The sequence below is a fragment of the Pseudonaja textilis genome, chromosome 1, assembly GCF_049901715.1.
Source record: "Pseudonaja textilis isolate UNSWEBS1 chromosome 1, rPseTex1.2, whole genome shotgun sequence".
In the NCBI taxonomy this organism is placed as follows: domain Eukaryota; kingdom Metazoa; phylum Chordata; class Lepidosauria; order Squamata; family Elapidae; genus Pseudonaja; species Pseudonaja textilis.
The window spans coordinates 196922776-197066954 of NC_141990.1; the positions used below are offsets into that span (position 1 = coordinate 196922776).

General features: G+C 37.1%; 1 protein-coding gene across 1 annotated transcript; it reads right to left on the reverse strand.

Moving 5' to 3' along the window:
- Positions 1-6462: 6462 nt before the first annotated feature.
- On the reverse strand, positions 6463-110498 carry KCNJ3 (potassium inwardly rectifying channel subfamily J member 3). The gene is made up of 3 exons (XM_026697212.2): positions 107915-110498; positions 99658-99874; positions 6463-10762 (listed from the first exon to the last, which is right to left on the reverse strand). The coding sequence occupies exons 1-3, from the start codon at positions 108593-108595 to the stop codon at positions 10167-10169; spliced, it is 1494 nt and encodes a 497-aa protein (XP_026552997.1). The 5' UTR covers positions 108596-110498; the 3' UTR covers positions 6463-10166.
- Between the last annotated feature and the right edge of the window lie 33681 nt (positions 110499-144179).

The window sequence follows — 144179 nt, forward strand, 5'->3', positions numbered from 1 at the left end:
AGTTAATACAATTCAGAGCAGGATTTCCTTTGTCTTGTTCTTGCAAAACGCAATCCTTATACTTCCCATGTACATCAATAGGAAAAATTCACACTGAAAGAAAGTGACTGCGCACACATACCAGAGAACATAATGCCACACTTACCATCTTGCAGGTTTTCTCTCTCTCTCTCTCTCTCTCTCTCACACACACACACACACACACCCACACACCCTTGGTTATTGTTATTGCTGAACATGATTTGGGGTGAGTAGAAAAGTGGCTACTCTTTTGCTAAATAATTTAGAGTGCAAGTCTGTTTAAACAAGTTCCCTGAAAACTAGAAACGTCAATTACTTTGGACAAATTCTTGTCCAGGATTTAATTTAATTTTGTTTCTATATGTTGCAGTGCATATTTTTCATCATTAGATGTCACGATATTGCTGTTTACTCAACCCAAAGGGCTGCACTAGTTATCTAGTGAGAAAAAAGAAGCATAAGCTTGTATAACTGTGCATGCATTTGTTATTTGTTGGAAGAGGAGAAAAAGCATTATAGGACCACAGGCACGATTTACAAGATTTTTCACAGATGGGAGTGAGGAAGGTACAAATTTAGTGATATGTGAATATGAGGGGGTTAGTAGATAGTCCTTGACTTACAGCTGTTCATTTAGTCACCGTTCAAACTTACAACGGCACTGAAAAAAGTGATGTATGACCATTTTTCATAGTTACAACCTTTGTAGCATCCCCATGACCATTCGGTCAAAATACAGATGGCTCATACTGATGTCCCAAGATCAGGTGATTTGCAATCTTTTGACAAGCAAAGTCAATGGGGAAGCCAGATTCACTTAACAACCACGTCACTAACTTATCAGTTCCAGTGATTCACTTAACAACTGTGATAAGAGAAGTCGTAAGATGGGACAAAACTCACTTAACAATAGAATTTTGGGCTCAATAATGGTCATAAGTTGAGGACTACCTGTAGAAAAGCACCATTGTCATATTTTTATTCTTCAAATATAAATCTCCACAGATATACAGATATAGTAAATAAAGAGCTACTGATGTATTTAGATTTGTAAACAGATATCAAATGTATTTCCTTCAAAGTTAAACCCTAGGAAAAGTCTAGATATTTTTGTGTATTTATCTATCAAATTCTAGGAGGCTATTTGTGCACTCCCTACATAATTTCATAAACAAGAAAAATATTATTTTTCATTTATATTCTCCTTCCCGAAATAAGTAAAGTGAAAAAACTAGACAAAGATTCACACTTAAACTGTACATTCTTTTTTGAAAGTTTAATATAGCTTTAGATAAAACTGAACTTGCAGTATTAATGAGTACAAGAGTTTGTTAATTTTTATATTATCCAAATATACTTGTACATTTATACAGTTATAGATTGCATGCCAGAAAATGCAATTAGTTGGTTCTAATCTTAATATGTACAATTTACAATATAATTCAAGCATAAATTCCGCAGTCAAACACACAGACCTGCTGTGCAGTCAAACATAATTTTCTTAGAAACTTCAGCACTGGGACTTGTCAAAATATGAACTATGAAACTGAAGTGGCTGCCAGATTAATAAAAAAAGACTACAAAGTAAAAACAGTTGGCAAAAGGAAAAAAAAAAGTATTATTAGCCACATTTTATATTAAATCGAATCATTAGAAGAAAATATATTATAATCTAAAGTCATATCACAATGAAAACTTGTCACAGCATAAGTTAAACAATGACAATTCTTTAGAGAAAAGGAAAATCTGTTTTAATATGTTTTAGATCCTATAAAATAGACTTAATTTTGTTTCCACCATGATATTACATATCCTTTACCAATTACAAAAGAACCATTCACTTTCTCTTTGCTATCTCACACTGCACAAAAGTTAGGTTACCATATACTTTACAAATAACTATTCCTACATATAAGTGGATTCTAGCACATGATTATAGAGCTGACTGTGCAAAGGTTCAAATATAGAAGTACAAATAAAATTAGCCTTTGACATAAATGGTACAGTAAAATATTACAAATGTCCTATGTGTAGAAGAAAGAACAGTAGACTCTAAATTGCCTTTCCTTGAGAGTATGATACAAAAATCAAACCCGTGTTTTGAAGAGACTTACTAATTCAATGTGGAAAAAAAAATCACATGTAAATTCTCATATTTGTTATTTTACATGGCAGAATTGTGGATACCAGCTACATTCTGCATTTTTGGCTTTTAGACAAGGTTTTTTTGGCTTGCAATTAAACACATTAAACACATTCGTACTGCCAATAAGTCAAAACTTAAGCACAAAAACGTATGTTTCAGTTCACAAATTTTAACGAAGTTTTCAAAGATGGGGGAGGGATTATACAAAGCCTATTGTGACATCTCAGGTTCTCATAAAATCTCTCTTACTATGGGTGAGCTGTCTGCCTTTCTTTGCTTAGGACAGGTTGCAAAATCTTTAAATACTTTCAGCCAGGGGTGGGATACGGCAAGGTTAACCACCGATTTGGGATTTACGAGCTTCCCTGCATGCTGTGAGCTGCGTGCCTGTAAATCGTCATCAGCATGCTGTGTGCAGAGAAGCAGCCTTTTAAACAGCCCTCTTTTCCTGCGTTTTTAAATGCAGCTGTGCCTCGTTGGGCAGCTGAAGTTGAAAAAAATCAGGAAATAAAGATCAGGTAAGAGCCCGGGTGGGCCGCTGGGCAAAAACATCAGCAGACATAGAACCGGTTCTATGTCTGCTGCTCTTCAGAGTTACCGGTTCTACAGTGGTGGACAGAACCGGTAGAAACCCACCCTTGCTTTCAGCTACAAGGATATATGCTGCTACTGTTGTCACTGATTGATAAAAATGACTCACGCACATTTTTAATGATTCACAGCCCTTTGAGAACTTGGTGGATGAGTAAAATAATATTCAGGGTTGTTTTTAAAAAAAGGAATAAAACCACACGATTCCATGTACATTTAGTTAAGAATAGGCTCACGTGACAACAGTGGGTCTTACTGCCAAACAGATATATTTAAAACTGTACTGTAATTTCCCCTTGTCTCATCATCCTATCCTAGCTAAACTTTCAAGTAATTGAATATATTTATAGGAATATCCATTGGAATATTTGACAGGTTTTGTAATTATTGTTTTTAATTACTCTGTTGTGTAGACTCCACTGAATAAGGTACTATACAAATATTTTTCCAAAAGAGTAATAAGGGTAATTTAGAAACAAAGGATTGAAGTGGCATTGCTTTCAATAATTATTTTGTGATCCCTCAGAGCAGGGGTGTCAAACTCACAGCGGCGTAATGTGACATATTTAGGGGTAAAACCGGGCATGGGGATGGCCAGCGCTTAACGCATCCAGCCCATGGGCCGGGAGTTTGACAGCCCTGCCTCAGAGTAAGTCAAGCATGCAAGAGTGACATCAGCCAGTTCAGAGTAGTTATGCATGTTATATCTCATAGCAGCATTCCAATGTCAATGAATTGTGGCCTATTGAACAACTGTAGAGGTGACCTTTTCTCTATCCCTATGAAAGGCTCCCATGTTTCATGGGAAGCTGTTCCAGGAGGTGTTTCTTGTGGGAAGCACAGAAAATGGGAAAGTCCCTTTTTGCATGAATTGTTTGGTAAACCCAATCTAAATTAAAGGTTCAAAGATATAGTCATCATAACACTGCATATCAAACAATACAAATATCTATGTAAAACACATACAAAAAAAACATTCAATGCAGAGAAAAGATAATTATAGCAAAATATTTTGTCTAAGTTATGAAATATTTTTGAACCCCAAATTTATCCAAACATATTTTTGGGGTTATTGCTCAAACAAAAATTCCTAACATAAATATCCTTACAAAAATAAAACAATTCAAATTGTTCCCCACCCCCAATTCAATTATTTTCCAAATGTTATAATTTACAAATGTTGATAGAATAGTATAACAAAAGTAAATACGTTAGAATTGTATTACGAAAGGAAAATATAATAATTTGAATGTGGTATGTTAAAATTTGCTACTACAGCCACCCATTTTTATTCCCTAAAGTCAAATTTTCAGTGCAAAGATTGACACTTTGCAATAGGGATGAACTTTGGGGCTCATAGGGCCTGGTCCAATTATCTGGTATTCTGACAATTTAAGTGCAACTGTGCCTGGATCTTCAGAGGTAAAGAGGTCTGCCTGGTAATTTTCGGCTGCTACAGAAAGCTGTATCAATATACTGTTCGCCTATATGGCAAAGATATTTTCCATCAAGTTTGTATCCTGGAAGCTCTTCAAAACACAGATCTTCTCTCACTTTCTCTTTCTCAATTTGTATAGCTGTCCATCTCAAAGGTAGTCCTCAACTTACAACCACATTAAGTGAGAAATTTGTTGAGTTTTGACCTATTTTACAACTTTTCTTGCCACCGTTAAGTGAATCAAGGCCATCGTTAAGTTAGTAACACGGTTGTTAAGTGAATCTGGCTTCCCCATTGACTTTGCTTGTAAGAAGATCGCAAAAGGTGATTACTTGACCCTGGGACAATGCATCCGTCATAAATACGAACCAATGGTCCAGCATCCGAATGCAAATCACATGATCATGGCGATGCTGCAACAACAGAAGTCATAAGAGTGAAAAAGGGTCATGAGTGTGAAAAATGGCCATAAGCCACTTTTTCCAGTGCCGCTGTAACTTCGAATGGTCACTAAATGAACTGTTGTAAATCGAAGATTGCCTCTATTATATTCTGAAACAAATTTGATGATTATCAACACAGCTGTTAAAACCAACTATCGTACATACAGGTAGTCCTTGAGTTATGACCACAATTAAGCCCAAAATCTATGTTGCTAAGTAAAACATTTGTTCAGTGAATTTGCCTCATTTTGTGACTTTTCTTGCCATAGTTGTTAAGTGAATCACTGCAGTTGTTAAGTCGTATGGTTGTTAAGTGAATCTGGATTCCCCATTGACTTTGCTTGTTAGCAGTTCACAAAAGGTGATCATGTGACCCCGGGACATAGCAACCATCATAAATAGGAGTCAGTTGCCAAGCATCTGAATTTTAATCACGTGACCATGGGGATGTTTCAATGGTTGTAAGTGTGAAAAACAGTCACAAGTCACTCTTTTCATTGCTGTTGTAACTTTGAATGGCCACTAAATGAACTGTTGTAAGTCAAGGACTGCCTGTACAATCATTAACTCTCCAATCACCCACTCAGTAGTCATGAGAGGTTGGTTTCTGTGGAATAGTCTTTCTCACCCTATGTAACATTAAGATGCATGGACTTCAGTTCCCAGAATTCCCCCAGCCACCATGCTTTTAGGTTCATGCTGGCCAGGGGAATTCTGGGAGCTGAAGTCTCCAGATCTTAATGTTGAGAAACACGGCTATAGAAGAAATGAGACATAAGACTGGTCAAATTTTAAAGAGATATCACCACCACCACCACCCCGCCAGTATATTGATAATGGGAGAAACATGTTCCTTTAAACAATCATAATGCACAAGAGAGGATAATTATTCTGCCAGCAGATAAAGGAAATGCTACAGTGATTATGAATGTGAAAGACTGTCAGAACAATCTTCAGGATCTCTTAGACTAGGCAACTCATAAAAACTTAAATGTGATCCAACAGCTCATGTCTTATGGCAAAACACTTAACTGCACTTTTACAGTCTTGTAGTGGATGCATGTCAACATATATTAAGGATTCAACCCTATTTCATTGAGGAATTAATTAAGTTTGGCCTTAGACAAGATAATGTACTGATCAGTTCTGATGTGTTTTTTACTTTTTAGAAAGTTGCTGATTAAGAAAACATCAGTACTGTGTATATTAAGAAAATCTTCTCCAAAGACTTTACCAATTTATTCCATTGTTAGCTAACTGGCAGTTATTTCCAGAGGAACATCAAATTCTCTGAGCAAATTAAATGGGCTGACATAGGTTGCCCACTGAGTTTAGTTTCTATAATTTCTACATTCAGAAATTTGAACCCTGCACTTTTAAAACTGTATGTGGACAACTTTTTTGCGATCTGGAGTTATAGTGAGGAAGAACTCAAGAAATTTCTAGAGCATCTGAATTGTGTCCACTAAAATATTTGATTTATGATAAAAGAGAAGAATGGCCAACTTATATTTTTGGATGTTCTAATCATTAAAAAAAAAAAACCAACGATTTGGACATACATGCATTTAATGTTAATTTTATGTAATTCACTATTAATTCTAACCACCATCTCCTCAAACTTTAATCAAAATAGGATTAAAACTCTCACTGATCATTCTTGACTTATTTGTGAGCTTGAAAAGATTATTGGATGAGTTGAGATATCCTGATTTTATCAGCTAATGGTTCCTCTGATGGTGAGATTACACAAGTGATACAATCCAACAATAAAAACAGCTTCACATATACATCAAAGGACAAACTATACCCAGAGTAGGAAAGGTGGTTTTCCTTTTATTGAGAAAATTACAAACCAAACTGAACATTACTGGAGAAATACAACTTAGAAACTATCTACAAACCAATGTGAAAAATTCAATAAATTATTCATTTGTTTAAGGATGGCAGGTCATCTTTCATCATCGGGGTTTTGTTACAAACTTTGCAGTTGTACACAGGTATGTATTGGAACTAAACAAAAAAATTCAACTAAAAGAACATGAGAAATATTACAACTTGAAAATTAATGGTAGCTGAACACTCATTGCTACATAATGGGCATAGATTCAATTTAAAGACACACAAGTATTAGCAATCATGTCAAATTGTCATGCACAACTACAGAGAGAGAAGCTATTGAGATTTATAAACACTCCAAGGTTAACAAGAAAGTCTGAATGTTAACAAAACCTGGTTTCTAGTTTTACGTCACCCTAAAAAAAAGCCCTTGATTAACCACACTTTATAGAATCTTCATCGGTCTTACCTGAAATAATAATTATAAGCAGTAGCTGGTTTCAGACAGACCAATAAAAAAATTAGCCCCTTTGGAACTTGTTAAAATCAGACCAATTACAAATTCGCTTGTATAAAGAACCAATCAGAAACTGGCTTTCCAGTGACATTATCCAATTAGAGATTACTTCTGTTCCAAATACAAGAGTTCTGTTGGTTTCTGCTCAGTTGCCTGTGATCACTTTGCCTCTGAAGATACCAGCCATTATTGCTGGTGAAATGTCAGTATACCAGATAATTAGTCATGGCTTATTAGCTCAGAAGCTTGGCCCCATTGGATTGATGCCGGTCGTGAAAGCTTGAATTATTAACATTTGTGGTTCAAACACTGGAATGGTGCAGGCTTCATCAATTTCTGCATTTTTTTCTTTCTTTCTGGCTTCACTTCATGGCAAAAGAAAAAAGGTCTAAGGCCAGATTTCCATCTTCCAGGCATTAACTGATTAAGCTGGTTTTGGAACTGTAATTCAACCCAAGGATCCAAGTTAGGAAGTCTGATTAAGGTCTAAAGAATAGCACAACTAGCACTAAACTCTCAAGGGAATGTTGGACTTTTTCATTGAACAGTTCCCTATGTCAAATTATTATGGCATATTGCAGGGAACTGCAGAAGTGGTTTCTGATATGGCCTAGGAAGCAGTTTCTAACAGAAAAGGGGGAAAAAAGGTCAAATACTCTTCTGGGAGCACACAAGCTCTTGGAATCACCCAAAGTATCTTGGTTTCTTGCTGAAGGTTTTGTGTTACACAATGAGAGTGGTTCTGCTCTGAGGTTTATCGATCGTCATTGCTTTGGATGCCTGGTTTTCACTTATTTAGAAGAAATCTTCCCTATATTTATCCTTTCCTGTAGCATGTAACACAATTTCTATAATTGAGCCAACTTAATTAAAGCCAATTTTTCCTACCCTATAGGCACCTCTGGCAATGATACTCCTTGATCCCTGATGTCTTGTGTGTGTGTAGCACACTGTAAACAAAATTATTATAGGCTGTGTATATATATATATGGGTTACTCTGATTACTATAAGTAATCCTATTATTAGGACTGTGACTCTTGTTTTTGTGCAGTGAGATTGTACTTAGATCATATATTTCTAGATTTTTGGGTACTCTTTTGGACTATGCTTATAGGAATTTCACAAAAGAATCATAAGGATTCTAAATCTGTGATGGCTAAAATAGCCAAAAAGGAGAAGGGTTGCATTTTTACTGCTAAATTGTATCTCCTCCTCCCCCCACACCCGCCACAAAATCTCACTGATCCTTATAGTTAAATTCTGATGAAGGTAGTCATAAGGCTTCCCTTCTTTGTTAATCCACTGTAGCGGCTTCTGAATGCCTTTGAATGTAAGTTACATTTTTTTTTTGATGGCTCTACATACATGTAATAGCTGGAAATAACCTTGGAAAACAAGATACAGATATAGATCTACGTCAGCTATTTGGCTATTTATAATGTAGAGTTATCATTCTCTCTTCCTGATTGTTTAATATCATTTTGGTTGATTCAGTGGCATGTAGAAGCAAAAACGACTAGCATAATAATGCAACAACAGTAGAACTGCCTGCTCTGAGTTACAATATGGCCCTTTTAATTGATTTGTGCCTTTTACCCGTGATGTGTTTTCCTATTTTGCAAGGGAAGTGCAACCTTGGCATGCAAATGCACCTTTTAATCCTTTTTGTACATCAGTTTCTGATAGTGCATAGTAGGTACTGTTATAAATTATCTTTATTCACCTTCTTACGGCTAAGGAGGACTTAGGCAAGAGTGCATTGATGATTAGGCTGCTTGTACTGTGGAGAAAAAAAAAATCTTTTCATTAATGAAGCTGCAGACCCGAACAAATGCTATTGTCATAAAATAATCTGCAAGTTAATTTCCAATAATCAGGAACCTTATAATAACTGCTGAGATGACTACTCCAGAGGTTTTTGATTTCTAAGAAGTTAAGAATAGCTCTGAACCTATCTGTGCTTACAGATTTACAAAAAGCACTTCACGAGGGATTACACAACTTTCACAGTAAGCTTTTGAGGCCCTGGGTTATCTGAATCTAACTTTACTGTAGGATGAATATGGATATAAAGAGTCAATATGAAGAAAGGAATTTACTTGATGCATGAAAAATCAGAGTAAGCCATTAGTGTAAGAAGTCAAGAAAATATTTCCATGTCGAAGTTTATTTCATACTTATTTTAATGAAAATGAAACAACTATGTATCACAATAACTTTCTTGATTTTATGACGTCTGCCTAAAATAGAACTCTGCCTGCCATGTATTTTGCCTGCTTCTAACCAGAATTGACTTTTTTTGTAAAGAAAAAATAGAGTATCCATATAGCAAAATAAACTGGGGAAAGTGTTAAAGCAAAAAAAAAAAAAGCTTAAAGGGTTAAAAGTTTTGGTGTTCAGAATTCTTAATAGCTGTAGCCTTATTTGAACAAAGAAAACATGCACTGTAACTGTCTGAAGAAAAACAACACAATTTACATCAGGAAAAAAAATGGGCATGATTCAGCCAACATACACACTTAACTGTATTGACTGGAAAGTAATTAAATATGTATTTAAAGATTAACCAAAGATCTGATTCAGTTTCTTATTTATGTATAGTCTTCTCCTGCACGTTTCCTTACCCTCATGAGAGCTGCCGCGGCTGCTACTGAGTGAGCGGGAGATGTTTCAGCGGAAAACTCCCCATCTTTCTGAAGGAAATGGAGGATGCAATGGGCACATGCTCATGCCTGAAATGTTCATCTTTTGCTGGATTCTGTGTCCTTACAAATTATAATCTGCCCTGTTAGTAGCTCACTTTTGTTTGTACTTATTAATCAAAGCTTAAGAAATATAGGAGAATTAACCCTCCATTTACATTTTTCCCAGAATATACAGTATAAATATAATAAGAACCATGCCATAAAACTATATGCAAAATTTGCACACTATTATTGCATGCTTGTGATGATACTACATGCCAAATAGTATTAGCTTATTAGCTTTCGAAGTGACCCTAAGCTGAACTTCAGATCTCTTATTGTAGTCCTTAAAAAGGGAGCGTATTATCCCAGAGTACATGTAGCTGTAAAGAAACCCAGTCACCAAATATTATTTCAACGTGTTTACTTTTCTGCCCCAGTTAGAGATAATGGCCATTCAAGTAATGCCTAAAAAGTTTGTTCCTGTTATGTAAACCGATCGGAATTCATTTTTCTCAGCTTGGGGGGAAGGTTTCCATCCATTCTGCCTCCTCCTCCTCCTCCTCCGGATAACCTTTGAAGTTTTGGTGGCAAGTCTGCCATAGATTGGCTCATAGGGTCTGATAACATTTTTGTGGTCTTAGATATCAGTTTCTCCTCTGAGTTTCCAGGGACAGAGCTTATTCGCTGAAGTTTCATGGGGAGGTCCCCCATGCTGTAGGCTTTTTCTGAAGTAGTAGAACTCATTCTCAACAGTTTTTTAGGAAAGTCTTCCCTTCCAGTCATTTTCTGTAGTTTGGAGGGTATCTTTGTACCAATGTCATCAAGGCCATCGAGACATTCTATAGAATTATTCCTTTCTTTACTGTTACCTACAGCTGGTGCTATTAGAGGGGAGGACATAAGCAGCATTTCTTCCTGTTCTTTCACACTGTAAGGTGGAGTAGGAACTTCAAAGGTGGCATGGAACTGGGAGTAGTCTACTTTGAAAAAGCCTTCCTCTAAGGAAATAACAGGGAAAAAGCGATGACCCCAGAGAACTTCATCTTCTGTGTATGATGTTCTGGCTTGACAAGTCATTCCTGCAGTCAAAGAGGAAACAAAAACTTAGTGAATGAGTTGAAAATAACATTATCTACACATAAAACACATTGGGTTTGATTTCCAGCTCTCTGGGCTCCATTTCCAATAATCTCAATGGAATGTGAGGGTGCCCATGTACATGAAACATATGACAATTGTTTCTTTGGAGAAATTTTGCCAAATTGTTCTGTAACAATTATAAGCTGGGGACATTCAACTCCATTCCTGGAAGGCTGCCCTCTTGTTCTGCTGCATATGTGCAATATTTGGAATTGTTATAAAAATTGCTTTAGTTAACAGACAAAACAAAAACCATGCTGAAAATACATTAAAACAAATTACACGGACACTTAAATAAAAACTATAAATCAGGCAGAAGCAAAGGACAGCCTTTTCTAAAGGAACTGGGTATTGCAATTGGAGTTACATGACTGATATTCTACAAATTCACAGATGGATTAGGCACCTGACTGGATGAATAAATTATCCATCAAAAGTACACTTTATTATTCCATTTTAAATGTAGCTAGTGAATCTATAACTGGTACCATAACCAAGTCAGATCTCGTTTGACCACATCATCTTTGGTTGACACACATATTTTTCAGGAAGAATACTGTTCTACCCTGAACATACTGAAATTGTATTCTAGGTCCAATTCCTGACTAAATAATCTCTATTTTATCTGAATTAAATTACAATGCATTATCTCTCTTCTGGTCCATTAGAATCATCAGATACTCAGAAAATCTCAAATATTTCACTAACCTCAATAGGGCTTTACAGCCCCTCTATAAGTGGTTTACAGAGCCAGTCTATTCCCCCAACAATCTGGGTCCTCATTTTACACACCTTGGAATGAATCTAAGGAATAACCACAGTCCCCTAGCCTAGCCCATCTGAAAGTGACTGAGCCATTCTTGAAGCTAAATTAAAATGAATTATTAATAAAATGACTATATTGAAATAAAAAAAAGCATTTAATACAATCAAGGAGATACTAGTAACACTATCTCTCAGAGTTAGTGACTACCGATACTATTCATGGAGAAGATGCTTACCAAGCATGTTTCTAATGACATTATTCTTTCAATGAATCTCAATATTATTAGATTTCATGACTGTCTGATTTCTATATTAGGAAGTGTTTGATGAAAAACATGTTATACTTTCATACATTACTGGAGCTTAAATTATACTCTTTAAAACGCAAGAGTTGCTGTATTCTGCCATCAGGGGGAAAATGTAAAATGCGTATCACCAGCTGAGAATTGTTGCAAACTTTCAAGATTTCAAAGTTCTTGAGGATGCAAGATGCTTAGAAAGGGATGGGGAAAACAGAAGGAAAACAGCTGAACTTACAGCCATGTCTGAATTAGAAAACATTATGGTAGAGAATTCCTTGAATTTGCAAACTGAGTAGCTAATAAGTTCTCACATCAAGGAATAAAGTATTTTTAGAGCAATTGAAAGCATTTCAAGGGTGTCAATTTTTCATTGCAACACAAATAGCTGGCAGAACAAGAACCAAACCATATACTTCCTACTATCTATCTTGATCAATCAATAAGAAATCTGAACTAATTAATTCTGGGTTGTTTGAAAACCAGAGTGTCTCTTTGGCTTGTATTTGTCTTTCAATATAAACACCACAAAAATCAACTATATTAAAAAGAACTGCACTGCATGTTTGTCATCAGAAGTTTCTAGTGGATACAACAGGATATAACAAACTTATCATGATGCTTGTATTTTAAGAATAAAGTCAAAGTCATCTCTGAAATTAGTGTTCCCAAAACTGTGACACTTCACTGTTATTGATGACAAAATATAGTACATTAAGTTTGATGCTATAATTTGTGATGCAGTAGTGAAAAAAAATTAGGTTTTTTTTTTACCTCTTACCTTCCAGGCTGCAATCATAGCAATTATATTTGTTCCAGCAAAATATGCATTGCTTAAAAATGTAATGTAAAAAAGAGCGGATTATACAATACAAAAAAACCAGTCTTCTTACATCTTTATGCAAATTTAAAATAAGCATCCCATTTCTTTCAGGTGTATTTATTAACAAACTCCCATCTTTCCTTTTTAACTAGCTGTTTGTGTTGTTATTCATAGAAATAAGTGCTTCAGAGACAGGGAAGATACATCCTTCTGCCTCAAGCAGGATCATCTTGGCAAAAGGAGAGATGCTTACTTAAGCATGTTGCAGAAAAAGAGATTTGCCTCTGTTCCTTCCTCTCCACGTGAAAGCACTTTTGTTCTTTTGAAAACTGCAAGCAGGTCTTTGGTAAAAGATAAGGAAAGAAGCTAAGAACTGAGTCTATGGAACAGCATTCCTGGATTTCTGGGGAAAATGAGGCTTTCTGTTTATTAGATGTTGGAAAAAAGTTCCATAGTCTTATGGGTTTGTTTTTTCCTTTTGGAGATCATTGTAAGATGCCATGTGTCATTAGCAGAGGTGGTATTCAGCAGTCTTTCAATTGGCAAGCAGATCATTTAATATTTCCTATCACTTCCGGCCCCCTGCTGTGGCTCACTTCACTTCAGGCTTCCTACTCAGAACTGAGATTATTACTGCCTTTTTTGGTGATATTCTGGAGTAAATAAAATCATCTTACGTAAGTATCTGCTCTTGTATTTTCCCATTTTGGTGAAAACAATATTACTTGAGAATGGGCATTTGAGGGTTGTGAGGTATGTTAGTATGCGGGCAAGTGTTATAATGACTATCTTTAATTATTTATGAAAGAAATAAAGGTTGGCTATACATAAACAAAACATTGCATTATGTTGTCACTGTCGCTTTTAATTCTTACTTTTCCCCCCCTGATCCTTGGAAGTCTAACTAAACTTGAAGATATAAATGTAATGTGTAATAAATAATAAAATAAAACAAAATAGCCAATCTCCTGCTTCCATTCCTCATAATACTGAAATCATCATTCAGATCTTCTATGTTTTAAAATACCTTCAAAGTTTCACCCTGCATCAATTTCACCTCTTCTTGTGAACATTGTTTTCTGGCAGTGTTAGAATGGAAATGTGAGCTTTAAAGTTTCTTACTTTTTCCCTGTTTTCCTACTCTTTTGCTGGCTTACAGTATGTGCTTTGCACGGCAGTGAGCCTTCTGAATGTTGATTGCTGGATTGCCAGATATATTGTTCAAACTATCTCACTTGTTTTCTATCAGTCATGCATTGTCACTGACTACTGCCAAACAAGAAAGAATTGAGCCAGTTCAATATTTTGCTTGTTGCATCATTATTTGGTAAGATTTAAATAGAATACCATAACTATTCTCCCCATTTCAATGAAAAATGAAACCCGAAACAAAAAAATGTCAACTTTAATCTCGATTCATATATTTAACTTGAAAACATTTTCCATTTTATCTCTCTCTGCTTTATTTTGATTTGAGTGAAGAAGAGTCACACAAAGCAAAGAAGTACTTAACTGCCAATGCCCCTCACAATTGGGCAGGATTTCCTGACAGTACGAACTAGTTGAACAGCCTTTTGGGAAAGCAGCAAACTGTTTTTGAAAGAACCTAAATTGGCCTTAGTGGTAATGTAGCCAAGGGCTATACAACATTATTATATATTATATAACAATCTGCACAGATTCCAGTATCTACTATGAAATTGCATGCATCAGTGAAACATTTTTTTTCCATTTCCATCTCTATATGCCTGCTAATTTGTTATAGATTAGGCGACCCTGAAAATCACATATCAAGGGCTGTGTATATCTGGGAAAGTTGTGGCGGGGAATACAAAGCAAAGTTGCTAGAATATAAGGAGAACCGTCACTTGTGTTAGAGTGTCATAACTGAATGTGATATAATTATACAATGTCATGCAGATTTCCTCAATGTTCCCGTGTTTATACTTTTGCATTCACATTATGAATGATGTCAGTGTAAAAAAGTAATAGCAATCTACAAATTAATAGATGTAAGGTTAATTTTATTTAGAGCTATTTATTCAGCATAAAATATTAATCACATGCCAAGTTAAACCATAAAAATAAAGGGAAACATGCGTTTCAACTCTTTCTTAGTGCAGATTGAAGAATGAAAAGGATATCATGCTGCTATAGATAATCAAACTTCCAGGTTTCCTTGAAAGGATAATTGGTTCTTAACAAACTTTGCTTAGGGGACCATAAATTTCCCTTTGACATCAATTTGTGAGAAAATCAGCTATGATAAATGCAAGATACTTTTAAAGTTGTAGGTGATGAATATGCTAAAATCTTAATTTAACATTATCACACAAAGAGGCTTATTCACTGTTTCTTTTCATCTCAAAAGATCTACATTACCTACCTAAAATATGGTAGCTCTATGCCTTTTCTTAATCAAGAAACAAACTTTTGATATGTATACACACACACACACACACACAACTTTGTAAGGTGATTTTATTTACTCCAGAATATCACCAAAAAAAGGCAGCAATAATCTCAGTTTTGAGTAGGAAGCCTGAGCCACAGGAGGGAGCTGGAAATGATAGGAAATATTAAATGATCTGCTTGCCAATTGAAAGGCTTGAGAAGAAAAATCGGCATGGCTAAAATAAGATAATCATTTAAGCAAAATCCTCGTAAACAAATAATTTAATAGGGTTCTACTTTGTTGCATCTAATTAAAAAATGACATTTATTTCACAATGCTTTAGGCAACAATTAAATTCTATCCTCAGACCTGGAGCATATTGTCATAGCTAGGAAATATACGGCTTTTTATGCTAATATATTTTCTCACTATGTTTGGAACATGAAAGAAGTGTAGCATTGCAATCACAAGCAAACAATTTATAATGGCATTTCTTAGTATTTTTTTCCCTTGCAGAATTGTTGGAGCAATATTTGCATTTTGTTTTTTGCACTGACATGTCATTACATATGACATGTTTTCTTCCTAATCTATCCTTTAAGAATACAAGTTCTACCTAACATGATATTAATGTCTTATTCTCTGTTTTTTGCTGCCCTTAATTAGGAAGTCAACTTTTCTACACTTCTTTAACACAATTGTCAATTCTTGTACTGAAATCATACAAATAGAAGAGCTTCAGGATTATTATTTTTTTGAATTAAATTCTATGCAAACGAACACATATATACTCAACTCCTCTAACATCCTGGCCCTAAGACTTGAAGAAAGGGACAGTTTTCAGGGGTCATCAGCACTGATGATGTTACTTAATTTGGGTAATGAAACAAGCAAGTTCAGAGAGCACCAAGGAACCCTCATTTCAATCCTGATACAGATTGATACAGATACTCTCCTTTATTGGTAAGGGCAATTTTGTCTTTCGGAAGGCTAAGAGTAATATCATTGTAGTTCTAATAACATTATTATTTGTTTAAAAAAAATGACAAAACTAACGGCACATTTCTATTACTTGTTTTTGCTGCCTTGAAATGCTGCCTTGAAAAATTATGCACATTTTAACAAAAATCTTATAATGTTGGCTGTTATTATTACTGTTGATTATTAAATAGATTTGTTAACACTTAGAGGAGCCAGCTTAGTGTACAGTGCCTTTTTCACTGACAGTTCAAAGATACGACTGAAAAAAAATTCTTTATGACCAATGCCTGCATTTATTATCTTTCAACATGTCTCAGTCATATCATTGACACTACAATCAGGATATGTTGTCCTATGCCTGACCTGTTTCCTCCTCCCCCTCCTTACAGAGTGGATAGATTAGACAGAAAGAGATTACAAGAGAGGTATCTTAAACACAAGGAGGAACCACATTTTTTTATGGATATACCCCATTACATGCCTGGTTACTCTCTTGTAATCCCGCATTTCAGAAGATGGGAAAGTGGGTAAAAAGAAAGCATAGTCATGACCCCATGATTTCCCACTTAGTGATGCTTTGCTTAACATCAGAGTTGCCGGTCCCAGTTTTGGACATTAAATATCAATCTGTACAGTAGTTGTTAAGGTAACAGACTACAAACGAGGAGACTGAATTCTAGTTCCACCCAAAGTACCAAGCCAGCTAAGTAACCTGGAACCAGTCACTCTCCCAATATAAATTATCTCTTCTATGTCACCCTTTCTTCTCTAGTCAGGGTACAAGTGTTTACAGGTACAGTGGTGGGATTCAAAAATTTTTACTACCGGTTCTGTGGGTGTGGCTTGGTGGGCGTGGCAAGGGAAGGATACTGTAAAATTCTCATTCCCTCCCCACCCCACTAACCTGCTTTCCAGCTCCGTTCTCCTGTGCAGGGCAATAAAAGAAGACCCAGCCAATCATCTGGGACTCAATGGGAGACGGAAAATAGATGGGGCCAGTCAGAGGTGGTATTCCAAATGAAATTTCCATTACTGGTTCTCTGAGCTACTCAAAATTTCCGCTACTGGTTCTCCAGAACTGGTCAGAACCCACTGAATGCCACCTCTGGTACAGGGTATAACATACTGTTTTCACCAGAAATCTTCTGTGAAAATATCCACTCTAGACAATCAAGTTGTACCTATGGAAATAGGCTCCTCAGTTATATCACCTGAATGACTTAATGAGAGAAGAAACAGCTCACCATTTTTCATGTGCTGAGATTCATATGACAGTACTGCTTAAACAGAGCTTCAGTTACACTACTTTTTGTTTTGAGCTGTTATTTTCTTTTATAAAAAGCCACAGTTGAAAAGCTAATAACATGGTAATTATGAAAGCAATATACTAAATTGTTCAACATTTGTAAGGACTCTTGTACAGTATAATGAGATAGTTCCTCTAATCCAAAGTGCCATAAGTGTCTTAAGTATCAGCTTTCTTTATTAAGGAACTAAACCAGATGATTAATGTTATTTTATCTTCTTTTTGTATTTTTAAGAAAATATTTGTGGATTGTTTTTAACAGGGAGAAAGAATTGAGTCATTAAAAAGTTATGGGTCAGCCGATCTTTTCTTGCTGTTGTTAACTTAATGGAGATATTTAGATTTAACAGAGTTTATATAATAATATTCATCTTACATTTTAATTGCATCCAGGAAGTCCACTTCTTGCTGAAAGCCTCAGGCATAATCAAACGTCTATTTGTACTATTTCATAAAGTTTTTGCTTAATTTTCATTGGTACTCTCCACAGTACTATCTACCATAGCAATTCTGCATGAGCATTATCAGCCTATGAAATGTCAACACGTGCAGAAAAACATCTTTTCTTCTAAAAATACCCGTATGCACTAATAACAATGATAATAATGCCAAAAGCATACATTGGAAGCTTTGCCAGAAGTTTGGGTTCGAATGCAGCAAAAATTACTGGGAACACCAAATTGACAAAGTTCTTAAAAACGAGCAAGTCAAGATCCTGTGGGACTTTCGGATCTAAACAGACAGACATCTGGCCCACAACATACCTGACATCACTATTGTGGAAAAGAAAAAAAAATCTGGTTCATTGATATTACAATACCAGGTGACGCACAAATTGAAGAGAAACAGCTAGAAAAAATAACAAAATATCGCGATTGCAAATTGAAGTTGAGCAACTAGGGAGGAAGAAATCAATAGTTGTACCAATAGTAATAGGAGCCCTTGGAGCAACACCCAAAGGGTTGAGTAGATACATGGAAATTTTGAACTTATTAGATCTGAACATCCTGACTTTGCAAAAAAAAACCCACCCTACTTGGAACTGTCTGTATACTCAAATGCTACCTTAAAAACTCTTGGGCCCTTGGTTAGGATTTGAACTGTTAAATTTTTACCATTCCCAGACAGTGAATTTAATTGAAGATTAACCATAATAATAATATAATTTAATTTACTCAGAACAGTTGCATCCTATGACAATATCTGCAACACAATCAAAAATCCACATCTGCCAGGGAAGGATCAATAGGTGGACAAAAATACCAAATTCAGTCTGAACGGCTGACTATCTGAGAATTATAGAACCATAATTCTATAATTCAAAAGTGTATGGGGACATATCAAAGGAACAAAAGAAAAACAAAAAACAAGGCAGGCATTTTGGAAATAGAAGAGACCATATAAGATCCTCTGAACTATCTGGAACATTAAGAAAGTATTATAGCACATAGGGAACATCTTACATTTATAGCCTTGTCATTTGCCAGAATGATGATAATCAGCCTAAGTGGATATTTTATTCTTTTATCATGATTTATTATTACAAACGTGCACCTAGCTTTTTCACCTTTTTCCAATAGATGTACATGAATAACATACATTTAATAGCATTTGGTTTAAGAGGTCTTTAGTCTTTTTTTCTGTTTTATTGCTTAGATTTTACCATTTTTCATTTTAAATACCTGTATAATCCAAACATTAGGGTTATAATTGCTGGATTAAAAACAAAATAAATAAACAAAAGAATAAATGAATATTATGCCAACTAAAAAAAAAATACAGCTAATAAACCAAGGTATTGGTTTTCATTCTGTAAACCAGGAAAGCTATCTAGTAGATTAACCAAAAATCAAACCTGTAAACTTGTAGTTTTCTTGAACTGACAGATAATGTGATGGTAGATGTTTTGAAATTTAAAAAAAACTGGGTTGCGTGAACTGGAGTTCAATGTGCATCATAGGAAAAGGATTAATTTTTACACTCTCCAATAATTTCCTGATCAGTCTCTCTTCTCTCTCTCTCTCCCTCCCTCTCCCCCTCCCTCCTTTAAAGCATCTTGAAATTCCCCTATGGCCTATGACAGTGGTCAGGGAACAGGGGTAAATTACCCCAAATGGGGTAAAAGTGAAAATCTGGGGGTAATGAGGAGGTTGCGCTGGCCAATGGCGGAACTATCGGCATAGCAGCAGTTATTAAAACACCCTTGAGGCAAATTTATCCTCCACCCCACCCTTGTTTCCTGGGTCGGAAATGACTCCAGGCTAGATTCTGCAAGAGCCGCGCCGCCCGTTTTTTAGGGGAAGGCGAGCTTCTGGCATAGGGCAGAGCATTTTGGGAAAAGGGACGCTTTCCCCGCGCTGCGATGACCGCACACTTTTCGCGCGCAGTTTGTGTCACCGTGGCTCCCAAATATCATCCTCCCTTCCCGCTTCCTCGCCCCAGGCCCTGCCTGCCTGCCAACTAGCCAGCCAGCCCGGCTCCCTCCCCGAAGCCTCTCATCACTGCCAGGCACACAGGAAGCGAAGAGGCACCTGCAACTGCCGCCTTGGCCCCGAGAAAATTCCCAGAAGCCCTCGGGAAGCCTGGTGACATTTCATTCCCTGGGCGAGCTATCCGCCTTCTTCCCAGCCGCGGGGGGAGGGCACCTCCTCCCGCCTCGACCTCCAAATTATGTGTCAGCAGCCTGAGGTGGCCGGGGAGGGGGAGAGGCCGGGAGGGGTAACGTCTGCGTTTATAAATTTTTTGGGGGGGTAAGAGGTAAAAAAGTTCCCTGACCCCTGCTTTAAACAAATGGTGGGGTTATTAAATTTGGAAACTTAACTTTAAATCTGAATTTAATGTGCTTGAGAGTTCTTGCCTGATGCTTGGCTCTCCCCTCGGCCATGTTGGATAGTACAGTAAATACAAAAAAGTTCCATTATCTGAAACTGCCTGTGATTCAGGAGACATAGAAATCACGGAACATGTTCTTCTTCATTGCTCCTTTTGCTGAGACACATCCATTTTCTCTCTGATTAGCAGGTATCCTGGTCACCCAGATTCAACCTATGCCCAGGTATTGCTCAAAGATAATACGCCTCTTGTTTATAGCACGTATAACTAGATTTTGAGCATCAGCATAGAAAATGCATTGAACCCTCACGGCCAATATCTCACAATACATTTTTTGTAGATATAATTCATTTAAAATTTAGATATTATTGCTTTGTTGATATTAATTGCTTTAGATACTTTACTTCGCTGTAATTTTAGACTTAATATAAGTCTACATGATAATATAGGCTATATCCTGGATCTCATTTAGAGATGTTAGGTTGTTTTATAATGGTACTTTAATTCTGTGTTAAATTTTATTTTCTTATCTGTACTGCTGTTTGGTCACAATAAATGGAAACTGAATTGATTTGAATTGGCATAGTTGAAAGAGAAATTTTTTTTAAAAAAACCAAGTCAACAAGAAGACGCTGCTATAATCTGATGTGATAAATCGTCCTGAGTACATGGGAATCCACAGGACATCCTAAATACCCTTGTCCCTCCCACCCACCCCCCGAGGCATTGCAGTGATGCAGCTATATATAGCATGTGCCAGCCACGACTGCCTTCATACACAGGTAGCACTTGTTTAATAATGAATAAAGGCTAATTTGAAATGCTAATAGGCAATTTTAGACTTTTTAATTTCTAGATCATCATTTTGCATAAGTCCTTAGTGATAATTCTTTTTGTTTGTTGCATTGTTAGAAAGTAATTTATACATTAAGATGCATTCCCCATTGCCAAGATATAAATGATTCAATACCAATTATTGCACTAAGTGAGATACAACATTTGGCTTCAGAAATGACTGTACTCCAAGCTGAAATGCTAATTATTAATTGCTTGCACTTTCAGGTAGAAGATCAGCTAAAGCATTCAACTTAGATAATATAGGTAGTCCTTGACTTATGACCACAGTTGAGCCTGTTGTTAAGTGAGTCTTGCCCTATTTTACAACTTTTCTTGCCACAGTTCTTCAGTGAATCATGCAGTCATTAAATGAATCTGGTTTCCCCACTGATTTTGCTTGTCAGAAAGTCGCAAAAGGTGATCATATGATCCTGGGATACAGCAAAGGTCATAAATTCGAACCAGTTGCCTAGCATCTGAATTTTGATCACATGACCAAGGGGATGCTGCAAAGGTTGTAAATATGAAAAATGGCCCTAAGTCACTTTTTTCAGTTCTGTTGTAACCTTGAACCATCGCTAAATGAACTGTTGTAAGTTGAGGACGACCTATAAATAAATGCTGCATTTTTATCTCATAAGCTTCAGAAAGCCTCACGAAGACTGAGTTAAGAACTACTTCAAAGTACCCTTTTCTGCACTGAAGATTATCTGGGTTTTTTTTCTTGACAACTGTTGTGGAATTATAATGAATCAGTTAGTATATAAGAATTTGATGGGTCCATACCACCATTTTAAAGTGCTTCCTTTTTTTGAACATGCTATATTTCCCTGAAGGTATATGCTTTTAGTTTGGATTTTATTATTGTTCTTTTAACCCTTTTAGAATGGATCAGAGTAGCTGTGATAATGCTTAATATTCAGAAGTCCACTGATTCCCTTTTCACAAATATTTATTTTGAAATACAAACTTATTTTTAATGAAAAACCTATTTGACATATATATGAATCACTGAATGCCACTTTGCACAATCAGCTGCATCTCCAGGGTGCAGGTGCGTGGCTTGCATATGCTGTTCATGATTACATGATTACATATACTTGTATGTATGTAATGTAATGTATGTATGTTTCATACACACATATATACATGACATACATACATACATACATACATACATACATACATACATACATACGTTAAACAAGCCCATGTCTTCAGAAGTTGCAGGTGCTTCATTAAGTTAAGAAGAGACTGGACAACCACTTGTCTGAAATGGTATAGGGTCTCCCACTTGAGCAGGGGGTTGGACTAGAAGACCTCAAAGGTCCCTTCCAGCTCTATTCTGACTACCTATTATTTTGGATACGTGGAATTCACTTACAGTAGAAATGAGAGGACAGTATAAGCAGGCTCATATTGGTGTTTGTGAAATATATACTCCCCCAGTCTTCTCAAACCCAGATCCCCTCCATGTGATGACCCGGCGTGTGGCACAAAGGCAACAGTGTCAGATAATCAGTAGAAGTTTCTTTATTAGCTCCAACTTTGCCCCCAATGTACTGGTTACCTTCTGGCTGGAGAAAAACTCTCCCAGGAACAGCCTTTGGCTGCAGAGAATCAAGTCAAAAAGGTCAACAAAAACTGTAACTATAAGTCCAGTCAAGGCAAAATGAGGTAATTAGTTCAGCAGGGTAAGAGCAAGAATTCCAGATGGCACGGCGATAACTCAACATGGTTGGGAAGATGCCAGGAACACAGATAACCAAAGTCAACACAAGATAAACTCATGTTTGTCCCAGCTACTGCTGCACTCAGCATGCATTTCTTTTAAATTCTTTTCCCAGCTGCCGCTAATGAAGGGAATCAGGGCCCTTTCCTCCCCGTAAGCCACACAACCCACATTGCTCTCTGTATGTCTTCCTCCTCAGATTCAGATTCCGACAGGGGCATGACACTCCAGATATTTGTATCTCAAAGAATAATATTCCCCAATCAGTACAATGATACTAAGAATATTGGGAGAATAAGACTTAGATGTTGTCCTAAATGGAAAGGATTTTACTACTTGATGCTACAAAGCAATGTAAAAAAAATGCTTGGGTAGAAGACTACATAGGAGGCACATTTGATTTGTTCAAATGTACCTTGATACACTAAAACCCTATATCACAAATCTAATTAAAATAACATAAATGAGTGAATAAAAATATTTTTGCACAAATCTCACATGGTATGCTGATGTAGATCAGTACTTATCATTCTCACTATTATCACAATGATAATTTTAAGACTTAAGTGAATATTAATAAAACAGTGAATTCAATTTTCTAAACACCACACTTACATAGTCCAAATAGCACCAACCACTTGAAGGAACCATGAAGTGAGATAACATTTAATTAAGAATAAGAATTGTATAACTTCTGAACTTGGAATTAGTAACTTGAAATTTAATAGGTTTGACTTAAAGACCTCAAGAAAATGCTGGGCTGCAAAACAGGAGAAAATATTTCTGTCTTTCAAATTATCGTTTCTCATGTATGCACATCTTATATCAAATGCATATTGACATCTTTCATTCTAGTTTGCTGATTAGTCAAGAGCACAGGATGAATTTTCAGTTAACAGGTGTGTGTTTTATGTATAGTGCTACTAAATATTTGTTAGATTTTGAAAAGAGGCATCCTGATAGTTTTTTTTTAAAAAAATTCATAACTTTCTATAAATTGGCCTTCAAATGCTGTGAAAATATAGATTAAAAGATTTGGAATCCCCTTGTGTTTAGTGGAGGACTATTTGGATTTATGGATTGTTATACAAGCCTGATTACTCTGGGTACACAAAATTTTAAAGCTGAAGAATGAGGATGGTCAATATAGAAAATTAGTTTGTTGTTCATATGAATTGATTTTTCTCTCATCCATCCTTTACATTTTATCTCAACTGAAAACCTAGAAAGTTTAACTTCCATTTTCTTCCAAAAGTTAGCAGCAGCAAGGAAGCTAAAGGCTATAGGCAAAATTTTAGTGTGTTATTAGTATCTAGGATATAGGATAATCCATTGGTCTAAAAACTCAAGGATCATTTCCTTTCCTTTCCTTTTAAATAATCTTTCTTTACCTTATATGGAAAAATCTTAAAATTAAATTGTCACATTTACTTCATATGTTTTTTTTACCTGGTTATGGGTCACCTGCTTGTTGAAGAAATGGCAGCCAAATTTCCCTGTGCCCTTTGTTTTATGGGAATAAGAATACAGGAAATTTGCTTACTTAAAAGATATGCCAGAATTACTTCCTGCATGAAGTAACATAACTAATCATCACCCATGTCAATCAAAGCCCAGGGGGCAGAAGCAATTCTCCGTTCCTTATGGATACTGTTGTTTTAATTGAATCTCTCACAATAAATATGCTGTGAATACTTTAGAATTTGAAGCAAGTTATCACAGAACAATCCAATAATTTATCTTTAAATCATACACTTTTCCTAAATGAAAGAACTTATATTTGACTGATAACTTGTATGTGTATTATTACTTAGTAAGAAAAGTTTCAAATATAATTCTGATAAAATCACTATGAAAGAACCAATAAGCTATCAGGTCCAGGCTCTGATCCAGGTAGAATTCCAAACTAAAACAGTCCAGTGTCATAGCTGTCCAACTTTTATTTCAACAAATTCAATCAAGGGAGTCCCACTACTTGGGTAGCTAATTCACTGCATTCTTCCATTTTTAAATACTGTTAGGGCACTTATTCTTATATAACAAGGCTATTATTCTACGTCGGGACAAAACCATAAGTCACTGCCCTTTTGTCAACTCCTTGACTCAAATACATGTTTTTATAAGCCTATGGGGCTACCATATAAGGTCAGTAAAAGATGTGGCTCCTTTAAAGAGCTACTGACAGATACTGTACATAGTAGATGCCCATCTTGGATCTAAAGCAAGGCTGTCAAACTCCTGATACATAGGCCAGATGCATCATGCTTGGTTTAGCAAACGGAAAAAAAGCCCCGATACGTCATGTGATGTTGCCATAGCATGAGTTTGACATCCCTGATCTAAAGCTTATCTGCTTTGATTCCAAATAATGTATACTTCCATTCAGACTTACGCTTCAGCTTTCTGATTATCCTTGCTATTCTTCTCCCACTTGATCCAATTGGTCTGAATTTTTCTTAAACTGTGTCCCCCAGAACTGAACAGAGTACTTGAGAAAGAGGTTGAACCAATATTGACTATAGTGGAATTATTATTTCCATTGATTTGGAAACTACGTACGGTATTTTGATGAAGCCTAAACTGCAACTAGACATTTAGGAACCATACCACGATACTGATTCATATTCAACATGCAGTTAAAAACATTTGCAAGGACCTTTTCATAACTATTATTGCTAAGCCAAGCATCTTATACCACATATATTTTATTAGTTTTCTTAAATAATTTTCAATTTTTGTCGATTTAAACTCATTGTTTTTAATTTTGCTGCTGCCTTTAGTTTTGTGTTATCTATAAATAATATATGCATTCTTTTCATCTAAGTCAATAATGAAAATATTAAACTGAACCTTTATGCCCCCCCATTTGATATTTAAATGCACTTCGATATAAAGACCACAACAAGGTTTTTGTTACTCTGAATTTGAATCATCACTATTATGTTCTAAAAAGATTGTATATGCTTTATTTTGCTGCCATATTTAGGAGGGTTAACCTATTCCAACAGTTAAATCAACTTCCATTTATCATTATTCATTACCTTTTTTTATAGGTGCCTATTCCTAAACACAATGACACCCAAGTTGTGATAAATATGTTGTAACCTACCACCCAAACTCTACCCTTTCACACTCATTACAATGTCACACGTAGGTACTTAAGGGGAGGAGTTTGCATTGTGACATTTTGTCACCTCTCACAGACATGAATGTTTATCATCTTCTCTTTTGGCCTCGAATCTGGTGCTTTTACTTGAAGCAACAAGCCACTCTGACTGGTCTTTTAGTGATTGATGTTAGCAGTTCACACCTCCATTTTATGAAATGACAACTGCAATCACTCTAAGTTATCTTCCCTTACTTGGCATTTCTGAAAGATATTAGAAGAAAGAATGCTGTGTTTTCACATTTTCAAAACACACTTCACAAGCAGCAAGAACTCATTTGTTTTTTGGCACACAAAAATTCATATGAGAGCCACAGGCCCATTTATATACATATATATCTCATATTCACTATAAATCCAGAAAAGGCTATACACAGACAAATGATTTCTACTCAAGCTATGCTAAAATTAACTTCTGGGGGAGGTCTGGCAAACTGAAGACAAATTTGCAAAGGTGGAACCGATGACAGCAGCAAATAGCAAGGAACCAGCGAATAGTCCTGCTTTTTGGAACCTCTACAGATAAAAGGAGGACAGGAGACTGCCGATGTATGCCCCAGTCAGCCGTTTAAGTCATGTTCTAGTCAGCTGTTTGTTTCCATTATTGCAGGGCAGCAATTTTACATGAGTTTGAGTACTGGAAGATGTCGGGGTCAGCCATATTGCTCACAACCATAGCACAGCCTTTTAAAGCATACTGAATTTTTCTAATCACTTTCAGGAATTGCCTATTAATCATTTTAAAATTATTTGAAACTTTCAAAATGACAACTTTGAAAAGTATAACTGGCCAAGTATATATTCAACTCTGAACCAAAATAATAATAATTATAAGTTTGTACAGGACTTGTACAATGTGTAATATTTGTTTTGGGTTCATAATAAAATATATGCTTCATTTTATCCAGATTCCTGCTTCATTTTATCCAGAGTCCTGGATTTATGACTATTCGTTTAGTGACTATTCAAAGTTACAATAGTGCTGAGAAAAGTCCAGTCCTTCCCCTTATGACTGGCTCTAACGTCATTAAACCACCACTCCATGGTCATGTGGCTGCAATTCAGGCATCTGGCAACCATCTTGCATTTATGAGTGGTTGCAGAGTCCTTGCAGTCACAGGATTGCAATTTGCAACATTTTTGTCAGTTTCTGGCAAAAAAAAACCCCCACCCATTTGAAAGAACAAGTTTGCACTTATGACTGTGGCATTAATTTAAAGATCATGGATTTTGCTTAATGGCTGTTATAAAATGGTTATAAAATTGGGTTCAACTTGACTTATGACTGCAATGATTTACAACAGAAAGTCTGGTCCCAGCTGTGGTCCTAAGTCAAGGACTACCTGTAGCTAAAAGACGGGGAGGAAGGGAGTGGGATGAGCAGGAGGATGTGCGAGTCTGATACGGTATTAATCCATCAACCACCTCCAACATGGAGCCCCTCCTTTGGAGATCCAAGTCAGCTGGGACAGCCAGGATTTTATGTCCTTATGAAAGGCCAAGAGGGTTGGAATAGACCTTACTCTGGGGGAATAAGATGTTCCAAAGGCACAATAGCAAAGAAAGCCCTTCTCCTGGACCCTGTCAGCCAGAACACCCTGGCTGATCATCCTAATGGGATGAGACAGCCCCTTAAATTACCTGGACCCATGCCAAGAATACTTTAAAGGTGATTACCAACACCTTGAATTGCACCTGGAAGCAAACTGGCAGCCAGTGAAGCTTGCAGAGCGATGGTGTTATATATGGGACCACCCTTGTGGCCCCTTAGCCATCTATCATTCACAAAGATGTGTTTGTCTATGCTGCCTGCTTTGAAGAAGCCAGGTCTTCAAAGCTTACTTCAATGTGTACTTTGGAGAACACAACACAATATTCTAAATTTGAAATGATTAAGGTATGTGTGATTGAGAGGAGGGAGTCCCAGGCAAGAGAGCAATTCACACATTAGATCAGGGGTGGGCAAACTATGGCCCGGGGGCCACATCCGGCCCGTTGGTCTTTTTAATCCGGCCCGCCAAAGATTGATACAGAATTAAGGTTTGATGTGAATGATTGCATTCATTTTATTTTGACTTGCAATGACAGGCTTTTTGACACCAGGTGACGGCCCATCTGTCAAATTTTAAAAGTCAATGAGGCCCCCGAGCCAAAAAGTTTGCCCACCCCTGCATTAGATGGATCTGGGTAAAGGCTGCGGCCTATACTTTGAGATAAGTCCCAAAACTGCATGCCAGTTCCGTCTGAATAAGTGTTATCTCATCCAGAACAAAAAATGGCAAATTCCTGATACTGGAAGAACTGAGAACTCAATGTCAATGAACAGCCACCCATAGATGTAATATTGGATGGAGAAACAACGTTTCACCACTCATATCTCTACTGCATAGTATTATCTCTGGTGTGGTCTTATAGACACACTTGATTGGATTTGCTCTTTTTCTTCCAAGACCATTTTCTGAAGGTTTTTTTTTTCTTTTCTGTTGCTTCAAAAGGCAGAATGCTCACAGCTGCACACGCTGTGGTCCTTTAACACATTTTTTTGTCAGTTAGAGTTACTTAGTGACCTTGCCATTTTTACAGTGTTTGACAACAACTGTTAACAAAATTCGTAGGAAATGAAAATATAGTGTTCTCTTTCAGTTTCAGCAAAGGTTCCCCATTATTATGCATATACAGAGTCATTTATTTTTAATGCTATAACCCATCTTTTTCTGATAGGAAGTCACTAAGTATATGCCTGTTATATATTCATTAAAATATGAGCTATTTTCAATGTAAAGATAGCAATTTCTCAATAAACGTATTTGAAGAATACGTCTTAATCTTAGTCCAAATCCTATCCGCATTCAAAAAGCACAAATGTTCTCTGAATTGCTGCAGTCTGACAATTTCAATGCAGTGCAGCAAGTCTTGGAAGATCCCATGACTGGCTCTGCAATGGGGGTGCACTTCTTCTCCCCCAAATAATTGCTAAGCCTGCTCATCCAATCAGCACCAAAGAAATATTCTTTAAGGGAGTAAACTTGAAAACGCATCCCTTATTTTCATGCATCCTTCTTTAAAATATGCATGATCCATCTGTAGCACTTCTACTCTATAGTTCTAGCAAGAAGAGAAGGCAGGTAGCTAAACAAATATATTTTAAATATATTATAACAGACATAAGCATTATTAATGGGTTTTTTTAAAGAAATACACTATATATGCTGCTGTCTAGACTAGGGGTCTCCAACCTTGGCAACTTTAAGACTTGTGGACTTCAAAGTTGGCTGAGGAATTCTGGGAATTGAAGTCCACAAGTCTTAAAGTTGCCAAGGTTGGAGACCCCTGTTCTAGAATATATATTGCGTGTGTATGCAGTATGTAAACATATCTAAACTTAATACAGAGCTTGGAGTTTTAATTGGTTTTTAAATGCTTTAGAGCCAGAGCCTTGGTCCTTTTATGACTTGTAGACTACAACTCCCAGAATTCCTGAGCCAGCCCTCGGTTGAAGTTCACAAGTCATCAAAGGGCCAAGGTTCCCCACCCCTGATTTAGAAAAAAGTTTATTTTAAAAAATTTATTAAAAAGTGTTTTTTTTTTTATTTCACTACCTAGTTTGGGTGCTTTGCTATTTGCCGGTACTATAAAAACCATTACTGCAAGTCTGTACATTTCTTTCTTTCCATCAAAAAATGTCAGTTTGCAGAAACAAGGAAGTGATAGCCGGATTTTTTTTAAAAAAACTTTTTTTTCTTCTTTTGGAGAAAGTCTTCAGTCATTTTTGTCTTATCATAATATAATTTATACTTGCCAGTAAACACCAGAGTGGAATGGGATGTAGTGGGAAGACAGATTGCTATAGTGGATCCAAGAGAAGATAGCAGTTAAGATTGCTGGCCTAAAAACCAGGAGACTGAGAGTTGTAGTCCCATCGCAGCATGGTGACTTTGAACATACCTAAGACTCCTTCCTCTTCCTGTTTTCCCCATAATAATCCTGTGAGGTGGGTTGAGTTGAGACTCAGCTCACAAGCTTTGTTGTTTTGGGAAAACAGGAGAAAGAAGGAATATGATGTATGTTTGCCGTCTTGAATTATTTATAAAAATAATTAAAGACAGGATTAAAAAAATCTTTTAAAAAGGTATTTCAGAAACAGCTTATCCTTATTTCAGCACACCTTTTTTGTGTCAATCCATATCTAATTCTGCCATCTCCTAAAACTGTAATGTATAAAGCTAAATGTTTCTGTCCATATTTTATAACGAGAGGCAATACACATCAGATTATTCTATCAGTTACTGGTGGATCATTTTGATTTAATTATACCTGGGAGAATTGGCACTGGAGATTTTTGAGGTAGAAGACTATTGATGACCCTTAATCTCAACACTCTTTAGAAACTGGAGATAATAGGTCTCTTTGCAGACTCTTCGCTTAGTCATTTTAGGAATCAGATATAACTGCAGCCTAGCAGATTCATGCATGAATGGGCTAAGCAAAAAATAAAATAAATTCCAGTTTTTCAACAGAATATATTTCTGAAAGAAATAATCTCAGATTTATGGATAAGGAACAGGTTATTGGAAGAAGAACTACTTGTTTGTAGCTTTATAGGCAGTGAAGATTTGGTAAGTTTGTTTATAATTGTTGATGAAGATTGGAAGTCATTTCTTTATACGTTTTTTCTTTATCTTACTTGGTAGAGCATAAAGTTTCTTTTGCCTTCCTATCATAATGAGATATTTTTCTCAAATTGCTATTCACTAGAACTGGCACATTATCGTAGTATTAATTCCAAATAGCTTTCTAATTTTCTTAAAGCTGAATGCATGTAGGAGACCTTTAAAGAAAAGTATGAAAGCTTATAGGTTTTCTTTGCAACAATGCATAGCTGGCTGCTATTGTCTCATTCTAAGTTTTTTTTTTCCTTCCAAGTCTAGTCTTTAACCCTGGAATTTCTTGGGGATCTCCTATCCAAGTAGTAACCAGATCTAGTTTCATTACTTTGAGATCAACTCTTTGAGATCAACCATGATCTGCTAAATGCTTCTTCCTCTTCTTTAATTTTTTTTTTTTACCACTTTGAGCGTTGAGGGAAATATAAAGTTCTGGTTCTTGCACTTCTGGTGGCCTCAACCATTATTAATTGATGCTGTGGTAGTGTGTTTTTTTATTTGTCTCCATCTTCTTCTGGATCTGCCTTGTATTCTTTGGCCTTCTCCTCTTTTTGTATATGCCTTGTATGGTATAGAATCCCAAGACAGTAGCTAAATACTACCACTGATATTTATATACAATTAAATGGCCATGATGTAAAAGAATAAATCAATATATTTAATATGGAGTTTAGAATTGTTGGGGATTATATAATTATGCCAATTCAAGCTGTGCTTCAATTGGAATAATTATATAATAATTATATATTGTGAATTCTAGTTCGACCTTAAATATGAAAGGAACCAGTCACTCTCTCTCTCTCAACCCACCCCATTTCACAGGGCTATTGTCATGGGGAAAATAGGAGACATAAGGAACATTAAATATGTTTGCTACCTTGAGTTGACCAAATAAATATATGTAAAGGAAAGATAAAAATTTAATAACAATCCAATTTAATCCAATAAAAAACTGGAATGGAGAAGTAATATCTCAAGAAGACCTCTATCTAAGCTTTTGTGATTTTTTTTTAAAAAAGTTGTCATTTCTGTCTCATACATGCATTCAGCTTTAAGAAAGTTATAAAGTTATTTGGAATTAATACTAAGATAATGTGCTAGCACTAGTGAATAGCAATTTGAAAAAAAACTCTCATGATAAGAAGGCAAAAGAAACATCATGCTGTATCAAGTTCACATATCAACTATTACAATTAAAGACTTGTATCTGAAGTTGATTTGTATAACTGCTAATTTATTTATTCAATTTATAGGGTTATCCAATCGACAGTGAATCAAGGCAGATTACAAGTTGTTAAAATGAATTGACAAGGCAGCAACAGATATAAAACATAAAACATAAACATTCCAAAGTTTTGGCCCAGGGCCTGTCAGAATAGTTTAGTTTTAAGACTTTTATAAAGGATGGCAAGATCAAAGCCATAAGGGACTTGAGGTGAGTGGCTATTCTATAGAGCACGCACAGATGATGCAATGGGCAGAGTGTTATCAAGAACAGGGATCCCCAACTCCCAGGCTGAGTACCAGGCTGCAGGTCATTCTGAACCAGGCCGCCCAAGTGGCGGGTAAGCAGGCGAGTGCACACTGCTCCACTTGCATGTGTGGTAGGTGCGTGGGTTAGCATGCACAGTTCCGCTTGTGCACATGGAATGGCATGCTTTTGCCTGCTTACCCACTGCATGTGCAAAACCATCTCCTCTGCTCCTACCACCGCTGCTAGTTGGAAAGGTTGGGGACAATTGATGAAGAGCACTCATTTTGGAGGGCTCTATGAATATCATAAATAAATCCGGACCGTAATATAAGCATAGGTAGATAAATTTGGGTGGTCTTTTTCATGAAACACAAGCAAAACTTTTGAATCTTTCAAAATAAGTCAACCCTTGATTACTTGCATTAATTTTCGGTTCTACAGCTCATTAAATAATAGTCCAAACAAAACAAACTCACACTCTTAAAATATCCAAGATTCCATTTTGTGAAGCTTTGAATAGAACTGAACAAAACATTCTACTGAGCAGTTCTGTTACCTAGTAACAGACCTTGTAAAAGACCATCTACTGAGGATTTTAAGGTATAAAATTATCAAAAGAACTGTCTGTTTATTATCTATGCAACTGAATTATATTTAAGTTTCAGGGAAACAATTCAGACACCAGCCATCCAAAATGTTAATTCCTTGCCCTTTCAAGAACCAATAACTGGGTAATTGACAGGAATACAGGAGCACAGACTTAGAACATGTGCTGATTTTAACATTCAAGAGAAGAAAGTTGACAATCCACAAAGTCTTCCCAAAGGTACAAATGCTTATCTTTAGAAATATTTCAAGAAATTGCAGCTGTTTAAGTAGGTAAGAGAGGACAGGACATCTCTCGATAGGCAGATTCTTCTACTCTTGTGCTAAAGACACGAGGGGGAAAATAACTTCTCTGTCTTTGAATAAACTGTCACTCAGGTGAAAATTTGTCACGCACATTTGTCACTTTAAGAAATAATTCCAGGGCAGAACAATTATCTCTCTATCCATGTAGGCAAAGGAATTGGGTTGGTGTTTACTTTTTAAAATGGAACACAAAATCCATCACTGAGACTAAAGGAGACCAAGCCACTGCCAGGTAAATGAGTTTGGATACAGATTATAGCAAAGAGTTGCCAATTCTGAATTCTCTTTTTCCCCTTTCAGAATAATCATTTTTAAAAGTGTAGACAACTGAAGTCTTCCCTAACATGGATACCTACAATGGCAATGGACCAATTTTGTGATTATATTCCCATTAATCTTGAGGACATTAAATGAAAAAAGTTATTTATAGTGCCAAAGAAGAATGGGGAAATTGGAGTTCAAAATCTCGTGCATGAAAATAACAGGGAACAGCAACGACGGATGGGAGAACTGTGGGTCCTCCTATCATAAACTTTTTTGGAACAAAGAACACAGATATAAAATAATTAAATAAATCATTGATTTGGGGCTGAAGGAGTTTAAGCTTACAGAGAAGAATTAAATGCTTATTTGCCATTCTACCCCTAAGTATCATTTAGTCTATTTCACTTTACCCACATTGATTTAAGATGACTATAAGATAGTAGATGGATGCAGAATTGGAGCTTATTCCAAACCAAATCCTCCTCACATTGAATTCATCAGAACAGACATAACATTTAAATGAATAATACCAGAATTTCCAATGGAAGGAAATTAAGGATTTTGCCTTCATAATTGTGGCTGAAAATTATTGGATGTCTAGAACAAGATTAACAAGCAACGAAGTCTATCTAGTTTGGAATATGAGTTTAATTTGTATACCAACTATGATGATAGATAGATAGATAGATAGATAGATAGATAGATAGATAGATAGATAGATAGATAGATAGATAGATAGATAGATAGATAGACGGATGGATGATGTAGATTATATAGATAGATTTAGACTATATATATGTCCTCTAAATGTTTGCTTTTCAATATTTTAAAAATTTATACAAATGAAAGAGCGAGTTTGTTGTTATGGTTAAGACTAGAATTTGGGAGCGAGTTCTAGTTCTAGTTCCACCTCAGGCACGAAGCCAGCTGAATGACCTTGGACCAGTTACATTTTTTCAGCTCTAGGAAGGCGGCAATGTCAAACCACTACTGAAAAACCTCGTGGAGAAAACTGCAGGTACTTGTCTAGGCAGTCTCCAAAAATTGGAAATGAGTGAACAGAAAGAAAGAAAAATGAAATCATGAAATGAACGATTATCAGAACAGAATCAGAAGTGTCCAAGAATAACACAATACCTTTCCTTCTGTCCTTCACCATGTTTATGTCTAAATCTTTTCCTTGTGTTATTCAAATGCTTTTTGTTGCTTTTTTTTTGTTGCTGTTAGTAATCTGCCCTGTATTTTTTAAAAGTAAAAATTCTGCAACTTGGGAGATCCCTGTTTTACAAAAGAGAGAAAACTATTATACTTCCAACCTTACACTTTTGTCAGATTCTAAAAGCTTTAAGCATTAGACTGATGTAAAAAAAAGAGATTCTTTTCTTGAGACTACACTGAAACCCTACTTTAGCAGAATCTTTGAAAACCAAACGCAGGGAGCCATTTTTGAAAATGAATGCAAAACTTCAAATAATGTTTGAGAAAAGTAAGAATATTACTTAGGAATGTTCCAAAGTTGTTTTGTTTTAAGGTACTTGAAATAATTTAATACCTCCTACATTTTGACTACTGAATCACAAAGCTTCACTTTAACCTACATTCTTTGACATACGACTCAAAGTTAACTCATTAAGACTTCAACATCAACTAACAACAGAATTCAGTTGACCTGACATCTTCTACTCAAAGATGATTTTCTCCTGAAGGCAAATCTGGCCTGATAGGGATGTACAAAGCCTATTATTGGAGGGGAGATTTTTAGAATTCAGAGAATAAATGAGGGCATGGTGCTCTTCTTCAGGCATTACTGACTATTAGGGTCAGACAGAAAAAGACACCCCTTTTCCTAGAATGCTGCATGGTCCTTTCCACTCCACACCAATTATCCTAGTGCTAATATGTGAAGAATGGTATTGAGAAAAGGGCTGTGTCCTTTTCCTGCCTCAAATTCAACGTGTAACGATTTCAGCAGGGTTACGTACATAGTTGAACATTGCTATTTTGAATTCTTGCCCATGCCTAATTAAAATGAATCTCTCAGGAATCATATGGGAGATTCAGACATACCCATCTGATTATAAAATCAAAATGTCTGTGGCTTTTTTTTTCTAGTTAGGCATGGTCTATACTGGCCTTCCATGTGTGAATAGCACTTTTTGATTAACCTGATATATTCTGAATTACTTAAGGAGTATTGAATTTCTTTAGATAAACATTGTAAGTTCTGCGCAGTAGTTGCTTCAATCCTTTTTTTTATTTTGATATGCAAAATCAATACATTTAGCATCTTGAAGATCTCTATAGTATTTGATATTTATTACCTAAAACTCAATCAAGGAATTTAGCATGTCCACTTTGTGTCTGTAATACTCTGCTGCTCATGTAGGTTGAAATACAATGAAAAATCTGACAATCTTATTTTCAGTTCCCCTTTCTTTTTAGCATGTTCTTTTATATTTAATCCAAATATGTATTACATTTCTGTGCAAAACAATTAATTTTTTCAACCAGAAGAGTTTCTGATTGCAAAATACTCTTTCAGATCCCACAATACTTCAAACAGAACATTATGTCCAGATAAAGACATACTTGAAACCAGCAATCAGACTGTCAAAAGGGAGAAATTAGAAGTTAAAAATAAAATGCATTGAAAAACAACACTTTAATTCTAATGCAAAAGAACCCATAAAAACCAAAAGAATTTTCCCCCCTTTTAGAATAAATAAAGACTTGGTATTCCCATTTCTTTTACTATCCATTCTATTGTATCAACTTAAATAATATTTTGATGATATTCAACTCAATAGATGCACCAACACTTTTTAAAGAGTCATGCTGGACAGAGCCAAAAATATTGTAAGAAAGTCTTTTTTCTTTTCTTTTTAGGGCTTTATATTTAAACTATGGAAAGACCATCTTATTCATTGTCTGGTTTTTATTCCTGGTTATTCTTAGCATATCTTCACATGCCCATGTTTTCTTTATTACATTTTATGGAGGGCCAAAGTGGGACAGAGATTCATATTAATGGCTATTCATGCTTTTCCATAAATGAAAAGGACAGACCTGGCCCCCACAAAGAATATAATAATATAAATATGTGTATTGGAAAACTTCTCACTTTTTCCCTTTTATGTAGCTTTTAATTCATCTGATATCTATTGTTGTTGGGGGCTACTTAAGGGATCAGTGTTTCTCAACCTTTCTTGTATATGAGCTTTGCCTCTTAGATTTTGCCGATTAATTCTAAATGGTCAAGCCATTCCAATTGCTAAGATTGAAAAATAATACTTTATACTGGTAAACAGAAAGGAAAATCCATTATCATACAAACTATAGAGTCCATTACAAAACTACCACCTTTGGAAAAAAAAACAGATGGAAGAAGGAAGAAACCCAATAGCAATGCATTAAAAATAGTGGCATGGGGTGGGTATTCAATTAGCACATTTTTTCCATAGTTCCTAACATTACAATTTCATATATGATACTTCCAGAATAGCCTTTTCCAACTTTGGTACTCATAAAATATGGGATCAACCTTTTCAAGAAAGTTGTAGCATCTGGAGAATGTTGCAAAAGAGGAACCTTACATGAAAACTGTCATAGTCACCAACACCCTGGGAGAGCCAGATGGATCTCAGCCTGAAGAACTGTGCACTCAATCACTTGAAGTCGATCCATCCAGTAATCAGCAATCAACAACTCTTTCTACTTTCAGAAGGTGAGGAACTGGAAAGAGCACTGCACCCCAAAGTGTTCCATGTGCAAGGGAGAGCAGAGCAATGGCACTCAGCTCATTGTATGTCAGGGTCATTCCCAGCCTTGACTGGCCTCATCCAGCATTAGGTTTGCCTTTTGAGGGCAGTAGTCAAGATATGAAGTGAAAACCCTGAAATTTAATACTAAATTAATACTTTATTATAAGTTTATTATAACAGACTCTTGTACGTATGAAAACATATCATTCCTCTTTTTCTTTCCAGAAAACTAGGGAGGGTTCATTCTGAGATGCATCCCATGCCCTTTTTCTGTTAGTGGGCTGAGATATCTTTTGCACGGTAATAGTCTGGGTTCTGACTTTTCTTTCTGTGGCCCAAGGTGATTCCCACATATCATTACAATTTAAGAGCAACTGTTCTTCTAGCTCCCTTCATTGGGAACCATCGTGTTGCTTACTAAAACTGCACTCTGAACTCTTGCCCATCAAAATATTCTTTTGTACCCAGATCAGCTGATGACTTACCAGTTGTATTATGACTCCTGACAACGCTTTTGGCCTACTGCTTGGACTTTGCTTATTGAGAACCTGCCTTAAGTTTCTAAGGGATTCAGGACTGCTTAAGCATTTGCGTACATGCCTGGCTTATTTCCTTCATAACCGCTAAACCAAAGCAAAGCTTCTAACTATTTTCTTTTGTGTGAGTGCATATGTATCAGGCCTGGGATAGGAGATAAAGGGATGATTGATTGATTGATTGATTGATTGATGAGTGAATATCAACAAGCTTTCCCTCACTGAATACCAGTCATTTATGTAATGTTCCACTTTAACACAATATAAAAACATTAATATTTTAAGGTTCCATATCACAAAAAAAAAATTTCCCAAAGTTTAATATGTATGAAAACTTCAATATTGCTATTTGTAAATTAAATTTAGCTGCTCCTGAACAGCGCTTCTGAGACTTTTAATTCCATGTTTATATAATAGAAAAATTGGAAGTATTGTTGAAGCTAAACATTCAGACTGTTTGAACTATATTCCATTCCTTCTGAATATAACACTATTTTACAAACTTCAATTTAATAGTATATTCTTTATTAATATTTCAGCAATTATGTACTGTGGAAATGAAACGAATTATGAAACAATGCAATGTTTCAAATGTCATACATTTGATGTATTTCCAATTCAATCTGCAAGCTGGTCAAGTTGCCATATTTGTATTTAATTTATTTCCATAGCATTTAAGGAACCTAAAATGGCATTAAACTAAGAGTAGGGATACTTGGATAGGCACTGACCTGTACTATAATTTGCTATCAAAATAACTTGCCAAGTACTTTTTTTTTAACGGTTTGCTTTATTCAAACTGTGGTGGTCTTATTGCCAAGGCTTCCAGCATTGTCTGCCAATCATTTTGTGCTGGCTATAATTTTGTTCTGCAGGGAAACAGAGAGTGCAGATTCTATTTTTAAATGGTTCATTTGTCCCTCTTCATTCTCTTACACAGGAACTGGTCTGTTTGATGATGTACAGAGTTATAACAATTCCATGTCCCTTCATTTCTGAAAATGCCTCTTTGTATATTTTGCAGAGGGAAGTTTCATGTGACAGACACTAATCTGAGCAGAATCTCCACTCATTCAAATTAATGCATGCTTCTTCTCAGCTGCAACCTACACTCATAATATTGTCTACTGTAGCATTCCTCTAATTCAGGGATGTCAAACTCAATTTCACTGAGGGCTGCATCAGGGTTGTATTTTACCTTGAGGGGCTGAGGTGGGTGTGGCCAGGGTGGGTGTGGCCTGCATGACATCACTTGTGTGAGGGAGCGCCTGTGGTGGCGCGAGCACTCCGCCAGCAAAAATGGGCTCCCAGGCTCAATTTTCGGCTGGGACGGCCTCCTGCAACCCTCTGCCAGAGAAAATGGAGCTCAGGAGGGCCACCCACATTTTGCTGGCAGAGGTTGGTCCTTCATTATTTCCAGGGCAGCCCCGTGGGCCAGATCTAAGCATCTCATGGGCCTGATTTGGCCCCCTGGGCCTTGAGTTTGATACCCATGTTCTTACTAATATTTAATATTAGATAATAATACATGTGGGACTCTAAAACAAGATGCTTTTTAGATATCATTTAGATGAGTTCCTGTAGTTTTGCATGTTGCTATAGTAAGAAAATAATGGATTCTTAACACTTGTTAGGTAATATTAAAAGTAAGCTGCATTTTAAAGATAGGCTTGAACCTTACATAATTGCACTGCTAGTTGCTCTGCAATTTTGTCCTTCGAGTTTGCTTTTATTGTGAAGTTTTATTGTTTTGGGTTATTTATGTTTTTTTGTATACTATCCAAGTAGCTTCTCCATTCCTGAAGTCAGGCCTGAGGGGGGTGGGTGTAGCCAGGACATTGTTCCAAGGCCCATGGAGCTCAAAGGGGAGCCATGAAGGGGAAGGTTTTTTTTAAAAAAAATTACAAAATCAATTTTTAAAAAGAAAAACAGCGGGACGATGTATCAACCTGGACGCACCCAGGCAGGGGTGAGGGTGGGGGCACATTGGGGGTTGCTCACAGCAAAACACTCCCAAGCTGGATCAAATCAACTCATCAGAGGGCAAACGGCAAGGAAGGAAGGCGTGTCCTACTCGCACAGCAGTGGCAGCAATGATCGCCCCCTCCACCTCCTTCTCTTTCTCCTCTTCTCCCCAGTTCTTGAAGAATGAACTTCCACTTCTCACCCTGTTGAAATCCTTCACGCCAAAAGGAAGGAGGTGCCACTGTTAGCTTAGTTGGAGGATCCGTGTGTAGCAGCCGTGCCAAAGGGAAACTGGCAAGAGGTAGCTTTACAATGCAGGATGATAAATCGGAGGAGGGGGTAGAGGGTGAGGGAAGTGTCACTTTTCTTTCATTCGTATAGACTAGAGTGAATCATTCTTCTCCCAGTCGGAAAAAAAATCTACTTGTGGGCTGCGCGGACTCCAATGCCGCTTCTCTGTACTTTGTCCTCATCCCCCTCCCGATTTGCTTCACTGCCCTGGCAGGCCCCCCCTTTTTTAAAAAATGAGCCTCTTGGTTGGTTAGGAGTTACGTTGGTGCAGGGAGTAACATGAAATCCACACGGTGGTGGGGAGGGGGGAGGGGACATATTTTTCGAGGGTTGTGTTGACTTAATGTGTAGGTGAGGGAGCCCATATTAGCCTTGTTCCAGCACTTAATAATCCTCTTGGCGGCCCTGCCTGGAGTGCTGATATAATGGGGGAAAGCCATTTGGATAGAAAATATAAAATTATTAAGGATATAGTTCTGGGTGATGGATCCCTCAGGTCAGATGGTACTTAACATGCCACTGAGGAAAAGCTAAGGATCTTTCCAGACCGCTAATGATGTTTAAGATGTGGCTAGATTGAAGCCTTTGGGAGTCCAGTTGCTGATGTCGCCACACAGGAAGAGAAAATCTGAAGCTGCAAAGACAATTACTGTAGAAACATGGAAGGTAAGAAGCATGAGCACGGGGAAAGCTCAAAGGTGAAATGAACTGACTCTAAATTGACATCCTAGGCACCAGGGAATTGAAATAGACTGGGATTGGGCACTTCAGTCAGAAGTTCACAGAGTTTATTAGTCAGGACTTGAAAAACAAAGAAAGACTGGCATTGCTTTTATAGTTAGGAAGGGTATACCAAGAACTGTACATGGCTATAATGCAGTCCTTTACTTAACAATATTAGGCTTTTAGTATGATGACCATTCAGGTTTATGCTGTAACTACTGATGCAGAAGAGGAAGCTGATGGGTTTTATTATTATCAAGTTCAATTTGAAAACAACAGGACATGCAAGCAAAATGTGCTTCTTGTGATTGCTGACTGGAAACATGAAAGAAAAATGTATAGTTGGATTGTATGGTTTAAGAAACCAAAATGAAGTAGGAAAACTACTTAAAAATTCTGTCATTCCAATGACTTCTTCGTAGTTAACACTGCTTCAAATAACCAAAATGATGGCTCTTTATATGGATATCACCAGATGGGAATATATACAAATGTTATTGACTATTATTGCTAAAAGGAGATGGAAGAGCTCAATTACAGCATCAAAGACATGGCCAAGTGTTAAATGTCAAATAGAATATAAATAGCTCATTCTAGTTCAAGGAGGTGGAGGAGAGGAGGAGGAGGTGGAGGAGAGGAGGAGGAGGAGGAGGAGGAGAAGGAGGAGAAGAAGAAGGAGAAGGAAAAGAGAAGGAATATACTGAAATATTGTATAGTAGAAATGTCAACAACCAAGATAACTTAAAAGATATCCCTTATTTACAAGACCTCTAATATTAGAAGTTGAAGTTAGATTCTGGTCATTACCAAGTTAGACAGCTTACAGGGATTGATGGAATATTCAGTGAAATATGGCAAGCAACAGAATAAGAATCGGTAAAGATTCTACCCAACCTTTTCTAAGCAATCTAGAGAATGACACTGGCCCACATGCCGAAAAAGGTCAATTTATATTACAATGCCAAAAAAGGACGCTTTACTGAAGATGCAAACTATAATACAACATCCTTAATTTCAAATGCTAGTAAAATAAATGCTTAGTAGCATCTAATGTATATCAGAGCCCTACGTGAAAAAAAAAGCATGACAGACATTCAAGCTGGCTTTATAAAGCCAGGAACACTATTGCTGATGCACGCTGAATAACTGAGAAAGCCAAAGATGATCAAAACGAAGTCAGTATGAGCGTCATTGATTATAGAAAGTCTTTTGGTTATCTGATCATATCAAGCTGTGTAAGTTGCTTTAAAAATGGGAAGCCCAGAACATTTCATTGTCCTTCTAACGGCCAAGGAAACAAATCAATAGATCATCAAAAAGTTAACTGAAGGTTCTCATTTGAGGCACAAATAATAAGATTCAAATTATTCTACTTCAGACAAAGTAGGCAAAAGATCCAGCTCTCTGGGAAAGTCTCTAATGCTGGTGGGGAGAAAGGGAAGAAAAGAGAAGAGATTAGCACTAAGGTAAATGGATTCAGTGACAGTGGTAATGAGTGCATTGTCGGAAAACCAAGTTTGAGACAGATCATCATGGAGAAAATCTATGTGGTCAGTAGGAGTTGACGATGATTTAATGCCACATAATCCATTTGTTTTATTACAAAACAATTTAAACATGAACTATATTCATTAGAAATTAAGGCGAAGACCAATTAGCTTCTATTATCACAGCTCATATCATCCTTTTCACAAATTTCCATACCTATCCACCTGTCAAACTCTGGATAGTTCCCAAGAGGTAACTGGTTTTTCTGGTATTTCTTTGATGAAGTTTTGCTTCTCATCCAAGAAGCTTCTTCAACTCTGAAGAATGAGCTGAATAAGAAGCGAAACATCTTCAAAGAAAAACCAGAAAGTCTAGTAGTTGCCTGTTGAGGAAGCACCTTTGGGACAACCATGACCTGAATGACAGAGAATCTCCATTGACACTGATCTATCTTGTTCTCTGGCTGCTTTTGGGGAGTTCCCATAGTTTGACCAGTAGTTCTTTGGAGTCTGGAATGGAAAAATGATTCAGATTTATTCCTCAGCATTGATTGTTAGATATGTGGGAAAGATTGTTTTTCCAGTGTTCAAAGAATTCACTCCATCTTTATTCTTTTGCAATTGTTTAAAACTACGCTGTTGGACATGGCTTGCTAAAAATAACTTACTGCTTTGAATACCTTTATTTATGGTATTTTGTAGATTGAATTTTTTGATATCTTGAAACCCTATTAAAATGGAGCAGAAATATGGAGTATTAATATTTAATGAATAGTGAATCTGAAAGCTTTTTCTTGGCAGCAATTCTTCAAAACTATAAAATCTGATAAAGACTGTTCCTTAAATTGCTTCAAGAATTAAGATCCAAAAGAAAGGCGTATTTTAAGATTATGATCAATCTTATTAAAATACATTAAAAAATCAAACCGAAATGCTTTCAAGCACATTAATTAAGCAGATGTCAATAGCTTTCATATTTGAAGAATGAAAGAAGTTAGTCCTGCTATCTTTACTGATTTTTAACCAATAAAAACAGAACAAGAATGTTAGTAATACTTTTCTTGCTTAATTTGAACGAAAAGGGGACAAAATGAAATATCTGTAAAAAAGTAAGAAACCTCAAGTTGAGCTTTAATCCTGATCTTTATATGGGCTCACTAATGCATTTTTTGAAGATCACGTTGATGAAGATGATGATGTTGTTATTCATCAAGAAATAACACAACTCAAACAAGCAATTATGTGTGTGTGTGTGTTTGTGTGTGCGTAAATCCATGGATATCAGAGAAAACAATCTGGGAGGCAAGTAAAGCTTATATATGAGAAATTCTGATAAGGCTTGAAACACATCAGAAAAAAACAATATAGCGGCAGTTGGAAATTACAATTTGAAGAAAAAAATAAAAGAACTAGAAGAAATCTATTAAACTAATCCAAAATATTGAGAAAATTAAAGAAACTTAAACAACAATTAGATTTAATTATAACTGGAAGAACTCCAGAAGAAGAGAAAATACATCAGGTTTTAGATAAATACCTGGATCCTCCTATTTTCTGTACCTCTGCTTTTTGTTTTAATCCTTCCTGTTCTACTGGAAGGATGTTATTTCCTTCTAATCCAGGGGTGTCAAACACAAGGTGCTTGGGCTGGATCTGGCCTACGGGATGCTTAAATCCTACCCACAGGGCTAGCCTGGACCAGGCTAAAGGACTGGCCCGCAGTGCCTCTCGCGGCTAAAATGTGCTGCGTACACCCCCCCCATGCCTCGATTTCACTCTCCACAGCATCCTGATCCTGCAGCACTCTGCTGTCTGAAAATGAACTGAAAAATGGCCTGAAAACTGGCTCCAAACTGGCCCCCAAACAGGCCAAAAAATAGCCAAAAATGGGCCAGAAACAGGCCAAAAACAACCAGCAGAATTGTGCAGGAGGCTATGAAGGGTGAAAATGAGGTGCAGGGGGGTATACGCAGACCTCCCGCACCCTGTTTCAGCTGGCAGGGTGCTGCAGGAAGCATCCGTTCCACCCGCCTCCCCGCCGCAGCCAGCCCACGGAGAACTACAATGTTGATCCAGCCTTTGAAGAAAACCAGTTTGACACCTCTGTTCTAAACAGTTTTGGATATTGTCTGCCATTACAGCTCTAAGTAATTTAAACATTCTGGGCAAGCATGTTATCAGCCTTTAGTGTTCCGGTGTTTTCCTTTTCACTGGGTCATGTTGAATCAGATCAGTTTTGCTAGTTATTAACCAGTCCCTAATGTCTCCTTAATGCACTATTTCATTAAGCATTTTAGTTATAATTGGATGGTAACCTCCTGGTTGACCTGTCATCAAGTAATAAGGGTTGTTTTAATTAATCTTTAAAAAAAAAATCCCTGGTTTAAATTATAAACTTCGAATAAATATCTCCTTTTGATTTTGAACAGAACACAGCTCTTTGAAAAATGATTCCTGCTTGCACTCCTCAAATTCTACCCACAACTAAAGGTATACTAGTCAATTATTATTTTCAAAGTTAATTGTGATTTTTGTTAGTAATATATGCAAAATTATAATGGCTGAAGATAGAAAAAAATATATGGCATAATCTATGTGGTTGATAAATCTATCAAGCCACACATCAAAGTAACTGTACTATTTTTGAAGCAAAGTGTGAAAATACTGGGGATTAGCAACAAAATGAAACCAAACTAAGAAAATGAAGAATTCCAAGTTTCTGGAAGTTTATTAGCTAATTTTTTAAAATATTTTTAAACACTTCAATCAGAAAGTGTGATAAATAAAATAAAAACAAAACCTATAACAAAAGAAAACATAGGTTAACAATTTACATGGAAACTCCTGACACTTTCCTGATCCATGACTATACCACAACATGTAATAAAGTGTATGTATTTAATCTGTTTCTGAGTCAACAAAACAATTTAGTCTTGCTGAAAAAAGCTGCAAGTGTTACCCCACCACATTCAGGAGATGGAAAGGATCAGGACTTGGAGATACTGTTTTTCAGTAGCGCTGCCAGCCCTTCTGGAAGCAGCTGAAAATAGAAACCTTCCAGAGGTTATGTGGGACATGATGCTACAGTGTCTGAGTGTTGCTGGATTGACATCACAGATATGTATGAAAAGGGCAGCACTTCATTACAATCACAGCGGTGTTCCTATCCGCTTGACAAAAGCTTGCAATCCTGCGGGCTTCCCCAGGGATGATTTAATTTTATATTTGATTTCTTCAACTTTCCCTATAATGGCTATAAATTCAGCAAGAATGAAATCACTAAAATTCCAGCCATCATTTTGTAGCAGGAGTCATTTGCTATCCTGATTTATTCAACAAAAAGACACGAGACTGTCATTATGAGCTATATTTTATTCAACAATAGTAGCCTAACATACGAGCAGTCCTCGGTCAACAACTGTTCAAAGTTATGATGGCTATCCCCAGAGCTACTTATGACCAATTTTGAACTTTTGATAGTTGTACACACCCTCATGAACACATTTTGGGTGTTTGGCAACTGGCTTGTAGTGACCCATGACCACGATTTCTGGTTTCTGGCATTTACTTCTGGTTTGCAGCAAACAAAAAAAAACCCAGCTCACTGGTTAAAATGAGTTCATTTAATTACTTAATGACTTCTGCAACACCACCTAAAATTGGCTGTGGTTCCATGGTGACACACTTAAGGACTGACACGAGTTAAAACTTTAATTCAATGCTCAATTACCATCATAGGTTGAGGACTACCTGTATTCACATAAAAGAAAGGGCTTCTAAAATGTCCTTTTTACATTTATATAAAATTTCAGGAAACAGTAGCATAAAATTACTAACTAGATAAATGTTGCTGTTTTAAATATAGCTTCAAGTGTTGCCCAGTTTCATGTATAGCATTACATTTCCTTCAAGAATGACCCACTCTGAAATATAATTGCCCCAAGAACTGAATGCACATCAGTGATCATTTTATTCCATTATCCAAGTGCTATTTATTATTCTCTTGACTGTTCTCATGTTCTCAAGTTCACCACCAAATGAAACATTTTGTCTCAATTAGAAAACATTCTTATTTTGAATGCAGCCTTAAATTCAGAGAGTTTGTCAAACCAATTATTTGATGTTGTATTCAGCCATTTTTCTTGGAAGGTGATAAAATTGTTTATGAGCACAGGGCTCGTATCAATAACCATGATCTTATTGAGTTCCATATCAATGCTTTTGTTTTATGTGGACGGAGAACAAATGTAATTCTTAAAGCAATAAATCCCAACTCACCAAGCATACCTTTCATAATTGCAGTGGAAAGCTATTTTTTAAGCAATTCACAAAGTGAGGAAAGGTTATGTTATTCAACAGATTTATGAAGCATTCAGTTACCATATATATAAAAGTAAAAGAAATTTAACCTGAAGCTGCTGTAAAGAATTCTATAAGAACATAATAAATTAGTAGCAACTATGCAATTGTGCATGAAATAAACCAATTGTTTGGTTCCCATTTTATTTGAGCAAAGAAGTAAATTATTTCCTGAAATAAGGAAGTATCTATGATACAATTTAGACAGCCTTTAGTAAAACCACTTACAGCCCAAGAATCTATATATCCGGAAAATCTATTCCATTACCTCTGATATGCATCATTCCTTTGCCTCTCACTTCAAGCCCCTGAATCTAGTATCTGTCAGGTTCCTTGGAGATGCACTTCTCCAATTCATAGATTAGATTACTGATGATCCATGTAATATTTCAGAATGTTTCTTTATGACTCTAGAACTTTATCCATTAATATGCTTCCTTGATACTGATTCTGGTAACCTACTGGTAGCAGCTAATTCCTTTTTTTAAATTTCCTCCAGTAAATTCAGTTGCTAAATTTTTCAAATATTGAACTAATGACAGCAGTCCAAAATGTGACTTTATTTTATACAGTAGTTGTATGTATGGCATACGATGAAAAAGCTAAACAAGCAAGAGGCTCTCGTGTGAATGTTATTTAAGCAATAAAAAATAATTTTTAACAGACCTGCTTTTACTTTCATTTCACTGAGAGTATTATCAAGTGTTATAAAAACTGTCCCCCAACACATATGATTGTAATACAATTCTACTAGAGCTGTGAAATACTTCAGAAATAATTTTTGCAACAGGTATTTCAGTGCATGCAGGAGTGCAACTATATCATCCAAGTGCAACTCTTTAAATTAGTTGCATTTTTATCCCGGATTAAACATCTGCTGATTAGACTCTGCTGCAGTTGTGTGATCCTGGAAAAAGACATGGCTGCTTTCAAGAGTTACGGATGGTTGCTTACATTCACAACTGCGTGTAGGGAGCCAAAACTTTGAGTGAGACTACATAATTGAAGCCCCTCCTTTTTATACATTAATCAACAGTGCATTAATGTACACAGAAGTGGTGGCTTCAACTATGAGGGCCATATGAACCAGCTTAGCTTTTTGTCCTATCTCACAAATACTCTAAACTTGATGCTCTGTAGGTCTTTTCTGAAACTGAATCCAAAGCATTGCACAGACGTTGTGTCAGCTCACTCTTTAATACTTTTTCTTTGGGCAAAAGAATTCATCAAGTCAAATCCAGTAACCTTTGTGTTGGAGAAGACTCCTAAGAATGCTAAAGATGGTCAATAGCACTTTAGAACTTTCAAGAGCACTTAAGATTTATATACCACTTCACAGTGATTTTACAGCCCTCTCTAAGTGGATTACAGAGTCAGTCTATTGCCCCCATCAACCTGGGTCCTCATTTTACCGGCCTCGGGAGGATGGAAGGCTGAGTCAACCAGGAGCTGGTGAGACTCGAACTGCTGGCAACTGCCAGTCAGCAAAAGTAACCTGCAGTACTGCATTCTAATCACTGTGCCACCACAGCTCAAAAAAAACCCCAAACCAATGGAACACTACACAAATCAGTCCAGAGTTCTCACTTGAGGCCTAAATGTCCAGGCTGAAATTATCCGACTTCAAACACATTATGCCCATATCCAGCTTTCTGGAAAAAGCTGGACTCTGTTACAGTGGCATGACTGCATCTTTGGACACTCAAAAGAACATGTTGCATGGAGGAAAATTTTTCTAGGTAGACAGTAGGTGTGGTAAACAGTTTGATGGCATGTAATCAGTCGAATAAAATCCAACCGTTTTTAACTTCTCAAGTTATAGAGCTTTTGTCAGAAATCAATGAACTTCACTCTCAGCTGCATGCTTAAGCAAGTGCTATGTCAAAAAACATACACTGTAAGCAAAATCCAGTCATATTTGGCATTTTGATAGCATATTATGGACACTTCAACAAAACAGCTGCCATGGTTATCCCTGGAAGATAAATTGGTAAGATGGTTTCTAACCCTCATGATGCTGCTTACAATTTGTCTACTTTTAACTTTTTCCCCCCAGAAAAGTGGCTCTATTTACTAACAAAGCATTGGAACACACCATCCATCTGTCCATCTGTCCGCCCATCCATTCATCTATCTAAACATTCATCCATCCACATGACCCATGGGTATTCACCGAAACAAATACCTAGAGACTGGCATTTAAAATATATCCTTGCCTAAAGGGTTTCGTTGACCACAAACCCAAACCAACTAAGCTTTAAAAATACCATTGAATTCAATTTCCTTGAGGATTTAGATCTTTAGATTTAGAGTCATCATAGCAATTGCAATCTGGGTATTTAGCAACCCATTCACAATTGAAGTCAGTTTCCAAGCAATCATGTGGTCGCCCATTGCAATATTTCCTGCTAGCTTCCCCAGAAAGCCAGTGCTTTCCGCTTGTATTTCAGAAGGGAAGATTCTCAGCCTCTGACTCCTCCACTCTCTCAAGGCCTGCACTGGGCCTCCCAGGGATTCCCTCACCCCTCTGAGGCACTCCACAATCCTTACCTTGGATTCCATTTCCTTAACCCGTGAGATCACTTCACAACCGCAAATGCTGGGATTGTGGTCATTGAGCAAAGCATTTGATCAACAACTGACTTTGATCAACAACTGACATTCCAGTTCCAATTGTGGTCATCAGTGAAAGACTACATGTACTATCAGGAAGAGGAACATTTCAATCAAAGCTTCGAAACTTTTAAATGTCTATGGAGATTCTCAGTCATCCAGGTCATGGTTGTCCCGAAGGTGCTTTTTCAAGAGGCAACTGGACTTTCTGGTTTTTCTTTGAAGACATTTCGCTTCTCATCCAGAGCTGAAGAAGCTTCTTGGATAAGAAGCAAAACATCTTCAAAGAAAAACCAGAAAGTCCAGTTGCCTCTTGAAAAAGCACCTTTGGGACTACAAAACTGTTATATAAACCTTAACGAACTGCAGAATGAAACAGTGAAGAGAGCGTTCATTGCTGTGATGTTCAAATGGCCTTAGTAATAGATGGGTAATTGTTATCTTCGTTTTAAAATAGTCCTGAGTTAATAATTGCTTCTTTATATCACACTGATGTCTCTATAAAGAAGACAACAGCGTATCTGGTTAAGAAAATTGGTATTTAGGGTTGGGAAGAAAATAAACAAGGGAACAAATCTCCATTACTTCACAAATGGATGAAAAGTAACATAATGGCTTTGATAGCTTCGCTAAAGAATGACAAAATTCCTGTAAGAAGTGTAGACTGGGGAAGAATGTAAGCATTAGCAGCACCATAGACCCTCTTGCCTCTCCCTGTTGCACATCATTAGAGGGTTAAAAGCACTTAAAAGCTTTAAGAAAGCATTAGAGAAGCATAAATGCGAAGCTGTATCTAAGAATACCTAGCATTTGCATGAAATATGTGTTTTATTTTGATCTTAAAATAAATAATTAGTGACCCGAATGTTAAACCAAACTATTCCAGATGGAAATAGATTGATAATAACAAAATCAGCAAAATTTTAGTTGTTCTGAAATTTAGCTGGATCAAAGTCCAGGGAGACCCAGAGTGACAGAGTACAAGGCTGGTACATGACTCCCCTTGTATGCATGGATTGTGCACCAAAACTGCCATTTCCCGAGGGCCAGCCCATCTGCTTTGCTTCTGTTGATGTACTGTCCTATTGGATACATATCAGCAATAGAATAGAATAGAATAGAATAGAATAGAATAGAATAGAATAGAATAGAATAGAATAGAATAGAATTCTTTATTGGCCAAGTCTTCGGTGCGTAAGCTCTCAGTGTACATAAAAGATATAATCATGAGCATAGTCATCATAAATACATTCATCATGAATTATAAGATACAATACATAATGAATTATAAGATACAGCACTTAGTGATAATCATAGGATACTAAATAAGCAATCAAAATCATACTAGGAAACTAAAACAATATAAATCGTAAAGGTACAAGCAAAAAGGTTATAGTCATAAGTAGAAAGGAGATAGGTAATAGAAAGGATGAGAAGAATAGTAGTAATACAGTCTTAGTAAATAGATTGACAATGTTGTGGGAATTAATTGTTTAACAGAATGATGGCATGCAGGACAAAACTGTCCTTGTGTCTAGTTGTTCTGGTGTGCAATGCTCTATAACGTCGTTTTGAGGATAGAAGTTGAAACAATTTATGTCCAGGATATTTTCACAGCCCTCTTTTTGATTCCTACAGTAAGAAGCAAGCTCATAGTGTGGATATTTCACTGGCCCATTCTCCTTCCCTTCCTCACTGCTGCCAGTGCTCTAGTGGGGAATATCTCACTGGGACCTCCACCACCAATCTTCCTCTTCCCTTCCATTGTTGCTGATTTCCTTGAACGGTTCTCATTCTTGCGTCCTCCAGCATTACAATAGAACCAGTGCTTTGTTCCATTTCCAGACCTCAACCATGCATAATTTTGCTTCTCTTCCAAACTACCAGGATTTACCCTTTCCATGTATAGAACTACTTACTCATAAATTATTTTACACATCCCTCTGTGGCATATGCTTTTAGTGGCTTGGTTTAGCTGATGCTGTGCAGGAGTAAGGCAGCAAACGGAGAGAGAAAACGGGGAGAAGCAGCAGCTCGCTTTTGGCCTTGAAGGACAACTGTGCTGTCATAAAGCCTAATAAGGCCTTTTGTGGGGAGATACAGACAGCCGTACCATTGACCCAGCCTGGTATATCTGTGTTAGTGACTAGAGCAGGGGTGCCCAACCCCCGGTCTGTGGACCAGTCCCAGTCCACAGCATGCCAGCAACCAGTCTGCGCAAACAAGCAAAGCCCCATCTGTGGGATGCAAGCAGCATGCAAAACCACGCCTCCTCCAGTCCATGGAAAAATATTTCTCCATGGAACCAGTCCCTGGTGCCCAAAAGGTTGGGGGGGCCACTGGGCTAAAGTGCTGGGGGATACTTACCTCCACAGTTCCTGAGGGACATGCTGCCAGTGTGACCCCTCTGATTGGGGGGGGGGGGCAGAGAAGGAGCGGGGGGGAGAGGGAGAAAAGAAAAAAAAAGAATAGAATGGCTGGAAAGAAAGTTGGAACGTGAAGTTTTGTGAGTGTGCATAGCAGTTGTCAATGTAACTTCACAGAAGCCCAAGATAGGATAGAGAAAGTCAGCTGGCCACAGATGGCATCTTTACACAAAACCCAAAATGGTTGGGCTGTGGTTGACAAAGCCCTGGGGAGAACCCCACCCCCACCCCCACCCCACCCCAAAAATGGAGTAAAAAGTGATCTGGCTGAGTGGATCCAGGAAGAGTCAAGCCATGCTGAGCACATAGGCAATAAATCTGGCACGTTCCTTTCTTTTCACTCTCTCTGATAAGGGGAGGAAGATAGGATGAAGAGGGAGGCAATGAAACAGCAAGAAAGAGGGGAATAACCTCTGAGAAGGAGACTTAAGCAAAAGCCGGGATTGTGGCGTACTTGTTCTATTTATAAAAAAAAATTATAACAATATTTTTTATAAATAGCTTCATTGTATGAAGTACAAAAGCATGAAAGCCTCCACTGCCTTTGTCTGTGTGTCAACTGCTCTTCTTGCAGGTAACACCTCCAGTTCTAAATTAACACAGTTGCATTGTGATACCCTCCCAAATACCTATCCTTGTGCAGAAATGTAATATAAGCTGGGCCAACCAGCTAGTTTAATATTCTACTTCCACAAAGTAACATATTGATTTTTCTAGCAAATGGAAAATGTGTATTATAAAGACTCTTGGACTTTTCGTCAGTATTACTATACAAACTGTTGCTTAACTATATAGTTGTTGTACCTCATTTGGGATGTCTGTTTGCATCACAACTCCCTTCTCTTTTGATTTTCAGGAGTCTACCAGCAAAATAATGATACACACTAGAATCCAGACCCATTGAGTTTATATGTGGTGACAAATCTTAAACAATATATATACAAAAAAAGAACCTGCTCTGATATAATGATATATTTGACATAAAAAAGAACCTGCATTTGGTATGACAGAGCCCCTTCACACAGCAGTAAATAAAAAAGGACAATACAAATGTTAAAGAGAAGGATGTTATCACATTTCCCAAAGAAGTACATACGCCCTCCAGACATTTCATTTTACCAATAAAGAATAACTAGATTGCTGCAGTGGTTTTGATCTGTCAAATTTAGGTGTGCAATGTTATTCACAGGAGACAAAGGAGCTTGTAGATGCCTCTCCTGCTGTGATAGAAAATATGGGACAATGTTATGTCTGGCTATTTTCAGCAGATGAGACCCTTTTCCTTTGCATGCAATCCCTTCTTTCTCTTGAGAGATAAGTTGGTAAAAAAAATAATAACTTGATACTACCCCTCTCGGTACATTTTCACACATTGCTTTATGTGTCAGTGTGCATCTTATTTAAGGGAAATATAAAAGAACCGCATAAATTAACATAAAGATATTTATAGGAAATTGTTTTTTTCTGAAAGTAGTTAATTAGTACTATGTTCAGTATAGGTATTGCTAATTGTTAAGTGAGTTTTGCCCTTTTTATGACCTTTTATTGCCACAGTTATTAAGACAATCACTGCAAATGTTAAGTTGTTAGCACGGTTGTTAGGTGAATCTGGCTTCCCCGCTGACTTTGCTTGTCAGAAGATCACAAAAGTGATCACTGCAATGATCGTAAATATAAGTCAACTGCCAAACAACCAAATTTTGATCATGGGGATGCTCAACTGTCATAAGTGTGAGAAGTGGTCAAAAGTCACTTTTTTCAATGCCATTGTAACATTAAATGGTCACTAAACAAATGGTTGTAAGTTGAGGACTATGGGACCTCTACAGTATAATTATTAATCTGTTTCCCAAATAAAACAGAACTTACCAAGTGGCACATCTAATCAATAAAACACTAACAAAATAAATAATGAAAAAAATTATAGAAATATCTTGGCTGGAAGCGGTACTGAATTTTTCGTACTTGTACAGTAAATTGGCATAGTGAAGAAACTACCCAAAATGAAACACTAGCAGCATAACCCACTCTGACAACTTCAATGATACAGCCCCCTTAAAGCTGTGCAGAATTTAGACATTTAACAGTCTTCCAAACAGTAAATAATTAGCATGCATTGGCAACTGCAACTGGCATGCATTTTCAATGGTTGCGGCATCCTGGGGTCATGTGATCACCATTTGCAACCTTCCCAGGGGGATTCCAACAAATAAGGTCAATGGGGGAAGCTGTATTCTTCCCTAAAGAGGAAAGACTGGAAGCTGGATTCCCTTAACAACTGTGTGGTTTGCTTAATAACAGCAGTGATTCATTAATGACTGTGGCAAAGTAAGTTGTAAAATCAGGCACAACTCACTTAATGATTGTGTTGCTAGTGACGGAAGTTCCCACCCCTATTGTGGTGGTACCTGTATCCCTCCCTAAAGAGGAAAGACTGAAGGCAGTGCAAAAGTTGTCAAAAATCAGTGAGATCCAGTGACTGTTTCTGGAAAGGGGACAGATCACCATCTACGTAAGCATTAATGGATCATTCTCTTGCAAGGATTTTAACTTTTTGTTTCTTTATTTGTTTTTAGTTTTTTAGTTTTAAATTTTGTTTTATATTCTCTGAGTTGTCTAAAGTCACTCTAGTGGCATGCCAGTTGATAAATAAATAAAAATCAGTGTTTGGTTATTATGTCATCATTTTAACACAGATTTTGCACAATACATTTTACTGCTCGAGTTGCTCATTCTTCAGTCTTAGTTGTTCTTTGTAAATAACCAACTTTTTTTCCTTCAATTTCCTGTGTTTATAAGATATATATCAACATTTCAAGCAAGTGCGTAACTAGTTAGCTTACTGCAACAATGTTTTAGTGGCTAATTACAGAAATACAGCTGAGAGGACTAATCATAATCATGTTAAAAATTCAATTAAAGTTTGGGAAAATGGTTCCATGCTGAGAGCACAGTTAATCTTATATTAAAATAATGTATACGTATCTGTAGTCTTGCTAGGTTACAAACTGTTGCTGCATCACACATAAAGCATAAACATTTTATTGTTTTTGTTAAATCAAACCCACATAAAAACAAACACAACACATCACCATCCATAAGAGTGAGTGAAGGAACATGAAAGAGAGAGAGAGACCTGAAATAAGGAAAATGTAATAAAGCTCACCGAGTCTGCAGTTGGTATCTAATGAAACCAATAAAAGAAAAAGAGCTTCTCTCATTGCCAAAGCTGATCTCATTTATGAAAAAAAAAAAATCTATTAGAATTGTGAGCTGAGATTGGAGATACAAGGGATAGCATATATTTGACAATGCTAATAAACAGCTTAAGAAAGCTTAAGAAAGAAGAGAAAGCTCAATTCTTCTCCTACTTTCAGAGAATGCTGACAATTTATGTGATCAAGTGAGATGAGGCACCCACCCCAAGAAAGCAAAGTTAACAAATAACTGACAATTGTGGGGAAAATATTAACAGCTAGGACAGTGGTAGCTAACCTTTTTGGGCTCCTGTGCAAAAACTGTGCGTGCGCTTGCACTTGCGCGCTCACGTGCCAGTACCCAGAAGGCAATGCACAGGCCCCCACATGCCCCCTGCACATGCGCACGCAATACCGCACCCCCTTACCTGCACTGCGCCTCCCAGCCGTTTTTCGGCCTGTTTGAGGCCTTTTTTGGCCTCCCAAGCTTGAGAAAAGCCTCTGCAGCCTGAAAAATAGGCCCGTTCTGTCAGTTCCTGTATTTCCGCAAATACAGGAAGTGATGACCTATTTTTCAGGCTGCAGAGGCTTTCCTCAATCCTGGGAAGCCAAAAAAGGCCTCAAACCAGCCAAAAATCAGCTGTGAGGTACACGCATGTGCACTGAGGTAAGCTTGCGTGCCAGTACAAATGGCTCCGTGTGCCACCTGTGGCATGCATGCCATAGGTTTACCATCATGGATCTAGGAGTTCAGTCTGAAAGTGATTTGGAGTATTCAGAAGCACAAAGTAGCCACTGTCTGCCACACGTTAAATCAGCTATATCCTATCCCAGCATAGTATCGCAGCTGTGGAAGACAAGGGCAAACGGGTGATAAATTTGTATATCCACTCATTCAAAACCACTTTTTGAGAGCTGTTAAAAACCATTCTTGTAAATAAATATCAGACAACCCCAAGATTCCTGTTGCATTTCTGCTTCCTGAGCCAGCTGCTCTTCTTCGTTCCCTCAGATAGCCCTATTCCCCCCCCCCCCGCACCTCGATTTCCCACTACAACCATTTGGATCGCAGGAGGGTCGCTAAAGAAGCTTTTGTCTTCTCCTGTCCCACTCTTTTAAACTTCTCTCTGCAGCCTTGGAAATCCTCTCCTGGGGACTCCATCCCAGCTCCAACCCTGCTTAGTTTCCATCCTAGACAAGCCCCCTCCCTGGTGCACTCCGGGAATCCAAGGCTTGTTTCCTCCCCCCCCCCCCCCAATCTCTGACTTGAGCAGAGCAGCACTGGGGTGGGCAGGGAGGGGGCAGAGTGGAGGGGCTCCTGGGTTTTTTGCCTGAGCTGGGTGAAGATCATCCTGGTGGCCCCAAAGGGTGGTCTTTCAGATTGCTTTAATGATTAACAGGACACTTCCCTGAACCCCCAACTCCCTCCAGTGGGGAGGACGGCGTCTTGATGGGCCCAGGAGAGATGATGGCTGCGTTGCAGGGAAGAAACACCCCCCACAAAAAAGCCCCTTGGGGAAACGTAAATGAATGAATAGACTCAAAGGGTCTTGGGACAACCCCGCCCCCCAGGTAAATTGCATCAACAAAAGAGAGGTGGCAGAAGAGCAGGGACCTTCAGGTTCAGAAACTCGGTTAAGCACAAACTGCTATTTCTTCCCTCCCTGCCCTCATTTCACGTTGCCTTTGATCACAAAGCAGATCTTAATGATAAACAACCCTTTTGTAACTTACCAACTGCATGCCAAATCCCAGCCACATACATTAAAATTAAAATGGAGAATATATTGATTCAGATGAATGAAATAGATTCAACTCATCAATAATTTGAAAAGGATTTTCAATAAGTGAAAAAAATGCTACCATTTGTTTATAAGAAACATGTAAAAATAGGTCATGCCTATTTATTGCAACAGAAAAAAATAGGATAAGGATATTTAGCTGCAGGAAAGACTAAGAAAATTGGAATTGTAATTATTTTAATTGACTAATTTGGAAAGTAATGGACCGGTTTAAAGACAAAGCAGAAATAATCTTAATTCTGAAATTTAGGGTAGAAAGCAACATTATAATAGCAGCATCAATTTATGTGCCAAATAATAGCAAAGAACAAATTTACAAATGCCTTTTCCAAATACTAATAGAAGTAGAGGGAGAAATAGTTGTTACTGGGGTCAGGAATAGAATATTAGATTTGGATCTAGATAAGGGACACTTATGCAAACTTTTCTTTCAATATATGAATAAATTGGAATTGACAGATGCATAGAAATCTAAGAAAGAGATTTATACTTTTTTGGCAAGATATATATCATATTCCGGAAATAGCTATGTGTTAGGTTTGTAAAATATTAATATAGATAGTCCTTGATTTCATTTAATGACCTTTTGAAATTATGACAGGCCAGAAACGAGTACTATATAGCTTATAAAGCACTTCTAGCCATTTTAAAATATTATGCTTTCCCCCAACAAACCCGTGATCACATGACTGCATTTTGGACACTTGGAAACCATTTGGTGCCTTTACAACCAGTTGCAGCATCCTGAGATCCCATGATCACAATTTACTGTGGTTTTTTTTTTACTAGTTTCTGGCACTGTTGCCTTTATGACTGTGGTATTGGTTAATTTTATTATTATTTTTTATTTATTTGATTTGTCAATTGCTTACATGATAATAGGTATAAGTATAAACACGAGTAAGAATACAGGAAATAGGTACGAATAAATGGGGACAATAGGCACGATGGTGCACTTATGCATGCCCCTTACAGTCCTCTTAGAAATGGGGTGAGGTCAATAGTGGATAGTTTGAGGTTAAAGGAGTGGGTTAGGGTTAGGGTTAATGATTGCCACAAAAAGTCATAAAATCAGGCTTGGTCATGTGGATGCCTTGATTTACAATCCTAACAACTCATAATCAGAAATCCAGTCTCAATTGCAGTTGTAAGTCGAGGACTACCTATACCTTCTGTCAAAGAGGTACAGATTCTTTCCTATGACATATGCTGATCATAATTCAATTTTAATAACATGCTATTTTGGAAGAAAGTTATGCTTTAGATACAGATGAATGACAGGTAGCTACCACTGGAATCTAGGGTTAGTATCTGAATAGGTAAAGGAGGAGACAGACAATTTGAAAGGAGGTCAAATGGTAGGAAAAGAAGAACATGCTATGTTTTCTTGGCATTCATGATAAATGAGGTAAAAGAAGAACCCACTGTTTAACTTCCTTGGTAATTGTGACAAAAAATTAAGCAAAAACTGCAAAATAATAAGGTACTTAGGTCTACATGTATAATGCATAATTTACTTTTTCAAGAATCAGAAAGTCTAGTTTTTCAATATGCAATATTTTTCCAACAGATTTACTTTAAAAACATGTGCATGGCAATTAGTACTTTTCAGAAAATCCAACCTGGTCCAACAAATTTTTATTTTCAGGAACAAAGGCTTAAAACTTTTCACTGATAATATTCTTCATGTTTTATTTGGTAAGAACGATTTCTCTGAAGAATTAACAGATAGATGGTGTTTTTGCTTTGCCCACTCAGCATTTATCAGAGACCAGGCATGCAGAAGGAAAATTTGCCAATTTTAAACAACTCTGAAAAACAACTTGCATTTTTGTAGCTTCTGAAATAAGAGCACCGTTGTACATGCAAGAGATCTTCAAAGAAGTAGTTGTTTTGTTCTTTTATGAATACTTTAAGTTTGTAGTACTGATCAAATAACTGTGCATCAGTCATTCCCATTTCCTTCGGGTACAATTGTAATTCCAAATCATTTAACATTACTTAGTGATTTTATAAATTTGGAAATGATATGGGGTACAATAACAATTTTTATAATTGCCTCAGTTTTGGTTCTAGCTTGTTATATTTTTTGAGCTTTCTAATTCCCCAAACAACATAAGCATCAAACTAGTGATTTGTGCAACTGATGAGTAACTGTCAAATGATAAAGTTGCTTTTAAAGGATATGCATTTTAAAATACTGTTGAATATTTAGACTGAAAAGTTGATGTTACTTTGCTTGATGAAACATTCCTTACTATGTTTTAGTGCTTCTCACTGTCTCAGTGCCTCAAACCAGTAGACCTCTTATTAGCAAGGGACAGATAACTGTCACAAACGGAATACTTTGCTTCATTTTCACTGCAGACATGAACAAAGCAAGGATACTCACTCTTCATACAATCTGAAAATTTACATTTTCTCTTAAGTCAATTTACTCAATGAGCAATACAAATATAATTATTATTATTAACTAATTTAATTAATTATTAAATATAGTATTATTATTAAGGAAAACTTCTAGTCATAATATAGAATTGATGACAATTCAGCTTTCAAATTTCACCACAGAAACTAGGGCAAGTCATGTGATCTGCAGACTACAATGATAATAGATTTGAAGGGGCTGAATTTAAGCCAATCGCTGGAATCAGGAAATAAGTTAAATAATGTAACTTGTGTAAATGTAAATTAGGCTACTGAATCTATCAATGGATGGGGAGAAAGAGAGAAGCAGACGATTTGCAACATCACAATACATGTAAGTCTGAATGATTATTGCTGTGAAAATAGTTCAGAACAAAGCAAGACACTTAAAAATCAGACGATATTTCATTTTAAAGCTATAGCAGCTGGACAGAAGACATGAGTACAAAAAGGAAGGCATGTTTTCCCTTTGCCAGACATCTGATAATGTCTTTTCCCTAATCAGGAAAGCATGCTCCAGAAATTAAAGAAGTGTTTGGGGTTTTTTTGTTTACAAACAAGCAGAACACCAGAAATTTTGGAATCAGACAAGCAAAGTTTATATGAGAAAACTTTTTATAAAATGTGCAACAAAACAGAAAAAGGAATATGATAGAAATCATAAGTGGAAGCAAAAATAACAGAATTAGAAGAGATTCACAAGATTTAACTCCAAAAGGCAAGTGATGAAATAATTGCAAAACGTCAAACAAATAGATTTATTCACAATGGAATAATTTCAAAGGAAAATAAAAGTTGCCAAATAAAAACCCTTTGAGAACACTACCAACCAGGGAAATATTTGTTGTACCAGATTAGAAAAGAAAAGGAACACAATATTGACATTAAACATAAGAAATAAATCTCTATTCACAGGACTGGAAATTATAGAAGTTTTTAATTATAAAATTAAAACTGTATAATTTTTTCAGGGAATTATGTGCCAAGGCTTATATTGGTGAAGCAGGTTTGAATAAATATATCAAGGACTCTGCACTGAAGTAATGAAATGAACGGCACACAGAAATACTAAGTAAACCTATAACTATTCAAGAAACTAGAGAAACAATAAAACTAATTAAGCTTGGGGATCTGTCAGACCCAAATGTGCTTAATACTATTAAAGAAATGGAGGATGAACAATAAGAAACACTGACAAAAACTATGAATGAATCTCACAGAGACAAAGAAATACTGCAAACTAGGGAAGAAGTATATATAAGACTCATAAAAAAGGGAATGACGTAACGAAAGCGCAATTATATATAGACCAATTTCCCTGCTGAATGTTGATTATAAAACTTTTACTATAATACTAGATGAATGCTGAAGGAAGCGTTTTCTGGAAAAATTACACAGAGATCAAACAGTTTCTACTCCCCAGAAGAACATCAAGAATAACAGTAGGCTTATAATAAACATAACAGAATGTATCAATAAAAGAGGGAGCAATAATTTTGAAGGATACAGAAAAATTGATAATTTGGAATTGCCATTTCTACTTGCAGTTATTGAATAAAATAAATCTTAGATTATATCAGTGGCAAACAGCAAAGATCATAACTAATGGAATACTTTCTATACATTTTTCAACTAGTAAGAGGTTTTAGACAAAGATGTCCATATAATGGCTTTCATGGAATAAATATTTGACATAAAGATAATACAATATCTAGAAGAAATTTTAATGTTTATAAATAATTTGATTTAATCATCAATTAGATACAAGGGAAAGAAATCTAAAATTAAATATTTTGTTGTTCTTAATTTTTTAAATTATTCCTTCCTTCCTTTTCTGTAAGACCATGTGCATTAATTTTAGATAATGACAAACTTGTGATGATATTAATAGTAAGTTTTATATTAATTAATCAATGAAATAAATAATGCATTTTAAATTTTTTAAGAAAATTGTAATTTTTTTTATTTATTGATATTTTATTTCCCATCTACTCTGTCTTCTATCATTTTATTTTTCCTTTTGTGCAGTCATTTATTTTATTTTTGAATGTGTTTTTTTTTAAATAAATTTATAAACTAAAAATAATATTTGAGATAGTAGTGAAATTCTGTGATACAGTTTCTCAATTTTTTTTGCGGAGTTATATGAGAGGAATTTTGTGTTAAATGGACCTTCAAGAGCTGACACAAATACAGTCTCTTAACACTGGTCTAAATTGGGATATTAACAGGAAGACAATGTCTATTATCAACAAATCTCAGAAAAGTTTATATCACAATACTACTTTATGTTGTTAAAAAAAAGCACAAAGTTTAGTTCAAGTAACAATGTTAGATCAAAATAATTCCCAACCTGTGAGCCTGGTGTTTTAGATGGAGTGTGACCCAGTATTAAGTAGACTTTTAGTCCAAGGAATTAAATTTTGAGAAAAATAGTTTCAGAGGGCCATCACCTCCAGTCATTTCTGAAGTTCACAAAAATACTGACAATATGCCATGCTAAGTAGAAATTATTTGAATGCTTCAGAGAATCTGTCAGAGTTTACTTGACCTCCATCTCAAAGAAAAGAATGCACATCAAAACTAATTTGCATTTGTGCATACAATCTCCATTCAGAGCACAAATCCAAGAAAACAAGCAGGACTCCTGACAGGAAAAATGTCCCTAGCAGCACTTCAGAGAATCAGTTGCAAAAATGATGTGGTAAGTTCAATTAAATTAGTTGCAACCACATTTAGGTAAATGTGAATATATTTGACAGGACATGCAGTTGAGAAAGAAATTGTCACACTAAGCTCAGCAATAAATCCAAAATCTCCAGATACGTAACCCTATAGAGTACTCAAGAATTTACTTATGGCAGAAGCAAGAGATGGCACTGCCAATTAAGTTTCTTTTACTGCAGACAAGATAGAAGTTAAACAGAATGTTAACCTTCTACAGAACATTTATGTCATGGATACTTTAGTATTTCTCTGGTGATTCTAATTATGGTTTTCACTCATTGCAAAATTGCATTCTCCACTATGTCTCACATGAATGTTCAGAGAAATATTTTATAAAACACCTTTCTGAATCTTTTGCTTGGAAGACCACCGCAGGGTCCTCTCTTGAAAAATCAAACACACACATACATACATACATACATACACATACACGCACACACACACACACACACACACACACACATTTGTGTGTCTGTCTGTCTCTTATTTCTACAGTTGACATGATTGGGATTGGGAGAGAGATAAACATTTGAATGAACTACTTCCTTATTTGGATTATACTTCTAAAAGATCTTGAAAAAAAGTCTAATTTGGAATAATTAGCACTTAAAATATGAATTTGGATTCCACCAGAAGTCTTCTTCTTAGTTAAATGAACGTTAACAGTGCTGCTTCCCTAAATCAGATTCTTCTCTGTAATTAAGAATATATTTTCAAAGCATTTATAATATTAATACAAGTCGAGAGAAAAAAAAATACTCCCATAATATTCCTCTCTTCAAATCACTCCCTGCTATGATATAGCTATATATACTAAGCAGATGTACATCTAAATATAATAATATGATAAAAATAGAGGCATAATAAAAATAGAATATGATGCAAGCAGCCCTTATATTATTTTAAGTTAATTCAGAAGACTTTAATAGTTGTGGAACTAATGATCAGTCCATGATCTCAACTGATTGTTAGTTATCTCTACCAGAGCCAAGGACTAGCTCATGGTAATTTTTAGGTGGTAAACATCAGTGTAACTTGTCAGTTTTACTTGGTGAATAATGCTTGTGCACATGTCGACACATTATGACAGCTGGTATTTACTGTGGAATGTGGAACTCAATTAATAACAACTTGCAAAATTCATACTTGATGTGATGTGCCTCAGTTCCATGCTGAGATAAGTAACGTGTCTGACCAAAATGCTAGAAATATCTGGGTCTGATGTAAAAAAAAAATCTGATTAATTAGAAATGAGTCAATGTGAAGTACAGTCCAATAAATAAAATTATTACTTGCTAGTTTTTTTGCAACGTACAGTATTAACAATGATTAAAGGGTAGTTTTAGGTTCTGTACTATCCAACTTTTATGAAAAAGGTTAAAAATATTAATTACTAAAATGAGCATTTGAATTGTGTCTTTTGTTTGAATGTTAATTTGAATATAAAGGAAAGCTTTTCTTAGAATTATTCAATAAATGATTTTTGAAATGGCTATTGCAGATTTTCCTATGCCAACAAACATACACATTTTAATAATACTTCACATAACACCTCAAACTGCCAATAAGAAAGACAAAAAAAGTCCAGATAATGGACAAGGCAGTACCTGGAAACAGCATAATATAAGAGGAAGAATTGGGGGAGGGGGGGAATATCACAAAAATATAAAAACCTGCAAACATAAGTAGAATGTCTGTGGCAAAAGAAAGCAAAGATAGTACCAATAGTATAGATGCCTAGGGTGCAATCCCAAAATATCTAGATAACCACCTGCAAACCATCAGCATTGACACATTTTGGCTGGCACTTAGAAAATCTACACCTTGACAAAATTTCCATATACCAATTACAAAAGACCACACTGCTTAGATCCACGCATATACTACAGCTATACGTGTAGAACTTATGGTATCTTAGGTTCTTGGTAAGAATTTGATGCATATAAAATACAACACCAGCTAAAGAGCTTAACTTACAACAGTTCATTTAGTGACCATTTGAAGTTACAACAACACTAAAAAAAGACTTACGACCATTTTTCACATTTCATGACCGTAGCAGTATTTTGATGGTCACATGATCAAAATTCAGAAGCTTGGCAACTGACTCATATTTATGATGGTTGCAGTGTCCCAGGCTCATGTGATCATCTTTTGTGACCTTCTGATAAGCAAAGTCAATGGGAAAGCCAGATTCATTTAACAACCGTGTTACTAACTTAACAACTGTAGTGATTCACTTAACAAATGTGGCAAGAAAGGTCATAAATGGAACAAAACTCATTTGACAAATGTCTCACTTAGCAATGGAAATTTTGAGCTCAATTGTGATCATAAATTGAAGACTACCTGTAATACCTTATCCAACTTTCAATCTTTGCAGCTGTAACAATAAAGATAGAAAAGAGATAGCCGTATAGTCTAAGAGTTTCAATTTTCAACGTGGATTCTACTTAATGTGAACTACTGTTCCAAATTCTCCTGCCCTTCAATTCTGTTTTTTTTTTTTTTTTTTTGGGGGAGACAGAGGAGAGAAATATGTAAGATGAGGTAACCAACAATGAAACAGACGTTTTCAATTGGACATTCACCCAGGATATATATTCACTGCATGGGCATTTCAGAATCAATAATATCTGACTGAAGACAAAGGATATTCAAGATACAACAGAGGAGAAATTCTCAACAAGCCCCCTCCCCTGGCAGGCTTCACACATCTCTAATTAAAAAGAACATATAGAAATTTAGTCTTCAAATATTCTGCTTTCCTGTTAGGTAAAGTTTTTCTTTGAATAAAACTGCTTCCTCCATTTTCATATTTTTCCTATCAGTCTTGGGTTGCTGTTGTTGTTTGTAATTATTGAGATCAAATATAGTAAGGAAGATTTATAGAAAAGAGGTGCCAGTTTGATATTTCCTATACAAAAGAAAACTCCATGGGTATCATGAATACTTGTTGGTCCTACCTGGTGGGAAGTTAACAAAAATGTATCTTGAAAAACAAGCATATCTGACTAGACTCTCAATGACTTACGACTGTATTACTGATTCAGTATGTCTTTCTTCTAAATAAAGTGATGTTGGATTGTGCTGTGTATGTCATTCTGCAGCCTGTAAGCATTCCACTAAAAATTAAATTCATAAAACTTTAAAAGACATAAAAACCTATTAATGCAATCATAAAAGGCAAATAAAACCAGCACACAAATAAAGCAGTAAAGCAAATAATCTCATACAATCCAATACATTTTATGACCAAAATGAATAAAACAGATGAGATTAAACATGCAACTTTATCCATATATAAACTGAACCAAGATAATGGATCATCAGTGCATCTACTAATCCTGGTTCTTAATGTAGATCCTGAAGTAAGTGATGTTGAACCTTTTGTATTTTAAGTCACTTCATTCATCTTCAAAAGAACCTCAAGCCCACCATGACTGATAGAGATTTTTTAAAAAAATATTTATATTTTATAACTTTCTTATGATATTCATAACTGACTGCAAATTTTAAAGGCTTACTTTAGTAGCTTATACTGTGTCTCACATAGATTACTTCTATGTACTCCTGTAGTAACCTTACCATTAATTGTGAATCACTGCCTTAGGTTAACTTGTTATTCTTTGAAGACATTTTGCTTCTCATCCAAGAAGCTTCTTCAGCTCTTCAGAGAATGAATGAGAAGCAAAACGTCTTCAAAAAATAACAAGAATGTCCAAGTGTCTCTTGAAAAAGGCATCTTTGGGACAGCCCCTCCCTCAGTGTCAGTGTGAAAATCATTCATTGATGAGCAATATCGATAGTTTCTGTTACAGGAGCACTAAGCCAAATAAAACATCTGATTCTTAACTGTGGAAATCCTTCAAAATAGGTACTTCAATGGTTAACCAATACACTGACATATTGGAGACACTGTGGAGTAGTTTCCAAAGAAGCGGGACAAATCTGGAGAAAGGTTCAGTTGTTTAAAAAATTGAGAGAAATATACTCCGTATACATTTCAACATATTCCACTTCTTTCAAAGGATTCCCAGTTCCCCAATAATCAATTCTGATATTAGAAGCTTCCCAATGGGAGCTCATAGCAGTATCTGTCAAAAGTAATTGTGCAGGTACCATATTTCATTGCTACCTCTTCAAAAGAAGGAAAAATTGGAAGCAGAAGCGGAAGATACAGGTCCATTTACTGTGTTTGAACTACAAGGGCAATAGGAAGACAAAGGGCCTAGTTTCAGAATAAAAAAGAGACATTGGATTCTAAATTTTTGTCAATTGCCTTCATACATACTTTTAGCACAATTATGTCATGTGCTATCAAAGCATTGGGTATTTACCCACTTTCCTTCAAACTACTGGCTATTAATGAAAAATGCAAAGGAAATCTATAGCACAACAATTACACACCATATAATATTATGGAAGTCAAGATCTTATCCCCAGAAAACAAGAAATTGATAGCAATATTCAGTAATTTTAACAATTAATGTTTTGATTCCCTCCCGTTTTTTAAATGCATATTACTTTTCTTGCTTCCTATGTATTATTGCAATTTATACTCCAGCTTTCTACACACAATGCACTCTAGACTGGGGTCACCAACCTTTTGGACCTCAGGGACCACCAAACTCATAATTTAGATCCCAGGGACCACTAACTGGTTCTGTGGGTGTGGCCTAATTTGTGGGTGTGGCTTGGTGGTCATGTGACTGGCTGGGCATGGCTTGTATGCAAATATTATACATATTTATATAAATATTAAATTTTTTATAAAAAAAGAGCAACTTTTACCCAAAATCAGGCAAAGCAGGCAGGCAGATTGAATTGCTCACAGAATCACAGATTCATTCAGAGATCTATCTGCCATTGGCTAGCTGAGTCTGTCACATAAAATTTGCTTGCAAGCAAACTCACAAAATTAACTCACAACACACCATGTATATAAATATTGAATTTTTTATTAAAAAGAGCAACTTTTACCCAAAATCAGGCAGATTGAGTTGCTCACAGAATCATCGGCTAGCTTAGTCTCTCAAATTTGCTTGACGTGAGTCTGCACTGAATTTGCTTGCAAGCAAACCTTCAGTCCTAAGGGAGGTGCGGTTGTACTTAAAAGCAGAGCCAAAGATCTAAAGACTAGCTAGAAAGCAAGAAATCCAACTATTTCCTGCTTCCTAGCTAATCTAAATCTCCCGGCACAGCAGAACAGATGATAGTTGGAAAAAGGAAAAACAGAAATTTAGCAGGCAAATTTACTGGGTAAGGAGTGGGCAGGGAGGGTTCCCATGGGCCATGTGGGCAGCGCAGCCTGGTGTTTCTGCACAGCCTGGATTAATTGCTTTGGGTTTGGGGGGATGCTCTGCGGGTGAGATTTCTCTGCGGCCCACCAAAATTTTCTCACGGCCCACCAGTGGGCTGTGGCCCACCAGTTGGCGATCGCTGCTCTAGACAGTTAATTATCTTAAACAATAGTAAAAGCATCTAAAATTACTATTACCAGACAGTATTACTATTACAAGACAAAGTCCTGAGTCCTTTCTGGAAGAAGAGAGTGAGTTAAAATTCAATATCCAGGAAGTTAATTGCATAGGAAATACCATGTGAAACAATTATATTACATCTAGTTTAATTCATGTACATTTATGAGACTTTGCAGAATGAAGCTGTCAGAGCTTAGTGCTTTTCCAAAAAAGCAAATCAAGGATAATTTAAAAAAACAAACAAACACCTCAACAACAATAATACATCAGTTTCATGTAGTGAATAAGGTATTGGAAACCAGGAGACTGGGAGTTCTAGTTCCATCTTACGCATGCTAGATGGCTTTGGGTCAGTCACTCTCTTTCAAAATCAACCCACCTCAAAGGGTTGTTGGGGAAATAGGAGGAGGAAGGAGTGTTAGTTTATGTTTATAATCTTGAGTTGTATATAAAAAAGGATAAAAATATATAAAAAAAACAATAACACTAACAGAATGAACAATACCACTGGATAAAGCAAAAAGACAAACATATATAAGAATGTAATCACCTGCTGGTTTAAAAAGACTTTTTTGGTACTTTCAGACAAATGCAATGGTTGACTGCATTATTGACTTCAGTGCTTCTACTTTTCTCCCCATCTTGAATAGCGATGATTCTTTTTATTTTTATTTTCACTTAAAAATGAAAAGTGCTAACTTAATTGACAGTCACAAATACTGCTAATGTCCAAAGATTTTTTCTAGTGGTAATATTTTCAATGTTGTCTATATAATAAATAATAGTGTATAATTTTTTTACATATTTTATTGTCATTATTTGCAGTAACAATATTACGCTTGGTTTCCAAATATATACTATAATTTGCCCAAAATTATAAATATAATGAATAAAAGTATAATTAAATGCTTTATAAATTATTGTAACAATGTTAAAAGTTTCAAATGTTTTTATTTACATAAAGGAAAAGAATAATAAAGGAAAAAGGAAAAAAGAATGTGTTTGTTTCAGTCAGGATTTCTACAGAAATATTCCCTATATTCCAAAACTTTGTCATAAATTGAATAAAATTCCAGAGCAATTTTGGAGGAATGCTAAGAATAGGAAAGGAGGAAATAAGAAGAAATTTCCTTGTTTTAAGAGCTACTGTGCAGTGAATAGGCTGCCTGATAAGTAAGTGATGGATGCTTCATCTTTGAGGGTTTTCAAAAAAAGTTGAACAGCCATTTGTCTGGTGCGAGGATTCCTGCACTGAGCAGGGGGTTTGACTAAATGACCTCTAGGGTTCCTTCAACTCAATTATTCTATAAATAGTAGCAGAAGTCTATTGATTTTACTGCAATAGCAGAAGTCTACTCACACAACACTGGATACTGCCCAGTGAAGCTCCACGACAAACTTCTTTTAAACTTTCACAAAAACAATTGAAAGACAATCACATGACTTACTTATTTGTTTCTACTCCTTGTCAGGAGATCAAGTCCTGATATGGTTTAAATTTGAATCATTAACCTCAAGCAAGATCAAATAAACAATTAAATTAGAGGTTACTTAAATAAATATAATTCTGCAATTGGAAGAGGCAAAAAAAAAAAAACCCTCACAAATGAAATAATCTTTAAAATAAATCACATAATTAAAAAAGTTGCATGAAAAAAGAATCTAGATGGATGTTTCATGGTTAAATGAGAAAAAGCTAATCAGATGAAAACATAAGTGAATAATCATCAGAGGAAAAACTAAGTAGTAGCTGTGGGTGTATCAACTCCTACTAATGAAACATGTTCTCATTCCCTTCTTGCTTTCTACTTCCTGCAAACTACTAAATCAATACACACATATTTTTGCATCATTTTATTACAAAATAGGTCTTTTCCTGACAGAAACATAATGGAACAACTTAAAAGTCATACTCAGTGCTTTGCCAATTAATAAAGCTTGTAACTGCTTTCTTTCCACCTATTAATTTCCAATGCTTAAGGCAAAAACAGAAGAGAATTTTCTCCAAAATAACCTAAAAGAGAAAGGCACTATTTATGTTTTATAATAGCCCAACAAAGTCTATGGGAAGTCAAAGTTGGTCCATGGGATTAAGGAGAGCTGAGCCTAGTTAATACAGAGACTAACTGAGAATCTGAGGCTGCAAATTAGACAGGGAAACCAAGAATAGTGGATCTCAGCATTAAGTACAGCAAGCCATAATTTAGTTTTAAAAAGAAATAAGCTTATACTTTTATCATCATAATCAAAGAGAGATGGACATTCCAACTAATAGAATTTACAGAACTCAGATCCTGATGAAAGTGCACAATCCTTGTAGAAAATAAATATTTCAGTGAAAGTTCTCAATATAAGCAATCTTTATTGATATTTTTAATAAAAACATGAAGGCAGACAACCAGAATTTCAGCTTATGGTCCAATGTCATCAAAGGTATATTCAGACCTAAGAATAAATCATGTTTATTTGAATGAGCCTAGTCTTCTCCTGCTGCAGTTGTGAGATGATCTATAATGTCACCCTCTATTTTTAAATAAGTCACAACTGCCCAAACCAGTCAATTTAAAACAGTAGAAATAAAATTGTGTTTTGTTTCAATAAAACATTGGGAAGAATAATCAAAATTCAGGATTTGCATTTCAACATTCTGTTCTATGATTGTGGATTTTAATGTTTTTAATGCTTTAATGTTTTTATGCTTTAAGCCAAGGGTGTCCAACTCAAGGCTCACGGGCTGTCCTGGTCTACCCAATGCAAAGAGGAAACTTGCCAGCAGTTTGGGGAGTGGCGTCAAGCTGGCCACAGTCACCCAGTTGGCCACACCCACTCAGTCAGCCATACCCAGCCAGCCAGCCCAGGTCAACCACAGCTCTGATGCAGCCATCAATGAAATTAAGTTTGACACCTCTGCTTTAAGCTGTCCAGAGTTGTTGGATATAAGATAAGCAGCAAACAAATTTCATAAGTAAATAAATATTTGAATTTTTTTTTAAAAATGTCCTCATGGTTTCAATGAAGAAGCAAAAAGCTGAAGACTGAAGCTTTCTTGGTCTAGTTTGGAGTTAATCATTACATTCAGCGAAGCTTCAATCTTTCAAAGTTTCATATAAAACATCCTGATAAAAATGCAAGACCAATTAAGAGCTAGTTAAACTTGGCCATACAGCATATCTGGAGGCATGGAAGAAGAAAGGGGTGTGTTTCAGGCACTGGAGAATAGTGAAAAATGGTCAGAAACTTCAGAAAACATCTCAGCAACTCTGAAACTACCTTGTGTCTTTTTGCACATATAAAACATGAACCATTTTGACCCACTTGTTTTTAAAGCCCCATGTAGCTGGCAAGATGAGGGAAGCAAGAATTACTAAGATGGCAGTAAGGTGTCTTCAATAGTCGTCTAGGGTAATTACAGAATCTACAACAGGAATTTCTCCATCCCGTTTATAGTCAATTAAGATGGAGTTTATTTGCATACTTTGAAACACTTTTTCTTCAGCTCTCTCTCTATCCCTACCTAGGTCAAATTCCATTTTTTGAGATTACAATGTCAATTCACTCATCCATTATTATCTCTCCCTTTGTTTTCCCAACTACCCCACAATATTACATAGTCTGCGATAAAGGAATATATAATTTGTGTATGTCCAACCATGGTCAGCGGTCTATAAAATATGATAAAATTGCTTGTTTGTGGGTGGAATCATGAATTATTATAGGCATCTGCATATAGTGAAACAAGGTAAAGAAATAAGCATATTTTTCATCTGCATTTCTGCAAAAACGTTAGGAGAGGATAGAACTCAGTTAAGGCAGGACATAAAAATATATTAATCTTAGAGAAATAATGATACAAGCTTTATAGATAGTGAAATATATGGTATTAGCAAGAGAAAGAACAAGGAAGTGTGAAAAGCCAAACCACAAGGATCATCTATCAGTCACAAACTCATATTTGCCAAGAAACCTTGTCTCGCTTGTAACAAAACCACAAGCTAGGGAGTTTAGCAAGATGGGTTTGTGACATCCAGCCATCCTAGCCTAGCAACAGGGGAGGGAAAAGCTGTGTTTCAAATAACCAATGAATGACTGATATGTTTTGCTCCTTCTGAAGAAGTATATAGGCATGTGCTGTTCTATAAGAAATTTGTTCAGAAGTGTCTCTCACTAAAATACTCTGAATCTGTTTGTGCAAATAAAACCAACTTATTTTTGGATTCCAAGGTCTGAGTCTCGTAATGTCCTGCAACATTTATGGTGACTCAGCCGGGACTCAGAGCGATATTTCGCTGAGGATGGCACGGACCGACTGATGCCCAGCCGGGGCTGTCTTGCTGACACTTCAGCCGGCATGATGATTTATCTGGAAGGGGCAAATGGCACCGTAGGCGTATCTGGTGGACAACCAACCGATCCAAGAACCTAAATGGAATCAAAAATAAGTCACGAAATAACACCAGCTGGCAAGAAGACGCCTGCAGGCAAGTATAACTATTGGGGGATGGTAGACCCACTCATTTGAGAGTGGAAGAGGGGGCCTGATCATCTCCCTGGGCCCGGGATCAGTGAATCCTAATGAGGCCCAGGAGTTGTGTGGGTGGTTAAGCCATTGCAGTTCCTGTTGGTGACCGTTGGAACGTCCAGCATCACAGGTCAGTGTCCGGAAATGGGTGGTGGAGGAAGTGTCCCCTGGACACCTTTTCAGTGTATGCTGAGGAATTTTAAGAAGGAAAGCCCGAAAGCAGTTTTAATCTAGACATCATTTCAAAAGTCCACCAGTTTGTTACTGACCCAGATAATGGTCACCCAGATCAATACCAGTATATTGACCAGTGGCAAGTAGTAGTAAAACAGAATCCTGAATAGCTTCGCAAATGCTGAGTCGAACTCATGAGGGTCTGCATGGCCCAAATGAATAGAAATCCCGGATTTCAGATCAAGGAGAGTCAGATTAAAATCAAACCTGTCTCGAAAACTGAACCCTATGAAGAAGATAATCCCCCCCCACCCCAAATATTGATGATGGCAATAATCAAGTTCCCAGGGCAGGAGCACAGGGAATACAAAAGGAAATGCCAAAAACAGCGGGGTTATGCCTAAGGAACCTCTTCAGCTCCCCTTGAACCCTTGGTCTGAATGAAGATAGACGGCATCTAGATTTGTAGTTACTAAGTTGTTGGCTCCCCTTTTCTGCTAATGTTATAAATATGCAAGGGGTTGATGGCTCTGTAAATTGCCACCTTTTTCTAAAGCCCCTGAGATGTTCCCTGAATAGAAGGGACATTGAACATCAATTCCGATACATGCTCGAGTGTCCCATTCCCTTATTGGGCTGGGACACGTTATGCAAAATGGGGGCAATTTTGTCATTTGAGGAAGATAAAATGGCACTAGTCATGAGGCATTCTCCAAATGAGATGTGGCAAGTAATGGCGGCCCAAGAGGTTTGAGTCCTCGATACTTGGCAGGAGTTTGATGTGCACCAATTATGGGCAAAAGGTAATCCGCCAGGATATGCAGTGCACCATATAATCATTCAAGTGAAGCCTCTGGCAGTACCTGTTTGTCTCCGGCAGAGAAGTTACCCTCGCCCCATCGCACAAGCAATTCAAGACAAAGAGGAGGGACAGTTACACAGGTTAGGGAATCTCGACAAGAACGTGGAATTCTTGTAGTTGTTGCAGCTAACTTTCTTGCTGCAGGAAGTACAGCAAACCCTTGGGGTGACTCTAACATGTAAGGGAATGAAAATACAGTTTAGAGCAGTTATTGAGCCAGTGAAGTGAGAAAAACCTACTCCCCTGGACTAAAAGTTTAAGTAAGAACAGAATGATAAATTTGTGCATTCAAAAATGGCAAAATACATAATTGAGGGACCACAATACAGGTGGGATCATCTGGGGGAAACAAGCAAATGTTGGTTGGGTAAATTAGAACAATACTTAATCAAGAGACCTACCTTTTAAAAAAAAATTGAAATGCTGTATCTTAAACCCTGGTATTTTGTAAATTGGGAAATACCTGAGCCCCCAGCAGATAGTAAAATGCTTTTGGCTAAAGAAGGAGAAATGTGAAACTCCTTAAGGACTGAGAAATAGGTAAGGTGTTATTTTTGGAAACAGGCATAGGAGTGTCTATCTGGAACTGGTAAGAATAGGGCCGTGTTCTCCATGGAGCCCATGGGGATACGTTAAACAGTAAAAGTTGTCTTTAAAACGAAAAGTGGAGTTCAAACTTGCTCATGAGAACCCTGGCCAGGTCCAAACGAGGCGTGAAAGAAGGTCTCTATAGATCTTGATCTTTAAAAATACTATATTTCCCCATGTATAAGCCACCCCTTTTTTCCAAAATTTTCAAGCCCAAAAAGTAGGGGGGTGGCATATACAAAGCAGGTACACTTTTTATACGTGAAAAATGCATAAAATAATAAAGTAGGAATAAACTGGTTTTCCAGCAGTATGCTATACTTTTTTGTAAAAATTGTACGTGATGATACGATTACGAGTGCGAGTACACGATAGAAATGCATACGCTAGGCATCGGCCTGAATGCTTGTTCCTACTCTCATTCCGATGCGTAGATTGCTAGCGTCGCCCGCACCGCTTTCGGCGCCATGACCGAAGTTGTAGATCTAGACGTCGAATTTTGTTTCTTTGTAAATTTTCTTTCTTCATAACTTGTTTCTCTAATAAAATATTTTTTTCAAAACTTCACAGTCCAAAAATTGGGGGGGTGGCTTATACAAAGGGGGTGCTTATACATGGGGAAATACGGTAAGCCAGCGTAGGCTGGGAGATCCAAACTAGAAAGATAAGGGACAGAACACCCAGAGCAGAGACAGGTAGTAAAATCTAGTGCTTAACGATGGATGTAACTTCAAGTAAAAGTGAGAAGTTCACTAAAGCAATAAGAAAGAAAGCCCAATTAGTGAAACCCCAAGTTAAATACTTAGGTTATACTATAAGTTAAGGCCACAGAGCTATAGGACATGAGAAAAAGGAAGCTGTGTGCTGAATTGGAGAACCAACTGACAGGAGTTTTTTAAGCAGCAGGCTATTGTAGACATTTTGCCCTGCTAGCCAAATCACTCTATGAGTCCACAAGTGGGGGAGAAAGGGAACCCTTTGTTTGGATGTGGGAACAAAAACAGGGTTTTGAGATTTTTAAAAAATTAGCATCTCAAGCTCCTGTTATGGGATTTCCCAACCTTGAGAAATCTTTCAATTATTCTTTCAAAGAATAATATGGCTCTTGGAGTCCTGACTCAAGAAAAAGGGAAGTGGCAACAACCCATTGCTAAAGAAAGAAAAAGTGGAGATTTCAAGGGACAAAACCTCCCCAGGTCTGGAAATGTGTGTGTGTGAATGTGTCTGTGTGTAATCATTTCCAAACCTGGAGGATGAGACCCTCTAACAACAGTTAAAAAAAAAATGGAGCTCATTGGCTTGTGAGAAAAAGCTCTCAGAAAAGAGTTGTAAGTGGTGATTGATTTGCTCGGAGAAAGAATGAAAGAATGAAATGAATTTTTTGTGTGAGAAATTGGTTATGCAAGCAGTCTGATTACAGTATAAATGTGTATGTTGATGAAAAAAAACATTGGTGTAAATGTCTGTGTGTTGACCCCCATCCCAGATTAAAAGGAGAGTACTTTCATATAAAGAAATTGCATTTATGAGGAAATGAGAAAGCTCATGGATTTTTGGATTCCAAGGTCTGAGTCTCGTAATTTCCTACAACACAGTAGCCTAAGGAAATCATCCATTCTCATCCAATAATAAGCATAATAGAACTATCTTAATTTGTCCAAAATCTATTGCATTCTAGCCACAATAGAAAAGACATTCTACTCTCTCTGAACAAACAGACTAGGATTCAAAAATCTACAGCAATTATCTTTAGTACCCCAAACTCTTCCTTTAGGATTGGAAAACAGCTTCTTCAAGGATGTCAGTGAGGGAAAAAAAACCATTTTCAGCAACAAATACTAACTAAACAAAGTATAGTTCTGTGAAACTACAAGTCAATCACATTCATTCTCCAAATCATAATAGAGGAAAAAAGCATTTCAGTTTGCAGTCCATAATGTCGATATTACATAATTAAATATGCAAAGAAATGGTAACTTTATGTTTGGTGGCACATAGAAATTATGTCTTTAAGATTCATTGAAGTGATAGCAATAGTTCAAAATTTGGAAGATATAAAGGTAATATGTAGAAAATAAGGAGGATTTACATATTCATTTGAGTATTTTTTAAAGCCACTAATAAATCCAGTTGTAATACTCACTCCTCCTATTTTATAAAATGAGAAAACACAGACTAAGTGCTGAAATGGCCTTTGAGGTAAAATAACTCCTCAACACTGAGAATATTTTTGCCAAAAGAAACTCTCACCTTATTTTCATATTGAATTGCATTAATGATCCCATGAAGCAAAATATTTTTGCAGCACTGTGTATGTTATACTGATCTAATCAAAATTTCAGTGGTTCAGCTCTAAAATGCAAATATGGATTTAACTTACTATTGCAAATAATTTGCCAGCAACAGAGACTTAGCAAAAATGCTAAGTTACATCTCTCCCCTTTTAATAAAGGATTATGAGTATATTTCTGGTGGGAGAACAATTTAAATTAGCTGTATTAATGTATGTCTATTAAGATTTAAATAACTTAATGAATCTTTCCCCTAAAAAAAAACCCAAGCATTCCATCTAATCCAATGAAGAGCCCATAGATATAGACAAAACTATCATTTCCCATTCATCTATGCGTTGGTTATTAACAGATCAATGTTCAATGCATTTAAAACAGTTTTCAGTTATTTGGAATGGTATAATTTTCATCATTTCAGGATACACATGACAGGCAATGATAATAGACCCACCTGCCTTCCCTAAAACCTTCCAGATAAGTGGCAGCTTAGCACCTATAATTCCCAGCCAGCATGGCTAATTATTTCCATTCAATATAGCCAAAGGGTATCAGGCTGGGGGAAGGTGCTATGGAAGTCTGTCCTTTCCATAGTAGAACATTTTCAAACATTTGTCCATATTCGTGTAGGATTTTTAAAAATAAATTCATAATTCACAAAGAACTGCCAGAAGCTAAAGAGCAGGTGGGAGGAGCAGATGAAGATGGGGGTGGGTGAAAGAATAATAATCCATAAACGAGAACAAAACAATACACTTTTGAAAAGTTATATTCTTAGCTAACAAAAATAATGGTTTGCTTCAAAAGGCAGCTCTTTTAATTAGTCAAATACTCAAAATATGATTTTTATTAAAATACCAAACCAACCAACCGACCTCAAAGCTTTATAAACTTTGCTTCCCTACAGATAGTCCTTGACTTACCACCACAATTAGAACTGGAATTCCTGTTGCTAACTGATGTGTTCGACGCAGTTTGTGACTTCACATGACCCCCTTGCTTAGCAACGGCAATCGTGGCACTCCATGTGGCCATTGTTAACTGAGAGTTGAGGGTCATTAAGCAAGGATCTGGATCATGGGCAAAGTAAGGCATTGCCTACTCTTCAATTCAAGCCCCACCTGCTCTAGCACCGTGGTGCAAAGCTGCAGCATCCAAGGAAGCCCCAGCAGTTATAATACACAGCTACAGTACCCTGGAAAAGCCCCAGCAGTGCCGCACAAAGCTGCAATGCCCTAGGAAGCCCCCAGCAGCGTGGCATAAAGCAGTAGCCACCGCAGGAAACTTCAGGCCAGTTGTATTTGCAGAATTGTGATTGCTGCAGCACACCACGGCCAGCCACAATGACATCATGATTTCTGATGTTTCCTGCCAGCTTCCCACAAGAAAAGTCAGTAGGAAAGTGGGCAGAGAGTTGGAACTCACTCCTGCTCGCACTGATTTATTTTATTTTTTTGCCCACCTGTGGTCATTCTGTTTCTTTGTTTAGGTAAGAAATTATTTCTGAAAGGATGATCATGGGTCATCTAGTAATCCATAAACCCAAGATGGATTAAAATGCTGGAAAAAATACCTTTTACATAAACGTGTACCAAGCCAAATGAATATTATATATTTTTTTTAAAAACCACTACAATTGTCTAAAGCACTGCAACAAAATATTATTAATACAGATTGCTTTGAGAAAAACTCTAACTGGTTTACAGACATTTTCCACTCTTCCAGGTAAAGCAACAAGAACTCGCTAACTAAGACAGAAACTGTCAATGAAAAATGAAATAGGCTGTCATAAACAGCTTCGGTTGGGTAACTTCGATTTTTTAAATGCTACATATTTTTATTAAACTATCTTTCAATAATAATAGTACATCCTTCAAAAACAAATATGACGTGGTTTGGCAGAAAACTTGAAATCTTTTAAAGAGCTAGTATAATTATCACCAGCAAAAGTCAGAGAGTCCCATCTCCAGTTCTTACTCAGTGAGAGTTCCTCTTCCTTATTTAAAATGTCTGGAGGAACAAATGTAAACTAATCTGTAAGTATAAATCACAGAAATCAGATATATTTATTCTGTATCATTTATTCCTATCATCATTATGATCAGAAAACAGAGACCATAATATTTAGACTATAGATGTCCACCAGGAGTATAAATGGACTTTCCTGGGCCTCAAAGCAAACTTCAGATGGACCAATGTTGAAAAAAGCTACTTTCCAGCTTTCCAGGTTATAGCAATTGATGGTGACAGAGGAAAAGGTGGTAGTAGCAGTGGTGATTTTTCTGTCAATTTTTCCTCCCTTCTGTGCCATATTTAATAACCACAACCCAGTCCCCTATTTGTACTGTCATACCTGAACTGAAAAATCCAGACAACCAGTAGACATGGGATAAAAAAATTTAAAACAAAAATATCTTTTTCTTTTAACTGTCATCTAGTGTTTATCTAGATCCTTAGCCCAGGTATGGTACCCCTATCTCATATGATCAGGTCTGTGAAAGGCATGGATGAAGCTGCAGGCACCAAGTAGCAAGCCAGGGAGACTTCTTGCAGGACCCAACACAACTATTTCATCCGCCTTCATTGCATTTGTGCCTCTAGTCCGCATCACTTAAATGTTATCTGGAGAAAAACATGTTCTGTAAGATTATTATTATTTTTTTGCTACCACACAAAAACATTTTTAATGCAGCACAATTGAGTAAAAAAGAAAAACCTTTATGCTTTAAAAGCTAAAAATACACATAAGTGAATTTTCAAAACTGATATGAGTTTTATTTCTGACTTCCTCCCAGTAATGAATCAGAGGTAACTCCTTTGGGATTTGAGAACTGTGTAGCTAATTGTCCTTATCTTTCTTTTTATTCTTACACACACAAATTCTCTTTCATTTTGCTTTCCCCTCATTCCCCTGATATGTCTAAATAAATATCCCTAAGGCGGCTTTAAACTATCATGCTTAGCTTGGCAGGCAAGACTGGAATCTATTAAGCAAACTCACAAGAATCCAAGGACTTCTGTTAAGTAACCTTTATTGAATAAATTAGGAAGCCATAACGAAATCATTCCACTGATTATTTCACTGATTATTTCAAGAGCTTTTGCTCTTCTTTCTCTTGTCAGGTGTTATATTAGGGGCTGTCTGAACTCCTCTTTTGAGTGATAGAGCCAGTTTCCATCTGTCCTAAATTTTGGCAATGGTTCAAACTATTGTTTTTTGTTCCTCAATTGCCTAACAAGAACCCCACTTGCACCATGGCCAACTAACATTTCCTCAGGTATGATCTAGTGTGACATTTGCATTTCTTCTATGGACATACTCTAATATATATTTATATGATAACTAGGTCATATGTAATACAGATGCATCATGTGCTGGCCCCGCCCCCACCCATTTAGTGAAGGGGGAAACTCCCAATACATCATGTGATGCCACCGTTACAATGCGAGTTTGACACCCCTGACCCAGAGTATTACCATCATACCACTGAAAAGCAATATCTAAATCATGCATTTTCATTTGTGTTTGTCTATACAAAATGAGAATATACTTAATCTCCTCACGGCTTAATTTTGGTCTTTAAATCCCATCACCCAAGCCCTAAGAAAAGAACCATACATCTCAGCCCTGTATCTCCACCTATATCAGGCAATAACAATTAAAATAAAATTGCAACCCATCACAAAAAGATAACCTTCTCTTGCTCTGAACATCCCCCCACATTATTATCATTTGTCTGAATGTTATGCTGCTTCGATTCAGTCTTCTGAATTGAGAAGAAAGGTTACTGAAACGAGATTTAAGGCTCAAATATTACATTTTGTGAATGCCTCCTGATTATCGCAAAATTATAGGATCTAATCTAAATTATTATTTGTTAGGCTTCACTTATAATTGACAATCAATTCATCCCCTTTCCCCCAATGGCAAGATTAACCCCAACCTGGAAATCTCTCAAACTGCAATTTTTTCATTTCATTAAAAGATGGGTGGCAAATTTAATAAATAGAAATAGAAACAGGAACCTTGTGAATTGGTTGTGTTATGTGTAGGATGTTATATTTTCCTGCAGTCTTATTCATTTTTATGTTGAATTATTTTAGACTTTTTAAAAATTGTTTATTTTACGGTTTACCACCCAGAATTTCATTTGTGAGATGGGTGTCTAATTAAATTTGATAAGCAAATAAAATTCTTATAGTTTACAATATTTAATGAGCTCAGTTATCAATGGATATAAATGGGGACAAAGAGTCATTAATATTCTCAAGTTATTGGTTTTTTCTCATCCAGTCGTTTTCCCTTGATTTCTTATTTTTCTTCTATAAATATTATGCTTTTGTCTTATGGAAGGATGCTTTTAGGGCAAGCATTCATGAAAGCAGCAACTGCTTTTCTGTTACTGCTGAAGGCTAAACTGAGTGTAGAATAAAAATAAATCTTTTCATTTAAAGCTTTGGGGAGCTGCTACTTACACTCCAAGCACTGCTTCATCACTTAGCATTTCTACAGATATAGCCACTGAGTTTGAATTAATGTTTATTGTTGACTCCATATTGTTCTGCAGATAGATAGTATGTTCTACCGAAAGAGTGCCGAAGCAGAGAAAATTCATTTTTATACTATTTGTCCCTGGGACCATGAACTGTTGCTATCTGCAAACCAACATTGATCTTGTTTTTATTTTGTGCAAATTAAAATTAAAAGAATTCAGATAGCTAGCTTGCGTGTGTCAGATCCACATAGGGGAAAAAAACGGCTGTGAAAACCATACATAACTAGACTGCAAAAAAGCAACCCCTCTGTATTAGTATTTATTTTAAAGGAGCTGAAGAACACAGTGTGGCATGCTACAAGAGAAATCCCAGAATGATCAATTATCAGGAACCAGAAATAATGGGAACTGAAACCACAGAACACCTGAAGGTTCTCCATCCCCATCTCTTCAGCTAGATTTCTCATCTAATGGCTGATTTTCAGACTGGTAGGGACTTGGGAGATGGATCTGTAATTAGCCAGCTGCAAACTTCTTGATCACCAGTGATCTACCTCCTTACCAGATCACAGAAATGCTGTTAAGGAACTAAATAAATTTCTACCCAAATGCATTAGGGCACAAATTAGCTTTAAATGGGAAATAGCGGTGTTGTTGAAATTTTTATAACTCCATCTTGTCATCTCATTAAAGCTTGGTGAAGAAGTGAAAATCATGTTTGGAAATAATTACCTTTGGTTTGAGGCAACTTCCAAAAAGCCTGATAACTAACAGCATTTTATGCAATTTTATGACAGTGCCTTATAAATGCTTTATGTCAAGCTTCCTCTATAGCTTCCTTAGCTTCAAACTAGGATAAAGGGATTAGAATGGCATGAATCACAAAACTCCATTCCAGTACCAATTCAAATAAAATAAAATAAAATTTGAAACTATTCAAGAAAAACAAGGTTCTGGTGCTATATGACAGTATCAGAATACGACATATTGTCAGGCATAAAATACATCATCAACTAATCTCAGAAACTGTCCTACACAAAGTTTAAATAAAAAACAAAAAACCTTTTTTTTCCAGGAACATGAAATTGTCTGGCAATACCGTGCTTTTTTATGTCAAAAACAAATTAATAATTTGCTTCAACTCAGGAAAAAAAGGATTCTAACTTAGACAAAGATAAAAGCTACATAGGAAAACTGTACTTGATTTACAATTGAGCCCCAAATTTCCACTGCTGAACAAGTTGTTAAGTGAGCTTTGTCCCATTTATGACTTTTCTTGCCACAATTGTTAAATGAATTTCTGCAGTTGTTAAGTTAGTAACACAATTGTTAAATGAATCTGGCTTCCCCATTGACATTTTTGTCAGAAGGTCGCAAAAGGTGATCACATGACCCTGGGATATTGCAACCATCATAAATACATGCCGTGCCAAGCCTCCAAATTTTGATCACGTGACCATGGGGATGTTGCAACAGTTGTAAGTGTGAAAAATAGTCATATGTCATTTTTTTCAGTGCTGTTGTAACTTTGAACAGTCACTAAACAAATGGTTGTAAATCAAGGACTACCTGTATATTGTACTGACTGTACAAAAGAATAGCTAGAGCAAGAGTCTTCAAAGTTGGCAAGTTTAAGACTTGTGAACTTCAACTCCCGGAATTCCTGAACTAACATGACTGGAGGAGGAATTCTGGGAGTTGAAGTCCACAAGTCTTAAAGCTGTCAAGTTTGAAGATCCCTGATCTAGAGAAACTGTGAAAGGAAGGTAACCAAAATAACATCTTTACATTTATTATACTTCCTATGTAACAACAGTACCATATTACCAACAACAGAAGAGAGTATACAATATGTAAGCTCAGGGTTGAACTGGGGGTCCTTGATGCTCTCTGAGCTTGGCTGTTTTCTTGCAAAAGTTTCATTACCAAACTAGGTAGCATCACGTTATCTAGACTGGTAATGAAACGTCTACAAAAAACCCAACCAATTTTAGAGAGCACTAAGGAGTTCACAATACTCCCAATATAACAAATAAATTTTTTCATCCATGTTATCTAGGAAGGCTTGTAGTCCCAATATATTTGAAGAGCAATAGATTGAGGTTGTTGGTTTATGCTGATTTGCAGCAGACACTGAGTTTTTATATGAAAGACAAAGGGAAATAAATTCTGCTAATTATCTAATTGTCCTGCTCAATGGAACATCAAATACTTCTTCAAATTTTAGGAGTGTTTTTTCAAAGGATAACAATTATTGCTGTAAAAAAAGGAACTGTTGTAAATTCAAGCCATTTGTATAGAATACCTTCTATTTGTAGTTATCTTTGATTTCATGTCTTCATCTGCTAAATGGAATAACTTTAAGACATCCCAAAGTATGTGTAATATGCTCAGGTTATGTTCTTTTGCTAAAACTTTGAAAGTTGCTTCTATTACCTATCATTTCTCAATGTAGTCGTCTTCAAATGAATTAAGTTACAATACAAACATCCCAAGCAAACACAGGAATGACTAAACAACCATTCTAATCTAATATATACAAAGGCTTCCAATTACAAAATTCTGCACATCAATTTATTTACAGTATAATCTCTGTAGATCTTAAAAGTTCACTCATTAATTCTGTTATATGCATCCTACTATTCCTTTCTTTTATAAAGTAAGAATAGTATTTTAAATTAAAAACATAAATAGAATATAAGAAAATAAATGTGACTATTAGAGGATTTACTATCTAATGTCTAGAACGCAAAATATTTTGAAAGAAATACAAGAAAATAGGAAAAAATCTTAGTAACCCTAAAAGCTAGGGTGTTTTCCTCATTTTCCAAAAAAATGAAGAGTACCATTAGAATACTAAGTTCCACATATTTTTCCCCTTTGACATTAAAAAAATGCTATTATTGGTATCTATCAAAAACAGCTGAGCAAATATCCAAAGAAAATGCCAAAATTCAGGCAAAACACTGAAATTTCCTGTGATACTTTCCCAGAATCACAGTGTTCAGTTATCTAATAATAAATTCTCAATATGTACACTGTGAAGTGTCTATAAAATTTAGCGAAGTTACTTCCAGAAAAGGGGTTTTAGCTGCATCTTATGCAAACAAAAAGGAAAATTGGATAAATAATTATTCAGATAATTAATCTCACCCATGGTTCACCTGGAGTTTTGGGAACATTGCAAAAAACTTCATGGTCATTATTTGTTAAAGAGCCCTGAGGTAAAACAAGGTTAGGCATTCATTATGAGCTGCACACAATTCTTTCTTCAACTGCTCATGGATTAGGTTTCTATTGCAGGGAGTCATCTTGATTTGCTGCCTATTTCTTTGATATTCTTTGAGTTTAATCACTCTAAGCTTGTCATTAAAATATTCAAGTGCAAGGGCATACAACCTGGGTGCCCCAGAGTTATATCGAATTTAACTAAATCAAATTGTAGTTTGCAGACAATTAAATCCAGGTTGAGAAATCATGCTGAACTATGTATGTCTTAATTAAAGATTAAATTACATTTTTGTCCTACCACCACCTGCTTTTTACAATATAGCTCACTGCATGCCAATCAAAGGCCAAATGTGGTAGTCTTTACCCTACCCTACCTCAAACTCTCTGAGTTGTTGAGCTTTGCTTTAATGCACTAGCCAAATCACAACAACCAGCAACAGCTTCTCCTTCATTTCAACACAGGATGAAAATCTTCACGTATAGCCATTGCACTTCAATTGGTTTTTCTTTGGAAAAAAATATTGCTGCCCAAACCCAGTGTTGAAAGGTATCAAAATGCCTTTCTTTCGAGGATTCGATTTTCCCGCTGGGAGAGCTCCGGTGCAAGGAGACGGACAACTGCTTGAAAGCTGAATCTTTTTATTTTTCAGGAAGGCAGAGAACAGTAAGAAGTCTGCGTTCCTGGGCTAGCTAGCTTCTTATGGTAAGTCCCTGGTTTTTTATATCCCTTTCTCCCTTTGTAAGTTGATTTTGTGTGAGTGTTTATATTTGTGCCTAAAGTTTCAAATCCTGTTTGAGTTTGTCTTTATTCCCGCCAGAGGGCAAATTCCGCGGGGTACGGAAGGCAAACTCTGCGGGGTGGCCAGATTGTATTATTGGTTTTCTGTAATCTCTTTTAGCTTTAAGATCGGTTTTCATATTTGTTCTGTGGCAATCTCCTGTCTGTCCCTTTTGTAATTTATATTTTGTGTCTTTTGTCTGTTTGTTTTGCTTATTTGGTATGTCATGTGTTTGTAAGGGTTTTAAATTATCTTTTGTTTCCTTTTCCTATTTGTCTAGTTTTCTTAATTACTTAGGCTTTTGTCTAGGGATTCTTTTTATTTGATTCCTTTTCCTATGTAAGTTTGTTTTCTGGCTGACCTGATGTTCCCCTTGGGCTTTTCCTGTTTTTTTGTGACACTACTGTCTTCGTGAAGTTCCCTTTCCACACCAGCATGAAAGTAAAAATATGAAAGTGAAACACCAAAGTGAATCCTATGTATAATTATAATATGCTAGCTTCCTGTCTTTTCCTTATCTTTACTAACTAACACAGTTACTATCAGTTTTGTAATATTTTTTTCTATAAGAGCTATATATAAAAATAATCTTGAATAACCTTTATGGTCTTCTGCAATATTATGTTAGTTCTTTCTATTTTTCTTAGTATGGTTGCATATAAATCAAAATTTTGTGCTTCTGTAATTGCAATATAATTCTCCTTTCAATTCAAAATTAATTAGTATCACAATACCAGTAATATCCATAAAGACGTCTGGTATAATTCTTAAAACAAATGATGCAAATTATCAGCACAAATCATCAGAATAGCATATCCAGAATTGGCAACCACTATTGGGACTGGAATTTCGGTGATAAATCATAACCATCATAAGTCAAGGTGCCACATTGCCACAGCCAATTTTACAACGTTTTGTGGTGGTCATTAAATAAATCATACAGTGGTAAGTACAAATCACATGGTTGGTAGGTAGGTGAATCATGCAATTGTAAGTCCGCCTCCATTCTCCTGAATGAGCAAGATTTTTTGTTGGAAAGCTTTCCCAAGTGAAAGAAGCAAAAAAATGTTAAAAGCTGACAAAAAACATTGCATCAAATAACCACGGGATCCTGCAATTGGTCATATATGTGAGTCAGTTGCCAGGTGTCTCAAATGCCATCATATAATGATGGGAAGTTTAAAACAGCTTGAAATGTTTTACAGGCTATAAAGCACCTCTTCCAAGGCTGTTTGTAACTCCAAAGAATCATTAAATTACCAGTTGTAAATTGAGAACTACCTGTATTTGAACTATGCACGCATAAGAGATGAGATAGTCCTTGTACTAAGAATCTCAAAGCCAGTTTTCAATTCCAAATATAATAATTTTAATATTTTCATTAAAAGAGGGAAGTTTTAAAATTAATTATCTGCACTAACTAGAAAAATGTTTCTAAATATGGGTATCATAAATATTGCATAGGAAAGTTAACAATTTTTTCACGAGTACTTAAATCAATTCCAGCCTCTAAAACTAGAAAATCAACATCCTGGAAATTTTTAGTGATATAAATTTTTATGAAACTCCATCCAGACGCAATGATGTGATTCGGGCCTCAGAAGAAATTATCAATAGGAAAGTACATGGGAGAAAGGACTGCAAATTAGAAAGCAATGAAAAATTATGACAGAAATCTATTTAAGAGTTTTACATTTTATTCTGGCATAATGTTTTGTTTTACTACATAACACCCGGAAAAAAATCCCTTTTAATCTGAAGTAGAATTTGCTTAAAATAGATGTTTGAGTAAAGAGACAGTGATAGAGTGTAAGAACATTGAAGCACCTTTCTGCTTGTACATCAGGATACTGACCTACTCAAAACATTTCTAAAATGATTGAATGGCCTGTTTCAAATTCAAAACAGCTGTTTCAAACTTGAAATGATTTCTTCAGTGAAACTTTTCAAATTGAAATATACAGACACCCTTACTTTAATCCACTGCTTTTATTAAACATTTAGAAACAAGTTTTAGTATCTTCAAGTGAGGTAGACTAATCAAATATCTAGTCATTTATACCCTAGGTACTAATAAGAATTCCAGTGATACTAATTGGATAAAACAAGGGTCCCCAATCCCAGCATTGGGTCGCAGGATGTCAGAAACTGGGCCATGCAAACAAGCGAAGCCCCATCCGCGGGATGCAGGCAGTATGTAAAACCATGCCCCCTCCAGTCTGCGGAAAAACTTCTCTCCACAGGGAGGTTGGGTCCCCAAAAGGTTGGGGGGAATGGCACTGGGATAAAACAAGGCTTGACATTCTTATGACTTTCAGTAGTGATCCAGTGATATTCCTGGGGTCAACATGAACATTTGGGATATCTTTTTTGGGTTTTGATTTGCACACTTTTCTCAGGTTTTGAAAAGTTAAAGGTTCAGGATAAATGTTAAGCTTCATAATGTCAGGCAAGAAAAGTTTAGGACCATGTGCTAAGTTAAGATTTATTACTTAAGATATATAGAAGAATCTAGTCAACTAATAGCACTAAAATGGCACTAAATAAGGACCAACTGAATTTAAGGGGGCGGGGGCTGGACGTGGATTGCTTGTAGGAATGTTATGATTCCAGAATGATTCCTCTCTTGATTCCGCCCCCAGGCTCTGCTTCTTCTTCTGCTATACCTATTCATTTAACAATTCCTACTTTGAACTTTTTAAATTTTCCCAATTAGCAACAACAAAAACATACACAGCCAAAAATCAATACCCACTTTCAGCAGAGTAATTTGACGTGCTCTAGGATTTCAAATAAGAGCTGGAGTCTTATTTATAAAACCAGCCCCCTTCTGTTCAAAATCACTGTCTAGCTCATCTACATTATGTGGAATTTAAAATATAATTTATTTAAAAGTAGTTTTTAAAAAATAACACTTTCATTTTTATGTTTCAGTTAGGTTACATGTGTCTGTAGAAAACAGCACAGAATTAAGACAGTTGTTGGATTCAGGGAGCCCTTTAAATCAGTCTAAAGAGACCCTGAGTAGGAGGGAGGGAGGGAAGAAGGAAGATGCCAAGCAAAGGATAGTATAAAAGGGATGATGGGATGATGGCTATGGAATCAGCATCAAGGTCAGAATTTTGGTGATTACTTTGTTATCAAGGTAAATTTGGGGCATTTCATGTCTATACAAATGTAATTATTTATATCTCTTGATGAATCCTTCTGTCCCCTGTATGTAAGTAATTTGCTTATTCAGCTGCCATGTTTAACAACTGTTTGAAGCTGTGATAATGCAAAAACAAAAAAACAATAACCGGCCCTTGCATTTATAAGCTCCCCAAACATTTAGGAGCTTTCCAATCAACTTCCGACAAGCAGAGTTAAGGGGAAAGCTAGCAGTAAAAACACAAGTCATGGTCACGTGATATCTCACTTAATGATGTCACAGACTGTCACATGATGCTTTGCTTAGTGACTGCATCTCTTAACAATGGAGCTGCTGATCCCAATTGTGGTTGCTAAGCAAAAAGTATCTGTAACCCTTTGTTAATCTAGTCTTTCAGTCAGTTGGCTGCGGGCCCATTGGTGACTATGTAAGGGTATTTTCATAAATAAACTTCATTTTGAATCTCCATTACTTTGGTTCATATTATTGTGGATTGCCTTTTTTCCATAAAAATTGTAAAATTTGGGGTTACATATTCTCCTATATTTAACTGTCAACTTTGTACATTTAGATTCTCCCTGCATTATTTCCATTAACCTTTCTTAATCACAGCATGGCAAGGTACGTCAAGCCCTTTGCAATTCTTCTTAAGCATCTTTTACTAATTAGGTATTAAATTAAAACACTTAAAGCAACTCTAATACCCACTTTAGATATTTGGGAAATCACTGTTTTAGGCTGCACATTTCTTGTACATTGGGTAGAATGACATTAACACACTCTATAACACTATCTGTTAAGCTAATGCTTTCTGCAACCACATTAAATTTCTTCTTCATTTTGGCAGGTCTAAATAGCAGGTTATATTGTGTGACCTCTTAGTCTTATTTTACAGGGTAAGGGTAAGGGCCATGGAGTAACTATGAATTGATCTCTCCAGAGATTAAGTATTAATTAACATACTGTTAATTAAGAAATACAACTGGGGCAGAAATTTAAACCACCATTATATCTAGTTTAGCCTGAAAAGAATATCATGACTATTTGTTTTTATGATCCGTTTTCAGCTTCATCCCAGTTTTATTCAATGACAAATGCAATCCTGAATATTCTTTATTAATAGAAATACAGTAATTCTTATTTCGAACATGTGAATTTCTGTTCAAACATAAATGCATTTTTATTCTTTATGCCTCTTGTTTTATTAACACTGTTTAACCATCATACAAATTAATCAGCAAATAAATACTGAACTTGCTGTTAGAATAACTAGGTGAAATCACACACTTATTATAAGCCTTTATTTTAATTCATTTCCTCTATAAAGATTACTAAATTAATAGTAAAAGATATAGCAATCAACCTTACAATTGACAGTGAAGATACTGAAGTGATGGATCTGCCTTTTAGGATACATTTATTTAGCCTTTTAGATGCAGCTATCTATAGTAAAGGAAAAAGCAATCAAGAAATATAGACTAGTACTTGACAAGTTAATAATGAAGGGCTTGAAAATTATAGATCAATATCTATAAAGATCTGAATCATGCAGGCAATGATTTTTCCTGTGATACTCTATGGAATCAAAAGATGAACTTTGAAGAAAGTGTATATTGTTGGAGAAGCTCTGAGAATACTATGAACAGCCAAGAAAATAAACGAATGGATCACAGAACAAATCAGAGTTCTCACTCAAAGCAAAAATGAGCTCACTCAATGTATCATATTTGAAAATATTATACAAGTTATCCTATCTCCGATTCTTCATGAGAAGTCCATAGTCTCATGCAAGGTGGAAGGAAAGAAGAGAAAAAGATATGCAGCAGCAAGGAATATGGACTTAGTTACAATGCTCATAGGAACCTCATGAGAAGGTCCAGGCTGGGGACAGGTCATTTTAGAAAAGGTGTACCTGTGCAGTTGATAAAACTGAAACTGACTTTATAAATTAATCAATGATCAATCAATAAATAACATACCCAGTTTTTGTTTAAAAGGGGAATGGAAGGAGGGAGGGTTAAGGTTGAGGCCTTGCCCCTGGAATTGGGACAGGAAGGGGCTCTGGAGGAGATTTCTGGGAAACGCATTCCACAGCAGGTGGAGTAAAATCAGAGTGCTGGGGAATACGATGCCAGATTCAAGAAGGTGAAGAAGAAAGGACTGAGAGGGAACAAAAGGAACAACATATTTTTGAGGAAAAGAGTCTGGATTCCTTCAAATAGAGGGAGAAAGGTTGCCACCCCAAGGAAGAGCAACGGCGATAATCTCGGCCTAGAGATGTATCCTAGCAGCCACACGAGGTAGACTCCATAGGCCCCTCATTGGGCCTACTGAAGACATGTTTAGGAGGCAACAGGATTGGTAAGGGACCAAAGGAGGCAACAGGATTGGTAAGGACAGTCTTTGGGGCATTTTTTTTAATTTGAGCAATATTACTCAATGTAAGACTTAATGTTTTATGTTATTGTGTTGTTTACTTTGATTTTTATCTTAATGGCTGTTATTTTTAATTAAAATCTGTAAATCCCTCCAAGGTGTGTTGGTGTGCCTGGGCCAGGTTGAGCTGGTCACTGGAAAGATATTGAAGGACCTGATTGCCAGCAGCCCTTTAAGGGGAAGTGGGAAGGAAGGAAGGAAGGAAGGAAGGAAGGGAGGGAGGAAGGGAGGAAGGAAGGGTTGAAAGCAATAAGTATGTATATTTAGAATTAGTGTAATGCGATATCATCCGTCCATCTCCTGCCTGAATAAGCATTCCACTTAGAAAGACAACTCATATTTAATCAAAATGATTGTGCATGATATCTCTAAAAGAGCATATGCCAAATAAATTGTGGCAGCAGAGACCAAGGATAGCGTGTGTATTTTCAGTACTTCCAGATGGCCTCTGTTCTGTGGTTGCCCATGAGTAGGCAGAGGAGGCACACTGAATAGAACTGAACACATTTCAAGGCAAGGAATCTAACATTATCTACCAAATACACATCATGTCAGCTTTTGCTTAGTACAGCTAATATCAGCTTTTCAACAATCTGGAGAGCAAGGGAAATATTAAAAACTGCCATTTTATGAGATAAGGGAGGGTTAAAGTATTTGTCTTAAGCTTTTTCTTATTTAGTATGGTGTATAGAAAATACACCAATTCTATTTTTGCTCCTTGACATTTCCATATACTGGATATAGACTTTTTCCCAACCAAACATGAAGCCTCTGATACACAAGAGATAAGGCTTAACCAAGAGAAAACTGTCTGCAATGAATCTGTTGTTTTCTCTTTTTTTTTCATTCAGACTAGCTCATTCAAGTGCCCTACTCTTGATGCCATATTCTTTGTCAGGAAGGATAACTGAACCTACTCTGGAAAAAAAGATGTTATTGCTTAACAGTAATAATGCTTTAAGAAATGTTATTCCAGAAATGTGTTTCTTGTATGTTTCTTTTTGAGATTCCTTACATTCTCATAAACAGTTGTTCATCAGTGTTTTTCACAATACTGCTGCAATTTTAAATTGACATTAATTTCATAGAGAGATGACCTCCTCTAACAATGAGACCCACTGATCATTTCAGGCTATAACTACATTTGGGAATTCTACTATTCCTAGATTAAAACTTTATGGATTAATTTTCATTTATCATTATTTCAAAACTAACACCGTAATATTTTGAAAAAAATATTTAGGAAAGTCATCGCTATGCATCAGAATAATACTGAAATTGGATGAAAACAGAAGCACTGAATAGATAACTTACATACTTCTATCTATGTAGTAAAAAAACTCCAAAATGAAATAAAATAAATGTAAAATCTCTACATGAAACCATTATGAGCCAATCAAGATATTTTCATAATAAGAAATCTATATACATTTCACATTTGTTTTTTTAATTATTAGTTCTATAGCTTTTACTTATATAAACTCTCAAAGTGGTTGACAACATTTAAATCTGAAATACAGGTTTAAAAATGCAATTAAAGTAAGTAAAATTGAACTCAACCAATAACTAAAAGCATGGTGAAAGAGACATGCCTTTACCAAAATATGGGAATAGGAGGGACAAGCATACTATTTGGGAGAGCCTTCCATAATCTTGGGGTCCTCCTCTGTGAATGAAATAAATGAGCTTCTGTGGTGTGGGTGTGAATTTTTTAAAAAATTTGACTTCTGATTTTAAATGCAATTCAGTGCCTCAATCTCTAGAAGGAAGAAAGGAAAAATGTGAGAATCTTGCATACAATTTAGTGAGAAACCTACCGTGTAAAATTTGCTCTATGGCAGGTGTGTCCAATCCATGGCCCACAGGTTGCACGTCTCCCTGGACAGCTAGCCTTTTAACATTACTGTGTACTTTTTAAGCAATATTTATATATATTAACTACATTATATATTTTATATGAGGCCAAAGAGAATTCCTCTTCACTCAAAGGGGCCCAGGGAAGCCAAAAGATTGGACACCCATTCTCTAATGACTCTTGTCTCAAGACATGTAGCCAGGTAGTGGGTATCCATTCAATTGTGGTAGATATTTAAATGTTAAACACTCTATTTGTTCTATTGAATTTTGACGTATCAACTACAGGGAATATTTTAGATAATGACTATATGAAGAGTCCCTTTATAAGAACAGCCAGTACGAATAATGAACTACTTTGGGAAGTTCTTCACAAGTGAAAGAGATGTGGCATTTTTATTCCTTACCTATTGATCCATTGTTTGCAAAGTTAACTCACTGCAGTAATAGTTTATGAAAAAGTAAGTAACCTCATAATTTTATCAAAGTAACTCTGCTCTGAGGCCACTTAAAACAGCTTTTTGTTTTATTATATTAGTTAATCATAACTGATGTATTGAATTCCATATTGGAATATTTAAAAAGACATTGAGAATGAAACAGAGGCATTAGGTTTGTATGAATTTGGAGACATGGGCTAAAATTTTGTCAAAAAGCTGTTTTACTTTCCTTTTCAAAATATGTAAAAAACAATTTGCTTATTTAATCTTTAGAAATAGGCATAAAAAAGTTTGGTATAGTGGTGAAGGTGCTGGCCTAGAAACAGGGGGCTGGGTTCTAGTCATGCATGAAAGCCATTTGGGTGACTTTGAGACAATCACTCTCTCTCAGCCCAACTCACCTCACAGGATTGCTGTTGTGGGAAAAATAATTGGCGGAAGGATTATTGTGTATGTTTGCTGCTTTGAGTTATTTATACAAATAATAAAGGCAACAGTTTTTAAAAAAATGGAAAATATGTTTTGTTTTAAGCTCGGAGTAAAGCAACTCCACTCAAAATATTCTATAGGAACAACACTAAAAACATATTGAATATCCAATTGCAGATAGAATTAAAATGATTTCACAGTTCCAGCAACTGTGGAATTAGCTACTGCACCCTTATTGTTGCGCCCCCAGAATCACATGAATACATGACATCATACAATGAGTGCTAATTCCCATGATTTAATTTTTTAAAAACATTTCTGAACAGATTAAAAATAATTCCTCATAGAAAACAATAGGAATGCAATTGTGCTCTTACCTGGGGGGGGGGGACTATTTAGAATTTGGCATCTAAATCCCCTCTGCTCTTTAATAGAGAGAACAAAGAGACATTTTTTCTCAATTTAGACAAGAACAGCTGCTGTCTTTAATATCCCTTTTAATTAGCACATATCCTGTGTGAGGTATAATGATGCTATGCAAACAGGTAAGGTTTAGTCATGTAGGCTACTTTTCACTTTCATGTTCATGGACTTTGATTCTTTATTAAACTTTAGTAGCATATTTCCCTTTATTCTTATACTTTGGGGGAATGCTTTTACAGTCTAGTCAGTAGTTTTATTACTGTCACAGACCAGTGTTGGGTTACTGTCAAATGTTTTATTATTATTATTATTGTGTTAAGTTTAAAATGTCCTTGTCTAACTGATCATCTGGAAAAGGGAAGGTAAAATGGTCCTACCCAGGAACACCATCTTATTAAAGACCTTTGTCAGTGCTAACATCTTGCTAATTAACAATGTAATATTAATGAATATAATTAATTGAATATGTAAGCCTCTAAATCATTCTCAGAGAATAAACCTCAATGTAGATTGAAATCTCTGAAAGGTAGTGCATATACAATTGTTCCAGAGTTCCTTCTACTGTCCTATGTGCGAGTTCTTAATCTAGAAAAGATTATTTATTCCATATTGCACTTGTAATGCTTAATTTTCAAATACTCACTAACTCTTTCTAGCCCTTGTCCTAATAATGGATTCACTGACAAAATTCACAAATGAATTTTAAACAAAAATTTATACAAGATATTTTCTTAGTTCTGATTTTTTAAAATAAAATAATCCTTGGTCCATTTTTCTGAAGGCACTGACATCCTGCTTACTTAGTAAAATTAAGCAATTGATTTGGCATTGTTCTTTTTCACCCCAGGTATAAGTTACAAGCACAGCAAACGATATTGCGATGTTCATTGCTGAAATGCTGGAAAAATGAAGAAAGGCTTGGGTGATGCTTAATTGCGGATAACTTTAAAACAGCAGCCAGAACTTATATAGATTGTATACACATCTCAAAGATCAACAAAGCAACCAAAACCAGACATCATGTTTATATTTTGAAATTCATCTCAGTAAGCCAGAAGTGTATTGGCACAGCAAACTTTGAGCTAAGATTTTCACAAGTGCATCAACAGTAGAGCATACACATATTTGCATCTCTGTCTGCAAAATTAAACAAAACACAACCCACATGCAATGCACTCAGCAACCTACACGAGCTATTAACTTTCCCATAATAAATTAAAAAACAGCAGTAGCATACTAGGCAAGCTGGTAGGCACGCAGTAGTGAATAATCTTCTTTTGTCTTAACCTCTTCTTTCCTCTATATACTCCACTCCCATATTACGCTATCCAAATTAAACTAAAAACAGCAGAATCATAATTGGTCTCTGCTGCTGTGCTGGCTATGCTGTTTGAAAAGGTTGAAAATAAGGTGGGGAGAGCAACTAAGCACGAGCTACAAAACCAAAATCCAGTTCAATGCTTAAAATAGTTGGAAATGACACTGAATCAGCTAAATTTTGTTTCAATGCTCAGAATAAGGCAAAATATACATTGTGTGTCACTGAGAAACACCTTGCACATGTCTATTTCATGATTTAAAATTGCCTGCAGTTGATTAAAAAAGTAAATATGTTGCAAATTATCTTTCTATCCCATTCATATTCTTCAGAAATGATGCTTAGTTATATGTCCAACCATCTTAAACCAAATTCTGAGCAGCTCACAACCCAAGAATAAAAATAATATATACAAACAAATAAAAGCAATAAAACAACAATTTCTGAGTTAGAAGTGTGAATTATAATTTTGCCACAAGTACCATGTTTGCTTTAGAAAAAACAAGAAACAAGAAAAGCTACATTGCATATACCCAGGTCAATGTATGACTGCTCGTTACATGCCTAGTTAGACATTGAACTGAAACAACTTCAATGTACACTATAATTTAGAATGGATTTCTGAGCTCTGTAATGCAAACAGAATGCTTCTTGAAATCATATGCTATATTTCCAGGGCAAATTCTGAAGCATTGCCAACAAACCCTACAGATCTTTCTCAGAGCAGATTAAGGCTCTTGTTCCCAGCAGATTCTTTAGTGTTTTGTCTGACAATGCATTAAACAGATGTAATTCTTAGCTTTACTTCTTTCTTTCACAGCAAATATTGGCTCCCATCACAGCCAATTCTCCTTGTTACCAGGTAATATCAGAGAGATATTTGTGACAGCACTAAGAAAATAACCAATAATCTTTGGCTTGGAACTAAGGACCATGTTGGACAGAAATCAGAGGATAGTGTAGAGAATAAAATGACCTTGATGAAGATAGGTCAGATCTGTTACCAAAGCAATGATAAGAACACACCTTAAGCCTAAAACAAGCAGAAGGCAATGACAATCAGACCTGCAGGATTCTGTAATTGTAGCCATTCTCAATGAAAAGAGTCTTTCCCTTCTTGTGGTATTGGTTCTTGCTCAGATCTACCTACTGGGGCCGAAAGATCAGTGGCAAATTGCACTATCTAAGCAGACTTTCCATTCGCTTGAGAATCATATATAGTACTAATCCTAAAACATCGTTGTAATTCACTTTGTAGCTGTCATACACATGCACCCAGTCAACCTGGATGCAAGATATTTTACTCACAAAATATTCATTACAAGTTTCACAGCTGGCTACTGAAGTTCAGTTTGGATTCAGGAGAAGAGAGATCTGAATTAGTTCCCTTTTCATTTTCAACAGCTCCACTAGGAAAAATATGTGAATGCAGTAGAAAGAAATGCTTCTTTTGTGTATCTGATCAAAGCTTTCAAATGAGGTCTATGTTATGTTTCAAAGAATTAAAGTCCAGTTTTTATCTATTTGTATTTCAGCTATTTAAATGGCTTCCTACTTCAATTCCTGTAATTATTTCATGAGGCCAATCTGAAGCAGATGGTGCTCAACCTGATGCTCAACAGCTATGGCTGTAATGAGATCCCTGATTCTAGTGCTTACTGATGACACAGTTATAATATTGTGCCTACTTATATTGATGGAATTACCAGTGGATCCAACTAAAAACTTTTCAGGATGATTTAGAAGCCTACTACAGCCAATAACCTGTCTGAGATGGTCACTCTAATGGGGCCATCTTTCAGGAGATTGTTAGTTGGATCCACAAGAAAATCTCAGAGCAAGAATGTGAAGGATGTAGACATATAACTGCTAGTGAAGTCTGATTGTGAGAACAAAAAATAGACAATCCACCACACAGAGGCAACACAGAAAGGGTGTTAGATTTGTAGAAATAAAAGTGGATACTGTTATTCCTCTGGGTAATTGTTATGCAACTTGGTAAGTCTAAACTGTAATTAGCAGTGTTCCTAAAATACAACAAAAGATTGATTCCTAACTGACCTGTTCAAATGTCTATGAAGCTAATGTCTTGGGGAACCTATCAATGTTACATTCAATGTTTACACCTTTAATATGAAGGAATAGCTACTATGACTATGTGTCATCTACCTGCTTGATTGCCAGAAAGATACAATAGATTGATGAACACACGTGCTGTTTCCATGCCTCAATCCGAGAAGCAGGAGTCACTACAACCTGATGATTTCTCTACCATCCTGGCCAAAGAGGGATTCTCGATGAAAAGACAAGTCACATATTCAGCCAGAGACTTAGACATGTGCACAAATTTTGCTGGACATCTGACATCCACCTTGAAGATTCTGTAAAGAAATACACTAAGTTTGAAGTGTATGATTTCCTACGACTGGTACAGAATAAACAACTGAGTTCCAATTCTTCATGAAAGAACTGGGATCAAATGAGAGAGCCTTAATAGTACAACAAAAAGAAATATTTGATGAAACACAGGAAGAACTGGGACAGGATAGCACTCTCTTTATGTTGACTGCTTTAAATTGGGCCTGCCTAGATACTGAGAGCAGCTTCGGTTTAATGTGGGTATGGAGGAAAGCTTCAAGTTAATGATACATTTAATGCTTTCAAACCACAGTCCACCCCCAATCTTCTCCTCTTTCAGAGGAAGCTATGGAGGCACAGCCTATGCAGTCATAGCCACGTAGGAATACCCCCTTCCCTAGGAAATTATATGCTATCTCTCAGTAATCCAAAACTTGTATTGCGAACTGTGTACAGAACTTCATTAAAGTGGCCTAGCCGAATAGACCACCCTGAAAGCGTCAGTGCCTTGCCGCATGTTAATTGTATAGAAGAGAGTTAAGGATAGAAAAGATTAAGGAATCTAATAGCGACAAGAAATTCTCAGAGCATAAATGTGGAGAATATAAACAAGCAATGGATACTAATAATTGACTAAGAGCAGCAAGTTTCTTACACGTATGAAGAGGGTATTGAATCTGAATCAGAAATTATACATTCTGGATCAACTTGCAATATTCAATGATTATCAAGTGGCTGTAATACCTACAAGTCCTAAACTACAGTAAAGATTTTGTTCCTGGACAAGTTATTGAATGTCCTAGTTCAGGGGTGTCAAACAGAAGGCCCGTGGGCCGGATCTGGCCTGCAATGTGATCGGATCCAGCCCATGGGGGCATCCTGGAAAATGTAAGGGGCTGTCATTTTGGCCCAGTCTACCCAATGTGAAGAGGAAACATGCAAGCAGTTTGGGGAGTGGCGTCAAGCTGGCCATGCCTACCCAGTTGGCCACGCCCACCCAGACCCCTGAGATCAACCACAGCCCTGATACAGCCCTCAATGAAAGTCTGACACCCTGTCCTAGTTTATGATTACCTGTCCAATTAATTGTCTTAATTAACTGAAGACACTGGACTTTAACTCTCTGTCTACAATTGTTAATATTCAAACTGATAAACTTTTGAATGTGAATTCTGTTTTATTTTCACTACATAGAATTATTTATCCTATAATTTATCTCCATTCATTTGACTCTTCCTGCAGATCATTACTTACTGATGAAAGTATTAGAATTCTAAATTCACAGAAGAAAGTTAAAAAGTTAGTAAGTGAATAAATAAAAGGCTACCTGCCTACAAGGACAGGGTAGCACTGATCCTGCTCTCCAGCATGCCTAGAGAAAAACGGTGATGGTGTACTGTGGATGGTAGCCCTTGATGTGGCAGAGGACTCACACTTCTAGGTACTAAAAGAGCAGGTTGCGGTGCTTCAAGATAACCGGCCCATGCCCTGTGGCTGTTGTTCAAGCAGCCAAGAGGTGGAGTAGCCTTATTCCCACCACCAGGTTTCCACAAGGCTTGGACTTGGTCCTCAACCCCCATCATACACTTTGGAAGAGCTCTGGAGTTTTTCACAGAGCTGTGCAAACCATGTTACAAAAGCAGAATGGGTTGCTTTGTCACATGGCTGTGTAATACAATTCTGGAAGCACCCACCATTTTCTAAGCAACCACATCCAATGCGCCCACTCAAAAATGGTGGCTGCTTCTCGACTCATCCCAATGGCCACAGGACAAAGCAACCACTTCTGCTTTCCTAACCCAAGTTACAGAGATCTTTGAAAGGTAAGTGAGGAGGAGGATGTGAGGCCTGCTGGGTGTGAAACAGTACCATTTTATAAGACCCATTGTGTCAGTTGCCCTATGGAACAGCCTTGCCCTGGGAGGAAATGGAAGGAATTCCAAATAGGTGCAATTCTGCTGACCTTCCAGAAGGCCATGGAAATCTTGATTTTTCTTTAGGTGTTAGGACCAGGTTGCTAGTGGAGCCTGATATGCATGTTTCCAGGACAGTGAATTGCTTGAGATCCCTTGGCTCTTCATTTTATTATGATTGCTTTTCATTGTATTTTCTGTTCTAATTTTATGCTAGTTTTTGTACTATTATCAACTACCTCAAGTTATTCAGTTAAGATGAGCAGCCACTTAAATATTCCAAATGATTAAGTAAAACAAATCAACTACACCATACCGTTCTAATGTTCTCACAGTGCTGAGATTCTCACACAGGGGGCTTTGAGGGGGAAAACAGAAATACCGTCAAAGTGAAGATATTCTATTTATTCTGCCAACATAAACAACAATGCAGAAAAATAGCGTATGGCAGTACCTGGGAATGCTGAGAGGGATTAACAGGAATTAGAAAATAAATAGGCACTCTTAAGGCAGAGCAAAATATTTGTCAAGTTGTAGAAGTACTCATGTATGGGAATTTTAATAAATATTGGGAACATCCAAAATATTGACTAGAACACACCTTGGCTCCATGCATCACTGAAACAGGGAAGACACTAGTAAACGCTTGCAAATAATTCAGACTTTTGTGCCTGTTAACTTCACCAAAGTTAACTGCAAACAAAATATACACCAATCCTCTTTTTAGGACTTGGGGGAGCGGGGAGGAAGGCAAGAGAAAGCCAAACATTTCAGAGAATGATCTCACACTACAAATATCAGTGAATTCATTTCCAACCAGGTATTTTTAATGACATGGTTTTTCTTCAGTTTAGTGTTATATATTATAGCACTGCATGCTTTCCCCCTCAGCTTTATCAGTAAATTATTGTTTTGTTCAAGAAAGAATTCTCAGACAAGAAATACCACAACCCTAAGTTTCATAAAATTTTGGCATGCAGACAAATCTCACCTGCATATAATGTGAGCCAACTTAAATGTTCCTATCATTTCTTAATGTATGTTTAATATCAAAAAGATTATAAGGTACAACAATTGAAGATATTTGGGAGAAATACAACCTATAACAATTCAAACTATGTTTCAACAGCAGCACTCATTATTTCTTAAATATTCAGACACAGATTCTCTTAAACATTTTCCAAATGTTCAATATTACTACTGGCTATATTTACTATATCCATAAATGGCATTCGTAGATTAATTAACATTACTTTTTTTGGGGGGGGGGGTATCAGATACAAAATACAAACACATGGGCTCATTATGTCTGAAATCATTGTACTCACCAGTTGTTTCCACAATGCCCTCTAGGATGACAACAATTTCAAACTGTTCAGTTTGCATGCTTCGCTGAGAAAGGTCATAGAAGGGGCTTTTTGAATCGATCACATGGCAGATTGTAAGTGGCGATACAAGAAAAAGTTGATCCGCCCCTGTGCTAAAACCTACATCCAGTTCAAGTTGATCGAGGGGTAGAAATTCACCTTCAGGAGTTTGCCGAGACTATAAGCAAACATGAAGAAAGAAAAAGAAGTAATAACTAGTATAGTTATTTTCAAGACAATATGACAATAAGTGATATCCATACTACACCATGAATCATCCAAGTCAAATTGCAAACAGTTTAGGCACAAAGTTATTTTATAGAAAAAAGGAAGAAGGCAAAACCTTTTGAGCTCTCCCAGTATTTTCCTACCGGTACTACTAAAAGGTAATTTCTTTTACATGGTTTCCTGCAGACAGCACTTTGTACAAATGGTATCCCTTTCTGGTGGCCTCAATAATATTTATGAAAATGCAGTTGTCTCCCAAAAGGAAACTCACACACAAAAAGTTGTTAATCTACTCTTGACTTAATTAAACTACCATTTGGGTCCAGTTATCTTCAGCAGCTGTGTCAATGAACTAATATACTGTACTATATTATGCTCAAGTGTATCTACATGTATTATTTTATTTATTAAATGTGTTTGTCTTCCATCTCGCTATCACACAACTATTATTATTACTGCATATAAATTTATTGTTGAGCATTGACTAGGATTTTGATCCCATACATTAATTTCTTAGCTAACTGAAGAACTACATAGCCTTTAAATAGTAAATACAAACAACCCTTAAGCAATATTTTGGCTGAATCCTGTGATTTGCTTTCTACAGTCAGAATCTTGAGGCTTGAACTATCATTAGCATTATGTTTTCTGTTAAAATTAGTTTAAATACAAAAATGTTGCCCTTTTTTACTAGAGACTCACTCTTCACATATTCCCAACAAGAAAGTTTCTTGTAACAATAATAATAGTACTTGTGATCCACAAGAAACATATTTTAAAATGCTGTTTATTAAGGTTTGCTGTTCTCATAAAAAGATTCTATGCTACAGAAGGGCAAAGTTTCCCTTCAGTAGCAATAGCACTTAGACTTATATACCACTTTACAGTGCTTTACAGCCCCCTCTACAGAGTCAGCATATTGCCCGCAACAATCTGGGTCCTCGTTTTGCCCACCTTGGAAGGATAGAAGGCTGAGTCAACCTTGAGCCTGGTGAGATTCGATCCGCCAAACTGCAGGCAGCCAGCAGTCAGAAGAACTAGCCTGAAGAACTACATAGCCTTTAAATAGTAATAGCAGTAACAAATAGCAATAACAAAGCCAGGTGTTTTAGAGATTTCTGCCTAGGTTAAGCCTCATAAAGACAACTTTATGTGACTTAGGAGCAGGGGTCTCCAACCTTGGCAACTTTAAGACTTGTGGACTTCAATTCCCAGCAAAGCTGGCTGAGGAACTCTGGGAGTTGAAGTCCACAAGTCTTAAAGTTGCCAAGGTTGGAGACCCCTGACTTAGAGCTATATCCTGGTCTGGGAATATTGAAAGCTAGATCTTATTCACTGGATAATAATGCTAAGTTCTACTAAGTTCTTAACTCACATAAAGCAAGCTGTGAAAATGTGAAAGCTTACCATGATACAATAATTGCATGTGGCCTAACAGCTGAAGCTCAATCCAAAAAAAAAAAAAAAGGAATTATTTGATCAGTAAACAACTTAATATTATTGGAAACACAGCCTACGAGACTACAAACTGGGTTTTTTTTCCTACCTAAATCAGCCTATGGAATAGGATCATTCTGAAAGTCTCAACACCTATAGAAACTAACCGGGGTGGGATTCTACCAGTTCGCACCTATTCACTAGAACCAGTTAACATTCTAAGCAGTTTGGAGAACCGGTTGTTAGAAGAAATTACTGGCCTAATCCTGTAAGGAAGGCAGGAAGGAAACATTCTGGTATTGCTTACAGAAACTGCCACTCCGTTAACCCTTATTACATTCTTGGCAGGACTAGACTTCCTGTCTCAGGAACCTCTCTGGAATTTTTTTCCCTCCTTTGCTGGTACTTTGCTTGTGTGGAGTGACCATTCAAAGTTACAATGGCAATGAAAAAAGTGACTTTTTCACGCTTACAACTGTTGTCATGAGAGTCCAGGCAAGGAGATGCGTGCCTCGATGTGAGTGATATTGAGTTGGCCACACCCAGCCAATAACATGACCACCAAGCCATGTCCACCCAGTCACATGATGACCAAGCCACGCCCACCACCTAAGCCACAGCCACAGAACCGGTTGTTAAAATTTTTGAATCCTACCCCTGAAACTCACAAGCTTTATTTTTTATTTCTGATTTAGTGGCTGATCTAAGGAACAAAAAAGTAATCTTATGTGCCAATTAAAACAAAAGTATTAAGACTGAACAAATACGCATGCAAGATTAGATCCAAATACTGGAGTAGTCTCAATATTACGCAAATAAACGTTCATACTATCTTCACCTATATTCTCTCCTACCACATGAAATGCCCCCTCAAAAACCATCTGGAAGTTGTTCCAAGAAAAAGAGAGGGGGGACATCTATTGTACAGACGGATTCGGTTCTTTTAATAAACATAATTACATTTGCAATGGAAGGGTATGTATCTATTCAAAAGGGTAAGCCCGGGTATACAAGTATAGGACTGAAGCTTTAGTCATATCTATAGTAGAGAACACTTGAAATTAATGGTAGGGGTTACTAAAGATTAACGTGCTATTAATGTATAACCATATCTAAATCTGCATTAGTTAAAAATAATTGCCAAAATGACAATTGTGTATGAACCTCAGCTAAAATACAGCTATTTCTTAATTGGACTCGCTTAATGTAATAAACAAAATATGTGCAGAGAAACAACTTTATATTATTTATTGTGGGATAAACTTTTAAAATGTCCAGATACTTACGTATTGGCCAATATTACTGATATATTAAATATACTTATTTGGAACTTAGTTGTTTCAGTAAGAACTCCTAGAAATTATGCTTAGGACAGGAATGGGCTGTAATCTGAATGTTATTCTATAACATTTTGCAGATGAAAAACTCTGCTGTAATAAATTATATGAAATCTGGAATTCCATAAATCTCCAAATACTATCAGAACATTATACATACTGAGGCCTATACTTAAAATATCAAAGTTTTAAATTTTGGCACTCTATGCTGTTGTCAGGAAAGAAAGCCATGAAAGTCACTTAACAGCTTTTATTAAACAGCCTAATAGCAAATACAGCCAGATTAGCATAGTGGCGAAGGCACCTGGCTAGAAACCAGGAGAGTCTGAGATCTAGTTCCAACCTTAGGCATGAAACGAGATGGGTGACCTTGAGCAAGTCACACACTGTCAACTCTAGAAAGAAGACAATGGCAAGCCACTTCTGAAAAACATTGGCAACAAAACAGTAAGGACTAATCCAGGAGATCAATCAATACTGATTTGAAGGCACAAAAAGTAACAAGAACAAACAAAAAAACCCAAACCAGCATCCAGAATAAAATACGAACATGTTTTTATGCCTTTTTATTACATATGTCTACATTAAGTATTTTAAACATGAAATGCTTAAGATATACAGCATTGATTTCAGAGACATCTATAGAATTTTGCTGTTAATTCATTTTGTTTTCAATCTGCATTTCATAGGAAATGAGTATCACAGAATGGCCTATGACGAATGATATTTGATAAGTTAGAGAAAAAAATGTACCTTTCTCGTTAAGAGGAATGGAATATAAGTTGTTCCAAAATATACAGAATTATTACATTTTTAATCTTTTTTTCTCAGGAAAATTATAAAAAATAGCAATTTTAACACTATATTTAAAAAATGTTGAAAAATAATTTAATGCGACCTATGAGTTATCTCTGAAGTTTCTCAGGCTGAAACATTGTTCCGTGATTTCTTCATATATTATATATTAGATTAACTTGTTTTACCCAGAAAAACAAGCTCAGTAACACAACAATCAACTGAGGCAGCTAAGATCATCATGGATAGCTTGTCAAAGGACTAGTGAATTAATTTATCTGCTCCACAGCACATGATATTGTAACTTGTCATCACGGTGCATTTCGCTATTCATTCTGATACTTATTTTATTTTGATTAGTTTTATTGCTTCTGGTATCACTATTTAGTAAGAATAACAGCCTTTATTCTAAATTACTATCTATTATTAATCTTAAACTAATACAGTTAACCAAGAGATAGATTTAATTTACAAAGAAAAAAGAAATACAAATACATGTTAAAATTAGCTCAAAGCTCTTAATTTTATATTAGCTAGTTTTGAAAAATCTTTTCTTCTTCAGTCTTTTTCACATAGTTTTCAGCACTTCAAGACTTTGAAGCCACAGGACAATACTTCATTTTCTCTTTTAAAAAAATCTGTAAATTCAAAAGCTTCAAAGAAATGAATGGCAGCTGCCTTACCAAAATACATATCCAAGTCAATAAGGTCAAGAGGTTTGCAAGAGGATGATTTTCCATAAATGTGCTAGAGTAGTCTTTTCCAGCCTGGGCACTTTCAAACTATATGACTCCAATTTCCAAAATTCCTTAGTCAACATGATCATAGCTCATAATCCTGAGAACTAAAGCCTACACATCTGGAAGGCACCGCAATTTTGGAAGGATAACTTAAACTATATCTCATCCACGCAGGCTGTAAATCTGCATTCTGACATCCAGGAGACAAGATTATCTACTCCTGGAACAAGGATTACCCTGGGTTTTTTAATAGATGAAAAGTTGCTGGACCTATTAGACACAGCTTTAAATAAAAGACTGGATTCAAACTTTAGAAAACATAAACGTGCTATAATTAAAGGAAAAACTATTCACACTGTCCTTTGTCTCTCCATATATTTATTTACAAATATATGGAAAGAGATAGGTTTTGCCTTATCTTATGACTTCTCTTACCACAGTTTGTTAAGTGAATCACTGCAATTGATAAGTTAACCACCCGGTTGTTAAGAGAATCTGGCTTCCCCATTAATTTTGCTTGTCAAAAGGTTGCAAAAGGTTATCACATGACCTTGGGACACGGCAATGGTCATAAGTACGAGCCAGTTGCCAAGCATCTGAATTTTGATCGCATGATCATGGGAATGCTACAAATGTTGTAACTATGAAAAATGGTCATAAGTCACTTTTTTCAGTGCTGTTGTAACTGAGCGGTCGCTAAGTGAACTGTTGTTAAGTTGAGGACTACCTGTACATGCATCACAAACTCCTTAGTTCTTTTTGGTAAGCTTCACCTACCCCCTAAATAAATTCCGCATTTTTTTTTTCAGATTTAGATTTTCCTCTTGCCAAAAGTCAGCCACATATTATGGAATTGTTAGCTTTGATACCCTAATTGTCATCCGTAATTATTTTTCTGAATTGGTATGCTGTACTATAGGAGTAGTTCAGCATTCACAAATCGTAAGCAAGTCATTTTATGCACATGCTGCTTCATGTTAAGGAATATACTTTATATTTTCTAGCTGCATTATATAAAATAGAGGCAGTACATTATGTCATTACTCATTCATAATGCTTTGCGACTAAATCCGTATCTTTCCGTGGTTACATAACAGCATAAGAGAATACACAGAGACTTTTAAAGATACATTTAAATGTGATACTGTTTAAATGATGCATATACATTTTTAAAGTTCTGTAGGGTACAACATTTTCCTGTATAACTGATCACATTTGCCACCTTATTTACTCAATCAAATAAATCACATGTAAAGACATATCAAAGTTATAGAAAAGATCAACTTTATAATGTATAAACCAGTAGGGTAATTAATGTACAATGCAAATTTGATCTGGGGGAAAATAGTTAATTTAAACTTAGGTCTGGGATAAATACTGCAATCTGTTTTTATAATTAGTTGTTACAACCTAATGAAGAAAGTCCATTCCACGGTGCATATATTGGTGCCTTGAAAAGATTAGAATCTTTTCATCTAATCACTAGATGAATACTAATAAGGATATTTCACATATCATTTGTTATCATTTTAAATTAAAAGTACTGATAAAGTTAGTAGTGATGGCTACTATGCACATTAGTGGGATTTCCTTATATAGCATTTATAATAAAATACCTAAAAATTCTAAAAGCAAATATTGTAATACAAAGGACAACAGAATGTTAATTTTTGAACCTCTTTCTGTTGTAAGTGACAAAAAGCTATCTGTGCTATCATTCATTAAATATTATTGGAGTTTAGGTAAGGAAAACAAATATCCTTAATTTCTCAAAACAATTTACCTTTATTCAGAAAAATATAAGGTAAACTTTGCTAACTGTATGAGTTCTTGACCAAACTAGTTGTTTATCACACACCACATACATTGTAAATTAATGACTTCCACCTCAGTGTTATATGTCATTATTCACCATAAATCACTAAGCACATTTGGAAGTCAGAGTTAATTATCAAAAAACAAAACTCCTAAATATCTCACTCAAGAAAAAAGGATCAGACAGCCTAGCTGAATATATAATAGAATCTTAAGTTAATGAAGTCAAAGAATTTGCCCTAATTTAAAATAGTAACAATGCATTAAGTATCAACCAGAATTTTTATCATTTCTAAGGGAGTTTCTCTGCATAAGGCAGTATTTTATCTTATTAAAAGAATCTTCCAGTACAAAAATCAGTCTTCAAAAATCAGAAAAACTACAGTAATAACAAGAAAGAGGAAACACCAGGTTCCCCTCAAGGTATTTTTATACTACAATATGAAAACATAATCTATGTGACAAAACTGTAATGCAAATGCATGGTTTTTGTTAGTTCAAACTCTTTTTCCACAGCAGCACATCCACCAGTGTTAACATTAACCATATATAGTCTAAAGCAGTTTGAAGCTGGCATAATTGCAAAGCACAGTCTGGTGTTTCAGAATAAGAGAAGAATTTATCTCCTATGTATCAGCAGGAAGGAGGAGCATATCAACCCACAGAGTTGTCCTCACAACCAGGAGATAAGGCAGCATTGTGTTTCAGCAAAGCTGAAACATGAACTGGCCTTGCTGAGACATTTTACTTTTAAACAGTTTATACCTATGACCTATAACACAAGTTTCAACAGGTGACAGTAATAGATCTGTATAGCACTTTAAATAAACTGTACATAATAGCCACTCAGGAGACTATATCATTTGATCACATTTGGACTAAGAAATCTCAGCAGTCGAAATAATGTTTAATCTTAAAACTTAATGGCTCTTGAAAGAAATATAAGGTCGTGACATCACCATACTGAACCTTAACAAATATATGTAATGTACAGAACTTAAAAGAATTAAGTACTTCAGTCATACTGCCTGCACACTTCATGATCAATATTTCCAATGGAATAACTGAACCTTAAAAAGTCATGTTCATTTAATAAACAGCACCAATCTGTCCACTCTTGAAGGCAATGTCTCTTCTCTTTTATTTATAAAAGGAGATGGATAGAACTATTAAACAGAATTTTGCAAAAAGAAATAAGTACAAGTGGTTTAATCAAGAATTTAAAAAGACAACTTGTGCTGGTAAAATGATTGTACTTCAGACTATAATTCAGAAACCAGAAATATGAAGAAAGCTTTAATTTAAAGGCTGAGGACTATATAAAAAAATTAACTTCAAATCATTAGCAGGTTGAGGAGTTGCTACTGTACTGAAAAAGAAGGGAACTGAGCCACAGATGCAGGAAATCATGATTTTAAAAAGGAAACTAGAGGAGAAGCAATGCAACAGATTAAGGAAAAATGGATCATAGAAAGATGCACATCGGGAGACATTGCCTCATAGGAAATAGCAATGCAAATACTATGAAAATATAAAACTCAAGCACAAGAAATATGCTAAGAGTTCTCTGAAAAATATAGGAAAGAAAATCAAACTTGTCCTTGCGCCCTGTCTCAATCATGGAATTTTGTAGTGTTCCTGACAATTATCCTAGCTTATTCACTTGCGTCTTCTAACGTTTCTATTTAATTTTTATTTAAAAACAAAATGAGGTGGCACTTAGAAAAACACGTACTGTATGTAGTTTGAGTGGAACCCTGTTAAGAAAGGCATGGAAGCATGCACCTTTAAACTGGAAAACAAAAATAAAGAAAAGATATAATAGTCCATATGATTAGAACTGAAGGCAAGAAAGCTTGAACTTACTTTGAGAAGTTTGCAGCGGATCTGTGCAGAAACCATGTGGCTGTTGCGAAGGTTGCCCACCCTGAACATGAGGGTAAGTTTGCCATCCCTCATGGATATGGCAGCATGTTCACTGAACATCAGTGTCTCCGCCCGTTTTTTAGGTTGGGACATCTTGATAAACATACAGCCTATAAGAAAAGCATCCACAATGGAGCCCAAGATGGACTGGAAAAGAAAGAGGATGATTCCCTCCGGGCATTTGTCTGTAATGTATCTGTAGCCATACCCAATAGTAGCCTCTGTCTCTATGAAGAAGAGGAAGGCAGAGGGGAAGTTATAGACGTTGGCAACACACGGGGTATATTTCTCATCGTGGGCTTTGTTCAAGTCACCCCGTATGTAGGCAATGACCCACCACATGGAGGCCATGAAAAGCCAGGCCACAGTGTAGGTGAGGATAAAGATGAAAAGGTTCCAGCGCCACTTGAGGTCCACCAAGGTGGTGAACAAGTCCGACAGATAGCGGCTCGTCTCGCTGCCCAGGTTGCCATGCTGCACGTTACACCTACCATTCTTGTCCACAAACCTCTGGCGCTTTTTCTTGTGGGCCGAGCCCTGCTGCTGGTGGAAGCCCGACCCGCTGGACGAGGTGGTCACTACTTGATAATCGTCCCCAAATTTCCTTCGAAGTGCAGACATAATACCAAGAGGGCAGCCAGGGTCTCCAAGACCAAGAAGGCAGCCAGAGTCTCCAACCTGCAGTGGTTTGCCAGAGGTGAGAAACGGATTACTCTGCTTCCCTTTTCCTTTCTAACCCTTCCCCTCCCTTCGGTTCTCTCTCTCCCTTCTTTCCTCCACCACCCCCTGTCCCCTTCCCTCTTTAACTTTGGAGCTCCCTCCCCCCGGTTTCCAAAATTCGCCTGGTTCTTCGGGGCCACCAGCCTGCTTGCCTTTTGGGCTCGAGAGGGCAGCCTTCCGGGATGCCCCTTCCCACTCGGAGCCAGGACGAGCCCGCGTTAGAGAAGCCCCATTTTCGGCGGTTAACCTTCCCTGGCGCGCCAATCGGCCATCCCTGGAAGTTCAGAAAGGTGGCCCGGAGGAGAAGAGAGGAAAGAAGGCTGGTCGCCGCGCAAAGTAGCCGCAGTCAGTCAGACGGGCAGCAGCCGCCTTCGGGCGCCGATTCCTCTCCTCAGCGAGGAGCGGGCATGGCACAAAGGCATCGCTGGGCAGAGCTCGACGGCGCTCCTTTCTCCTGCCAAGAAGCCCCCAAGAAGAGCCAGCCCAGCGAGCAATTACAGCCCCGGCTCCACCGTAGCGCCCTTCATGCCTCCTAGCCGGCTTCGCGCCTAACCGCAGGCGCCCCCCTTTGACAGCAGCAGCAGCAGCAGGAGGAGGAGGAGGAGGAAGATGCGAAGGAGCCCCCCGAGCTGAGGGAAAGCCGCCGCCAGAGCGTCAACCTTGGGCGGCGAGCGGCTGCCTCATTGCGCCCGAGGACTTACTCGGCGGGTGCGGGTCGGCGTTGGCGCGGCTGGCCCCCGGCGGGCTCCGGGAGAGGGCGTGCATGTGTGTGTGTGTGTGGGGGGGGGAAATCTCCTCAGCCTGCCTTTCAACCACGGCGGGGGACAGCCATGGCTCTTCCGCGGTTTGCCATATCTCGTGGCTTCTTTTGCTGCTATAAATCTCCAAGGGGTAGTTCGATCCCCGGGCGACAAGCCGGTAACTGAGGCGTGGGGGAGAGAGAGAGAGAGAGAGAGAGATCCTTCCTGAGCAGGCTGTGCAATTCTTTCCCCCTTTTTCCCTTCCCGGTTTTTTGTTGTTTTGGTTTGGTTTGTTGTTATTTTTCTCCCCTCCTCCGAGATTAAGAACTAAGAGAAATTGCAGGCATGTAATAATCCACCTTGCTCCTGTGCTCTGCTCTTCAGCCCGAAGGGGACGGCGCTCTCGGGGCAATTTTTCTCCCACACCCCACTTCCCCGTGCTATAAGCGGGAGGCGGGAGTTGGCGACGCTGGTTGGGCGCTGTAGCGAGGCGGGAATAGCGGCAGCTGAAGGCGGCTCAGGGGCCGGGTGTGAGTTAATGCATGCGGTGATCTGCAGACCTTATGTTTCAGCCCCGCCTGTCCCTCGTTTTCTTTACCCGCACCCCGCCTGATTTTGCACCTCCATTTCGCTCGCCAACGCCAACGGCGACGGCGGCGGCGACAAAGGGTACCGCTACCACAGAGCCAATGAGCCGCGCAAGCCCCTCGGTTGAACACACAGTTTTTTCCCCTTCTCCTCCTTCTTCAGGCGTCGCCATCTCCCCCACATATAGCGACAGCTGCTGCCACTAAGGAGGAGAATGTGCCAGCTCTAATATTACTGCATGTAAGCTTTCAAAAACAACCACAAAACTAACGGACGCTGTCTGGGGCTTTGGTTCGTAAAAGAATTTAGCCCGATATAATAATTGGAGTGGGTGTGGGTTCAAGTCAAATGTTGCCTTAAAAACAGATTCTGCCACTTGGGTTTTGTTTTTTTAATGCTTGAGAAAATAGTCTTTTTTTTCTCTAATCCCATTAAAGGAGGGAGGAAATGCTGCAAATTCTGATAGCGCTGCAGCTGCTGCCCAGCTCCAAATCATAAAAGAATCCTGCTCACCTGTTCCTCTGAAATTGCATAATACCTCTTATCCGCCACACTAAAATGCAGTTAATTTAAGAGAGTGCTGAAATATGGTCTGTGAGATGGAGCATCTGGAATGGAAAGGAAACAAAGTTGGCAGATAGATCCTCACTTCCGCCACAGGTAATTTAAAAAAAAGATGAATGCAAAGGGAAGAATTGGAGGAGACGCCAGCATTGGCAAAAACTTTTGCATTAAACTGAAAACATATGGTGCAACGATAAGTGGTTTCTGGATTTCTTTCAAAAAATTTAACATCTATCAAATATGAATCTTTTTCAGTGCAATTCTCTCTGTGCCTGTGGGACATGCTCCCAAGGAAACACACTGTCATCTTTACTTTAAAAAAAAAACTTTCTATCTAAAATTGAAAATTGCTGCATACTCCATTCCCAGTTCTTAAATTAGATACATTTCAGTTTAAAAAATACAGTACAGATATAATCAATGAAAGGTTTACATAATTTGATAGTTATGTTACAGGAAGCATAAAAATACATAAGTGCAAATCATAAACCAACAAAATGTCATCACTCCTCTACAAGAATATTTTTTAAAAATATATCATTCTGCATTTCTTGGGAAATAGGAAACTGTAATAAACATCTATGTAATATTGCCACAGCTGATCTAAATTCAGTTCTAACATACAGAATACAAACTAAATGTTCACAGCATATAAAATGAAACAAGCAGATGTTTTATCAATGAAATGTTTATACGCAGCATCTGCAGACAGTGTCCAATTGTTTGTATATTTGCTGTTCAGAAAACCTATTGAGTTCAATAGGATTTACTTCTAAAAAGTACAGGTATAAAGGAATCTAAGGGAATAGTTGTTGCAGTGAATGCTAATGTATTTGTTTCATATAGATTTACAAGCCATTTCTGTTAAAAATAGAAACTGTGTGGAAATCTGGATCTTATTGACACAAAAGTTCAGAATTGCAATTGATTTAACAAAAATCCAGCTTTTCATATAATTATTCCTACCAAGGTGTAAAATGAGTGTTTACATATTTGCTTAAAGGCAAAACAACTATAAGATTTGTGGAAGCTGTTGAAGTCAGTGATAATGACCTGCTTGTTATATACAGATGATCCTTGTTTAGCAACCACAATTGGGACCAGCAATTCTGTCATTAAATAAATTATTTCCTTCTATATGGGAAATCATGTGACTGCAACTGTGCTTTCCTTTCCCACTTTTGGAAAGCTCACCCCAGTGCTGGCATAATTAGTAAGAAGACAATCAATTTTTATATTTACATTATTAGAGAAAAAGAGATTACAAGAGAGTAAGCAGGCACCCAATGGGTAATACACATCAAAATGAATGCAATGTTGCTGACAGCCCCAAACATGCTAAGGGCTGGGAGTTGCAAGCACATTGTGCGAACAGTCTGACATATTCCCCATTGTGTTTACTCTTTTGTAATCCCTCTCACTCCAATCTCTGCATTGTGGGGAGAAAAAAACAGGTCAGGCACAGGACAGTGTATTTAGAGTTACCAAATTCTATCTGTATTTTCACTTGAGAAGTAACTGCTACGTTCAACCTAAATGTGATTCCTTTTTAAATCTAGAATCTCTCTTTTTTTTTTAGCAAGTTTAGTAGAACTTCAATTTCCTTTCACCAGTTTTTCTGTATGTTCATCTAAGATTATTTTTAATAGAGTTAGAACCACAGACATTTTCTCTTGTGTTTCTGAGAAAAACTTGTACGCAATACAGTGTTATTAATAATGTAATAAAATTGATTTTGCAGTTACACTTCAAGGAATAGTAATTTATTACTCAGTCCATTCAAGTAAATAATAACTGATTAAAGTATAACATATGACTGGATAAAATCTTTTTAAAATCATATATTTTTCTTGTATATGCTAGCAAAAAAAAATGCTAAGCAAAGAAATGGATTTCAAAGCAGAACTGCTTTTGAGAAATCTCACTGGTGAATGGATTGATCCTGAACACCCCAAATATGTGGTTTTGTCAGCAGGCAGTGGGGGCCATCAATAAAGAGGGAGCCAATCAAGTGATTGTTTTTTCTTCCATGAGGGGTGGGACGGGTGCGTTTTTTTACATGACTTTTTATTATATAGTTGGCTTGTTTAAATTTTGTAAGCCATACAGAATCATCTATGTGCATGTTGGATGTATATATAAATTCATGTAATAAATAAAATGAATTACAAATTACTACACTCAAATTTTAAATTGCACAGTCATTCTTCTTTTAATTTCTTTGTATTCAAGAAAGTTTAGGCCTTCAGAGTAAGTGACAGTGCAGAGGGGGAAATATTTATTTCTATTTTTTAAAAAAAAAATCCAATAAAACAGATTACCATTTAACATTATTTTATTTATATGTGTCAGAATTGTTATTTTGGTTTCTGTAAGTAGGATCTTAGAAATGCACCACTTACTCTGAATTGCTATTGTAATGGCTGTCACAAAGCAATTTCAGAAATAAGTACATCATGCTAAGGAAATGCCTTACTCCGATTTTCTATTCTGTTTCTGGGTTCTTTTGTTAATCTGTTTTATGATGAGTAACAGATTCATAGTCACCAATAACAATGAAATTATTGAAATGAAATTACAGTTAAAGAATTTTATACTAATAGTTCATTAGCTCATTGTCTTCAGATATCTGGACAAGTATTTCCAATTCTAATGGTAATTCCTAAGAGAATGCAGTGTAATATAAAGTAATAAGCTGTTTGACTACAATTTAGCATTGCCATGAACCAAAGAAACTGGCTACTGTTATGAATTAACATTGTCTTGTCATCTGCTCATTTTATGGATACATCAATGGAGTTATCTTGGCAACAGCAGGAAAGTAGTTTGTTTCCTTCTGGGACATATTTTTTACTCCAATTTAGATCCTTCTTAGCTTCCAAGCAAGATAATGCTGCCTGCAGAGACTCACAAAATATAGTGCCATATATAAACACATGATATTGTCTAAAGGAAGACCATTACTTTACCCATTCTTTTTTTATAATATTTGTATAGAAGTTTACAATTTCATAGATTAAAAAACTAATACAAACTAAAAATATGAAAGAATGAAAAAGATAGAAAGTTCATAAAAGAAAAATAGAAAAAAGGAAAAGTGAAGAAAAAGGTATATCTATATCTATCTATCTATCTATCTATCTATCTATCTATCTATCTATCTATCTATCTATCTATCTATCTATCTATCATCTCTATATCTCAACAAGTACAATTTCAATAATCTACCTTCTCTGAGGGTACAAAAAAAAACATCTCATCTCTTATCTATAAACTACTTCTTAAAGACTTGTTTAGATCTTGGTCAGCAAAACTCCATTAAAGGATTACCAGATATATTTTAACCTTAATCAAATAAATCAACTTGATATTCCTTCCTTTTGCTTTTAACAATCTTGATTTTTAATCCCTTTAAACAATGTGCCAGACCTTAATTTTTTTCATCTACTGTTTAACCTCTTCTCAGAAAATGCTTCAAAACTTTAAAAGGTCTCATTTGTAAAGCCAAACTAATAAAGTTATCCAAATCACTTCTTTAGTTTCTTATTTGTATAACCCTTTGCTATACCAGCTGGTTTTATTTATCTAGCCAGTGTAACATCTTTTTCCTTACCATTTTTATAGCATATCATTTTTAAATCCAGTTCAAATAATGGGAAAAACTAATCTCAAGTAATCTGGTTCCATACCATTCAGGGATTTATAGACCACTTTGAATTGTGCCTAAAAACAAATCAGCTGTCAGCCTGTATAATATCAGCATAGCATGTTCCTAAGTTAAAAGGCACCACCAGATTCTTGATCTTGCTGATCCTTAGATAGTATATGATAAATGTCTTGCCTTTTGCCCTTATAAATGGAGATGAAATGCTTGGCATTTTATAATTATACTTTTTATTATTTAGTTATCCATTGCATAGAATTGAATTATGTTACTGAAAGTCATGGGTTTGGGAGATTTTATTTTCTAAAAAAATAGTGTGCAATCAGAGGCATCACTGCATTTTCATTGGTTCACACTGAGAGTTTAATTATGGCGTGCATCAGGATTCTATCCCTATGTGGTAAGTTTGTTATGCAGTTTGAATTTTATAGACACTCTCATGTATGGCAAGTATATATACAGTAAAACAATAGGAAAAATACATTTGCTGTACTGTGTTTGTATTCAAATGTTCACTTGTTGTTTTTAAAACAAAATCTTTGGTTATTTTGATGGTTGTTGAGAAGCAAATGGTGGGAAAACAGGCTATACTAATTACTATATCAAATTGTTACATTGGAAATATCAATATAATAGAAGAATGGGTAAAAATCAAATGGAGCTATACACACAGATACTGGGAGCATATAACCAACTACAAAATATGGTTACAAGTATTTGCTGCTGCTGTAGAGTTTCCATTCCATTTATGACTGACAAAGTTATGCATCAGTTATGTATAACTTAATCAGTTATCAGTTATGCTCAGCACTAAGTTCCAAGGAGTTCATAAAGCTTTCTCTTGGATAAGTGTGCACAAAAATTGCAACTTATTTAACCATCTTGGTTCTGGGGGACAGAGTGGTTAGAATGCAGTACTGCAGGCTACTTCTGCTGACTGCACGCTGCCAGCAATTTGGCAGTTCGAATCTCACCAGGCTCAAGGTTGACTCAGCCTTCCATCCTTCCGAGGTCAGTATAATGAGGACCCAAATTGCTGAGGGTTATATGCTAACTCTGTAAAACTGCTTAGAGGGGGCTGTAAAGCAAGTATATAAATCTAAGTGCTATTGCTATTGAACAGCCTGAAATTACTACCTTGCTGAAACAGGAGTGTCCTGCTTGCTGTTAAAATAACTGACTTTATTTCAATGGTTGTATCAGTTTTGTGTTCTGAGAGCAACAACTTTAATAATCAATACCTATTTTTCTATTCTGACTTCTTTCCATGATGTCATCTAAATCAAATTCAGTTATACAGAAAAGGAATGAAATATAATCTTCAGAATATCTGCCAGCCAAAATGAACAGTGATTCAGACTGGACTATTTAAAGTCAAGAATACAAAATACAAGAACAAGCACATCTTGCAGAATAAAATTTATGTGCAGATTTAGCATTCATGAGGTTTTGTTCCATATGTATAGTTCGTTGGTTAAGCAAAGCAAGGCCCTTTATTAATGGGTTTATACTGTAAACTAATTTGTAGCACAATTTTTACTTTCAAATGTAGTAATTACACATAAACGATGTTTCTGTATTTTCTAAGACAAATAGCAGCTTAATTCCACACATGCTTACCGATGCACATGTTTCCAAAAAGAGGAGCAAGTAGAAAAGAGCAAGGAACATATAGGACTAGTGTGATTTTTAAATCTCAAGAACATTAGAAAATTAAGCTTGGCTTGTCATTAACTCAGCCTTAGCAACAATCATCCCCAGCCTTTCTTAAAACTAGCTTCCTTCCTTTCCCAATTGTAAATTTAATAGTAGGAGAAGGAAGAACACAAATTAAAGACAGCAACAGGACTATTTTTTACTATAATTATTTTAATGCTTTTATTTGCCAGCCTGTGACCATAATAAAGATAGATTGAGATCAGTGATATTAGTTTATTACTCAAACATTGATTTTTATGTCTGGTGTGATTCAAGCCTCTAATCCAAAATGGAGTATATGAAGAAATCTGTACTTGGACTGTTTCATTGAATGTGTTGAATTTATGTTTTACCAACAAAGGAATAAGGGGAGACTAGTATAGATCTATTTCAAGCTATTTAGCTTTCATCAGCTAGTCATATTCTTCTGGGATTTGAACGTGGGTTTCATTGAATGTGGCACTATTTCCAATGCCTTTTTTCGACATTGACTCACACATTCCTTTATCATATTCCTAAAATTCATTCCTTGGCTACTGCTGCTGAGTCAGTCACTGTCTCAGCACAACTTAGATTAGAGGCAGAGCACACAAGAGGCTCTATGCCTTGCAGATGGCCTTTCTTTCTCTGTTGCCCTTCTTACTTGTGAAGGAATAGATATACTATCAACTTCAAAAACCTGGATGAATGCTAAATTCAAAAGATTAAATATTTAATGTCATCTAGCTGTTTGTCTGGATTTCTGCAGCCTTATCTGGCATACGTAAAAGAGGAACATTTTCAAGCAGCCAAGTTAGAGAGGGCTTGTTAGTGATGTGCGTGTGCTGTGTTCCAAATAGGAGAAGAAGAAGTCTTCATGAATGGAAAAGGCAAACTTTAAGTAACATTGTATATTTCATTTGTCCTTCTCTCGCTTCTCCCCAAACAGCAGAAATGTACAGATGGTCCTCGACCTACATTTGCAGTATCCTTCCCCTCCCAAGCCCACCAAGCCACGCCACGCCCACAGAACCATTAAAAAAAATTGAATCCCACCACTGTGGTTGGGAATAGGGAGCATTGTGTTGGCTTTGTTAACTTCCTTCCCCTGTAGCTGGGTGATGACCCGGGGCATGGCACAAAAGCAACAAAGTCACAAAAGTAGTTAAAGTCCCTTTAATACCTCCAACTTGACCCCCCAATGTTCAGTTATCTTCAGCTGGAGATAAAACTCTCCCCAAAACAGTCTTTAAAGGGAAGAAATTCAGTCTGAACCCAAAGTACATATAAATTATAAATAAAAATCAACACAAACCATGCTGCAGCAATTAACGAGACAGGGCAGGATAAGGAATTGCAGACTTCCAAAAGATAATGAAACACAGTTGGGAGGATGCTAGAACCCAGATAAGCCTCGAGAAACAAAAATAATGCATGCTTTGCCTCCAGAAACTTTGCTGTGCATAGTTTGACTTTTTAAACAGTTTTCCCAGCTGCAGGTAATGAAGGGGATCAGGGCCCTTTCCTCCCCTGTAAGCCACGTAACTCATGTTGTTCTCTTCTCTGTTCCTCCCTGCGTGCCCTAGGATGAAGAGGGGGTGGCCTCAGTCAAGTTGTTTAAAGAATGGTCTTTACTCTATGGCAGAGGTCTCCGAACTTTGTAACTTTAAGACTTGTGGACTTCAACTCCCAGAATTCTCCAGCCAGCTATTCTGGGAGTTGAAGTCCACAAATCTTAAAGTTGCCAAGTTTGGGGACCCCTGCTCTATTAAGGGAGTCCACCTGGTGGAACCAAGAAGAAGAGACTTCTACATGGGGGCTCCCTTCTTGTGGAACATCATCCCCACAGAGATGAGATTGTCTCCCATCTTTCAAAAGGCCCTGAAGATCTGGGTTTATCTGGAAGCCTGGAGATTACAGAGCAATACAGAGCCTATGAAGTAGAATTTTTTTATTTGGGGTTTTACTTCTGTAAAGCACCTGGAATCACTGTGAATGAGTTGGAGGGCCATAATACATTTTATAAATCAATCAATCAATCTTTGTTTTACACGAAGAAAATAATTGTAGTACTAAGACAGTTGCTTTTCATTGTGAAAAGTTGCCAGATGCATTCTGACTTCAGAGACATGTTCAAGAGATAATCACCACCAATATGTTTGATAAAAAATTACTAAAAATAGAAAGAATGCCGCACCATTTTACCTGTCATTTTTCCCTTTTTTTGTGGCAGAGAAAGTAATTTATTTTTCGCTGATCTGTTATATCCTTGTAGATTTGTCACACACTGTTAGAGAATATGGTTGCTTTCAAAAATTAATACTTAAAACCTGTGGTAAGAAAAAGAAATGCAACATTTTGAAACCAATCAAAACATTAAAATCTAATCAGAAATCTCCCTTGAACTTTTTGGTAGGATGCAATAGCAATAACAAAGGAGGAAGTCTGCAATAGTAAAAAAAATGCTTAATATAATAATTTAATTTCCAATATACAAAATATGAAATATCAGAACAAAGACAGAAGTGTTTCATATTTCATTTTATTATAGTATGTCAAAAGAGGTCCATTAAAAGTTTGATTTTGGTCATCTCACAAAAGAGATTTTAGACACACATGCAAAATCAAGAATTTGGATTCAACTCCTGGAATTCCCAACTAGAAACTAGAAATTCCACTAATGGCAGCTAGAATGATCAGAAGTCATGACTTCTGTTCATTCTAGCCATTAATGGAATTTCTAGTTTCAACCTATCTGGAGGTCACCAGAGAGAAGACACAATGTTAAATATGGGGACTCTTTTTTTGGGCGGGGGGTGGGGGGGGGGAAGTAATTTTTGCTTTGTCATCAAAATAGCTCCTTAACCCTTTAATGTAAGCTAAATTGTATAAAGAGAGAACTTACCTATCTATGAATGAAAAGCAATTCCACTTATTTAGATCAAATATAGTATTTTAATAAACAGAATAGGAAAATAAGCCTTGAAATGAATTATTTTGTTATTCATAGTCATTTCTGCACATAATCCTCACCTTGAGCATTCAAAAGTTCAGTCATGGTGTATTTCTTAAAGAACCGCGCAACCTTTTTTCACAGCAACTTCTTGCCATGATCGAACACATCAAAACTTCCAGCACATCAGTACTCCCATCCGTTGGCACCTTGTAACACTGGAGACAGACTTTTCATTCAACTATTATAGTTATGTGTACACACATAGTGTATACATACACACACACATACACACAATAAAATGCAGTACAAGATTTTAGGAGTCAACAGAAATATATTCAAAGTCACTGGAAATTCCAGTATGGGATTAATAAAAACGCAGTTTAGAAGACTTTTTAAGTTCTCTTTTTCTGCATACTAAGCAGCAAAAAAGATATACACTAGAGGTGGTATTCATCAGGTTCTGACCAGTTCTGGAGAACCAGTAGCGGGAATTTTGAGTAGTTCAGAGAACCCACAAATATCACCTCTGACTGGCCCCACCAATCCCATCTATTCTCTGCCTCCATGTCCTAGCGGATCTGCCAGGTCTTCTTTTGTTGCCCTATACAGGAGAACGGAGCTGGAAAGCAGGTTAATGGGGTGGGGAGGGAATGGGAGTTTGCAGTAACCTTCCCCCAGGAGTGCGGTGAGAATGGAGATTTTACAGTATCCTTCCCCAGGCACACCCCCAAGCCACGTCCAGAGAACCAGGGGTGGGATTCTACCAGTTCGCACCTATTCACTAGAACCGGTTGTTAACATTCTAAACAGTTCAGAGAACCGGTTGTTAGAAGAAATTACTGGCCTAATCCTGTAAGGAAGGCAGGAAGGAAACATTCTGGTGTTGCTTACAGAAACTGCCTCTCCGTTAACCCTTATTATATTCTTGGCAGGACTAGACTTCCTGTCTCAGGAACATCTCTGGAGTTTTTTCCCCCCCTCCTTTGCTGGTACTTTGCTTGTGTGGAGTGACCATTCAAAGTTACAATGGCAATGGAAAAAGTGACTTTTTCACGCTTACGACTGTTGTAGCATCCCCACAGTCATGAGATGCCAGGCGAGGAGATGCATGCCTCGATGTGAGTGATATTGAGTTGGCCACACCCAGCCAATAACATGACCACCAAGCCATGTCCACCCAGTCACATGACCACCAAGCCACGCCCACAGAACCAGTTGTTAAACATTTGAATCCCACCCCTGCACAGAACCAATAGTAATTTTTTTAAAATCTCACCACTGATACACACATGCTCTTCCACATAAGTTAATGAAGACAAGCTACAAGTTGTACTGCTCATCGACTTCCTTTTACTGATCATCAGATTCATAATAAGAATCCTTTTAAAAATGTTGATTTGATAGTTTGAACAATGTTACTATAAATAGTGAAGCAGGAATACAGTATAGAGAAACCCATCACTGCTGGATGTTTTGAAATGGCAAAAAGGTTTCAAACATTTGGCCCATCTTCCAAATTATTCCTCTGCCTTTGCAGTCAGCCACAGCGATGACCTTGGAACAGTTACACGGCAACAGTTTTTAAAAAAATGTGTTTTAAGCTGGGAAATTGAAAAATAAAAAAACACAAACAGACTCTGCCCTACCTCCCCAGTTTATAAATGGGAAGGAAAGGAAAACACAGTCAGGCTTTCAAGATTCTGTTCTGCAGCCTACAATATATCAATAAATTATAGTGCCAGTTAAATTCATGGGGTCTGTTTCTTGACCTGGACTACCTCCAACAGTTTACAGCCGTTTCTTTATAGCAGCATTATTTTACAGATGAAAATGTAAAGTATTTTCTGGGTTTCAGCTTTGCTGTTTATAAGGGTGTGAAAGAAAATAGAACATAGAATAAGAATAGGGTTGAAAAGGATCTTTTTTGAGGTCTTCTAATCCAACCCCCTGCCCATGGCAGAAAATCCTATACCATTCCAGACAAAATGGCTCTTGAAAACCTCTAGCGTTGGAGCACCCACAACTTCCAGAGGCAAGCAGTTTCACTGATTAATTGTTCTCATTGTCAGGAAATTTCTCCTAGGTTGATTCTCTCCTTGATTAGTTTCAATCTTTTACTTCCTGTCTTGTCCTCAGGTGCTTTGGACAATACATTGGGCTCCCTCTTCTCCGTGAAAACCCCTCAAGTATTAGAAGATTGCTATTGTATCACCTCTAGTCCTTCTCTTCATTAGTCTAGACCAGGGGTCGCCAACCTTTTGGATCTCAGGGACCACCAAATTCATAACTGTAAATCCCATGGACCACTAATATGAATTTTTATTGATGGTGGCTTCCTGACAATTGGCGGAAAGATCAGTCCCATATTCCAGAGCTGCAGTAGTCACAAGACTGGCCCTTTGGTCTTCCCAGAACAGCTCCTCCGGTCCAAGGCAGACCAGTGCACCTGGGTGGAGGAGCAGCTGCACCGGGATGACCAAAGGGCCAATCCTGTAACTACTGCAGCTCTGGAATATGGGACCGACTTTCCCACCAATGTCAGCAAGCCAACCCAGGGCAGATTTCCCTCCCCCACTGTTGGTCTTACCTTCCAGTTCCAGCTTGTGTGGTTCTACTCAAGGTAAGGTTTGCGCTCAGCTGAAGGGTGGGGGCCAGCGGGTGGGCAGGCCATGTGGGCGATGCAGCCTTGTGTTCCCGTGCAGCCAGGATTAATTGCTTTGGAGGGGTGCTTTGGAGGGGACATTTCTCTGCAGACCGACAAAATTTTCTTGTGGACCACCAGTGGTCCCCAGCCCACCAGTTGGTGACCACTGGTCTAGACCATGGGTGTCAAAGTTGTGACATCATGTTGTCATCATGTGACATTTCATGATGTTTTTCTCTTCGCGGAGCTGGGGTGGGTGTGGCCTGTGTATGATGTATCCGGCCCACGGGCTGTCAGTTTGACATCCTTGGTCTAGACATACTCAACCTTTCATCATATGTTTTAGCATCCAAATCTTTTATAACTTTTGTTGTTCTTCACCGTACTCTTTCACTGAATATTGTGGAAAGATATTCACATACTGTAGTATCAATGAGTTTTTTTTCAGACTGTTAAAACTGCTTTACCAGCCACCCTGTGTGTCTTCAAAATGAACTTTGAAGACTAGAAGAGAAAATTTTGAAAGAGGGGAAGCTAGAGAAGGGGTTAGAAAGTTGTTGTTTCTTAGCCTCTGGCCAAAATAATAATATGGGAATGGAGTGGACCACAAAGACAGCATTCTAATACTTTTCAATAAATTCAGGAACCTATCTCCAAGTGTTTACCTTTTCTCAGCTAACAACAATCTTTTGTTGGATGTTACAAAGCTGTTTAATAAATGTTGCTGTAACCTTCACATCTGATAAAAGATGTTTATATAACATTTATCCAACCTTCCTGGCTTTAGGAATGGTAACTATTAGTGAGTGTGATTGGATTTACAGAAATTGCAATGCAACATACATGGGTCATTGCTTCTATTCAATTCTGATTGGACTTGCCTGTAAGCACAGTAAGTAAATAAATAGATTAAACAATGACATTTTATGGGTATCAGGAAGCATCCTTTCTCTTTCTGTCCTTGCCCAGTGGAACAGCATCATCTCTAAAATCAGGTGCCACTCCCAAACACTGCCAACTTTTAGAAAGGCTCTAAAGTCCTGATTCTTCCCCTCAGGACTGGGCACTGTGAACTATTTTAATGTGTAAGTTATTGTTCCCAATGCCATGTATAGTATGTTTGCTGTTAATTCCTAGTTGTATTTTTAATCTTTAAAAACCTATGTTACCTACTGAAGGTGGCAAGTATATGGCAGGTAGATAGCCATATAAAAAGAATAAATGAATTAAAGATAAATTTTAAAAGATACTGTATTGTATGGATTATTGTATAATAGTGGCGCTTTTTTTCAAACTCCCTTCAAATGTTGCTGTATGCAAATGTGCAGAGTGAAAAAAAATGCTTTGCATAATTCATATTTCCCAGTCCATACCCTGAACACTTTATTTAATCCTTGACTTGGCTTTTGCATGTCCCATTAAAGCATAGCAATACAAGGAGAGGCAGTAATTACTGACCATTTGACCATGAACATTTCCAGCTAGATGGAAGCCTATCTATTAGTACCAGGAGAATTAAATCAGTAGCAACAAAATGTTCAAAAATACCCAGCCGTTATCGTGACTTTATTATCTCTGTTTCCAACAGATAGGACCCATTTGTAAAATAATGTGAAATCTAGATTAACATTTTTAGGAATTTCAGTGCTTGTTTTGCTGGGTTAGTATACGGCCAAATTATACTACAGACAGCAGTTGTGTTCAGGATTTAGCAAGGTACATTTTTATTGCAGCAGATATAAATTGACCACCATTAGAATGATGGCATGCTAAATATAGACTTCATAGATCACTGAGGATGCAATATAATCTATTATCTGCACCCAGACACATACTGTAGCTTGCCATTATTTAATATCCACTTCTTTATTTTAGGTCCCTTTTAAAAAGACATTACTTTAGTCTTTCCATAATTTATTAGTAATGGCTGTTGATTGCACTAAGATTAAAAAAAAAAGCCTGGAAATCATGTCTTGATCCAATTGATGTCTAACACAGTAAAACAGCATCATTTATATAAAATAAAATTGATAAATGCCTGCCTACCAACTTTAGGAGATAGTGGTAATAATTCAAGAGGGAAAATAGAATTTATACATAGATTAAAAAATGTTGAAACCAGAAAGCACCCTTGACTAATTCCTCTATCATTTGAAACCTCTTTTGTCAAATGACCTCATATAGAGCATCGCAAAATGTTTACTAGAATCGTCATGTAATTGTAAGTTAAGGCACTGTTTCTCAACTTTAAGATGTGTGGACTTCAACTCCCAGCATTCCACAGCCAGCCATTGTCAAAGTTGAGAAGCACTTTGTTAAGGAATAGCTTTCAACTCATAGGTTTAATATTGCACCTTTTATGTGCTAATGTGTCCTCTAGAAATTGGGTCAGTTTTTAAAAATCAACAAATGCAATATACAGCTTTCTAATTTGCTGAAATATTTTTCAACTGAGTGTTTTAATCTTTTAATGATCAGTCTTTGATGGTGTGATCTGCCAGGACTTTTTCAGTTATATTCAGTCCATTGTCTTCTCTCTTAAGGGTTTAGCTCTGACTGTCTTCACCACACATAGGCTGATCATTTGTAGCTACATCTTACTTGCCTTCCTTCTTTAAGAAAAACATTAGGGCAGTACCCCAATTATTTGCCACATGGGTAGTGGCATTAACTACACTGAATCAATGTATGGGACTGTAAAGTTACTGTTTTCAGTTTTATCAGTTCCACTGTGGTAAAATCATATCTTATTGCTTTACAGTTGATAAATTAGGCCCTCCAGATCTAGGCTGCAAAAATCTGGATGGCAGCAGTGTCTAGTGGTGTCTTCAATGCAGATATAGCAGTCCCCCTTTAAACAATTGGATCAAAGAAATGCCTCTGATGTTACACATGGTCCATCTTCTTTCTGCTGCTTATTACTAAAAAAGAAGATCTAACTTGAGGGCCCCTCTGTTTTCTTTGGAAATAAATACTGGAATTCCAAAACTGAGCAATTGCTTAAGTACAAAACCTGAACGGGCTTCATTATCTTTTTCCTATAGTAGATATTTTGTTTGGCCTAATCCTTAAGCACTTTCTCGACATTGTGCTGATGTAGTAACAAGAGTATATTGTTCGTCTTATACAACTTTTCATTTTTATCTTCATCTCAATGTACCCAGTAGATTTGGAAGATTTTACTAGCAAGTACTTTTACATGCACTCAACAGTGAAGCAATATTAGCTTTGTGTATTAAATGGGAAAAATAATTTATCGTACAGCCACTCCTCCTATAGCAAGTATCTCAGCAATCATTTGCAAATAGGATGGTAATAAATTTATTTTTCCAACCAATACGCCCATTTATGATCAAATTTTATGAGGCTGACAACAGCATACACTAGAATGAGAATACTGCTGTACAATAGAACTTCATCTAAATGAAGTCGCAGCAACCAGCATTCTTTGCAATTTCTGTTTCTCTCTTTCTCTTACACACAGACACACACAGACAGATTCACTTAGTGACCATTTCATTTAATGACATGGTCACTGGAATAGGACTCAGTTGCCAAACAAGGAGCAACTTTAGCCATCAAACAAGAATAACTAGCATCAAATTTCATTATTTGTCATGCTAAGACAAAGACCATCTTTTGATGTATAGCTATAATAAGGTCTGCATTCACATAATTATTCTTAAAAGGTCAGAGTAGTAAATATTAAACTTGTATTTGTTGCATCATCAGTGCTTAGATAAAACATAATATTTTAGCAGAAAATAATTTCAATCTAAAATTTGGTTATTTTCAAGTGTTCCATTTTGTACAGTAGGTACTATTTAATGAAATTTTATAATTTGAAATACTATAAATACGTTTCTATAAAAATGTCTACTAATATTAGTAAATCCAGTCTGTTTAAAAATGGAAATTAATAATTGCACTAGATGGCTATTATAACGTGCAAATATATTTCATCTTCAAACAATCCTCAGAGCAGCTGATACAGAGCCCACAGGTAAATAGACATGATTATCCTTTATTTTAATTGTAAAAATCAAGCAGAGAGTGAATTGCTTAGGGAATCTAAGTACAAGTTAGCTAAAAATGTTGAGCAAGAAAAAGTTCCCTTCGGTGCAAAGCTTTTTTGCATAAATATGAAATATTGTCACATTTTCTAGGTGAACGAAAGTCATGTTACTTTCTTTTAAAGAAAAGCAGGTTTTTTTCTAACACATAGTCCATTCTGCACATTTTATATTGTTTTTATCTACTGTGAGCTGTCCAGAGTCGCTTAGATAAGATGGGTAGCCATACAAATCACATATATAAATATTCTTTATACACCATTTTAGGACTTCTCCAAGACAGATCCAGAATGAAAATGATTTGCACGCGTTCAGAATTCAGATCAGTGTTTCAAGACTGCATCTAAAATTTAAAACCTCACATTGACTGAAATTAATATTTCTATAGTTTATAATGCCCATAGCCTCAAAGGATAACGAACTCCTGATTTAGTTCATGATGCCAACATATATATGGACTTGTTTCCATATGCAGATCCAACAGCATGGAAGGGAATGGAATTATATTGTTTTTCAAACAGCTGCAAATCTAAATGAAATAGTGTTTATTATCCATATTCTATAAAGATATTGGTATTTGAAATAATCAGAATAGATCTATATCTAATTTCAATTCCTATTTCTCTGAAATCTCTTTTTTTCTATCATAGAACTAACAATGGGGACAAGCCTTTTTATTTACAGTCCAGGAAGACGTATCTGGCATTTCAGCAACTGCACGGTTTGGGTAACATGCAAATTAGTAGTTTGCCCCTCCACTTCCTTCAAGGCAGTGCACTTTCCCGTATGCCAACATAATAAAAAATATAGGTCTCTTATGTAAGATTAATTTATACCATTTCAATGGGTTTTTTTTTTTCCTAAAGAGTTTCAAATGTTTTCAAAATGTTACCTTAAATGCAGTGTCCCTTTGGAGCTTTCTTTTTGCCTTTTCACTGTGGACTGAGAAGCACAGAGCCGGAGACAGAAGCCTGAAGATGATGAATGAGACTTCATCGAAACATTGCCTAGATACTTCGATACTTCGAATCTTACACGGGAGAAAACCCGAACAACCAAAGATCCACATACAAATACCCGCGAGAACCTCAGAAAATCTATCTATCTATCTATCTATCTATCTATCTATCTATCTATCTATCTATCTATCTATCTATCTATCTATCTGGCATTCAGCTTTGTTCAGGTATTTTCCCACGTCATTGTAGTTGTGCTTTTAAAGTTGTAGCAACGTTTCGGCAGAATCTCATCTGCCTTCTGTATAGTGTTCATCTGTGAGTCAGACTTTTATAGTGGTTTCAGGTTTAAATTTGGGGCAGCCTATTGCTGTGCCAGAATGGTTTTTTCTTCATCCTGATTGGTTGGGAGTCTTGGTCTGTGTTTATTGGTCTTGGAGTTTGCTGTGTTCTGCTTGATTGGTGTTTCTAATATCTTCTGTCTGTTTTTTGGCTCTTTTTGTATCTTGATTGGCTGGCAACATTGTGTTACTTTATTGGAGGCCTTTAGTGCAGCTTGGCTCTGGGTAAATGGATGGCTATCATTAGTTAGGAAGCTAGGTTTCATCTGGGTGCCTGGTTGAGCTGGAGGTATCAGGGGGGATCTATTTGTGCCCAGGTGTTTGCCTGGCTTGTGGTGTGGAGATTTTTTTGTTTGTGAGTGCAGGCTTCCAAATGATTGACAGTCTGGTGGAATCATATCTTCCATTCATTCTTTCTGGTCTTTTTTCAATCTCTATGGCTTCTCTGAGGATTCCGTGGTTGGGATTTTCTATAGTGGCTAGGGTTTTGATGCCACTGAAGCTGATGCTATGACCTGTGGCTTCCATGTGTTGGACTAGTGAGGAAGTGTGTTCCAGCTTTTTGACTTCATTTTTGTGTTCATCCAGGCGGGTACTTATTCTTCTATTGGTCTGTCCAATGTATGTGGCCGGGCATGATGCACAGGGAACTTCATATATGCCTTGGGTTTCCAGGTCAATTTTATCTTTGGGGTTTCTAAGGATGGCTACTATTTTTCTGTCTGTTTTGAAGGCAGTCTTGATGTGATGTCTGTGTTACCTTGAGTAGAGCCACACGAGCTGGAACTGGAAGGTAAGACCAACAGCGGGGGAGGGAAATCCGCCCCAGGGTGGCTTGCTGACAGTTGGTGGGAAAGTCGGTCCCATATTCCAGAGCTGCAGTAGTCACAAGACTGGCCTTTGGTCATCCCAGAGCAGCTCCTCCAGTCCATGACAGGCCGCTGTACCCAGGTGGAGGAGCAGCTGCTCTGGGATGACCAAAGAACCAGTCTTGTGACTACTGCAGCTCTGGAATATGGGACTGACATTCCTACCCACGTCAGCAAGCCAGTTAGTCAAAATTCATATTAGTAGTCTGTGGGATTTAAAATTATGAGTTTGGTGATCCCTGAGGTCGAAAAAGTTGGTGACCCCAGCAGGGGGTCCCAACCTCTATGGCTCTATGAACTGGTGGCAGAGGGCGGAGAGGGGATGGTTTTGTAGGTGCACATTCCACTTGTGCAAACATAGCTTCACATCCTCCAGTGGTGGGATTCAAATTTTTTTACTACTGGTTCTGTGGGCATGGAGTGGTGGGCTTGGCTTGGTGGGCATGGCAGGGGAAGGATACTGCAAAATCTCCATTCCCTCCCCACCCCACTAACCTGCTTTCCAGCTCCGTTCTCCTGTGCAGGACAACAAAACAAGACCCAGCCAATCAGCTGGGACTCGGGAGGCAGAGAATAGATGGGGGCAGGGATAGTCAGAGGTAGTATTGGCCGGTTCTCCAGAACTGGTCAGAACTACTCAAAATTTCCATTACTGGTTCTCCAGCACTGGGCAGAACTTGCTGAATACCACCTCTGGTGCTTGCCCACTGCTTGGGTGGCCCAGTTCCCAACAGACCATGTCCCAATACTGAGCCACAGACCAGGGAATGGGGAACCCTACTTTAGAGTTTCAGACCTGTGGTATATTCATGCTTCTGTGTATTCTCCAGCATCTTCTCCAAATTATCTGTAATGATCTGCACAGCCATTATTTAATAATTCATTCAGTTTTCATGATATGAACTCTGGTAGAGTATTGGCATTTTTTTAAAGTGCTGACATTTACAAATAATAAAATTTGAAATGCGCGTAATAGCTGGATATAAAATACCTGCCAATTAATTCCCAACAGAGTCTTACTTACAGACAGGAACTACACTGCACAAGTATTGAAAAATTAAGATTTGTGTTCATCTTTTAATGATGAAAAATAATTAAACCATGATAAGCAATCTTTTAAAGGCTGGGTTGTGCCCTTTTTAAAAAAGGGAGGACTGTAGTGATAAAAATACAATAACATGAAAATGGATAAACCCAGGATTTTTTTTAAAAAAAGTTTGTGTGTGCATTTTCGGGTGTAGTATTAAACTTACTGAATAGTTTCATTACCATCCTCATCACCGCTAACCCGAAACCTGGAACAAAAATGGTTGTGTGATTTGGAAGTTTAAGTTAGGGATAGGAAACAATGAATATGTTTGGAAGTAAGAAAGGTCAGTGCAGTAGTTCTGTCATGCCCCTGGTGGAGGCTGACTCTGAGGGAGAGGACGAACAGCCAACAGGGAGTGGAAGTGTGGCTCCGGAGGTGGTGGAGGAGGCTGGGGGAAAGCAGAGGCTGGCTGAACAGTCAGAGGAGGACCCGGGCCCATCCCCTATCCATCCTAGGGCATGCAGGGAGGAGAGGATAAGGGTAAAACGTGGTCTACTCGGGAGGAAAGGGCCATGATCCTTTTCATGGGTTGCAGGTGGGAGATCTGTATAAAATGTTGGACCTGCATGCTAACAGTCCCTGGAGACAAATTTAGTGTTTTATTCCTAAAGAAGGTTTGTCTTGGTTGGCAACAGACTTCCAACAGACTGTCCCTGGTTACCTTCCTGAAGTTGGCAATTATCTATCCTGGTCTGTCGAGGAACTTTATTCAGTGCGGTTTGTTTTTGGTTTTTGCTTCGTTGTCGGCTCTATGAATGTGAACTGTGTTTCTTGCCTTTGAAATGTTATTTTGAAAATAGTTTACTCCTCCACTGTGAACAATTAAACAGTGTGTGGCATTCGGAATAGAATAAGCTGAAGTCTTCACTCCGGTCCGTGTTTCCAATGGGAACACGGACCGTTCCTATTGGCTGATGCTGTTTGACAGCCGGCTATAAAAGGGAGCTGTCAAACGGCATCAGCTGTTGTCTGCCAGCTGGCTGCCTTGTTAGCGCAGCAGCCGCGGCAACCCTTTATTGTTTCAATAAAGTAAAAGCTGAAGTTTGCTCCGAGTTTGCCTCAGGTTATTCCGCCGCTCCACAACACTGGTGATGAGGACAGGATTCGTATAAGAGGCAACCGGGCAAAGAATCGCTGAGTGAAGTCACTATAAAAAGAGCCGAAGTCACTACCGAGCTGAATGTCACTTTAAGAGCTACTGTCACTATTCGTGAGCACGAATTTCAACTTTCTTTGAAAGACACGGCACCGCTGAGTCGAGATGACTTTGAACCCTGCATTCCCACCTTTCAGACTGGCAGCGGAAACATGGGACTCCTAAAGAAACCGATTTGACTGTTTCCTAGATGCCATAGACCTTGCTGACATTTCTGACCATAGGAAAAAGTCCTACTTTTTAAGTTTTTGCGGAGCCACAGTGTTTGACACTGCTATGGCATTATTGAGTCCACGTTCAGTTAAGACTGTTCCTTGGGAAGAATTGCAGGAAATTCTTTCCAACCACTATTCCCCTAAGCCATCCCAAATTGCCAGGCAACATGCTTTTAGGAGACGGATTCAGGCTGAGGGAGAGACTATTAGTGGGTACATGGCTGCCCTACAAACAGCCGCCTTGCATTGAGGGTTTAGAGACTATCTGGAAGACATGCTATTAGACCAAGTAGTTTGTGGAGTCAGGGATTTAAGGCTACAAAGGCGTCTATTGGCTAAAAGAGATTTAACCCTTAAAATAGCAATTGAAGAGTCTCAAGCTGCTGAACTATCAGCACTTTCAGCAGCAGAAATTCAGGGAAATCCAATTAGCCAGAGTAGCTCAGCCATCCATTACAATGAAGCCTCTTCAGAAGAAGGCTCTGAAGGGGCTAATGATGTAAATCACCTCAGGCAGCAAAAAAAAAAACAGTCAAAGGGAGAATAGGCCTAACCCCATTCTACCTCCACGGCATCAGCCCATTTGTCTAAGCTGTGGGGGAAACCACCTCAGGGCATCCTGCAAGTTCAGGAATGCCATTTGTCTAAAATGCCAAAGGAAGGGTCATTTAGCCAGGATCTGTCAAGCAGGAAAGACTTTTGCCCAAAAGCCTCAGATAACCCAACATTTCCAAAAACAAATTGAAGACTGTTTTACCTGCTATCAAGCCAAGCTGACTAACAAAAGCTCTAACAAAATTAGTGTTTTTGTTTCTAAAGATGGAAAACCTTGCAGGATGGAGGTTGACACAGGCTCAGCACTGTCCATCATCTCATGGAGAACCTTGAAACAACTACTTCCCAGAATGGCTAAGAAGAAGCTTCACGGCTGTCAGTTAACCCTACGTGACTACTAAGGCAGAACCATCCCGGTCATTGGAAAAGGCAATTTTTTTGTACAATTTCAAAATTTTAAAGGTCACTTGCCTTTAGTGGTAGTGGATGGTGCCCTCCCTGTTGGGGTTAGACTGGTTCCCTGCCCTTGGCCTCCATATAAGCGGAATCCACTCTATTACAAATGCTGAAGTGGACACCTTGTTTAATGACTATACTGATGTGTTCAGCAAGGGGCAGGAACCCCAATATCATTCAACTTGGACCCTCAGGCGGGAACATGGACCGTTCCTATTGGCTGATGCCGTTTGACAGCCAGCTATAAAAGGAGCTGTCAAACGGCATCAGCTGTTGTCCACCAGCTGGCTGCCTTGTTAGCGTGGCAGCTGCAGCAACCGTTTATTGTTTCAATAAAATAAAAGCTGAAGTTCGCTCCGAGTTTGCCTCAGGTTATTCTGCCACTACCCAACACAGTGAAACCAAGTTGAAGGCATTAAAGGACTTTTAGTTACATTTTGGGTTTTGTTATATTTCTGATATACTCTGGGTCATCACAAGTTCCAACTCCCTTGCTCCTCACTGTGTCCTGTCCGTGTTCCTGGAGGGAAAGCAAGAACCAATCTGGATCGGTCACCTAGCTAGAGAGAAGTTTATTTGTTTATTTATTGTACGAGAAAACAAGTATATGTATGAACATAACATTTAAACGTATAAGTATAAACAGGTATAAGTATATACATAATAAATGGGTACGAATAAATGGGGACAGTAGGACAGGGACGGTAGGCACACTGGTGCGCTTGTGCATGCCACCTTATTAAACCTCTTAGGAATGGAGTGAAGTCCATGGTAGACAGTTTAAAGTTTTGAGGGTTTGAAGATGTAACAACAGAGTCTGTTCCCTGAAGACAGGCTCCAGCATGAGTCTGAAAGCTCAGAAGACAAAATCTCTGGTCCAAGTGACCGACCCAGATTGGATCCTGCAACATTATCCTGGGACATGTTTATTTGCCTTCATTCAGGAAAGCAAGAAGTTCAGCTACTTATGTCTTTATTTAGGCTGAGAAGCTCAAAGGCAGACACTATCACAGGAACGTATGTGAATGAAAAGAAAGTGGGGATTTTGACAGATGGCTGTCAATGGCATTTACGGTACACAGTTCCACTCCAGACATTTGGAATATGGCATTCAGATAAGGTCTTCTTCTTAATTCATCTTACTTAGCCGCAATTCTTCCTTTGAATATTTCAGCCAGTAGTCATACTTCTGCAAGATAAAAGAGTTACATTACACAAGTTAGTCTCTAGCTGCTTTTTGCTGCTTTTGTGCAAACTCTTAACACCCTCGGAATACGTACGCAAGGCAGCAATTTAATTGTCTGTCATTTATCCATTCAAAGATTCAGGCATTTTTAATATCGTTACTACCATTTTTTTTTAAATGTCAAGAACCGAAAATACCTTTATCCCAAGTGTAATATCAGACTTCATATTGGGTGGCTCTGAATTGCAAAGGTTTAACGTGTTTCTAATAGCAACCACATTTGCTTCTGTCATCGCTTGGAAGTTCTCTTGCTGCATTCCTATCAGCCTCCTACTGTACCATCTAGTCATTTTATAATCCATCTAACTCACCAAGCAAATGATTATTGGATGGGTATTTTTAATGCTTAGCGCTTTGCATATTTATGTGTCTTTATATAGCCGAGACATTTCATTCCGACTTTTCCAGTTCAACATTTTCAGATATAAAGAGGCTCTTAACTTGTTTTATTAAAAACTCTTGACAAAAACTGTAATCCCAGTTCTCTCTTTCATAAACAACTTCCAAGACATCGCTCAAATTATCTGCAGAATTTCCAGAACAATTGATATGGATCAATCCATCTTTCGGTGGGCTCTTTTTCCACTCAGAAATGGCAGCCTGCACTACTCCGTGGTAACAACTGTATTCTGACCTTTGCCAGACAGTTTGTCCATTGTTCCTATCACTCTCACAGGTGATCAAAATCAAAATATTATAGGTAGTCCTCGACTTACTTAGGGAGTTTTGTTCCCTAAGTGATGCAGTCATAAAGGAAGGCATTGCACATTATTTAGAAGTCACAACTGCAGCAATCCCCATTGCTGTCATTAAGCAGATTTTACCAGTTGTTAGCCAAGGACTCACCCCAACCCATTATTTCAGGCTTGGTTGCTCCCAGCCCTGAACCTCAAGAAGGTAAGGGATTGCTTCCAACTCCCCCCACCTGCCTATATCCCTCCCTTCGCTCCTTTTTCGGACATCCTGCACCCACCGTCTTGAAGGATGACAAGCAGCTCCAGAACGATGCAGCTCTGGGGCTGACTGCTGTGCTCCAGAAAGTCTCAGCCATGCACACACAGCCAGTCACAAACTCTCTCACAGTGGTGGGAAGACCGACCTTTGTCTGAACGCTGGTGAGTGAGTTGAGCTGGGTTTTTTTTAGCTCCGCTGGAACAGGGCAATCCGCTCTTCTGAGAGAAACAAGGGAATATAGGAGAGCTACTGTGGGGGTGGATGGACGGAGCCAATCAGAGGTGGTAGTTGCCGGTTCTCCGAACTAATCAAAATTTTTGCTACCGGTACATCAGAACCAGTCCAGACTGGCTGAATACCACCTCTGGTCTCTCACCACCCAGTAAGATTCCACATTATCATCCCAGCTGACCGTTGTCTCTGTCTTCTTACTCCTGTTGTTGATGAGGAATGCCCCATGGGACTGATTTTGTATGCCAAAAGGGGCGGGGTAGTTCAAAGCAATGCACCAAAACACCCCTTTGTACCAGAGTCCTGTGCCACATGGGACTGGCTTTGCATTGCAAAAAAAGGGGGGAAAAGGAATCTGAAATCGTTCTTCTCCCCTCCCCTTTTTCACAGCTCAAAGCTAGCCCAAGCCCTGCACAGGAGGTCTTTGCTAAAAGTTTGCAACAAGTTGCGCTGTGAAATATGGAACCATTTTCCAAATAAAACTTATGAGATTGCCAAAGTCATGAACCAAGGTGGTATTTCCAGTGTTTAAACTTTTACATTTTTTCCCCTTTTCTCCTGGAAAATGCCACTAAATAACTAAGCACACCCATCAGGTATATGGACAGGTAAATTTGAGATAGGAGCCAGTTTTAGGTATAATGGTGAAGACATCCGGCTAGAAAAATCACTTCTGAAATGCCTTGGCAAAAAAAAATATGATTGGGACTTGTCCAGACAGTTTCTGAGAATTGGATGTGATTGAATGAAAAAGAAAAAAACACTACTAAGGTAGTTTATTTGTGTCCATTGAAAAAGGCAATTCTTCATTGATTTAGTAACACTCAAAAGAGATTAGGGTTCAGAAGTTATTAAGCTTTCTCTGCCCATTAAAGCATACATACCCTGGAAGTAACTGCCACTTTTTTTAAAGCTATAGTGCTACTAAGATAAATGTTGGGTGATAATCCACTTAGTGGATTTTAGATAAAAAGAAAGTCCATTCTTTTTTACATTACAGAGTACTGTATATTCTCTCTGGGCCAAGCTATATATTGCACCTCAACTTTTAAATTACTTAGAGACTGAACATTTAACTGGATTGGAAAAATGAGATATTAAAAAAATCCCCTTCCAATTGCTTCTTTGATAATCATAACCCTACATGTACAGTTTTATCGAAAAGAAGAGACAATATCTGTTGGAACTATTGTTTGCCCACAAAAAGCTTTTCCCCCACCACTCAAAGTGGGGGTTCTCAGTTCAAATCAGTCCCATACTAACTTACAAGCCAGTTTGGTCTAGTGGTTAAGGCACCAGACTAGAAACCAGAAGACTGAGAGAACAGCCCCAACTTAGCCATGAAAATCACCTGGGATGGGATTCAACCGGTGTTACTACTGGTTTAGTGACTATGTTTTATGCTGTGCACGCGTGTAAAAAAACCTTAAGCTGTGTCACCAGGACAGCTGAAAAGTGCTGCGCGCAGGTGCGCAGCATTTGAAAAGCCTCTTTTTCCTGCTTTTTCAACCTCAGCTGTGCTGCGCCAAGCAGCTGAGGTTGAAAAAGCAGGAAATAAAGGACAGGTAAGAGGCCGGGCTGGCAGGTGGGCCAAACAGCAGCAAACACAGAACCAGTTCAGTGTTTGCTGCTCTTCAGAGCTACCGGTTCTATAGAACCAGGCAGAGCATCCCACCCCTGCTCTCAGCCCAACCTACTTCAAAATCTTGTTCCTATGAGAAAACTAGGAGGACCACCTCCTAAAATGGAAGTGGTCACGTTGTATACAATTACTTGCTTCCAGACAGCCTTCATTTCGTACATCAGTTTGAAGTTAGCTGGATAACACATTGAAAGGCATAGCATTTTATTCTCATAGGGTTTGGTCCTAAAAGAAACATAATATTTCTTGAAAGGAGAGTTTTACATCATTAGCTTTGGAATTATTCCTGGTGTGCCCCCTTTGGAAGAAGGCCTCCTGATCCAATCTCCTTAGCCACGTTAATTCAGCGTCCAACATTCCCTTTTAGGAAAAGTTACTGAGAAAATGATGGGAAATCAGATCAAAGGATCCTGGAGGAAATAGACTGGAATCCCCGTCAGAATTCAGGCCCGACAGAAAAGGTATTTCTACCTTTAACTGGAGCAGGGAGGAAGGATAATTATGCCTCTTATATACAAGACTTTTCAGCAGCCTTCAACCCTGTCAATCATAATATCTTTCTGGATTGGAGCTTAGAAGCCCCATTTTACTTCTGCTCCAGATTCTGGCGAGGGGTCTTCAATATGTTTATGATACATAAAACATATCACCCCAACCAAGCCAGATATACCAAGGAAGTCTTGAACAGTTGTCTGGAAGCTGTGAGGATCTGGATGGAATAAAACAAGCTTAGATTAAATCCCTCTAAGATGGAGTTGCTATTTACCAATAGTAAACTAGCTCCACTGTAACCTGGTAGTTATTAGCTTGAGGTTATAAACTCCTTGAAGATGGTAGTTCATGATGTGAGACTGTTCTTGAACACCTGCATAACTGGCTGGTTGGTACCATGATTAGCTCTGGCTGGTATGCCAATTACAATACTACCTGGTCTACAGTGCCCTGAATATAACTACTACCTCAATTATTACATGACTAGATTATTGTAAGAAGTTTGATGAGGGGCTACCTTTGGAGATAACCCAGAAGCTACAGTTGGTACAAAATACTGAGTGGTCAGCCTGTGCAATAATGACAATACTAAAGTCACCGCTCTTGGTTTTCAGTAGCTTCTGAGCTCAATTCAAAGTGCTGTTCATCTCTTTTAATACCTTATTTAGAACACCACTGAGTGATATCAAGGATGCTAAATCTGGCCCATCTGTTCCAATCATTTAGAGAGTCTATTGAGACTCCCTTCTCCTTGGGAGGTTCATGGGACTTGGACAACAAAGCACATTTTCTCACTGCTAATCTCCATTTTGTGAATATTCTCTCTCCAGAGACGTGTACAGTTCCTACATTCCTTGATTTTCATCAGCAACAGGAAAGCATCCTTTTCGAAAATGGCCGTAGTCTTAAGATGAACAGGTGCAGACCAGTTGTATTTCTTGACTTAGCTAATGCTGAAGCACTGTTAGTTGAAAGGGCTTTAGAAGGAGGTCTTCATTTGCATATCGAACCAAGCCCCTCATGGGGTTGTTTTGCTTATTCTGAAAATAGTAGGTTAGGTTATTTAGACTGGGCCGAACATGTGTTGTAAACTTTTTATGAAGGTAATAGTCTGATTTTCACCTTCTGTAAGATGGCTGCCGATATCTGTGAGATAGATCACCATTACTTAAAAATCCTTGAGAAAGCAACCCCATTGGATTTGGAGAAAAGAGTTGGAAAGAAGTAGTTTTGTTTTTATTTAGATGGATTACATGTTCAGTTTGTTTTCTGATTTTAGGTGTCTTGGGATTCTAAGTCTGGTAGTTTAACTTTTTTTTAAATGATTTTTATTATGGAAGGTCATCTGAGTAACTTCTGCAAGAAGGCAATGGTTGTTGAAGCAAGGTAGAAGACTAAAATCTTTCTTGCGCATCTTGCATTGTTATTTCCATAACTGTATGACAGATTGACCTCAGGGCTTCGTTGGCTCAATGTACAAAAAAATGGGCAGGTACACAAGCACCAATCATTTTCCTTTTGCTTATTGTATATCAAGTTTTAAAAAGGTGAGTTATACCCAATGAGGGAATTGCTGTTAGCAGATCACGTTAGCTACCAAAAGGATGTCAAGACTTTTTTCAACAAGGCTTTAGTCTATGATGATCAGGTGCACACCAGTATCTTTTTGTTGTTGTTCAATTATTGTACTGAGTTTAACTTTCTCTTGTACACCATACAGAGCCCTCTGGGACTGGAGAAAAACCTGGAAACACCATTATATAAATAAATGTGATATAAGATCAATGGGCAGAACAGGCTTTTGTAAATGTAAATAAATAATGAAGGCTCCAAATACCAATAAAAGTCAGCGTTTAATATTGGAAACGTCTGCTCAAAGATCAACTAAAGAATGTGGGTCTGAATATTCCATAAATACATCATCCTCCAAATGCTCTGTTATTAGAAGACCAGGGAAACAAAACAGTCTGAGCTGTTGAATAATTGTTTTTCATTCACATAAATCCATTCTCACATTGTTCTAGCACGCCACGGGGTTTCCCAGAATAAAATCTCGGCCGTATTTCCCAGCTGCATTCACATGGAGGGGGCCAAGGTGATTAGTACAACTGCAGATCCAACCGTCACTGCATGTACAATGCTGGCACCCAAAGAAAGGATTTTGGTTGCAGTGGCACCGAGTCATTTTGGTCCTTTGGGCCCCGTAATGGAGAGTCCTCTGATATTTCTCACGATAACTAGAAATATACTCTTTTTTTATAATTAGATATATGAATATATATTTGTGCTTAGAAGGGTGTGATAATCTTTTTAAAAATTAAGATAGAATAATCATCAGGAATCAAAATAGAAATATATGAAAAATGAATCTAGTAAACAGGTATAGGTAGAGATAAAAAGAGAATAAACAACCCACATATTCTGAACTGAATTTCCACGTGGCCTTGAAAAACCTCTTGATTAATGCAGAGCAAAGGAATGGGATGTACACAAGTTTTAAAGCTGACTTATTTGTCATATCCAATTTATACTGTGATCCTGGCATTTAAAATATGACTGTCCTCAGCTGTAGATTTTTGAAGCTTTAACTCCTTGTCTGCTTCTTCCATAAACCTGAAGGTGTGGCAAGATTTGCTGCTCAATTCTTACTTTGTAAAATATAGGTTGCTAAAAATATAATAAATTATTTTATTATGTACTGTTTTGACTAAGGTAGGCCTGGGAATCACACATTTCCTATGCCACTGTTTGTCTCAAGTAAGTTATTTTTCCGTCTTTTATTCAATTGAAGTTATTTATTGAGGTCTAAAATAAGAATTGAATAATAATCTTAGGCTGGGATTGAAAGAGGGCAATATTTTGCTTTGTGTTCTCTCTGTCTCAGTTGCTAGAAATACAAAGGGAAATTGTATTGTAGGATTGTAAAGGATCTGTGAGCCTTATCTTCCTTCAACTAAAATTCCCATTATCTCTGTACACTGAAATCTGAATAGACAGATTTCTCATTCCTTCTTAACTACATCCATTTTCCTTGTAAAGGGAGTTCAGAGGTAGAGTGCATGATTTGCATGCAAAAAATTCTAGATTCAGCTCTTGCTTGGCCTGTAGAAATCTAAAACCTTGGGAAATTAACATATATTATTCAATGAATTAATCAATATCAAGCAAGGCGGTTAGATGTAACTGATTAGATGTAAGGCAGAACTCTATGTTTCTTTCTACTCGTCGCTGATAAGAAGCTGCACTTCTCTTGTAACATTACAAGCTTGTAGGTAGAACAGTCTTCTATACTCTACTGCTGTTATGATAGCATTCCTTCCTCTGCGAAAATGCCCAAGGCTTCCGTGACTCTAACAAGTTCCAGAAACTGAAAATGTTATTACATTCTTCTCAAGGCCCATTTGATGGGACGAAACAAATTGCTGCCCTATCCTGTATTATTTCCAAACAACTATCTGCCACAAAAAAATTCAGTCTAATGATGAAAACTGTTCAATCACATGCTGATGAATTATTCTCTTTCTCCTGCTAGAAACTCCCTTCTGTACAGCATATAAGCAGCCTTAGGAGCAGCTTTGGTATTTTCAGCCATGTTCTTGTAAAACAACCCAACTATGCGTTCCATAAACAGCTTCTCACAAAGCTTAAGTACAAAGGGATCTGAGCACCAATTGCTGTAAATGTATAACTTTGTCATCGAAAACCAGTAGATGTCCCGCATTGTGTAAGATTCCAGTATTAAATGTGAGCAGTTAAATATTTTGCTACAGTAAGCGTAACTGACCAGTGAAATTAATTTTACTTGAATTACTTTGCTTATTCAACCCATTAGCCGATTAGATTATGCTATACAGAGTTGATTTGATGCGTTGTGTCTCTGTTTTTTTCACTCCTCTCCTTCCTGTCCCTCCTCCTTGAAAATTTTGTGAGCCAGACAAGGAGTTTATTTTTAGGAAGGATTTTGGATGACAACCTATAGTCTCTGTGTCTCTGCTTTTGACGTTTAAAAAAAAAACCCCACCAAGCTGTTTTATATATTTTCATTCAGAATATTTTAAGAACTCATTTTTAACACAATGAGTTTGAAATTTTTATTCTGGCGTGGCATGCTACTTTTCAGGCATAGAAAAGAAAGTATTACAAGGGTCATCATGAGTACAACTAAGAAATGTGATGCAAAAAGAATACAGACTTGATCGTGACAAATATTGTTCAAAAAGTGCATGGCAATAAATCAGCCCTGGTTCAATTCAGATTGGATAGCTCATATCTGAAGAGGACATGACAGTATTCAGAGTGGTGATCTGAAGGTGCAGTAATTTCAAGTTACTTCAGGATTCAAATAAAATGTGTCTATATGCTATAATGCAACTGCTTGAGAGGTGATATTCAGCAGGTTCTGACCAGTTCTGGAGAACCAGTAGTGGAAATTTTGAGTAGTTCGGAGAACCAGCAAATACCACCTCTGACTGGAGATTTTATAGGATCCTTCCCCTGCCACGCCCACCAAGCCACACCCACAGAATCGGTAGTAAAAAAAAAATTGAATCCCACCACTGACTTGCTTTAATTTTTGGCCGAATAGGATGAAATTGGCAACATTAACCCTGCTAAGTTTTATCTGGATATCTTCAAGAGTTCACCACAAAACTATTCTGAAACACGGTATCCCCCACTATCACTTTTAGGAGAGATAGCAAGACAGGACAGAAGCAGTAATGCAATGTAAGTAGCCCTCAACTTACAATCATAATTGGGACTAGAATCTTGGTCATTGAGCCAGGCATCACATGACCATTTTACTCAACTACTGCAGTTCTATCATTCCAAGGAAAGAGGTGTGGTGGTGTCTCAGGAGGTGAGGGAGGCCTTGGGAGACCTAGTGCAGGCTGCAAGGCTTGCAAGCATGAGGAAATCTGCCTCTGCCCAGGAGGCCTCTGACAGTTTCCCAACCAGTCGTGGCATTCAATTTTTTTTACTACCAGTTCTGTGGGCGTGGCTTGGTGGCAGGGGAAGGGTACTGTAAAATCTCCAGTCAGAGGTGGTATTTGCCGGTTCCCCAAACTACTCAAAATTTCCGCTGCCGGTTCTCCAGAACTGGTCAGAACCTGCTGAATACCACCTCTGTTCCCAATTTAGTAAAGGGCCATTTTAAAAAAGAAATGGTTTTTCTTCAACTGCTGACAGGCCCACCTAACCTACATAAGGCTTGGCCTTCCTTCTAAGGCCACCTTGCACCATTCTCCAAGTGGGATCCATTCTCATGATCCTTCAGAACAGAAGAGAAGAAGGCTTCCATATTATCATGAAAACAGAGCCAGCTCTCACAGTGCTTTGGAAGCACCACGTGATTTGGAGGTGGCTTCTGTAGTCTTTCTCAAATCGTGCAAACACCTCTCCATGGAGATCAGTGATGACAATCACAATGATGAAAAAAGAACTGATGGGTACATCAGGTTTTTGGGGATTATCTCGGGAAAAGGAGACAGCGTGGCAAATCGCTCATGTATGCTCTGGATGACTGTTTTTTATGAGAGGGGACCGCCGAATAGTGGTGTCCCATGGTTCTGGGTGCAAGGCAGATGAAGGGATAAATCATCAAGATAGCCCTCAGTTAATGACCATTTGTTCAGCAGCCTTTCAAAGTTATGATAGCACTAAACAAGTGGTGGTTATGACTGGCTCCTGAAATAGAGAAGCTAGCAGGGAAGATCTCAAGTTGCTCAGATGAGACATTTCCATACGTGAACCCTCACTGATTACTCACAGACCCTCTGCTCCCCCACTCAGCAGCAGCCCAGCCCTGCCACATTCACACCACACCTCCCCCATCACTCACATACCTTCACATAGCCTCTGCCACTCAGCAGTAGCTACATATAGATTTGAAACCAGAAATATTCTTATTAGGTATAATGCCAGAAAGCTATGATAAAGGGACCATATACTTAATTTTACATGTATTGACAGCAGCAAGAATTGTATTTGCACAATACTGGAAAAATGAGAACACTCCATCAGATGAAGATGTAATTTGAAAAATATTGGACTGTGCAGAGATGGATAGATTGACATTGAAAATAAAAGACAAAGGAGATACGGAATATTACTTAACATGGAATAGACTTTATGAGTGGTTAGAGATAAGGGGTAGAAATTAGATAAAGAAAGATTATTGCTATTAATAAATTAAACAAACCAACAATATGGTTTATATTTATAAGTATGCCAATCTAATCAATAGGATTATAAGTAAGCTAACATAAAGATAAGCTTGATCAAAATCATTCTGTTGTACCACTACTATTGTTGTGGCTCCGGGCTTGGATTCAGCTCCTGTGACTGATATGAGTTCAAGTGAGGAGGTCATGGCAGAAAAATATGAGCCGGCATGGCTCAGTGATTGGACTGGTAACCAGGATGAGGAGATGGACGTGACAAAGGACGACAGACCTGATGTATTAGAATTGTCAGGACCTTTGACTTCCTCTGGTTCCTTATCTGATCAACAGCCGGGAATGGCTGACAGGGAAGTTTTGAGAGAGTCTTCTAGTGGACATGACAACTTGGAAAATTTGTGGTTAAATGTAAAAAACAGAAGACGGTTGAGAAGGCAAAATCAGCTGGAGCGAATGAGGAAAGCGAGTCAGTAAATTAGCACATTGCCTCAATGAGTATAAAAGGACACAGCTGGGCTGGTGCAATTTGCCAGGAACAAAGTGACTTATTTGAGTGTGGACGTTACAGCAAGAAGCTCTGAGACTAGAGATTTATTGCCAGGACTGGTTTGCCGGACAGAGTAAAGCTTTATGCTGTGGATTGAGATTCCTGCCAGCCATTATCTTGTAAGACTTCTTTCTGTTTGATTTAATTTGAAACGGCTGCTTTCTGTTTTGTTCATTGGAATTTTGAAGGGGAGTCATAACATATTGTTATTAGCATATATGTTACTATTTTTTTCTCTTCTTTTCTTTTGCAAAATGATATGCACTGACAATACACTGTATTCAAAATGTTTACATATGAATAAAAAAACTTGTGTACACACACACACACACACACAAAAGCAGCAGCTACTGCTAGCCTTAATGCGTTGCCAACCTGCTTCTGAGCTGCCTGGGACTTGCAACTTCCTGCCAGCTTCCCCGTTGACTTTAGTTGTTGGAAGCCGGCAAGAAGTTGTGAGAAGTGTTTCACTTCATGTTTCATAATCCTCACTTAATGACAGCAACAGGGATTGCAGGGATTGCCATCTCTTAAATGATGTTATCAATTAGGACATTGCACTTTCTAACTGCATTGCTTAGAGATGGAAATTCAGGTGCCAATTGCCTTCATGATTTGAGAACAGCCTGTATAACATTTGAAATATTAAAAAGAAAGGTGAAGAAATTGGTAGTCACAATATCAGTAACGATGTCTGCTTTTAAGGATAAATTAAAGATATTAATGAAAAATGACAGAGGTGAAACAAATCCTACTAGATGCAAAAATAGTAAAAGCAGAAATATTAGATAAAGATAAGTATGGATTTCAAGACCAGAGAAGGCATTTATAGTGGAACAAGTGACAGCTAAGAGAATGACCCAGATAAGGATTCTACTGGATGTGCAAAAGAAGCTGGCTGAAATTTTAGAATATAGAATACTTTTATTGGCCAAGTGTGATTGGACACACAAGGAATTTGTCTTGGTGTAAATACTCTCAGTATATATAAAGAAAATGTACATTCGTTAAGAATCAAGAATCAAAACATACAACACTTAATGATAGTCATAGGGTACTTTAAAAATTAAAGGGAAAATACAAAAAACAAGAGTATGACCTGGATAAGGAATTTTATTGGCTTTACAAAAGACACCTGTTAATTTCTAAAAGAAGCCTACAAAATGGGATTAAGAACTGAAGAGAGATCAAATCCTACAACAACATTTGCATGAATTAAATATTAAGATTTTCAGAGGTAAAAGACCTATGAAACTGGTTTATTTGATCAAGGTTAAAATATTTTAAAATATTTTATTAAATTCTGGCTACCCTTTATGTTCTTTTTGCTAACACCAGGATTCAAAAGTTGATGTTTTAGAGCTGTACAATATGCTTCTGTTGTTTCTAAGTATTTCTAGCAGGACTTCCAGATTCTGTAATAGCTTTGTTCCCTAGACCATCCACCTGGTAAACTTGCAAGATTCATTTCTCTCACTATGTACATGTATACATCTGAAATAGACTGTGTTGTTTCTCTGTATCATATATGTGGGTATATGCATAATTGTGTATTATTTATTTATTTATTTAGTCATGTTTATGTGTATATATTGGAGGTTGTGACCCTTTGAGAGCTGCATGCAACAAAATTTCATTTTAATATATGTC

Coding starts and splice junctions, on each gene's coding strand:
- KCNJ3 (XM_026697212.2), bottom strand. CDS start 108,595: ATGTCTGCACTTCGAAGGAAATTTGGGGACGATTATCAAGTAGTGACC. Junction 99,875..107,914: donor TCCGCTGCAAACTTCTCAAA/GTAAGTTCAAGC, acceptor GTTTGCTTATAG/TCTCGGCAAACTCCTGAAGG. Junction 10,763..99,657: donor GGGCATTGTGGAAACAACTG/GTGAGTACAATG, acceptor CTTTGACTGCAG/GAATGACTTGTCAAGCCAGA.